At 44.5% G+C, this 123,494-nt stretch overlaps 1 protein-coding gene across 4 annotated transcripts; it reads left to right on the top strand.

The window, feature by feature from the left end:
* Positions 1-23,837: 23,837 nt before the first annotated feature.
* KCNK10 (potassium two pore domain channel subfamily K member 10) lies at positions 23,838-118,319 on the top strand. 4 transcript variants are annotated; one of them, XM_077323416.1, is made up of 8 exons: positions 23,838-24,389; positions 25,324-25,381; positions 57,684-58,021; positions 87,598-87,715; positions 93,039-93,199; positions 111,495-111,684; positions 114,437-114,579; positions 116,157-118,319. In XM_077323416.1, exons 2-8 carry the CDS (start codon positions 25,330-25,332, stop codon positions 116,775-116,777), a joined length of 1,623 nt encoding a protein of 540 aa, XP_077179531.1. In that variant the 5' UTR covers positions 23,838-24,389; positions 25,324-25,329; the 3' UTR covers positions 116,778-118,319. The 4 variants fall into 4 exon arrangements, with proteins under 4 accessions (XP_077179531.1, XP_077179532.1, XP_077179533.1 ...); XM_077323417.1 differs by lacking the exon at positions 23,838-24,389 and adding an exon at positions 24,639-24,718; XM_077323418.1 differs by lacking the exons at positions 23,838-24,389; positions 25,324-25,381 and adding an exon at positions 24,652-24,718.
* The last annotated feature ends 5,175 nt before the right edge of the window (positions 118,320-123,494 follow it).

Below are 123,494 nucleotides of genomic sequence, written 5' to 3'. Positions count from 1 at the left end.
GAAGAAGAAGAAGAAGAAGAAGAGTTGGTTCTTATATACCGCTTTCCTCTACCCAAAAGAGTCTCAAAGTGGCTTACAATTGCCTTCCCTTTCCACAACAGACACCCTGTGAGTTGGGTGAGGCTGAGAGAGCCCTGATATCACTACTCGGTCAGAAAAGCTTTATCAGTGCTGTGTTGAGCCCAAGGTCACCCAGCTGGCTGCATGTGGGGGAGTGCAGAATCGGACCCGGCATGCCAGCTTAGAAGTCCGCACTCCTAACCACTACACCAAACTGGCTCTGCAACAGGGGACTCCTGGAAGATATCTATTCAAAGTCCAAATGCGTAACGCTATATAATGTGTGAAATGGTCCTCATTAGTATGAATAATTTCCGTTGGACTTCTCCATAGCTATTTTTAAACATCTGAATCAGCTCTGTTGAAATAGAATGTTCAGTTCTGAGCTGTCAATCACAGCTCCTTTAGACATCACTGTCTGAGTAATAATACTAATATGAAATAAGACATTATGCTCCCAGCCAAAGGATCCACCTGCTCTAAAAAAGATTTCAGAATGCTGAGATGGTTCATCTGAATGCAGAGAAAACAGTATTCATGCAAAAAAGACCCGGAAAGCTCAACAAGCAAATCAGCATAAACATGTTCAGCACTCAATTGTGCATCAAACCCTGCATGGCAAATCAGCGGAGTCTGGTGTTTATTGAAAAGAACTGTGCATTGGGAATATAGAGCAAGGAACAAAATGGGCTGTGTGCTGAAAAACTGGAACCCTTCAGCTGAAGGACCTGTCCATCTATGGCAGTCTTTTGAAAGTAGAGCTATTTGTAATTTGGTGCTAGCATCACTAATTTGCAAATGGCATCATCTTTCTTTCCCCCTAATAATGCTAATTCCTTGTAAAATATGGCTGTCTTTTAAGAACAATTGTTTTGTAAGACACTCGGGCAGCTCTGATGAAGCTTTTCTCTTGTCCATTGTTAAAGATCTAATGTTAAAAAATTAGATCTTTAAACAAACAAAAAAGGGCTACAGTCCAGCTGCAAGGTTGCCGCCTGTGCTTTAGTATGCTATTAAATTATGTGCTGATTTATTCTTGTGAATTGCATGCATCTGTTGTTGAACCAAAAACATCTCTCAAATTCCAGAGGACAGTAATTTATTTATTAGAAGGTCTGCTGTCTCCTCTTTCAACTGCTTGGTTTAAGTCACATTGAATCATGCATGGAAGAGTGCAATCTAGAAAAGGTTAAACGTCTTGAAAACTCATTGAAATCAATGAAATGTAAGTGCTCATACAGACGTGTTACTTCAACATGGGTGAAGCGTGCTGAACTTCCTTTGGATTGCTGTCCCCAAATGAGTAATTAATGAAACATGGTATGAAAGTTATTAATCTATTAATATAAAATGAAAGTATTGGTTCTCTAGGATTTAATATACATAGAGAACGATCCTAAACAGGTTTACTTAGATTCAAGTAGGCAGCCGTGTTGGTCTGAAGTAGCATAACAAAAATTGAGTCCAATAGCACCTTTAAGACCAACAAAGATTTATTCAAGGCGTGAGCCTTTGAGTGCAGGCACTCAGACTAAATGAATAACCATCATAAGTGTACTTAGAATCCTTTTCAGGTCTGTTTAAAGGGGTTTATTAAAGGGAGAAGCAGGAGAAGAGTTAGTTTTTATACCCCACTTTTCACTGCCTGAAGGAGTCTCAAAGAGGCTTACAATTGCCTTTCTCTTCCTCTCCCCACAACAGGTACTTTTGTTTGGTAAGTGGGGTTGAGAGAGTCCTGAGAGGACTGTGACTAGGTCACACAGCTGGCTGCATGTGGAGGAGCAAGGAATCAAACCTGGCTCACCAGATTAAAAGCCACCACTCTTAAGCACTCTTAAGCAGCGGAGAGCCAGTTTTGTGTAGTGGTTAGGAGTGCAGACTTCTAATCTGGCGAGCCAGGTTCGATTCTGCACTCCCCCACGTGCAGCCAGCTGGGTGACCTTGGGCTTGCCACAGCACTGATAAAGCTGTTGTGGGGAGAGGAAAGGGAAGGCAACTATGAGCCTCTTTGAGACTCCTTAGGGTAGAGAAAAGTGGCATACAAGAACCTCCTCCTCCTCCTCCTCCTCCTCCTCCTCTTCTTCTTCTTCTTCTTCTTCTTCTACACTACGCTACCTATCAATGAGGCAGTTGAATGTCTCATGCTAAAGCCCTAAGCAGAGTTTCACTTAAGTACATTCAAATCAATAAACTTAGAAATGTGTAACTTTATTTTGAATTGCGTTATTAATGCATTAATGGGCCATTATGCACGGGGGGGATAGCGCACATTCGGGGTGGAATGTCAGCGACTAAAATCACCGATAATGCACGGAGCTGGCTGCAACCAGCCGCAGATTCGGTGCATGCCGCCGAAAAAAGCCGCGTTAGCGAAACACGGAAGAAAGCACAGCTTCCGGGTGACCAGGGCGCAACCAGGTGCCGGGGTCGCCGCGTGCATAATTGGTTACTCTGGGCTTTGCCACCGTTGCATTCTGTCCTGTGCATAAGCGGTTTGCTTCACTTCTTCCCCCTCCACGTTTTCCATGTGACCCGAAATCGCCGTTTCGGCGGCCGTGCATAATGGGCCAATGTGTTGCTTTGAAACTAACATTGCCTGCCAGTGTGAATGCTTCTGGTCCCATTAATCAAATACTTATTAACCTGCATAGTTGAATTCATAAGCAGAAGAGGAGGCTGATGAGTCTAAATGAAAGAATAGAGTTCTCAGGATAAGAAGGCAATGATCCTGTCTCATTTTGTCTTCTGTTCCTCCTCAGAGCAGAAGAAAGTTCTTGGAAGAGCTGCAGCACTCCCCCTCAAGGAATTCCCACCGTCTTTCTAACCAAATGGAGACAGTATCTTGTCAGAGAAGAGGCCCAGGGGAAAACATTTATGAACACATGAAGCTGCCTTGTACTAAATCAGACCACTGGTCTATCAAGGTCAGTGTCATCTACTCTGATGGGCAGTTGGTCTCCAGGGTCTCAGGCAGAGGCCTTTCCCCTCACTTTCTACCTGAGCTTTTAACTAGATATGCTGGGGATCGAACTGGGAACCTTTTGCACAGAAAGCAGATACTTGACTATTGAGCTACATCCCCTTCTCAGGAAAAGGACAAAGAATTTGCCCCTTCCAAGCTGACCAGAGAAGACTGAGAACCTACAAGAAAAAGAGGACTTAGTCCTCTTTTTAAGAAGTGAAACTCTGCAACTCCTTCACCCCAGGCGTGGTGTCATTTCTGTAGGCTGTGCTGGAAAAAGAATTCTATTCTGCAAGGCCTTCAAGTTGTATTGACTGACTGCCGAATGACATTTTAGGGTTCTTCATGTGATGGATTCAACCACCTTTTCCACTGATAAAAAGGAGAAGAGAGTCATTTTGATGACCAAAAAGGCAATTCTGGGATCTTGGGATCTACATGGGCAAATGCCATGTGGAGCAGGAGACTGTAATACAACTTGAGAAAGCTTGAATAAAAAGTGTCAGGATGAAACCTGATGTTAATATGTATTAATATTTTAGGGAACTTTATGGGTTGGATTCAACTAGCTTTTCTACTGGTGAAATAGGCAATTGACCACCAAAAAGGCAAATTACATATATGGTAGATATGCACTACAACATTTTTAGAATTTTTATTTGACCTGTTATAGATGACAGCAAAGAAAGAACCCTAGGATCTAACCCCCACTCTTTTAGCAGCAGAAAAAATCCATAGGAGCAAAGAAATCTGTAATACCTGCAGTAAAAGAAAGGATCTGGAAAGAAATAAAGAAGAAAATTAAAAGAAAAATGTAGATGATTAACAGACAAACAAAGAAAAAATGTAAACTTATCATGCCCTTCTATTAATTCTGTTTTTGGAAGAATGAACAGAACAAAAATATTGATGATGATGATGATGATGATGATGATGTTAGCCATTCAGTTGAGTCCAACTCTTGGCAATGCTATGGCACAACTACCACCACAATTTCCAATATTGCACCACTTCCTTTAGTTGTGTAATGTTCTGCACAGTGCCCATTTGATAATATCTAACCACTGTGTTCTTTGTTGGCCTGGTTGCCTTTTCCACTGACCAATCCTAGCATAATTGCTTTCGCCATTGAGTTGGATCGCATGATATGGCCAAAGTAAGTGAGCCGGAGTTTTGCGATTTGGCCTACCAGTGATAGATCAGGCTTTATGTGCTGTAGTATTTCCTTGTTCGTGACTTTTGCCATCCATGGAATCCATAGAAGCCTTCTCCAACACTAACAAAGATATTAATGATATTCTTTGCTAACTTATTAATTTGAATTACAGTAAATCTGTTTTCAGGGGGAAAGTGCACAAGCATTCAAGTATAATATAGCTTAAGTATTTAAATAAAAACACACAACTAAAATGTAAGGGAGCTTATTTTTTACTGGACCCAGTGTCTGCTCTCTGCTTTTCTCCCAATTCTTATCTCCATCTTCTCTCTTCTTGTAAAATTAAAGTGTTAAAATATGAGTAACCACTGTGTGAAGTTAGTGTGCACCCAGTTAGTTTATCTCTATATTTTTCAGTTATAGAACCAGAAACCAGTAAAAGCAACTTTTGAGTTTGCAGCATGCAGAGTTTTATGTACTTATTTATTTTCTTGAGTAACTGAAGCAGAAATATGTTTCATTCTGAATGCTCTGGATATTCATTTTTCCTCCTGGAAAATTCTATAAAAATCCAAATGTTTTCAACACCCTTAATGTACAGATCGGGCTAATAAAAAACATTGCTTCATTGGTTCTCTATCTCTGTTAATTAAAGCACTTGAACATTTCTCCCCCACACTTTGGTTTTTTCACCCAGCAATAAATCCCCCCCCCCTCAAAAGAAATCTGGAAAACTGTCACCACTGTTCAGCACAACTCAAATGAGCTTACTCGATCACTTGCTTGGATGTATCAGGCTGTTGGTTTTCACCCAAAGTTTATGGCTTTGTTCAGAGAATGTGGGGTTTTTCTAAATAAAAAAGCCAAACTACTAACCTGAGCAAACTGAGCAGTTTGGGTATCGTAAATATTCCCTGGTTACCAGGCAACACGTCCTTGTTGCTTAAAGAATGTAGCAATTTCCTTTGCTTTCCTGTCTGGTTGGTGGTTTCCTTAAACATGCCTCTAATCTAGAATTCTGACCCTCTTGTGGCAATTCATTGCTCAGCCTTTTCAGACTGAATGACCTTGTTACCTTTTCTACACCTGCCAAGGTCAGTCCAGCATAAAACAGGCATGGAACGTTAGCATGCACATGGGACAAAATGCTTAGCCCAATATGATCCTGTGAGCTGGATCTATTTTGAAAAACAAATCTTAGCAGGACTGCCTTCCTACAAATGGCACTCTGATGGTGTGTCCTCATGTATACATAGCCACAGGAATAACTTTTGGAATGACACAGATACAAAACATTTCGAAGGGAGGAGCTCATTGGGGGGCATTTCAGAGATGTGTGTTCTTATTTCCTGAAATGATTAAATGGAAGTAAAATGTCATAAACCCACTGTGTAAAATTCAGTGGTTGGTATCTGGTTTCCTTCCTAAGGGACACCGTATTTATTTGTTTTGCCTGTTCTTTCTCAGAAACCTTTCAGAGAGATGAGCACAAGACAGACTGTAGTTATACTTTATTGGTGCTAAGAGCTGTTTTATCGCCATTTCAGTTTGAAGTGGCAGCCATCAAATGGCACAGGGACTAATTAGCAGTGTCAGCTGGAAGAGTCAAGAAGTCGAAAGTCTGACTTTAGTCACCCATCTCATCAATCTGAGTCTTCATTTCCTGTGCCAGTCTCTCAGTGCTATATGCCATTATATTTTGTAAATATGTGCAATAATCAAGAAAATGCGTATTCTCAAGAAAGAGTTGTGTTTATCAAGCACACACTCAATTACTAGTATAATGGCTTAAATTAGAAAAAGCGGGCTGGTGGCAATGTAAGACTAATAAATGTACAGCCTGATACTAATCCCTATTTACTTAGACCTTCTGACTTCAATGGAACTAACTACCAAGTAGGATTCCAGCCTTACTATGGCATACATTTTCAAGTGCTTGGATGCAGACTAAATTGACAATCTCAACTGATTCCTGATTCACAGTGTAGACCAGTGGTTCTCAACCTTCCTAATGCCATGACCCTTTAATAAGTTCCTCAAGTTGTGGTGACCCCCAACCATAAAATTATGCAAGTGATCTTTCACAGAAATTAAACCAAAACTGACCAATGGTGTGAAGATCCATTGTTCATGATTGCATATAAATTGTTTCTTCCCCCGGGTTTTCTCAGTTCACTTCTGCCTCTTGTCCCACCAAGCTGCACTGCCACCTGGAGTACCTAGCGGGAGACTGCGCTGCGCTGGAGGCACTGCTGGAGTGGCTGGTGGCCAAGCGGGGGAACCTGCAGGAGGAGCAGGAACAGTGGCAGTGCCCCCCCCCCCGGCTAAGCTGCTTGCCCTGCCGTGACCCCTGTGAAAGAGTCGTTCGACCCCCAGGTTGAGAACCACTGCTGTCGACCTTCCCACCTCCCGTCATATAGTTCTTCAGGATCAATGGCCCAGTAGAAGAGCATCTCATGCCAAAGGTCCCAGGTTTAGTTCCCAACATCTCTATTTAAGAATCTGGTAGTAAGTGATGGAAAAAGCCTCTGCCCAAGATCCTGGAGCTCCACTGCCAATACCCATATTGCTGGACCACTAGTCTGAGTTGAAGACAGCTTCGTACGTGCATAAAGTCTGCTTTCCTCTCTGCATCTCCCCTTTATGAGGTGAACTATGGACACTCTGCAGAGGGTTCCTCCCCCGTGTCCTGACAGTGCAGGTTTAGTACAACTGTTGTATTGCATAGCTTTAAACCATGTCCTGGAGCCTTGTATGAGCTCTTGCTGTATGATTCTGGCACACACATGTTATAATAGGCCGTTCTTGATAAGAGATGCTGAGAGGAACTTGGAAACCCTTGGTGTCATAAACCACGCGGACAACTAAACATGCAGGAGCAGCATGTCATGCACCCACATTCTTTGTTGGACTTTGTTGAAGAATCACGTGGCCAGATTTTGGAAGAAGTCTGGGGCTCTGGGCAGGGGCTGGGGCTGGGACTGGAGCTGGCTGGGTGTGAGCACACAGTGCTATCAGGTCACAGTGGATTTAGGGCAAGCCCAGCAAGGGGCTCTCAAGACAAATGAGAAGCAGAGGTGGTTTGCCAGTGCCTTCATAGAATCATAGAGTTGAAAGGGACCTCATGGGTCATCTAGTCCAACCCCCTGCACTATGCAGGACACTCACAACACTATTGCCCATCCACTGTAACCTGCCACCCCCTTGAACCTTTGTCTGCAGAGCTATTCTTGGAGATCTCCCTTCAGAGAACTCAGCCTGCTTAGCTTCTGATCTGATGAGATCCGGCATTGCCATGCAGCCCTCCCTCCCTTGGAGTTTGCTAAAACAGATGAAAAAAATATTTGGATATTATGTGACCAGTTTGGGATTGAACTGTATAACCAAGACATTATAAGAGTCTAGTAGGTTATTTCCAACAATCATTAAAAAACACTATTAGAGAAGGTTATTACAATATTGAGAATTCACTGATGAAGATATCAAAAACGGACAATACCTGGGAATCCGTTTTGAAATTGTTTTGAACATTAAATCGCATTGCCATCGCTGGCTTGAGACTTTTTTCTCCTACTTTATTACGGCTGACGGGTCTTTTTACCTGTTGTTGTGCAAACTGCTGTATGGCAAACTGATTATAATCTGGAAAAAATGGAGAAACATAGTTCCCATGGCTGCATCCACAGCTGTAAAGCTGCCATAGACTTGCTGTGAGCCTAGTGTTTGCAACATCTGGATTTCCTCCTCCTCCTATTCATGACTACGCAACTAATGACAACAACAGGAGGCCCGCTGCCTTCTGCTGCTTGCTCTGATTAATGGATAGGATGGCAGAGATGAAAATAGATCATGATGTAAAACTCACGCTCCCAAGATAAACTTAGAGCAACTTTTTACAAGCAGCAAATGAGATGGGAAGCCTGTTTTTGGCCTGCTGTGCTGGAAGAAGGCTGATGTGGCTGAATGCCACAAAACTAAAGCAAAACTCTGCACCTAGAGGAAGAAGAGTTGGTTTTATACTCTGCTTTTCTCTACCCTAAGGAATCTCAAAGTGGCTTACAATTGCCTTCCTCTGCCCACAACAGACACCTTGTGAGATAGGTGGGGATGAGAGAGTTTTGAGAGAACTGTGACTGACCCACGGTCACCCAGCTGGCTCCATGTAGAGGAGGAGAGGGGAATCAAATCCGGTTCTCCAGATTGAGTCTGCCATAAGCATCATACCATGCTGTCTCTAATATAAAGAGTTAATACGTCATAGAGAAGATGAACCTGGCATCTAGGAAATTAGGCATGTGGGAATGTTCTTTCTACGGAGGAGTGTTTCATGATGTGAGCCTGCACCTACAGAAGCAGGTTTTACTTCTGCTCCTTGTAAGCACTAGGCATTAGTGATGTTCTTTTTAAGAACTCAAAGGTGAAAGAAATCTAAGTGCTATAAAGAAGAAAATGATTTGAACTAATCATATCTTATCATTATGGGTACTGTGTAGCCCCACCGTTCAGTTATATGTTCGCAAATAACTTTGGAGCTTTCTAAAACTTTACTTGAGAAAATGGTGATACATCTGTCCCTCCTCTTGGGCACAGAGATGAGTTTCTCTATGGCAGGGGTAGTCAACCTGTGGTCCTCCAGATGTTCATGGACTACAATTCCCATGAGCCCCTGCCAGAAAATGCTGGCAGGGGCTCATGGGAATTGTAGTCCATGAACATCTGGAGGACCACAGGTTGACTACCCCTGCTCTGTGGGATCCATGAAACAGAATGAGAACCTTTTCTGCTCGGTTTTCTAATGACTGTTGCTACAGAAGTTATGGTTGTACCAAGTAGTACCTAGTAGATTACAAGCTCATGGTACAAATCAAGGAGGTCACCTTATTAATCGGGAAGGACCTCAGGCTGCAGAGCTTAATGTAAGGAACCTTACAACAGGTAAGAAGAGTAGGAAATGATGATCAGGCACCAAAACTGGGAACAAAGAGCCGTGTCCTGGAGAAGCTGAAAGTCAAGAAGGGATCTACCATGTATCTTAAAACACTAACAACATTCCAGATGGTGACTTTCCTGTGCAAAAGCCATGACTGATCTGTGTCTTAGAACATCAATCGCAGTGTGCAAAGAACAATCCTAACTAAGCATGTCTACTCTGACCTGTCCAATGGAGCTTACTTGCTGGAAAGTGTTCTTTCACTGACAGCCTTCCATGAGCTGGCTTCTATCAACAAAATAAGGTCTAATGCTACTATTACTACAATATCTGACAACTGTGAATACAAATAATTGACAGTTAACATTCATATTACCAGTGTGAAAGGTTTAGGATGGAATTAGCCATGATTTATTTGTTCAGAGATTTATACCATTTTCCCCTTCCCAATAGTGTCTCAGAGTAACTTACAACATGGACCTCTCCTCCACTTTGTCCTCACAATAGCCCAGTGAGGGGGAGGGTTCGGCCACCAGAGATTATCCCAATGTTCCCCCGCAAGTTTCCATGACAGAGTGGGAACTCAAAACTGGCTCACAGATTACACCACCACTGCTGGCTCTCAGATTATGGCCTGACACCCACAATGCGTTATTCTAGACACCTATCTAGCGGTAAAGCAGATTCTCGGTTGATCATACATTAGTGAACCCTTTTAAGATTGCATCTCCATCAAATCCATCTGCAAACCTGTCAAGCTACACGTCTCCCAGCTATATATGGTAGGGTGGCTTAAAATGCCTCGAATCTCCTGCTGCCTTTCCAGTCTGTGTCACACACCAGAGCCTGACAGATGCTTTAGTTTTTAGTGACAGCCTGGCCACCAGTGACAAAGAACCACACCGCCTTGTTTATTTTACAGAAGTGATTGCTATTCTGTTGTGTTCTCACCCAGGAAGTTAAAGTTAATAAGATGGCCGATAGCACCAGCACTTTTCTTTGTCTTAGGTGCCAGCTTTTATATCGGAGGCCAGCTTAATATACTTAGTGCTGCATTTTCTCTTTCCGGCTGGGTAGTGTGAGAAAAAAATCACACAAATTGATCGAGCTTTCCAATTTTCTCCATTCGAAGGTTGCGTGGAAACCGATGCCAAGTTACATTTGCTCCTGGGCAGGAAGTGTAAAGAGGAAAATACACCATGGTTCTTGAGAGGCACAACTGGATGTTCCACTCATGGGGGTCTTGCCATCTTGTCAATCATGACAGTAGGGAAAAAGCACCCATTAAAATTATAACAATTTTAAATAGTAGCTTTCCTTACTACCGCCACGGCCACCACCACAGACAAAACCTTGAAGTTTTACCTACTATTTTGAGAAGATTTGAGAGCTGCAGTGTAAAATTGCACTTCCTGTTTCTGGTGAAGTCAGGTGACCTTTGTGCCACCATCAGAGGTCTACCACAGGCAGAAGAAATGAGTTTGTGCTATCGTACAAGTGCCCAGTCGCATCAGCCTTTAGATTCTGCATTTTCCCGCAAAGGGATCACTCCTATCTTCCTCATTAAAGTAGCAATCATAAATGGGTGTTACATATATCCGGATTGCACCGAAATCTACTTCATGCATGCCAGTTTGCCACTGCAACTTCAAAGGGCAATTTCAAAGGGCAACTTCAAAGGGCAAAAGGCCATTGCAACTTCAAAGGGCGACGTGCGAATGGTATCCCAAACACAGCACAACCAATCACCTTAATGTAGCCTCAAGTATTTTTCAACAGGAGACATTTCACACATTCAGCTGACAGTTATGTACAGTCATCAGGTGTAATATATACATGTGTGAACCAGGTACAAGTTTCTGAATTTGGATTCTAAATCTTGGCACCCATATGCTTTCCCTTGTTTTCCACATAGGTGAGTCATTCTTGATTGGCAAGTGCAATGCAGCCTTCAGGTTTTATAGGCATGAGTGTGGCTAATAAAAACAAGCTTTTGGGCCTCATTACTTCTGAAACTATGGAGTGGATCTTTAATAAACAGCCATTATTCTGAATGCAGAAATCTGAACAAGGAAAAACTATGCACAGAGCTGTCCAAGGTACTGAAATGCATCCAACTGTTGCTTCATGTTTCATTCTACCTGTGTTCTTTTATAATGTCCATAGATGCAACAAACTGGAATCAACCTCTCCCCCTAGCTTAGTATGAAACCACTGTTCTTTTTAATAAAAAACCTCTTGCACACTAACCTCTTCTCCAACTTGAAAGTGGTCCAGGTGAGTCTTATAATTAAACTGTGGAATTCACTACCAGCGGAGGTCACTACCCTCAAACATAGATAACATTAAGGTTTGAGGAAGAGAAGTCCATCAATGCCTACTAGGCATGGAGGGTGAAGAAAGCCTTTATATACAAAGGCGGCAGAACTCTGAAAACCTCTGGTAAGAGGCAGCAGCAGGGAAATCCTTGGCCTCTATGCCGTGTTAGTTTGTCACTCCAGAGCAACTGCTGGGCTGCTGCATGAAATGCTATATTAGATTGTATGTGCCACTGGTCTGATCCAGCAGGCTCCTGTTATGTTTTTTACATTTTCTTTGCCAAAAAAGGATATTCTTCTTCTTACTTCATTCTGTGGGCACTGAGACACATAAGAGTTTGCAGCTGCCTAGAATTTGTTTTCAGTGTGACAACATCATCCTGCATTGGGAGAAGGGCTTCATCTTGTAGGTAGATGCTGTGCCACTAAATGTTTTATTAGATTACTGGGAACAATAAACACCACGGCCATCAATGTTTTGTTGGTCTGAGCCTTTGATGGACTAATACAACCAAAAGATGACATCTGGGATAAGACAAGAGGTATTGGATATTACTGAGATAAAAGAATGCCTTTGCACTAAATCTGTAGGTTCAGGGTAGGTTAATTGCCTTTGCTCCAAGCCTAGCAAGTTCGGTATGGGTTCACATGCAATCCTGGCATCTTGTGATGGGCCTAACAAAAGAAAAGAAAGTAGGATTACAGACTGAAAAAGAGTACAATGGCCCCCGTTTCTCAAGACCAAAAGCCTGAAATGTAGAAATCATGGTCTCTACAACAGCCCTATATAATACTGTACACTTCAAAGGAATAGTTTGTGGATCATTGCCTTTCTGCCTTCCCCACACAAATCTGTACAGGCATCACTTAAGAATCGTTCTTACAAAGTTTCCACCTCAATGAACTTATTCTCTAGCACACGGGAGTGATCTGTCTGCTGGCTGGACAAATTAGTAAATAACCACAAAGTATTAATTTGTACAAAGAATGCTAAAGGACAAGCATGCTCATATTATGTATTTATTTATTACATTTATATGCTGCCTCTCCAAAAGCTTGACTTACAATTTTTAACAAATATTAAAAATGAGCCACACCCTTAAATATATAAGCTTGGATATAATGACAGACTCATAAATATAGTGTGCAGCCCGATGGAATTTGAGTTCAGAACACTAAACACCCTTTTGGGCTCTTCTGAAGCATCTCCTGCTAGGGTTGCTAATGTGCAGGTGGGGGCTGGAGGTCTCCCAGAATTACAGATGTTCTCCAGACTGGAGAGATTAGTTCTCCAGGAGAAAACAGCAACTTCAGAGAGCAGACTCTGTTGCATACAATAGATTCTAAGTGAAATCCCTCTCCAGATTCATCTCTCCACTGGCACTGCTCCCAATTCTGCGAGGATTTCCTATTTTGGATTTGGCAACCTTACCTCTTATTCCAAAGAAGCAGGGAAAAGCTAGGTTAACTCCTTTTAGCTACACGGTGTAGTGGTTAAAGAGCAGCAGCCTCTAATCTCTAAACATGGTTTGATTCCTCACTCTTCCACAGGCAGCCAGCTGGGTGAACTTGGGCTAGTCACAGTTCTCCCAGAGCTATCTTCACAGAGCTGTTCTTTTAGAGATCTCTCAGCCCCACCTCCCACACAGGGTATCTGTTGTGGGGAAAGGAAGGGGAAGGTGATTGTAAGCTGCTTTGGGACTTTTGGTAGTGAAAAGTGGGGTATAAAAACAGCTCTTCTTCTGAGAAAGGAAGTGAGATGCCAAGACACACAGTGGTAGTGCTAGAGTACTGGCAAGCACCATATTGGAGAACTCTTGGTCTAGGGTGGGGTAGTCAACCTGTGGTCCTCCAGATGTTCATGGACTATGATTCCCATGAGCCGCTGCCAGCAAACGCTGGTAGGGGCTCATGGTAATTGTAGTCCATGGACATCTGGAGGACCACAGGTTGACTACCCCTTATTTAGGGCACAGGGACTATCCAACTGAGGGCCAAGATAGCATATGGGAGAGAACTCTTATCATGCTAGTCATCTGTATTTACCCCAACCCCTTGGAAAATCCAGCACTGAAATCTGACCCTGGTTAAGTGATAGAATAATCATACAATCAGTTGCTGCTGATGGTCTTCTCTGATCTAATCAAAGCCTTCAATGGCAGCAACAAAATAGCATTCCCATAATTGCTTGGTGAGACACTTTTGTATGAAGAAGAAAGGTTGGTTTTTATATGCCGCTTTTCTGTACCCGAAGGAGTCTCAAAGCAGCTTACAGTCGTCTTCCCTTTCCTCTCCCCACAAAAGATACCCTGTGAGGGAGGTGAGGCTGAGAGAGCCCTGATATCACTGCTCGGTCAGAACAGTTTTATCAGTGCCGTGGGGAGCCCAAGGTCACCCAGCTGGCTGCATGTGGAGGGAGCGCAGAATCAAACCCAGCATGCCAGATTAGAAGTCCGCACTCCTAACCACTACACCAAGCTGGCTCTTTTGTGTTAAGCTTTTGTATATAATGCCACAACTGAAGTTCAATGCCACAATTGAACTTTACAGTAATTGCAGTTGTAAGGTGTTAAAATAATTTAGCAAGCTTTGCAGATAGCATTTATCAGTTCCACAGCAGTTACCTGCCGTTAGGGGGTTCAACATGCAAAATTAGCATTATTGGCAGGGCACAAGCTGTTTAAACATATGGATAATGTCAGGACAATTCTTTGCAAAGTTTACAGTCATAAAACACTGGATGAGCTGGTTACCATGGGAGGTAAATTGGGATGCCTATGAAAATTAGTCTAGAAGAGACTGTAGAGAAACGACTGGAATAAGTTTTCACATTGATATAAAATCAATACACTGCCCTGACCGGGATGACCTAGGCTATCCTGACCTCGTCAAATCTCAGAAGCAGAGTCAGTCCTGATTAGGATTTGGTTGGGAGACCATCAAGGAAATCCAAGGTTGCTGTGTAGAGGCAGGCAATGGCAAACCACCTCTGAACATCTCCTGCCTTGAAAACCCCACAGGGTCAGTATAAGGAGGCTACAGTTTGAAGGCACTTCCCTCCACAGGAGTTCATGGTATTAAGAATGCTACAAGTCGTGAGTTCATTGTGACATTCTCTGTTGCACCCTAAAGTCTCCATCTGGCTCTAATAATGACTAGCTGTGGCAGAGGTTTAGCTGGACAAGACACTGAGTTGCTTCAAGTGTTGCCTTGAAAAGGTAAAAGCTAGCTCCTAAGGGCATGATCACCAGGGACTACAGATGGCTCTAGACCAGCCCTTGCCAACTTTTGACCAAGTAAGAGTCCCTGAAATATTGTTCGTGGTTCTAAGAGCCCTGGAACCAGAACGGAAGTTATGTCAGTTGGCCATGCCTCCCTTCCATGCTTGAGGACTAGGCAGGGAGAGAAAGGAGGCATTATGAGGAAGGAGTAGGTGTCCAGACTTCACCCTCTTCCCCAGGCATGGTAACTAGATATGAATGCAACCCCCTGGCCAATAGAAGTGGCTGGTTTCCTGCCTTCATGGCAATGCTGGAGGGAATCACTTGTGGTTGAGTCCAGTAAGGCAAGATAAAGGGGGAAGGCTAGGAAGCCCCTGGGGAGCTCTCACAGAGTGACAGTGCTCCAAGTAGCCCTAGTTGGCAATCCTTCCTCTAGACAAATAGATGACTTACTTATTGACTGAATTGATGCCTCTTTCCAATGGTGAGTCAAAGCAACTTATACTATGATCGCTTCCTCCGTTTAATCCTAACAACTTTGTAAGGTAGTTTAGTCTGAGAGGGTGTGATGGGCCCAAGGTGACATAGAAGCCTCCCAAGGTACAGTGGGGACCTCCATTTCCCAAATCCTAGTCCGACATGCAAACCACTGGCTCTTGGTGAAACATGGCTTTTGCATCTGGATTTCCCTCTGGTAAAGAGGAAAATCTAATTGCATTAAAAGTGAATTAGTGCAACAGTGTAGAATTTTGATAGACAAATTCCACAGTAGCACCCTAAACTAGACCCAATCTCAGACCATGAGAGACCTGGTTCAAAGCTTAGAATCTCTGACATAGACTCCTGTGTCCACCCAGAAGCTACAGCCTTGCTAGAGTGTGTTATTTGGACTTGAGGAGGTCTAGAAGCCTGCATAGTCTTAATTGGAGGCTGAAAAGGCACATTAGCTTCCATAGGCTTTCCATAGCATCCTAAAAAGCAGAGACATCACCCTGCCAACAAAAGTGCATTTAGTCAAGGCTATGGTATTCCCGGTTGCAATGTATGGCTGCAAAAGTTGGACCATAAGGAAGGCCGAGCGTCAAAGAATTGAGGCTTTTGAACTCTGGTGCTGGAGAAGACTCTTGCAAGTCCCTTGGACTGCAAGGCGAACAAACCGATCAGTCCTAGAGGAGATCAGCCCTGACTGCTCCTTAGAAGGCCAGATCCTGAAGATGAAACTCAAATACTTTGGCCACCTCATGAGAAGGAAGGACTCCCTGGAGAAGAGCCTAATGCTGGGAGCGATCGAGGGCAAAAGAAGAAGGGGACGACAGAGAATGAGGTGGCTGGATGGAGTCACTGAAGCAGTAGGTGCAAACTTAAATGGACTCCGGGGAATGGTAGAGGACAGGAAGGCCTGGAGGATCATTGTCCATGGGGTCGCGATGGGTCGGACACGACTTCGCACCTAACAACAACAACAAGGCTTTCTGTACTCATTTTCAGCCAAATGGCATGGACTGCATTGCTACAGCAGCAATTGTGCTGTGGGGAAAAGAGGTCTTTACTTTCCCAAAATATCAGGATGACATTTTGCACAATTATTAGATGCAGTCGTGTCGAACTCATTTGTTACATGGGCCAGATCTGACATAAATGTCACTTTGTCGGGCCAGACCATGCATGACATAAAATATAATACCAGGTACCAGAGATACAAACTTTATAAAGAACACAGGGAAACCCAATTAACCATATTATTTTTAATCAAAATACAAACAAAAGCCATTGATTCCTAGCAACAAATGCAATCGGTTTACTGGGGAAACCACAAAAGCCCCAATAAATCTATCTAATCATATGTCAGACTCGGTTTTCCCCCCAAGAAATGCCACAAAAGGGGAGGTATCTTACATTTCCATACAAATTAGCTACTTTATATATATAGCATTTCAGGAAATAAGTCATCTTCCTTGCAAGTAAATAAGGTAGGTTTTCAGCAACCCTCTCCCTAATACGCCCAGCCTCAGCAGCCAAGCACAGCAATAATCCCTTTCTTGCTCTTTGTTTCCACTTTTCCCGCATCCTACCTCTGAGGATCTCGAGGAGACACACCTGACTCCTCCCTCCACTGCCCCCTCCCTCACCAACAACAATCCTTTGAGGTGACCCAGGCGACAGAGTCCTGGATCAGGAGGAGGGGAGGTTCTCCGTCTGGCTCTCCCAGGTCCCCTATCCCCAGCTTTCATCCTTCCTGCATTTCCCACAGAGGTGGCAGTGCTGAGGGGAAGGCCTGAGGGAGAGGCTGTTGCTGAAACCTCCAGGAGGCTCTTTTTGTCCTTCCGCAAAGCTTTTCCCCCCATGAGCTGAAAATACATGGGAGGAGGAAGAGAAGGGAGGTGCCATCTCCCAACTGCCCCAAACTCTCATTCCACCTCCCAAATCTGCAGCTATTCAGGAATTCACGTCATCCGGAAACCTTTCCCCGTTCACTCCTCTACTCATTTCTAAGGCCGGGAATTCTTTTTCCTCTGAAAAGCAAGTAGAAGGCAACTCAGTTGCCAGTTGCCTGTCCTCCTGTGTCGGCCCTCTTTCTCCTCTCTTTTCCTCAGTCCCTGTCCTTTCATTGGCAAACTGCCACTCTGTGTGCCCTCTCTCATCTACCCCCCTCACAGTCACCATTAAGGTAAGGTGACCAGATTGTCCTACTTTTGGAGGGACATCTGGGGGTACCTGGCAAATTGTACTTTTGTTGAAATTTAAAAAAATATATATTACAATACTATTTTTGCATTCTATGTGTTCTATGAAACTTTTTGTTGCTCCATATAGACCAAATTTTTAATCAAGAACACCCCTCCCCCAGTCAATGGTGTCCCACTTTACCAATATTAAAATATGGTCACCATACATTAAGGGAAAACGAGATGCCAGCTGGTGTGGTGTCGGCAGTGCCAGCCGCTCTACTCCACCCCCCAATGAAATCGGTTCTTAGGCCCACCCCCGAGTCCTTTCCTTCCTATTCCTTGACAGCTTCCACCACACACACCCCTCAAGATTGGCACCTGCTTGCCTGTTCACCACCCCAAGCAGCTTCCTGCCTTCCCTTCCTCACAGAGTTGCTCACCGGTCAGGTCAAAGCCCTGGACAGACTGGCCCCGGCCCCTGGGTCATATGTTTGACACCTCTGTATTAGAGGAATGAAAGCTGGATTTAAAATGTAGCAATGTAATCCCTTGAGGCCTCACCAGCTTTTTCATTTATATACAGAGAAGACCCTGCATGTAGAATGCAACTCCCTCTCCTTAGGTTTAGGAAAAGATAAACTTAAATAATCCAAGCTTTGCCGATTACAATCAAAATTCGTGCGACATGACTGCAAAGTGAAGTCTAATCTCATTCTTGTCTCCATTCAAGTCTGCTGAACTGGTGTCACTTGGAATCCCATAGCCTCTTCAGACTTCAATGAGATTTGCTCCCATTCAGAAGAAAGTCGTCTTTGTCCCGGTCCCATAATAGCAAACATGTTAAATTCAAGTCTGACAGGACCGGCTTATTACCATTCCATTCATGTCTGTACCCAGCAGTTCCTCCTCTCACTGTACAACGGCAACTGAGCACTGCAGGGGTGTCAAAATTCGGAAGACGGGAGGAAAGCAACTGACAAACTTTACGGAAACTATCTCTCTCTGCCTCTCATTGATCAATGTAACACCAATTAAAAAGGTGCCAATGGCATTTTCTAATTATTTTCATTTGCTTTGGAAAATGTATTCTTCAAGGATCTGCTTGAGGCAGCTTATCACTAAAACAATAAGACAAAGCCATTATAATACAGCCCTTAAAAACAAGCCACTAAAAACAAGCAAAGGTATAAAAGAAACACTCAACCACCTAGACTGGTTGATTAAACAGTCCTCAGGCTGGGAGCAAACCATAAAAGGTAATAAGCTCCCAGCCCAAGTTAAAGGCCTGAGAATTTGGCCTGGTATTTAAAGGCAGGGAACCAGGCAAGCCTCAAGGGGCAAAGCATTCCAAAGACGAGGCTCCACCACTGAAAAGGCCCTCCTTGTGCTTGCTACCAAAATGCAGGTATTTATTTTTCTTCCCTGCCCCTATTGGCTTGGTAATGTACTAATGTAAAATGCCTGAAGCAATTCAAAGACTAGATGTTCTTATTTTCTTGTGTGGGAGTGGAGACTCTGGAGAAAATCAGGATGTGGTGAGAAAACTTTATTAGTTTTCTGGCACTTAGTTGTAGCCTTGGTTCATACTTTCTGAAGATGGAATATTTCCATGCAGGGCCATGAAAATCTCTCCCACTACGGAAGCATCTGTGAGTGGAGCCGAAATGGAGGGGGTCCACGCACATCCTGTCCCTGCACAGCTTACTGCTATCCCTGCCACTGTCCCTTCTGTCATGGAAGTGCACAAATACTAATGTGGCAAGAATCTTGCCACCCCTCCCACATTACCCAGTATTTACTCTGCTCTGGTTCGGCCTCACTTGGAGTACTGTGTTCAGTTTTGGGCACCCCAATTGAAGAGGGATGTCCACAAACTGGAACATGTCCAGAGGAGGGTAACAAAGATGGTGAGGGGGTTGGAGACCAAGATGTATGAGGAATGGTTGGGGAAGCTTGGTCTGTTTAGCCTGGAGAGGAGACAACTGAGAGGGTATCTGATAACTATCTTCAAGTATTTAAAAGTGTGCCATATGGAGGATGGAGCAGAATTGTTCTCTCTTGACCCGGAGGGGCGGACCAGAATGAATGGGATGAAATTAATCCAAAAGAAATTCCATCTAAACATCCTGAAGAAGTTCCTGACAGTTAGAGCAGTTTCTCAGTGGAACAGGCTTCCTCGGAAGCTGGTGGGTTCTCCATCTTTGGAGATTTTTAAACAGAGGCTGGATAGCCAGCTGGTGGAGAGGCTGGTTCTGTGAAGGTTCAAGGGGGTGGCAGGTTATAGTGGATGAGGGATAGGGTTGTGAGTGTCCTGCATAGTGCAGGGGGTTGGACTAGATGACCCATGAGGTCCCTTACAACTCTTGATTCTGATTCCCCCTTCACAGCTGAACCATGGCTGACTGGGGGAGGGGGTGTAAGTCCATCAAAGGCTGAAGTGGGGGGCAAGAATGCAGAGCTTTGCTTTGCCCTCTCCCCAGGTTGGCTGCAGGCAGAGCAAATAAGCTTGTTCTTTTACTTTGGCTTGAAGACAAAGGACCTGGGAGAAATAAAGGTTGTGCTTGGAGAGAGTAAGACATGGCATGAAAACCAATCTACCCCTCCCCCAGTGGAGACATGATGTGTTCCACACTGACATAAGCTATGTAGACTGGGGAAGCCATCTTCTCACATTGGTGGTACATAGGTTTGTAGGAACTCCCCACGGAAGGCTTATATTCAATCTGCCCTGCAACAGCTGCATGGGAGATCCAGATCAGGTTCACAGTACTGGTATTAACCTTTAAGGCCTTACATGGTCTGGGCCCTGCATATCCGAGGGACCACCTCTCCCAGTGTGTTCCCCAAAGAACATGACGTTCAACAAATACCAACCTGCTGTTGATCATTGGCTCCAGATTCAGCTGGCCTCCTGCCTGGCGGAATGAGTTTCCAGTGGAGATCTGGGCCCTGATGGAGCTATCAAAGTTCCACCTGGCCTGTAAAACAGTACTCTTCCACCAGGACTGTGGTTAGGCCAGGCCCACCTAGAAATACAGTGGGCCTCCCTCCTATCCTCTTCATGTCCCCCCTATATAAATCCTCTTTATAAGGAACACTTCACCATCAACATAATTGAAAACTGTCCGCTAAACTGTGATGGCTATGGAATTTACTGAATTTTATAGTTTAAAATACAGATAACAGGTGTACCACCATTGGGGAGGGGAAGTCTAGAAATTGAGTTATACATAAATGTAGAAAGCACTCTAAAGAAGAGATCACAGCTTGAGGCTTCCATAATAAATCAGGCTTGGCTCTCCTGTTGCCAATCTAAATACATGACAGGTCTGTTTGGGGACGGATGGACGACTAGGCCTTTCCAGCAGTGGACCGACTGGACCTTTGTGTTCCATTCACTTTTTATAATTTCTATTGTATTTTTATTTAGTAATAAACACAAAGATTCCATGACCTGAATGGCAACATAATTTCATCTGGAAAGATATACCCACAGAATACAGCATCTCTTGTTTAACATTTTTAATGGCTTAAGAGCATTCCAAACTTGATGAATGGTTGCCATTGCTGAATAAGCACCTTCTCTAAACACTTCCCCTCCCCCATAAGAGTTGTATGGGCAGCTTATTCATTAACCTTTTATCCCAAATGCTATGTAGCCAAACATCAAGTTCTGGCAAAAAAAAAAATCACTTTGCTTCCAAGATCTGGCCAAAGAGATCCTGGCCCTAACAACTTGGATTATTTAATAAATACACATATTCCTTTTTCAACAACCCTATGTGATAGATTCAAATGGGTAACTGTGTTGGTCTGAAATAGCACAATAAAATCAGAATCCAGTAGCACCTTTAAGACCAAAGATTTATTCAGGGCGTGAGCTTCCTTATATAGGAGAGAATCCCCTATTATTCTGAGTAACATAAAAAGAATACAATATCAACGGTTTTGGACAATCAAGCCAAACATTTCTGTATGGAAAAAAGTCCCAGAAATATTGTAAAATCTCCTACGAAAACTAGACAATTTTTCAGTGACATCCAGCACAATGTTAAACATTGTTGCACCATTCTAAGCTAACCGAATTCAATGAATTGAGGTCTAACGTTGCCTAGGACAACACTGCTACCCAAAAGAACAAGCGAAAACTTGCAGCATGCCAAATAATTCAAAACGTTACTTAGGAGCCCAGGTCTATACTACTGTGGGTTGCTAATTGAAACTAGGATTCTGTGACTGAATTTTGCATTGTTTGATGTGTCATATTAATATTTATGGAAGGGAAAGCGGCATGACGTAGCCCCATCTCATCCGATTGGTACATGGAAGGGAGACCACAAGGAAGACTCTGCAGAAGAGGCTGATGGCAAACCACCTCTGCTTCTTACTTGCCTTGAAAGCTCCTCGCTGGGGCAGCCATAAGGCAGCAGCAATTTGACGGCACTTTACACCCATTAATACTTCTGCTTTGCTTCCGTTGACTTTGGGTTGGTTCTACAAACCCTACTGTGTTTATTGAATAGTATTGACTTTGTGTAACCCACCTTGAGTCCGAGTGAGAAAGGAGGACTATTAAATAACATAAATATTATTTATCATCAGTAAAAAGAGAATGTTGAATGAAATTTTAGTCGGGAAGGTGCAGAATTAGCAATTGTATTGAGAACGTTCAGAGGGAAGTTCTGATTGTCAGACTCTGATGCATAGACTGTGCTTGGAACTACAAACCTACTGAAAGTATAAAGAATGAGTAAAATGATTCTGTTCAGTTCGGCTGGTTCATCTGTACCAATATCCCTCAAGGTGACAAGGTTTCATTACTGTGTTCTGTTCCACATATGCAGTGTAAGGAGTATCTTCTGCCAGATCAGGTATGATTTATTAGCACAATGTTGCACTGAACTTCAAAGGTTTTTTTTTTTTTTTTTGTTCACAGGTCGAAACTGTGCCTAAAGAAAAGTGTTGGTGTGGTTTCAAAGGCTGCAAAAATGTCTGTGAATTAGTGCTGCTGATGCAATAACAAAATCAAAACATATTCATGGCAATGTTCTTGGGAGGGCAAGTTCATATGATGATTCTGCAAACAAGCACATTTTTGTAATGTCGTGTGGGGTAGAGGGCTGCTTCAAACCTCCTTCTAACATGAAGCCACTCAAGACAAGTCACTTTCTCCCAGCCCTGATCTACTTGCATGGTTGAAACCAGCCATTATTATAACTAGGGTCACCAGCCTCCAGGTAGTGGCTGGAGATCTACAGGGATTAGCCCAGATGTCCTAAGAGGTCACTTGGAGAAAATGGCCACTTTTGAAGGTGGACTCTATGGTATTATATCCCACTGAAGTCCCTTTCCGTCCCAAACCCTGCATCCTCAGGCTCTACCCCCAAAATCTTCAGGTATTTCTTTACCTGGAGCTGGCCACCCTAATTACAATGTCACTGCATGGAATAATTTGATAAAATATGCAAAATACTTTGGATGCTCTGAGACAGTATTTGCTATTATTCTTTTTCCATTTGTGTGGATTGCATCTCGACATGGCCAAATTGAGTCATCTCAGTAATTCTCTCCAAGCACAAGCCATGATTTTGGGTATTACAAACACAGCACACAAGGACAGAGGGGTAAGCATGGAAGACAGTGGCAAACAACTTCTGACAATCTCTTTGCCAAGAGCATATATCTACGTCCCCTGTGAATTACCATGAGAAAGGGGGAGTTTTGGATTTACCCATAGACCTTGTCCAGGTGTTCAATCCACTTTTTTCTTGCTCACTGCTTTGTTTGGTCGTTGCAAAAGTCGGCAGAGAATTGGACCGCTGTGCTGCAAACCAGGTTCGCTTGCAGTAAGGGGTGGCTCTCTAGATGTCCAAGGGCTACAATGACCTTGAGCCCCTGCCAACTGATCATGCTGGCAAGGGCTGGTGATAATTGTAGTCCACGGACATCTGGAGAGCCACAGGTGGGTCACCTACATGTGTTGAGTCTTGTCTGTGCTTGTGCAAGCACATATGTGCATAGACGGACGAGGCAGGGGAATCCAAGAGACTCCTAAAGGGCAGGCGAGCCCTGTCCCCCCCCCCCGCCCCCCGGTGCAGCCACTTGATCCAGTCGCCAAGGCGTTGAGGACAGTCTCGCTCTCTGCCTGGGAGAACGTAGCCCAGCGCACGCGATTGTTGTGACGCTGCCGCCTGCCAGAGCTCGCCGCCCCTCCCCGGGGAGTCCCTCTGGTGCCAACCTGTCTTCGACCCGAAGTCTGCCCTGGAGGGCGGGGAGCGCGCAGGCGCAGCAGCAGCAGCAGCAAAAGAGGCACGGACCACAGGCAACCGGCCGGGGAGCACCAGGGTGACGTGCCTCGGCGCTGGGAAGGAGGGGTTGCCCGGCCCAACCAAAGTGCGCAAAACCAAGCCGCTGATCCCTCCTGCCCGAGCGCAGGGCGGTGGTGTTAAAAGACCCCCCCCCCCGCCCAGTCAAATAGAGTTAATGCGACTCTAGACAGACGCGCGTCCCGCCTGAGTTCCCCCCTTCCCAGTCGCGGCAGCAAACACGGGCGCGCCACCCAGAGGGCGCCGAGTCCTTTCAGCGCCGAGGCAGGGCGGGCGAGTTCCGCAAAGAGGACTCGAGGGCGTCTCAGCAACCGGGAAAGCCCCCAAAGGGCAGCCCAGCCGGGCCAAGCGTCCAGCAACCATCCCAGCCCGAGCAGCGCTTGAGCGCGGAGCTCTCGGATTCCTGTGCACAGGAGAAGCGCAACGAAGGATCCCGTTTGCGCCCCACCAAGAAGCGCGGCGTTTGCACCTCTCCCTCTCTTTACCCTCGTCGACCGTCGCCACGCCGGAGGGGAACAAACTTGGCCTCTTGGGGGATTGCCCAAAAAACTTCGCCCGCCCTCCTCACCTCCCACCCGCGGCTTTCTGCTGCAGGGACTCCCTCTGCAGCTCTCGTGGTGCCCCCCACGCCCGCCTGCTGCTCTTCCTCCTGCGCCGGTTCCTCCCCAGCCAAGCGCGCCTCCGCTGCAAAACTCCTTCTAACAACACCGCAATGCAATCTCCTCCTCCAGGCGAGGAAGGGAGCCAGTAAGTAGCCGGCCGGGCTCGACGCCCCGCCGCCTCCGCCATGCAACTCGAGCTCAGCCCCGTCCCTCCCACCCATCCACCCACGGGAGTCGTCCTCCTCCGGCCTGTTGCCCCCGCCGCCGCCGCCGCCGCCCGCGGAGTTCCAGCCCCTCCGGCAAGCGGGAGAGTCTCCCCTCTCCGCCCCGTCTCGCTTGCTGCATTCAGATGGGATGCGCTCCCCCCCCTCCCAAAAGCCATGCGGCTGCAGCTCCAGCCAGCCAGCCGCGGATGGCTGTCCCCTTCCCTGCTTCCTCCTGCGAGCCATGCGCAGATCTGGCGCCGGTGGCTAGGTTGGTCGGGGGGGTGGGTGGGCGGGGGAGGGAGGGAGGGAACCGCGGGTGCTGCGTGCGTTCTCCTCCCGATGCATTCGCGCAGCGCGGGAGCTTGGCTGGCAGACGAGGCTGGGCTGGGCTGGCGTCCCTGGCAGCCGGGCTCCGCATCTGGCTGGACGGTGCACATTCACGTGTGCGCCAACTGAATGTGTAATGCTGCAGTGGGCAACTCACACCACCCAAGGAGGAGCAGCCGCCAATGGACGAGAGCCGCCGGCGGCCGTGAGGGCGCTCCTCTAAAAACGGGGCAGCTCCTCGCCTCCGACTTGTCGCCTCGCTCCCCAGCCCTTTCGGAGGGTCAGCCGAGCTGTCGGGGGCATTGTCGACCGGGCGGTGGGGGTCCCTTGGCCGCTCGCTCCTCTCCGCCACGGAAGCCCCCTTCCTCCTTTTCACGTGTAGCTGCCTTTTGCCTGGCAACCGCCCGTTTCCCCGCCAGCCCTCCGAGGGCGCAGCGGGCTCCCCCCTGGCCTGAAATTAATTTGTTTGTTTGGCTGCGGCGCCGAGGCGGCAAAAGGTTGGCGATTCATTGGATTCTTTCTCCCCCCTCCCCTCCTTGTGCAAAGGAAGCGATGAAATTTCCAATCGAGACGCCAAGGAAACAGGTGAACTGGGATCCGCAAGGTGGGTGCAGCTTTTTCACTTTTTGGGGAGGGGGTGATGGAATCTATATTTTTTTATTTTTTTTTTATCCCTCTTGCCTTATTAATCGTCCTATTTCAGGACTAGGAGAAAGGGGAGCATGGGGCCGAGATTTGAACTAGAGGCTTTGTTATTGTAGCTCCTTCCGTCCCTCCTCCCCTTGGTGACTCTCTTGTCTTGGAAGATGGTCCATGGTACTACTACAGTCTGCCTTGGGAAGAAACTTGCCTGCCTGTAAAAAACAGCTAACCATATGTGACATTTTTCTTTCTTCTCAGCCCGGTTCTTCCTGCCCCCTCCAGCCTAGTAGTCTTGCTTGAATTTGAAACTTGTCTGGAGAGGATAAGAATCCCCTGGGGGAGTCTTTTCTTTTTGTTGTGAGATAAGATGCCTTTGTTGTTTGTGGCAATTGTTATCTCCAGCCAATGGGGTGGTGGGGAGAGAAGGTGACCATCCACTCCAATGTCCTCAAAGTCAAATGTCTCCTGGCCATTCGCTGGCTGGGATCAAAAGCCACTGCAGAGGGCTGCTATCGGGATAGGAGTGATAAAGGCTGGGCAAATAGACACGCTCAAAGAGCCTTTTCCGATCTTTCACTCCACCTTATTAAGAACTAAGCAAGACTCTTGGCGTGGTAGCTGGTTGGGTTAACTCTGTGCTTAGGCAGGGAGTATGTTGGACGAAGGTTGATTGGGTGAGGCATACAGGCAAGGGTGATGTACGTGTCAGTGCTGTGGCTATGTAGACACTTGTACACCCTGCTTGCCTGCTTCCGGCAGCCTTTGGAGTAGCAAAATCAATGCTTCAGTCATGATTTTAAGGTTTGGTAAGGTGGCCAGGATTGGAAACTGGCACACTTAAGGGTTGCTATTATGTCTTGGAGCAGGGTGAAAACATATGCCCAGAGGTTGTTGGGGCATAAATAGTTTAATATTTACAGAAGGGGCAAGGGATGATTGCTTGGGAAGATTTGTGGGAGTCTTGCACTGTTTGCCTCCTCTTTTCACTGTTACTTCACCGGGGCTCTACAGCAGGGGTGGGCAAACTGTGGCCCTCCAGATGTCCATGGACTACAATTCCCATGAGTCCCTGCCAGCAAATGCTGGCAGGGACTCATGGGAATTGTAGTCCATGGACATCTGGAGGGCCAGTTTGCCCACCCCTGCTCTACAGGATGCAAGTCCTGGGTTGAGGTAGTTGACTTCTGTGTTGGATAACATGAAAGCTTGGTCTCCATGTAGGAACTATAAAAACTATTGATGGTAAAAATTTCTGCTGTGTGGAATCTGGAACAATAAACATCAAACATCTTATTTTTAGTTTTCTCTCTCTTTTTAAAAAATGTCAGAATATTTAATTGCCCCCCCCCAAATTGTGATCATTGATAATGCTGGAACACAATGTGGGGCAGGGTCCTTAGTTCCCAACAGGTGGTGGGTTCCAATTCACCAGTTACGTTGAGAAGTTCATAATCTTCAAGATCAGCCAACACGGATGATGTGAGTCTTCCACCCAGAGTGATGTCTGGAGTGCACTGCATTTTTGACTACATCCTCATGCTCCGGCTGACATCACCTGATTAGTCCTGAAATAATGGCAGAAATAAAGAGATGGCATATTAAGTTTTCGCTCAGTTGCCAGCACTAAATATGGCGTAATTTTAGGCTGTCTTTAGCAATGGCATGGGAGCTACTAGCTCATGAGTTTGTTTGTTTGTTTCATTCATTTGCACCCCGTGTTTCTCCCCAATGGGGACCCAAAGCTGTTTACATTGTTCTTTCCTCCATTGTATCCTCACAACAACCCTGTGTGGTAGGATGGGCTTTGTGAGTGTGACTGACCCAATGCAACCCAGGGGGCTTCTGTGGCAAGAGTGGGGATTTGAATCCAGGTGTACCAGAGAGTAGTCTGACGCTCTTAAGCATTACAGCACACTGGCTCTCTTATCCCATGGTGCTGCCATAATATTCAGATGCCCCCAGGCAGGGTTAATTGGTACAAATCTTTACCACTCGGTTATTGTTTCTGAAGTTGGCCATGACTCTGGCTTAAGTTAAAAGGGAAATTTAAGAGGGAGCACTCAGACTGAGAGCCATGAATAGCATCACTTCACTAGTAGAATAAATCAGAAGAATAGGGTTATTACTTTGTTTTGCCTTTTGCATGTATACCTCACCTTTCTTTATGCACCCAAGGGTCATGGACAAAGAATCCTTAAAAAACATGGACTTGGTTATAACATTAAAATGAAAGGAAAACCCAGAAATGTGTTAACTTGTTAGGTGAACTTGTAGTAAGGGTTCCACAAGGGTGACAGTTTAGTAGCTAATAGCAGCCACTACACTCTTATCCTGTCATTAGTATGCTACCTGTTGTGCAATAATTCCCCATTGTCTAGTTCATTGTGTGACAGATACCGAAGGCAGACAGAACTGTGTCTACCACGACAGCTCTCTGTCCTTCACAGAGTGGGTAAATGGATTAGTGTGTTTGTGTGATGTGGGGAGGGGAGGGGCATGGACCATAAGCATAATTCCATTGGTAGCCTATATGAGAAATCTAACTGCCTGAATTGTTAACCTCCTCAGCAGCTTTTTCACAATGTGTTTTAATGCCATTTACTGGTAATATGACAGAGTAATATGAGGAGAACTGCAGTTTGACTTACAGAGTTCTCTTTGTACCATGACTCAAAATCTCTGACTTTTTCATTCACTTGAATAGAAGAGGCAGGAGTAGCATCTTTAACAAAAAGAAAACCGGGCTTGTATTTCACTCTGCCACTGATTCCAGAGTGAGTGCTTTGGAAAGTTATTTATTTGCTTCCATGTTTTTGCTTTCATATTTGTAAAGTCTAGGGGAGTAATAATCATTATCTGATTGGGGGGGCAGTGTTAAATATAATTGCCATCTGTTAAGTCATTTGATGTCCCCAAATGGATGGAACGATGTAAGTTAATTACAGTGCATTTATAATCCAGTGCTAAAACAATTAAGTGGGCTGAATGACTTCAAAGGCTGCCATCCCACAAAGCTGCCACAACATTATGTTTCTGAACAAAATGCATGATTGAAATGTGTGTAAGAAGTATGCCCTTATAACTTGCAAATCGGCAGATGTACCTCTGACTCCTAGGTTTGACTCAGTTGTCTATTTTATTAATGGGGTGATGATGATCACGGTTATAACGCAGCCTGATTGTTTGAAGTTTTCATTCTTCCACAAGGTGGTATTTTACACAGCATTCAAATCTTTCTTCAGTCTGCCCATTAAAATCAATGGGTTTACAACAGATTTAACAGCACTGTTAACGTTGGATCCCCGCTAAATTTTCTGCAAATAGAATGCATCCTCTTCTGTTAGTGCAGGCTTTCTCAACCAGGGTTTCATGCAGTCCTGGGATTTCTTGAAGGCCCTGGAAGAGTTTCCCAAATAGGTGGGAGTTAATTAATATTTAATATTCTTTTGAAATATTTTGGGTGATTGATCATATATGGTCATGTTGACCCACACTCCTCTCCCCAAAATGGCCAATGATGGGGCAGGAAGGGGAGCGACTCCAAGTGGACATGTATACAGTTATGCTTCCCAACTATATTATGCACGATCACGCGACTTTGGGGGTTTCTCAAAGCCTGAAGAATATTTCAGGGGGTTCTCAGTGGTAAAGGAGTTGAGAAAGACTGTAGTGGGGAAAACATAGTTGTTAACCTAATGTGTTCAGTCATGAGGGGAAAACTTTCATAGGATGGAATTGTTAACTGTAATTCATTAAATTGTTAGGTTACTTGAATTCATGTCCAGATACAAATTCAAGAACCCTCATGAAAGTTGGTTGACCAAGGGCTGGTTCATGCAATTCTTTTTCTTTTTCTTTTTTCTTTTTTGCCTTCCTCATTCATGTAAGGTCGCTTCATTTGTGTGAGTCGTGTTACATAATAAGTTTGGAGTTTGTGCAACATAACTAATGTAACCTGCTGGGGGGGGGGGCAAACTTGAGATTGTCCTTGTATAACATGCAAAATGAGGCTCATGGATCTGATAAACACAGTTCTGTCCAATTCACGTGAATGGGTTCATGGAGGCAGAGATATTGTATTGTTTTTTGGGAAATGACAGGGCAATGGGGAGATAAAACGGAGTTAAAGAATTGTGCTGGACAATTGTTATCAGCCTTTTGAGACTAATTCTGTGGTATCTGTGCCTCAGTAATGGAACGTCTACAGAATGTAATAGTTGTGTAGTCTGAGAGTTTTAGACATGTATAGTTGCTACGGTAACACCAGTCATTTGGGCCTATCTCTGTTGGTGAGAGATTGCCAGCTTTCCAGTATGAAAAGGAACTGTGTGATGTCTGAACACCACTTTCCTCCCTCACAACACAACATGACTTTGTATCCTGTAGCATCTCACCTGCCTTTTCATTTTTAAGGCTTTATGATTGGGTCTTATATGTTACAAAAAACACCTGACACAAATTTGAATGAACCCAGCCTTAGCTGGAACATGCCTTCTCCTCAAAGGAAACCATAGATTATGACTTGTTTGGTCAGGATTCTCTTCTAAATATAAAATACAATTCTAAGAAGAATTACACCCTTCTGAGCCCATTCACTGGATTTAGAAGTATATACCTTTGCTTAGAACAGCAATTTAGATATTTTCATATTCTATTGACTTCAGTGAATAAGGGCCTGTAGCCCAATGAAAAAGGCAAAACTTTGAGGCTATAGATACAGGACAAGTAGTAGGGATGCCAGCCTCCAGGTGGGGCCAGAATTACAGTTAATTTCCGTACTACAGTGATAGTTTCCCTGGAGAAAATGGGTATTGTGGAGAGTGCTCTTTATGGCATTGTACCCCTTAGAGCAGGGGTAGTCAAACTGCGGCCCTCCAGATGTCCATGGACTACAATTCCCAGAAGCCCCTGCCAGTGAATGCTGGCAGGGGCTTCTGGGAATTGTAGTCCATGGACATCTGGAGGGCCGCAATTTGACTACCCCTGCCGTAGCGGTTCCAGTCCTCCCCAGGTGCCATCCTCCAATCTCCAAGGGTTTCCAGCCTGGATCTGGCAATCCTTGCCCCCCCCCCCCACACACACACACCCCATTCCCTATCTGGACCTGGCAACTCTAAAAATAGTCAGATGAAGGAAGTGGACCATCTGGCACAATGTCTGTGGAATGGACGTTCTTCTGTCACCAGTAAAAAACTTTCATTTTTCTGGTCAAAAGTAAGCCTGGTATTGCTTTGGTTTCCCTTTATCACTGTACTGCTGTAGTGATTTTTTTAAAAAATGTTTTGTCCAAGAATGGATGATGATGTATTGTTCATATGATTTGATTTTGAAAAGCAAGATATACATCTTTATGATCGTGCGATTCTGTGATATCTATGATTCTGTGTTTATACATATACTCTGAATGATGGGACCTAGCCGGGCTCTCCAAAATCCCTCCCTATATTTGATAGAATTGTGTCACACACAGTGGCAGGCAAGCATCTACAGTTCTTTCCATGGCTCTTTTCTTTCATTGCCCACAGCTGCTAGAGTCATACCTTGTGTTTGCTGAAACTTACTCCTCAACCCATTTATTGTTGTTCATTTATTTGAAACATTGCTGTCCTGCTCCTTGTACATGAGTCTGATTACAAGAGGCAATACCTGCTTGTCTCCTTATGCCCCTTGAAGGGAACTTAGCTCTGCAGGTTTGAATCTGTTGGTGGTTCTTGATCCGTGGGAAGCACGCCTGGCCTCTCCCTTTTCGTTCCTGGCCCCAGCCTGATGGAATGAGCTCTTGGAAGAGCTGAGGGCCCTGACAGAGCTATCACAGTTCTACAGGGCCTGCAAGATGGAGCTCTTCCACCAGGCATTTGGTTGAGGCTGGACCTGGGTCCCTCCTTTAGTGGCCCTCTGGATACCCATCCATCTAGGCAGACTGCCTCTCCAGAGGCTGGTAGGTGGTGTGAACTGGGTCGGATTGGTGGGTGGGTTGCAAATAGATGGGACTATGCTGTTATTTATTTAATTTTAATCTGTTTTATGGGTTTTACTGTAAACTGCCTCGAGCCGGCATGGCCAGAAGTGGCAGTTAATAAATTTAAATATAAATAAATAAATAAATATAAATAAATAAATAAAAGAAGAGCATCCCTTAGAGATAAAAGAAAACTTAGAGATAAAAGAAAAATTAATAAGATACTTTTTGTGGGCTCCTAGAAGGGAAGCTAAATAAATGTGGCGCAGGGTGGTAAAGCAACCAACATGCTGTTTGAAGCTCTGCCCATGAGGCTGGGAGTTCAATCCCAGCAGCCGGCTCGAGGTTGACTCAGCCTCCGATCCTTCCGAGGTCGGTAAAATGAGTACCCAGCTTGCTGGGGGGTAAACGGTAATGACTGGGGAAGGCACTGGCAAACCACCCCGTATTGAGTCTGCCATGAATACGCTGGAGGGCGTCACCCCAAGGGTGAGACATGACTTGGTGCTTGCACAGGGGATACCTTTACTTTTAGAAGGGAAGCTAGAAAGAGAGTTGATAGTACATAAGAAAATCTGGAAAGAAATTGAGTGTGGTCGGTGAGGTTAAAAGGCTGTGCCTGGATCAGCACAAATTCAGCCACTCATAAAACTTGAGATACAGAATGATGCCTGATTCATTGAGTCTGGGTAGCCCAGCAAATGGATTGCCTCACAACAGATGAGGCACACTGACCGCTTCTTCTGTGTACTCCCTTCTCCTGGCTTCTGCTTGATTTCAGCAGCAGTGTTGCTGTTAGACCAACCATACAGTGGGCCTCAGTTTTAATAGTTCCTGTATTTTATATCTTGGTTTCTCCTGCATTGGAGCCATGAGTCTGGGCAGTGAAATGATATGTGAATGTTCCCAAGCAGGTCTTATCAGAAGTCCAATTAGGCTCAAGTGAGTAACCATGTTGAACACAGTCTGAGTCCAGTGGCACCTTTGGTGCAGTTCAGAGGCTATCTTAGTGTAGTGGTTAAGAGCGACAGCACTAATCTGGTGAGCCAGGTTTGATTCCCCACTCCTCCACATGCAGCCAGCTGGGTAATCTTGGGTTAGTCACAGTCCTAATAGTGCTGTTCTCACAGGGTAGTCCTGTCAGAGCTCTCTCAACCTCTCCTACTTCAAAGGGTGTATCTGTTGCAAGGGAAGAGAGGATGGAAGGTGATTGTAAGCCACTTTGAGACTCCTCCGGCTAGTGAAAAGCAAGATATTGTTACCCGCCACGAGCCGCAAGGGAGTGGCGGGCTATAAATCTAATAATAATAATAAAGATACAAAAACCAACTCTCCTTTAGGTCCAAAAATTCTGAAGGAGTATTTGTGTGGCCACAAAAGCTAATTCCTGGAATAAAACTTTGTTGGTCTTAAAGGTACCAGGGGCTGAAACCTTGATCAGAAGTCCAATATTATTCAATAGGGCATCCTACCAGGAAAATATCCTTAGGATTGCAGTGTAACTTTGCAAATGCCGTTTTCTCCTTTGCTAAGGAAATGCCAGTGTGGCATTTAAAAGAAAAAATTAATCATCCCTGTACCTGCCCATTCTCCTCTGAAATACCCGAATAATATAGACCTTCCGTGATGTAAGGATTGCTGAGAAAATGTATGTCAAGCTGTTGGGGTGCTTTAAAAAGTGCTCAGTAAATACTAAGAGTCACAGCGACAGAAAGCCTGAATGACCTTTTCTTTGCAACCTATTGGAATATGTTGGATATTATTATTATTTAATTTGTATACCACCCTCCTGTGCAGGCTCAGGGCAGTGTACATCAGTGGCAATACAATTATACAAATTAACATTAAAACGTTAACATTAAAACATTAAAAACCACATCTTCCATTTACGTGCCATTCAGCCATTTACGTGCCATTCCATTTACGTGCCATTCAGCGATATCATCAGTGCAGTCCCCATTGTCACTGGCATAGGAACATAATTGCTGTTTTCAGTGGAGGTTTCCTATTGGGGGGCGCAGTTTGATGTCATTATATCACTGGACCCAACCAAAAGCCTGGTGGGGGAGCTGTGTCTTGCAGACCCTGCAGAACTGGACCGGGTCTCCTCTGGGAGCTCTTTCCACCAGGTTGGGGTCAGGAATGAAATGTTCTTGGCCCTGATTGAGGCCAAATGTACTTCCCTGGGGTCAGGGATCACTAGCTGGTTGGTATTGGCCAAGCGCAATGCTCTATGAGGGACATAGAGCATTAGGATGCTTTAGGATGCTTAGGGCTGATCCTGTGTAGAGCAGGGGGTTGGACTAGATGGCCTGTATGGCCCCTTCCAACTCTTTGATTCTATGACATAGGCAGAGAGATGGTCCCTTAGGTACGCCAGACCCAGACTGCAAATGGCCTTAAAGAAAAGAAACAATACCTTAAACTTGAATATATCAGTGAATGAAGAAGCACTTAACTGTTTTAAAAGACTAGTGAATTTTAGTCAAGTCAAAGAACTAGGTGTGACTCACTGGGGGACTGATTATGATAAGTAGAGGAAAAAAGAAAGAAAAAAGAAAGAAAAACATAAGTGATATTGAGGCTAGTTGACAGGAACAGTCCCTGCTAGTAGTTAAATTCAGTTGTTCTTGGGCTGTTGCTTAGATGATAAATATCACCATGCAGCTTCCATTTGTGGACGTGAGTGATCCATTCATCAGTTTAGGGGGAGTCCCTAGACAGTCTCCCAAATCCATACAATGCCGCCTCTTAAGTACTTTTGTGACTCTTCTGCAGAACGGGCAATCACATTCAGCTAGACAAGCATCAATTCACAATGAACTAAAAGAAACTCCTGTGCAGGCTTGATTTCTTCTATACAACGTGCTGAACACACTAGAGCAGGGGTAGTCAAACTGCGGCCCTCTAGATGTCCATGGACTACAATTCCCAAGAGCCCCCTGCCAGCGAATGCTGGCAGGGGGCTCATGGGAATTGTAGTCCATGGACATCTGGAGGGCCGCAGTTTGACTACCCCTGCGCTAGAGGGACAAAATAGACTGCTGCATCTGGTTCAAGCAGAATATCCATACTGCAAGCGTGCAGCGGTCTTTCTCTCTTTCTCTGTGTGTATATATATAAAGTTAAAATGTTTATATCCCATTTTTCTTTAACAGCCTAAGCCAGCCTGTGTCATGTCCATAAACGATCATCATAAAGCCTTATGCTGTTATTTTTTTAATAGCTGCTATAATGATATGATAACCAGCCCTCTGTTCAAGTCAGATGTGCTTCACTGGCTGCAGTCCTGAGAAGTCCTTTTCCGGGAGAAATCTACATTGAATTAAATAGGATTTATTTCTAAGTAGACCTGCTAGGGAGTGTTCCCTCTGTGAGCAGCAATACGTCATGATCAATCCACTCTATGGGCAAGTGAGGCATTTGCCCCAGGCACTTCATGTCCAGCATCCATGCCTGAAACTTGTTGAGGCAACTCCTTCTATTTTACCTTTTCCCGGGATCTGTGGTGTCTATGCAAGTGAGTTTTTGTTGCAAAGTCACAACAGGTTGCCAGATCTTCTTCATACCAGATACTGAAACTACAGAGTAGGATGGGACACAATAAATGACTCATGACAGAATCTACAAAGCATGCAAATCGGGCAACTAGAAATCACAGAATGCTGAACAGGTCATTTAAAGTTCTATACATCTGGTTGGCAACTAGCATTTTGAAAAGCTGCACTGGTGGAAGGCTCCCTTCCCAATCCTCATCCCAACATGAACTTCCAGCTATTTCCAACATTGTTGGTACATTCCTCTCTTGGCCCTGGGTTGGCAGCTTCCATGCTTCAAGGAGCATACGCTGAAATGTACACATGTACATTATCCTTTGGTAGCTCTGAGTCTGTGGATGATCCCAGTGTGAGCATGTGTAGAATCGTGCGGTCCGGCTGCATGTATGCACACATTTGCAGGGTGGCAAAAATGTGTGTTGAAAATGATTCCCAAGAAGAGGTTTCTTTCAATTTCCTTGTTAAGTGTGTCATTTAAATTTGTTTGTCAATATTTTACATCCCTGTAGCAGCAAGTTGGTTTTTTCTTCTTCTTCACTGAGCCAAACAGTGAAGAAAAAGAGTTGGTTCCTTTTTTTTTCACTCTCCAAAGAAGTTTGAAAGCAGCTTACAATTGCCTTCCTTTCTTCTCCCCACAAACACCCTGTGAGGTAGCTGGGGCCAACATCTGAGAACTGTGAGTAGCCCGAGGTCACCCAGCTGGCTGCACGTGGAGGAGTGGAAAATCAAATGCGGTTCTTCAGATTAGAGCAGGGGTAATCAAACTGTGGCCCTCCAGATGCCCATGGACTACAATTCCCAGGAGCCCCTGCCAGCAAATGCTGGCAGGGGCTCCTGGGAACTGTAGTCCATGGACATCTGGAGGGCCGCAGTTTGACTACCCCTGCTTTATAATGTCCATAGATGCAGCAAACTGGAATCAACCTCTCCCCCTAGCTTAGTATGAAACCACTGTTCTTTTTAATAAAAAACCTCTTGCATACTAACCTCTTCTCCAACTTGAAAGTGGTCCAGGTGAGTCATTTGCTGGCAGGGGCTCATGGGAAGTGTAGTCCATGGGCATCTGGAGGGCTGCAGTTTGACTACCCCTGAATTAGAGGCTGCTGCTCTTTACCACTACACCATACTGGCTCTTTCCTTCTCTGGAGGAGAAATAGCAGAGTTATTGCTCATCCGCCATTGACCTGAAAGCTATTTCAGTACTGGAAGGATAGTAGAATGACTCCAGGAGTTTGTCTCACTGGGATAGATATTATTCCCTCCCCCCCTTCTTTTTCTGTTTCCTGTAAGAAATTGCATGGGGGGGATACTTAGTTGTGGAGAAGCAGCAATTAGCACTACCGTAGCAACACCACCCCAGGGGACCAGCTTGCCGTTTTATGCAACAGGTAGGAAACAGTGAGCTTCTCTGGAGCCAGTGAGTGCATATCCCAGAAGAACTGACTCAGCCTTCATCCTTTGCAGGGAGATTAATCGAGAAATATGCATTGTTGTGAAGCACCCTTTAGAACAAGATCTTTAAAGGGATAACTTATTTTCCTCTGTACACCTTGAAGATCCCCAGTGTTCTTACCATGAATATAAGGACATGTACGTTTATTCTTCCATAGGGGACAAGTATATAAACTTGTGTTCCAGATTTAGTATGCAGAAAAAGATGAAAACACAAGCTGGTTGTCCCACTGCATGTCAGATGCCCACTGAATCACAGACAGAATTTAGAAGCTCATTCAGAGGGTGCTGCTAATGATCAAGACGTTCAGGGGCACAACTTTGCATCAGATGGATAATAATAGTTTTGTGCTGTTAAGGCACAGCTGACTCATGGTAAACCAGGGAACTTGGGGTTTTCAAGGCTGAGGAGGAGATGAGGTGGTCTGCCAGGGCTTGCTTGGTGTGGCAATCCAGATCTTCCGTGGTTGTCTCCTTTACAAGTAGAACAAATTTTAAAAGTTTTTATTTTTATTTTCCAAAATTAAAGACAGTAAGATATATGCAATCTATGTTGTCAATACAGGAAAAAAAGGACTATGCTCTTCATTTAATACATTTGGTTCCCTGTTTCAATTCCCTTTGTGTTATTTTTTTAGATAGTTCAGGTAAGGGCCCCATTGTTCTTGAAAGGCCTCTTCTGTTTTTCCATTAATTATCAGTGTCAGTTTAGCCATCTTGGCAAAGTCAGCTAGTTTGTTCAGCCAGTCTTCTGTCGAGGGTAGTTCTTGCGTTTTCCATTTCTTGGCCAATTCTAGTCTTGCTGCCGTCGTCGCGTAGAAGAAGAAGCTCTGTGTGTGGGTTGGGAGGCACTGAGGAGGAACACTTAATAACATAGCTTCAGCTTTCATAGGGAATCTAAGACCCCACATTTTCTGCATAATAGTATGTATTTTTGCCCAAAACTTATAAACTTTTTCACATCTCCACCACATATGAAAAAAAGAACCTACTTTATCATCACATTTCCAACATTTGTTGTTACAATTTTTGGCAATTTTAGCGATCACTTTTGGAGTTACATACCACCTATAAAACATTTTGTACCAATTTTCTTTAAGTATTTGACTGTTGGTATACTTTGGTATTCTAGACCATACTAACTCCCATTGTTCCATTGTCACATTAGTCTCAATATTTTGCATCCATTTGATCATACATGGCTTTACCCGTTCCATTTCTGTCTCGTACCTTAGTAACAGTTTATATATTTGGCCCTGTAAATGTGGTTTATCTTGGATTACTAAGTTTTCAAACTCTGGTATTGGGGCCTCTAGATTTAACGGTTGCTGGAACTCTGCTTTAAATCTGGATACTAGTTGGTTGTACTCTAACCATTGAATTTCTACTCCTTCATCCTTTATTGTTTGTATATCCTTAAGCTTACCAGTCTTTGATATTAAGTCTTTGTACTGAATACAGGTCAACCTTTTTTGTTGAGCTTTACCAAAATGTGCCTCAATTGGCGATTTCAATATTGATGGTGTGGGGGAAAGTCTCTTATTATATCTTGACCATACATTCATAAGCCCACAAGTAGAACAAATTTTGACTCCAGTGGCACGTTTAAGAGCATCAGAGTTTTATTTAAGGTCTAAGCTTTCATGTCAGCTGATGAAACTTTGCTGGTCTTAAAGATACCCCTGGACTCAAACTTTGTTCTGCTGCTTCAGATCAACATGGCTACCCACCTGAATGTACTCACTGTGTCCCACCCGTCTTAGCTTTCAGGCTGTGATGAGATCAGGCTAATCTGGATTATTCAGGCTGCTTTGTGTCATACTAACAGATATCTTTTCCTTTAAATTGGACAGGAAATCCCCGCGCTGCCTTTTAGGCCTTCGCAGAGTGCTCTCCAGGGTGCTGTACGCCTTCTGTAAACTTCCAAAACTGCAAGCTCAGTAAAGAGCTGCCAAGTGAGAAGGGAGGGGGAGGCGAAAAGTAGCCATTTCTGCCTGTGGCTTTGGTTCAGTACTTTTATTTCAGCAGGGAGACACTGCTGCAGTACTGCAATGTCAGGCTTGGGTCTACTCTTCGTCCTCTGGGTTGCCAGTTCTCCTTAATGGGAGAGCTCTTTGGTGGTATTTGGAAAACTTAGTTCTTTGGGCAATCTCCATGTTCTGACCTTGCTTACTATAAGGTCAAATGAAGACGCAAGTTATCATGGGAGCCTTGTCTGCCTATATCCTCAAAGGCCCCCGATTTGAATCTTGTTAGGAGCACTTTGCACATCACAGCCCACAGTGAAGGCTTTGGGAAGCCCCCCCCCCAATTCCTCAGAAGGTTACGATGTCCCCCAGTTTGTACCGTTCTGTTCCAAGATCAGGCCAATTGTGGTATGTCTGTAGTCTTTCCAGAATACTGCCTCTTTATAAATTAATCAACCAAATTGACCTTCTCAAATATCATGCATTACATTTTCTGGATTATTTGACTTTTGGTCTGATTTTTAATAACATCATTGGGGAATAATAACCTTATAATTCCATGTGAACAGGCTCTTGACCATTATTAGTGATACTCAGTGGTTCAAGAGCTATGTGCCTCTTTGACATGACGCCTGTGGCTCTTCTGAGCAATGTTCAGCAACTTGGCACCTGCTGCACGTTTCAGGAAAGTGGGAAAGGCATTTGCCGGTGAAGCATGTTGTTGACTGGCAGCTCTCACTTTGAAGCATTCTCTGCCAGAGGGAGTGTAGGATGGGTGAGCTGCAGGCTGTATTTGGGACAGGGTTGAAGGGCTCAGAAGATCATTGGGATGCAAGCATGGTTATATTTACATATTCAATAATTACATATTTAATCGTTGTTTTATGTGTGCATTCGGTAGGGTGATGCACGGAATACACGGTAGTCCAGGAGCCCTTTCGGTTTGTGATCACTGCAGATGTGTGTCTCTGCAGGCTGCTAGCAAAGTATCATTGATGAATTGCTGGATGTTTAAACAATGCTATTATGAGAATTTTAAGTGCCATAAAAATCTTATCAACCGATGCAAAAGTGATTCATGGGTGTTGCCAAATATGGTGGCAACAAATAGCTTCCCTTTCTAAAATAAATTAATGGAGATTAAATATCTCAAGGGCTAATTGAGCTGTTATGAGAAACTAGCATGTTGATGGTCAGATTGTTCCTAAGCCACAAGAATGTCAGAGAACGGCAGGGAAAAGGCAGACAACAGCTGCGAACAAAACCTTTGTTACTCTGGCACAGCTATTAAGGGAGTACTTAATTGTTCCCATCTGCCCTGTTCTGCAGCTCTTGAATTGGAATCAGGATGCAGGGTCCATTGATGCCACCTAGCAAGATTTTTGAGAACAATGTTTTAGACCACCATTTCTTTTATTTCTTTTATTTCTTGTATATCGCCCTCCCCCGCGGCTCATCTCTACTTTGCAATTGAAATACCAGAGACATCTGGCTGAATACTGTAGGGCAGTGGTCCCCAACCTTTTTATCACCGGGGACCACTCAACGCTTGACAATTTTACTGAGGCCTGGTGGGGGGGGGATAGTTTACTCCTCTACTCTCAACCACTGCCCTAACGCTATGGTAATGTTTAAACATCCCTTCAAAATAAGATACCGACACGCCACAACAATGAACGTAAGGAACATGTTATTTTCATGGAAATTTTAACTCATGACAATGACAAATCAATGGGAACCCTGAGCTTGTTTCTCTGCAACGAGATAGTCCCATCTGGGAGTGATGGGAGACAATGACACCCAAAGTGTGTTGTAAAGTAGCGATCCCCAACCTGTGGGCCGTGGACCACATGTGGTCCTTCGACTAATTGGAGGTGGGCCCCGAAGAACGCCTTCTTCCCCCCCCCCCGGCCCTTTACTTCATCCCCCCCAGCCCTTTACAACACACTTCATTGTTGTGGCATGTCTGTATCTTATTTTGAAGGGATGTTTAAACATTACCATAGCGATCAGAGAGTGCTAGGGGAGTGGTTGAGAGTAGAGGAGTAAACTACCCTCCCCCCACCGGGCCTCAGTAAAAGGCGTTGAGTGGTCCCCGGCGTTGAGTGGTCCCTGGTGATAAAAAGGTTGGGGACCACTGGGCCGGGGGGGGGGAGAAGGTGTCCTTCGAGGCCCACCTCCAATTAGTCGACGGTCCACATGTGTTCCGCAGCCCACAGGTTGGGGATCGCTACTGTAGGGGAACTGAATGCTGGATAAACCCAAGCCTACATTATGGTTTACCATGTTCTCAGTTGTGGGGCAATGTGAGTGCTTGCTGTCCATATTGATCGTTTTAAAAATTAATCAACATTGTATGATATAAATTTTGCCACTGGGAACCCCGCTCTCAAGCTCTGGAGGCTTCTTATCCTATAAATCATTGTGGGGTTTTTAAAAAGAAGTCATAGAAGGCAGTATTTTGGAAAGAGAGCCATAGGAATAGACAGCTAGATGGTCTCGGTTCTTTCTAATGGTTTGGAATCAGAACTCTGCATGAAAGATACCAAAATCTATTCTCCCCAGGGATGCCATGGGATGAAATTATGTAAAATCATCAAACTCTTAAAGGGAATTCTTGAGATGACAAGTGACCAGCTCAGCATACCAAATGCATGTGATAACTCTTCTAAGCAAATATGTTATGTGAAAATGGATTTCTCCTTGTTATCAGTATATCATTGACATGATTTCTTACATCCTTCTTGTTCTGATTCAGTGAGTTCATTGTAATGCGCTTGCTATTCTTACTACTATGATTTCTTACTGTCTTCAGCAGAAACCATTCTAAGTAAATTCCTAGGCCTGACTTTATTTATTTATTTATTTATTTTAAAATTTGCATCCCGCTCTCTTGACAAATGTTGCCTCAAGGCGGCTTAAAGGTAAAGGTAAAGGTATCCCCTGTGCAAGCACCGAGTCATGTCTGACCCTTGGGGTGACGCCCTCCAGCGTTTTCTTGGCAGACTCAATACGGGGTGGTTTGCCAGTGCCTTCCCCAGTCATGACTGTTTACCCCCCAGCAAGCTGGGTACTCATTTTACCGACCTCGGAAGGATGGAAGGCTGAGTCAACCTTGAGCCGGCTGCTGGGATTGAACTCCCAGCCTCATGGGCAAAGCTTACAGACAGCTGCCTTACCACTCTGCGCCACAAGAGGCTCTCACTGAATAAAAAACCATAAAGCAGAACAACCCATTAAAATCCCATTAAAACATTAAGAGAACATTATCCCAATTATCAACCATTATATAGTTATAAAGATGGCGGTGTAAACTCAACAATGTTCCAATCCAATCCAATAAACTCCGATCCAATTTAGCTAATCCTAAGCAGGACCAATACCAAGGTCCCAATGATGTAAAAACTGGGCTTTGCTCTTCCGCATTCAATATGGGAACACCTAGGATAGGGCGTTTGGTGAGAATTAAAACCCGTTTTACACATTACTTGCCCATCTTTGTATTTTTACACTCAAGCAAACGTGAACTGCCTCTGCTGAAAAATATTTTGTATTGCTTACTAAAAAGTCTTTCTTTTGGCCGGTTGGTACATTTTTACGCCATCTTTTCTTCAAGGAAATCGTGGTTTTATCCTTTTCCATTTTATCCTCCCAAAATCCAGACCCTCTGGGTGGGGGGTGGCTACACTCTGGAAACAGAATTTTCTTGACACTGATCACTCTGAAGGCCTGTGGAGCTGGGCAAGTCATGGGATTTTGTTTTAAGTGATATTTGCCTTGGGTCTGATGGGTGGGAAGGATTGCAGATAGAACCTCTTGGCGGGGGGAATCCATGCTTACAAGCCACAAGTGATGTACATGCATTTATGAACTGGTCCTATGTTTGGCCCTGAGACGTGTTTTCCTTGCTTCCTTTTGTGTGTGCATGTGCGTGCACATATTTTTTGGATATTGCTCCTTTAAAAAATATAGACATGATCAAACCATCTCCAAAATAGTGCTTTTCCATTTACTCTTTATATATTCTATTTCAAATCAAAAAGCATATGGCTAAGTTCAAGAGGTTTCAATTCTAGTTGGTTGAACAGAATTTCGTGGATCTTCTAGAACAGGAATGGTGCTGTAAGTTAGTAGCTGGTGACATATGGCAATTTTCACCACAGGATTGTTAAATACAGCAGTTTTTACGGGTTATTAAAAAGAACTTCGGATCAGGATGATAAACGGGCAATTAAGCTTCATTCCCACGTGGAATGTGGCACTGAGATTTCCTGAGTGCAAAGTAAGAAAGTTTTTTTCCTTGTGTAATACCTCCTCGCCTGGGGACTTTAAAACTGTAGGCATTTACAGATTCTTGGAGAATTCCCAGCTAACTTTAAGATACTGAAGGTAATGGACAGAAAGAAGACAACAGAAAAGAAAGAGGAGCCATCAGTGGTGAACATCAGCCCTTTTCAGGCATTAGGTCTGACTGTTCACATGGGAAGAACAGACTTTGTGTGATGCTCCTAGGCATTTCTAATGTCCAAAGAGGTCAACACATATACCATCCTACCTTTGCAACACAAATACCACAGCGGTATATTGGGCGGATCAGATGTAGTCTTTTTGTAAATGCATGAACTGGGCAGGGTCTTCCTCACCCCTGTATTCTTGGAGTTGAACCAGAAGCTTCAGATCATCCCGGGACATGTTCTTCTCACTCAAAAAGAGTTGACCACTTTCATAATGGTCAAAGTGGTCCCCTCTGTGTGTTCGGGAGGTGCCTTGGGGGCTAGAGGGGTTTGCCAACTCCATCTACTATAATGCTTCAGAGCTGCAAGGGGCAGTGTCACTATGCTTCCGCCTTTTTTTTCCCTTCAAGGAAATCAGGGTGGCACTCATGGCTCTCCCATCCTCTATGTCAGCATCACAACCACCCTGTGAGGTAGGTTAGGGGGACAGAGGGTGACTGGCCAAAGAGCATCCAGTGACCTTCACAACTGAGGCAGGGAATTCCAACCCAAGACTGCCTGGTCTCCGTTCAGCACTATAACTACTGTACCAGAATGACTTCCTTGCTCGCCCTTGTGCACAGGCTGAGAGAAATTCTATCTGAGCAGGGTGCAGACCTACCAAACCGAAGGCTGGGCTGTCTTGAAGCGGGACCAGTTTCATTCAGTGTTGCCTGAATAAAGCAGATTTCTCCCTTCTTCAAACTGCTACCACTAAGGAGCAGTGGTACAAAGTCCTGGGCTGTGTTTTTTCTCTTACACCCATGTACTGATTTGACATAGGGCAGCATTTGTGAGCAGGATCATGGTTGATTTCAAAGACACAGGTGCCCTTTTGCATTTGATATTTTGCCATAATGCTGTGTTTTTTTTTTTTTTTAAATAGCCTTGACACCCCACCACATGCATCTTTGAATTCACAGGCACCCGGCATGGCATTAGCTGCGGATTGCTGGAGCGATGCTGATGTCAGCAGCTCTGATGCTGCATTAGACTCCTCTTTAGGGAAACAGATGCAGATGTTATAGTTTCTGGGCAAGCTGCGTCTCTTCAGCATTCAGCTGCTAATGTGAAATGTTCCCTGCTGTAGTAGAAAGATAATGCCTTTTGCCTGTTTTCAACTCCTTTCACAGTACAGCAAAGCTAGCGGGAAGCCACTAGGATGGTTTGGTTATGATGCTGGGTTAAGATCTGGGAGACCCAGGTTCAAAGGTGCCTCTACCACGGAGACTCACCCAGTGAACTTGGGTCAATCGCTTTCTCAACCTGACTTTACAAGGTTTTTTACTTGTAATAAAACTGCAAGGAGCTCCCAAACACCGGGGATTACAGGGCATGACTTTCAGGTAAGTGAGTGTGGGTTGAGACCCAAAGTGTCTTTTATCTAAAGCAGTGATCCCCAACCTTTTTAACACTGGGGACCGGTCAACGATTGACAATTTTACTGAGGCCTGGGGGGGTAGTCTTTTGCCGAGGGATGTCGCCGTGTGAGCCCCTGCTCCGCTTGCTTTCCGCCGGCGCCCCTAACTTCCTGCCGTTCACTGGGGGGCGCTGCCAGCAGCAGCTGCGCAGTGCTATGCTGAGGGGGCGCCCCAGCCATGGCAGCCGCCATCCTTTGAGCAACACTGTCTTGGTCTGAGAGCCAGCAAGGTATAGCAGTTAAAGAGCAATGAACTGTAAGCTGGAGAGCAGATTGGATTCCTCACTCCTTTACATGCAGCCGACTGGGTGACCTTGGGCTAGTCACAGTTGTTTTAGAGCTGTTCTCATAGAGCAGTTCTCAAAGTCCCAACTGCCTCACAGGCTGTCTGTTGAGTGTAGAGGAAGGGAAGACAATTGTAAGCTGCTTTGGGACTCCTTTGAATAGTGAAAAGCAGGGTATAAAAAGCTAGCTCTTCTCCTTAGTCCCAGGCCTTTAACTTTCCATTGGACTTACAGAATTGTTTACTGTACTTTCCCTGCTGAATGGAGGAAATAATATCTAAACCATGAAACTTTTCCAGCAGGCAATATTTTCTAGCAGTGATCTGTGTGGTTACAGTGTGCTATAAATACAGTGTGCGTGTATGCATGGCTGCTGAGAAGATGTCAGTATGCTGGCAGCGATTTTCGCATTGTTTCCTCTGTATGGTGTGTCCATGAGGGCACTTGGCATGGAGGGATTTGGGCAGCTCGTCGGATGACCACCAGGAAGACCTGGACTTAATCCAGTCACTTTCACTCAGTAATGTAATATATGGGGTTCTTGTGAGGATAAGACGAATGGAGGAATCCTAGACTTAGCTTTTTTCCTTTCCTCCAATAGAAGCTCCATGATACATTGATCTTGAGCAGTAGATAGTTGCTGTTAATGACTTATCACCCAATAAACAAAAGGAGTAAAAAAAAAACTGCAGCTGCTAGAGATGTTTTGGAATCCCTGTCAGAAAGTAAAAAGGTAACCAAGTCATCAGTAAACCTTATAAAATCCAAACTGACACTTCCTTATTGGCCCTCCCTGGGGGTGTGCCACCAATAGAAATGGAGCACTCTGCTAGTGAGGGCCAATCAGCTCAAATTGCATTCTGCCAGTGAGGGCCAATAAGCTCAAGTTGTACGCAGTTGACTCACTCTACCTGATTGCCCCTTCCCTGGAAATATTCCCCCATTAGAAGATGGCCTTCAGCCAGGAATGGCTATCCCTGGTAGTTTAGCCCCAATGAGGAGAGACCCTTGAGCCAGGAACTGCTAATAAGGGATCAGCTCTCCACCTCTAACTTTCTGCCACTTTCAGAAGTTTGCTGGGTGAAAAAAGAGGCAGCCTCGGAGCATGCCCTGCTGCCAGTAAGTTGTCTTGGCCTCCTGGCCTCTATGGAGTGGTGTGTGTGATCTGCCTCTTGGGGCAGTCCCTGCATGCCTTCCTGGGGGGGGGGAGCTGCAGGGGACCCAGAAATACCCCCCTACTGGCTGTCTGGGACCCAGAGTGGCCAGGAAAAGCCTCTAACCTGGGAATGTTTAGTCATGGCTCTTAGCCAGGAATGGCCCACCATGGTAGTTTAACCCCAATCAGGAGGAAGCTCATAGCCAGGAAAGGCTAATAAGTGATCTGCGCTTGGCCTCCAACTCTGTCAGTTTTGTTGCTTGGAAGAGGAGCCAGCCTCAGATCATGTTTTGCTGCCAGTAAATTATCCTGGCCTTTTTCAACTCGGGGGACATGTGGGGAGGGGGAGGGCGGAATGAGGTGCCTTCTGGCACAGCCTCTGTGCACATTCTGGAGGGAGGGCTGTGGGAGGCCCAGAAATGCCACCTGTCAATCCTTTGGGATCCAGGGCAGTCAGGAGAAGCCTCTGCCCTGGGCATGTTTACTCATGAGAAAGTCACATGAGTTTTGCAATTTGCAATCTGAGAATGGAGGAGTGCTTTTGGGGTAACCATCACAGGCAATTGCAGCTGGATAAATAATGCTGTGAGTGGGACTGAGAAGATGTAGACTTTCCCTTCCCATATGGATACCACCTTGGTCTTGCCGCAATCATTCCAGGACCATCACAACAAAGCAAATTTGAGACCAATGGCATGGAAGATGAAGAAACTGTAGAGGGGCACAGAAGCACCAAGCGTCCATGGGACTTGTAGAGGGGGGAGACACTGTTTCCTAGTAACATCTTTCCAATAGAAGAGTTAGTTTTTATACCCTGCTTTTCTTTGCCCAAAGGAGTATCAGAGTGTTTTATATTAGCCTTTCCTTCCTCTCCCCACAACAGACACCCTGTGAGATGGGTGAGATTGAGGAAGTCCTGGTATTACTGCTCGGTCAGAACAGCTCTATCAGTGCTGTGGTGAGCCCAAGGTCACCTAGCATGTGGAGGAGCAGGGTATCAAATCCAGCTCACCACATTAGATGCCGCTACTCTTAACCACAACACCAAGCTGTACAAATTGCCATTGCTGTAAAGAGATGTAGCTAGAGCAAAGGCAGAAGAAGCTGTTTGCAGGAGGATGGTATAAGGAGAATGTTTTTTTGAGTTGCTCATTGGCTGTTTTGGGATTCTTTCCCTTGAAATTTGGACCTTCTGGCCAGTGGCTACTCAGAGCAATCGAAGGAGAGAGACAATCAGGTATTTCCTACACGGAGAGGTGATTGTATACTTCCTAAGGTTTGCATTTGGAAAAGGGAGGAATGCTTTTGTCCTCTACCACTCTCTCTTTCTGTGTGAGTGTGTGTAGAGGGGAGTGCTACACAGTCCCCCCCCCATCCCTGTCCCAAGCAGCCCTTTCCTCAAGGGTAACTGATCTCTGCAATCTGGAGAGGAGCTTTCATTCTGGGGGTTCTCCAGGTCCGACCTGGAGGCTGGCATTCCTGAGCAATGGCAAGGATGCCAGCCTCCAACTGGGACTTGGAGATCCCACTTCTGGGGTTTCCTGAAGTCTGAAGAATATTTCAGGGGTTTCTCAATGGTAAAAAAGTTGAGAAAAGCTGACATAGAGATAGGCATTGAGACACCCTCTGTAAGTTCTTTGCCAATCAATGTTTTCATTTTTTTAATTTAGGTTGATATTGAACTGAACTGAAGGACATGTAGGCTTGCTGGGTGGCAAAGAAAATCTGTTAGGTGCCGCTCCAACTAGTTAATGTAAAGGTATCTGATTTGGAGCCCATCTTTTAAAATATGCACTTCCAGAGGCCACCACTCTCTGCTTTTGCCCAGCTCTCAATCACCAGTGTGTTCCCATTGGTATAGGTTGTTGCTTTTCAGTGACTGAAGAGGCTCTCATTTTAGGTTAGATGTGAAAAGGATACCCAAATATGAAAAGCCCTTCACTTGCTGAATTTCTTCCTCATTCAGAGTCCATATGAACAATGAAGGATTCCTCCTTTTGAAGAAAACAAAACCTCCCTACTTTAATCTTCAAGTAGCTTATTTTCAGACCTTCTTTAACACAACCTTCTGAGAAATTTGGACCAACTCATGTCCAAGAGAATAGAGATCTCTCATAAGACTGCCTCATAAACTCTGGTGAGAAAGACCCAACTGAATAGAAGATCCAAGGACTGGCACCAAAGAAATGATGGCTTAAACAGACCGAGGAAGACCTTAGAAACCAGTGATTGTCTATCCATATGGTCAAAACTACTGCCACCAATCACCAAGTGTGGAAGCATGTTATAAACAAGGCAAAAAATCCAGCATCACCTACTGCAGCATATTGCCTGAGAGGACAACTTGTTCCACCAATCGACCGCTAAAGGATAAAAAGAAGAAATAAGAGATGTGTCTTTAGTGTAAAGCAGAACTGGAATATTGTCATTTGATCAGATGGGGTGGATGACAAAATTCATGAAACAAAGTTGAAAGATCATTCATGTATAGGCTGAACAAAAAAGGGCCCAGAAGGCAGCAACCCTTTATTGTTAAGGTTATTGAGGTTAAATGGCTCAATCAGCTCACTGCCATTGCCACAATAAGGAGACAGAGCTTCTTGGTAATTAGCTGGAGGTGTAAACAGGACTGAAATTAACAAAATAATAGGCCTTATTCAGTTCTGCAATTTCCCTTCCAGGGGTTTGACATGTTAAAGGCTTGTCCAAAACCACTTTAGTGCATTCCAGATTTAATAATATAGATTAATTAATCTGGAATGCCTGCTGTGTTTTGGCTCTCTTTGCAATCCCTAAATACAGATCTTCTGAGAAAAATTCTGAACTTTGGATAAGCCAATATTGATTGACACTTAGCCTAATAAAAGTTAGGAAGGATAAAGAGGACATAGGCACACAAGCACTTTCCTGATTTACAAAGGGTGGAGTACAGAAATTCACATGACTGTTTTGCTCATGGCTAAGCAGCCTTTTATGGGCAAGAGTTCAATAGGATTCCACTGAAGAAGACAGTTAAGTCACGTGCCAGAATAACAAATCTCAAAGTTACTGCTCAGGAACATACGGACATGTGAAGCTGCCTTATATCACATCAGACCAGGGTTCCGTCACAGTCAATATTGTGTCTGGCAGCAGAGATCCACAGAGATCCCATCACCTGCTACCCTGGTCCCTTCCTTGAAAATGGACATGTTGGGGATTGAACCTGAGATCTGCTGCATGCAAAGAAGATGCTCTGCTTCTGAGCCATGACCTCTACTAAAGGTGACCTGTGGCAGGTGATGCATAAACCTTTTAACTACCATATGTCATATTTCTTCCATATGAGCACCAGGCTGAATGGCCCCAAAAATAAACTCTCTGGTTGTGTACTTTGCATCAGGACAGCATAGTTAGAGACAATTAACAAGTCCACATTAGATAACTATTTCAGAGTTCATTATTGTACTCAGCACAGATCCGCGTATTCTTCTAAAAAACGACGGAGCATTTCGCATGGCAAAATTCCTGGATATATTTTGTATGCTTCATCTGCTGAGTAGGATGAAAGCAGCAGGCAGACTGTGGGTTACCATAACAGTTTTGCACTGCAGTGTTTTCTGTGGATGCATAACCAAGGGAATCTGGGAACGAATTTATTGTTGGGTCTTGTTAGAGGTCGTTCTCATGGGAGGTTAAATTTGGAGTCACTTCACCTTAAGCATTTCCCTTAAATGAAATTAGCTGTAGGAAAGGATCACAGCCATCGAATGAGAGCTGAAGTGACATTTTAGACCATCTGGTCCTTTTCTTCAAGGCTTGTTATGTGACACCTCGCTAACCCATTGTCTTCAGAAGATAATTACCAGAACCTTTCTCTCGCTCCTCGTTTTGCGAATATGCCTGTTGACCTTAGTAGGAGGACTGCATGCGTGTTCTTTTCACTTCATCATTCATATTCCTGTGAAACTGCCACAGCACGTATTCCAAGACTCAGTGGTTGATAAATAATTCAAAGAGGGGCTGCCAACTTTGATAGGCTTCATCAGTAAATTAATCAACTAATGCCCCTGTTGATTAATTGGTGGCAGGCAGTTCTAATAACTGAATGCTCCAGCTGCAAAAATGAATGGCACACATCATTATTGTTTTGTTTTAGTCTGTCTTTGGCCATGGGTGTTACTGTATTATTAAATGAAAAAGAAAAAAAGTATGACATTTTAACAATGAGTGGCAGTTTTCTGTGTGCCAAGCTGAACATGCGTGCATGTTGCCTTCAGTATTTCAGAAGACATGTATATTGAATTTCAGTGGTATGTGAATACATTTAAATAAAATTTAATTGGTTAAAAGGCTAATGGCTGTGGAACTGAGTTCTTATTTGATTGACAGGCTTAATTAGAATCCTTACTTTGTAAACCATACATATATATATATTTAGAATGGGTGAGCAGGAAATGGGAGAAGGCAATGGGGAAGAAATGTTGAAAACTCATGGGCTGTACTGAACTTTGGGTATGGTAGAAACATACCCAAGGCAAGGGGGGGGGGGAAGGAGTAAGTAAATCTATAACCTGATAAAATCTTGAGTAGAAGAAGAAGAGCTATTTTTTGTACCATGCTTTTTACTACCCAAAGGAGTCTCAAAGTGGCTTATCAATCACCTATCCTCTTGCTCTCCATGACAGAACCCAGTGAGATAGTTCGGAGATAACTATGAATGGCCCAATGTGTCTCAGCGGGTTGCATGTGGAGAAGCAGGGAATCAAACCCGGTACTCCAATTAGAGGCCTCTGATCTTAACTACTACACCAAAAGTATTATTTATGTATTTTTATACACCTGTCTTTGATTTTTATACACCATAATGGTCTCAGGATAGAGTAAGTGATTTTTCTGACTGTGCAGAATTTGGGGGGGTGTCCTTAAAACAACTAATTTGTAACGTATGTGCTGGTTCTTGGGGGGGGGGACTTAAACAAGAACGTAAACTGCAGAATGGGCCATGTTGAGAGGTCCTGAGGCCTGTTTTGACTGACATGTTTCCCAAATGAAGAAGAAGAGTTGGTTCTTATATGCCACTTTTCTCTACCCAAAGGAGTCTCAAAGCAGCTTACAACCCCCTTCCCTTTCCTCTCCCCACAACAGACACCCTGTGAGGTAGGTGAGACTGAGAGAGCCCTGATATTACTGCTTGGTCAGAACAGCTTTATCAGTGCTGTGGCAATCCCAAGATCACTTAGCTGGCTGCATGTGGAGAAGTGGGGAATCAAACCCAGCTCGCCAGAATAGAAGTCTGCACTCCTAACCACTACACCAAGCTGGCTCTTGTATCTCTGTAAATCAGGCTTTTTTGACAACTGTTTTCCAAATGGGTGGGAGTTAATTAATTTTTAATATGACCCTATGTGGTCATGTCAACCCCACTCCCTTTCAGAATGGCCAATGATGGGTCTGGAGGGAGTGGGAAAGGAAGGGGCCCCAGGTGGGCATGTACACAGCTTTGCTTCCCAATGATATTGTGCATGATTGTGTCATTTCTGGGGTTTCTTACAGCCTGAAGAATGTTTCAGGGATTTCTCACTGGTGAAAAAAACTGAGAAAGGTTGCTATAAATGGAAACATGGATACCCTCCTGTGTGAGTTTGGCACGAGGGTTTTTATATGATTATGAATATATGAGCCAGTGAACATGGGCTTTTAAATTCACATATCAGCAACCATATAAAGATTTGTTCTAACTTGTTCCAGCCATCACTTCTGTGTTACTTTCTGTAAGTTTAGCTCTCTTTCTGTATTCAAAACAGATGCATAAAGATCTCAGTCCAGTCTCATATATGTGTAGAAAGATTATTTGTATGCATTGACAGTGCTGCTATTCCAACCTACGTGCTGCCCTTCAAGACTTTTGAGAAGCTACAGTTTGTACACAGTGCAAAAACAAAAACCATCTGTCCGTAGGCAGTGATTATGTAGGACGTATAGTCTTGTTTGCACTGGTTATTGATACTTTTGTGGATGTAATTCAAGGCACTAGTATGGGTCTGTATAACCTTAACTAGCCTGTATTCAGGAAGATTGCCTTCTCCCCTAAGAGTCTCCAAGCCACTCAGAACACTTGAGAAGTTGGGCCTCTTTTGAGAGAAGCCCATTTGTGGGAAGAGCTTCTCTCCACAGCTAGACTGGCTTTTCTGTGGTGACACTGGGCATCGAATGCCCTACCCAAAGATAGTCAACCTCTTGACTTCTTCAGGTTTAGGAGTCAAGCGAAACCTATTTTGTTGAACAATTTGTGTTTTCTTCATATGGAAGAAAATAGTTTTCCTTGTAGTTGCATATAGTTTCAAATGCTGCTCACAGAGTTATGCATTCTTCCTTGAGTGATAAGAGTTTCTAACGGCAGGTCTTGGTTGATTACATTTAGATGAGGGAGTGTCTGATGAACAACATCCCCATCTTAATGTAGAACCTGCAATTTGGCCATTACCCTAGCCTGCATCATTAGCATATGGCATTTAATTGCTGCTAGAACTTCTGTTTTAGTTGCAAGGCTTTTAGCAATGCCTTGTATGATGGTCCAGGGAGCCAACCTGGTGTAGTGGTTAAGAGCGGTGGCCTCTAACCTGGAGAACTGGGTTTGATTCCTCAGTCCTCCACAGGCAGCCAGCTGGGTGACCTTGGGCCAGTTAGTTCTCTCAGAGCTCTCTCAGCCCATCTACTTCACAGGATATCTGTTGTGGGGAGAGGAAGTGAAGGTGAAAGTGAATAGTAGGGTATAAAAAACAAGGGCAATTCCGCACCAGCGGCGCCATTCCCGGCTGCTGCTGGTACAGTGCTGCTAAGCTGTTTGCAATGTAGGGTGTCCCCACAGGGGACACATTTCAGCACCAGATCATCTCCAGCATGAAAATGTGTCATGTTGGGGACACATTATAGCAGGACACCTGGTGTCCTGAAAGGAGTTCTCCCGGGAAATGCGGTAGGTTCCTCTGCACACGGGGTGTTGTAGTGTGCTGAATGGTGGGATTGCGATAAATGAAATACCACCATCGTGCACATTACAAAAACAATCAAGACATGCCACGAGGCCATCCAGCGCATTATTTGTCCTCTGCAGGCCTATGTAGGGCGAAAGGGACCATGGAAGAATCCATGTTCCCTTAGTATGGGGCTTCTGGGGCCAATTTGTGCCAGGCCTGGCAGAGTGGTGTTTGGCGTCATTATTATATAGACACAGGGATTTGCCCTGGGTCCATATAGACGCTGGCTTATACCGCTCATGCAGAATTGGCCCAAATCTTCTTTTTTGATGACTGTTTTTATGAATGTATTATTTTGCATGTTTTTATCGTGCATTCTATCAGGTGCCACTTTTGTGGAGAGGGATGATTCCTAAATATTAAATCCTCAACGAGCTGAATTAATAAAGGTGTTGATATTGAAGGCAGATAGAAAATGCCTGCTGATGGTTTCTATACGCTACCCTCTCCGAACAAAAAGGATCTTTACCTTTCCCAACTGGCATCCTTTCACCAGGGAATGGGCTGTGTCCTTTGAGGCAGGAGGCTCTGCCAATTTAATGTGTGTGTTGCATAAACTGAGAATCGTCATTGCTGTTAATGAGCAAGATTAAATTCCTTCCATGATAAGTTAACAAACGCACACCCACGGGAATAGCATGCTGGGAGGAGCATAGTTTGAAGAGACTTTTTGGAAGACCCAGGCTGAAGTCAGACTGGAGGAGGATTGGTTTCATTTTTTATGTTTCCCCGGTATAGGGAATGGCTCAGCAATGGGACCACCACTCATGGTATGTATCTCAATCCTGCTTTTGACTCTAGCGAACAGTTTTGATAGTAGTGGTTCATTACAAAACAAACAAGCCCGAGCTGAACCTGTTGAGCCTGTGACAACAGCTGGAACAAAGGAATTGGTGTGTATCTTGAATTGGATTGCAATGCTTACTGCACTAATTGCAGTTGTTCTGTATATATTCTCATGTACCACTCTGCCTTAACCAGCATCTCCAGGGATATTGTAGTGTTGCAAAAGGTGCAGCACACTGATCAAACAAAGGGGGGGGGGAAATGACCAAATGGAGGGGAACATGATAGTGATATTTAAATAATGCATCCTATGAAGTAAGTGGGCATAGCAACTTGCTTCTTCTCTTAAGTTAGAACAGTTGAAGTTGATGGGAAGTCGATTCGGGATAGATTCATGCAATGAATTATTAACGTTGTGAATGCAGCTAGCACAGACAAATTTTAAAAGCAGGTAAAGCAGTATGTTTGAAGATCCCGTTATGAGCTAAGACATTGGATAATGTGGACATACTGTGTACACATGGACAACACCTCACTGCAATCTTTGTTCTTTGTCAGAATTTATGCATATGATCTCCATGTGACAAGTTATTTTTGTGTAGGCTTTATACATGTGCTATGTCTTTTTCTTTAAAAAAAAAAGCTCTCATGTGTGCATGATTTATACCTACTTGGGTTATGATCAGAAATGTGCACAAACCAGAAAGGTGCATGACTCTGATCTCTTCTACATGGTCACTATAATTTCATGACATTTAAATATACATATATGTATGTGCAGTGATTTCTCTATGATTACCACGCTTTGTTCAACCGTCCCATTATTACCTTGTTAGAACAAAGTACTTAATGCAGATTTTGACTGTGATCAGGAACTGCCTCTACTGCAAAAAATGCAGGAAGTTTATTAAATAAAAATGTATTTTTTTTGCTGAGTTGGCAGTTGTTCTCTGTCAGCCCTTTTAGATGCTAATGTGTTATTGTGATCAAGGTATGTGATAAGTTCCTTCAAAAGTTAACGATTTTGTTTTCCAATGTGATCTTATGTGAGGTTGCTCCAGCCAGTGGACATCAATGGCATTAGGCTAGAGTAACTCTGCATTGGATCAAAATGTTAGTAGTGTTAACGATCTTCTTTGAATTGATTGAAGGTTTTGTCATGATCTTTGTTTTTTAGAAGACTGTAAAACCTGATGGGGTTTGTTATGTAGCAGTCATGACAACAGTTCACCCAGCCGTGATGTGAATAGGAAATGCTCTTTAGAGGGCAGAAAGACCTGCGTGCAAATGAGAAACTGATTTCACACCTCCTTTTTCAAGATGCAAAGACTGTTCACTTTTGTGTAATAAGAGAACAATGGCAAATGAAACCCCCTTCACTCTCCTCACAGTGACCCAAGGAGATACGCTGAAAGATGATGTCACACTTTAGGGAATTATAATGTGCCATTTATTGAAAGCCTTTTCCTACATGAACAGAAAAATCCCTGACTTCTTGATATCAGGTTTTCTCAGATCTTGAACTAATAAGAGTTTGTTCTTATATGCCTCTTTTCTCTACCCGAAGGAGTCTCAAAGTGGCTTACATTCGCCTTCCCTTTCCTCTCTCCACAACAGACACCCTGTGAGGTGGGTGAGGTTAAGAGAGCCCTGATATCACTGCTCACTCAGAACAGCTTTATCAGAGCTGTGGCAAGCTCAAGGTCACCCAGCTGGCTGCATGTGGAGGACGAGTAGGGAATCAAACCCGCCTTGCCAGATTAGATGAAGAGTTAGTTCTTTTCTCTACTAGAAGGCGTCTCAAAGTATTTATTTGTTTGTTTGTTTATTTGTTTATTTATTTACCACCCTCCCCCGAAGGCTCAGGGCAGTTTACAGGGAACAGGGAACAGGTACAGATAACATAAGGAAACACATGTGACAACAGCAATAACAATACAGCAGTAATAACTCCAACATAACAGCAGTAATAATATGATAGAACTGCAGAGGACCCTCAGCTCAACTCTTACTGGGACCCAGTGCGTTAGGCAGTAGTTACAAAAGTAGTTTACTTTCCCTTTCCTCTCCCCACAACAGACACCCTGTGAGGTAGGTGAGGCTGAGAGAGCCCTGATAGTCCTGCTTGGTCAGAACAGCTTTATCAGTGCCGTGGCGAGCCCAAGGTCACCCAGCTGGTTGCATGTGGGGGAGCGGGGAATCAAGCCTGACTTGCTAGATTAGAAGTCTGCACTCCTAACCACTACACCAAGCTGGCTGGATCATATATGCATTATCAAACTGTTGCTAATAACTCCAGTGTAAATCACTCATTCCTCTGCATGGGTGGGTGTAACAAATGCTAGTAGAGATTTTTGGTATGATATAGTTCCCATTAGCTGAACTTCCATTTATTAAGACATCCGTCTCGCTCAATTTATCCCTGCTGCATAACCCCTTATTATTGTGCATATGGCCTCTCTAACCTTCTGTCAAACTGTGCTGTACTTGGGAGCAGCATCTTGTGCTAAAGTGAGCCATTGTTAGCCATGTTAGTAGCCAGTTTCTCCACTGGCAGATGGACAACTAATGAGCTGATTTGTTGCTGGGAAACAGTAACTATGTTCTAGAAACTCCTGAGTGGCACTAAGGAGGTTCAGTGCTCCCAATGGAATCTTCCTTGTTATTTGTAATATAAAATTCAGCAGGCTTTCACTCTATTTTTTTAATGCAAGGACTTTCACCGTATAGAAGTTCTTATATGCAGATTCAAGGAGAAGTTCAGCAATGGCTACTAGCCATTGGTTGACTGAAGGGAACCTCTCCATATTTCTGAATACAGTGGTGAGAGGCAGCAGGAGGTCATATTCTGCATTTGTGAGCAGTTCTCAAAGTGTTTCAAAGCCCTTTCCCACCTTTGTTCAGATGGACTCCATCAAGAAATGATACAGAGGTTTCTTGTAGTCTGCAGTACAAAAATCCCTTCCACTCATGATTGAGAAGAGCTTTCCTTATGAGACCAGAGTGTGTATACCCTGTGCAGACAATGAAAATATTATTCTTCAACATGCTTCAAAATATTGCTGTTATTGTTTTGGGGATGCAAGAAGCCAGAAGCCTCTGGGGTGGATGTGGTTGGCCACGCCCACTTTGAAAAGGGGCTTTCTGTCCTGTGTGTGCTGGTGAGGGGAACGCTTGGGTGGGACCTATGAAAATGTTTTAATCAAAATGGAGATCATCAAATGGCTAAAAATTGAGAATTGGTGCCCTAACAAACACCCACAGGGGAGTGGGTGGGTTTTGGATTGGGAAATGAAGATGTTAAAGCTCACCCTATTCAATGCTGTGGCTCCAATCTGAATTCACCCTACCAGTTCCTTTTTATGGTAAAGAAAATTTACCTGGAGGGCTCTGGTGACAGATATCTGTGTAATGGATAGTTTGGCCACACTTTCTGTGACTGCAATCAGTGTTAGAGAAAATCATTTGAGAACATTTGGCCTCAGATCTAGATCTACTAAATGCCAGACTGTGGACTGCACCGAATGAGCCTTGCTGGCTCTCTACTTCTTCTGGCAAATGTTAATTAATCAATTAATCAATCACCTAATGATCAATCTTTATGAAAGACAGAGATAATCATGGTGGAATGTGTTGGCCAAGGAGCTAGTGTTAGGTTAAGGAAGTGAAGCCAAAAAGTAAATTGTTTGATATCCCATTTAAATATCTCAGACATTCTTCATCTCCTCTTTTTAGCACATTGAATTATGTGCACCATGACAGAGTTTGGATTTGAAGGAGCCGTTATTAAGCACAATTATAGGATGATTATTACAAGGCACACAAGTTAGATAGCTAGAACAGACCAATGATAAATGCCTACATCTTGTATAATGATGGGAGTCGGCAGGGTGCCATGTGTGCCTATCGAAACAGGTTCTAGGAAATGCAGGATTGAAAACCCATGCAGGCTGGAAGTTTTTGGAGTGATCTTGGCCCTGTCACTCTGTGCTTGACAGGTTTGTGAGGTTATAAAGAAGGAACAGAGGATCTGATAAGCCGTGTTGGATAGAAAAGTGGGGTATAAATGTGCAAACTTTATAAAATTAATAAATTGTTCCAGTTGTAACAGTATGATATAAGGGAACCAGTGAAACCACACTAAGATTAAATATCTGTTTTTGCATTTTAGTGACTGTTCCGTCAGCTGTTCCCTCAGCCTGTGAGCCTGAGGCAAATAAAACCAACGGGCACCATCCAGCACCCCGACTCTCTATTTCCTCCCCTCGGACAGCTGTGATTGCTAGCATGGAAACCCCCTCACAGGGTTTGCAGACAGTCATGAAGTGGAAAACAGTCGTGGCCATCTTCATTGTGGTTGTAGCCTACCTGATCAGTGGAGGACTTGTGTTCCGTGCCCTGGAGCAGCCAGAAGAAAGCAGACAGAAGATCAGAATAGCAGATGATAAGGCCAGATTCCTTCAGAAGCACAACTGTGTATCTCCAGAGGAACTGGAGGCGTTGATTCAGGTGAGAGAATTCTGAGGGAAATATTGGGGACATCTAACGGTTTTGTAGCTTTTCCTGAGGTGAACACTTTCCTGACTATTCGTTAAAGGGCAAGTTCAACTATGCCACTGTTCGAAACAGATGACAAAAATTGCTTGTGCTTCTAAATTCTGTGTGTCAAAATTTCACCTGAAGCAGAAGATGTGGTGGCTAATCAAGATGAGAATCTTGTGTCCAAGTGACGTTCTTAAGCTGGTTGATCAAAGAGCATTAATTATTCTCTGCTCCCAAATATTTTGTATTGATGACATCGAATCCTGATATTTTATTAAAGTCTCTTTGGGTTGGCTGCTGTTATTCTCATAGGTAAAGTCAAGAGGAGGAGAAGGGGAACCAACAGGGTGCTGTATGCCCTATAGAGCAGGGGTAGTCAACCTGTGGTCCTCCAGATGTCAATGGACTACAATTCCCATGAGCCCCTGCCAGCGTTTGCTCATGGGAACTGTAGACCATGAACATCTGGAGGACCACAGGTTGACTACCCTGCTATAGAGGATGGCTGGATTGATTCAGGAACTGAACAGATGATTGGCTAAGATTGATGGCCCAATTGACCTAGCTCAGGGAGAGAATACTAGAGTTGGCAAGCATGCTGATTACAGGATAACTCTTCTGTCGTCTAAGCCTTTTGGCACTGGACTGGCTGGACTGAATGTGAACTGGTATGAAGCTACAAGGATGAGGGCTGAGATGAAATTCTTGACCAATGTTAATACAATCCAAAGCAAACGGGTGCTTCTACTGCCTGAGCTCTGACACTGACAGATCTCTGTATCCAGTTTTGGCATTATAACCTTATTTCCAAGGATTGAGAACATTAGTTCTTCCTATATTTGCATTCACTTTTTTTATAGCCAACTTCTAAATAGGGACTCCAGCACCCATAAAAACAAACAGCTGATGATATCTGTAGGCTTCCAACTTAATCCCCTGATTTGAATTCAACACATGTGGATGGCAATCAAAACCTGTTATCATCTGGCAGCTGTGTGCTGGCCTGTGTGAAATATATTTCATCTCGCTACAATTTCCAGTTGAAAAGGTGACTTTTCCCCCTGGGACCTTCTTTTGTCAAGCTAAGCAGGGGTCCAGCATGTAAGCAAGCTCAGAGACCTTGATTTTCCTCTGTGCCCTGAAACAAGTCTCATTCCCTGTTAGCAAATGGTTGGGAAAGGCAGTGTGTGATAAACAAAGGACCCAAGTCTTTTTGTGTGTGCTTTTATTCTGGTAGTTTCACACATCAAGGAATTGGCTACAATTGTGGCTCATTAGTCCAGTACAGCTCTACAAAACAGCAGTTCGTGGTGGTGTGTTTGATGAAAACAAGGGCTTGTTAATTAGGACTAGCACTTGTTACTTAAATGTCAAAAAGATTGTGTGTGTTTTTTAAATTCTGTATTAACTAGGTCAAATAGGCTGCCTGTGAAATAAACCTGGAAGAAATTGAATCCTAATGCTAGTTCAAGCAAATTTTGAGATCTGTTTTGCATGTGAAAGACTAAAACTGCTGGTAGATTACAACTGATATGAATCTATTCTCCCAAGGCCTCCTCTAGCTGCTACTGAGTATAAGAAGGTTGTAGGGAAGGCAATCATTGGGGTGAGCAGAGCAGCCTCAAATTAAGGGCTGTGCTAACTGAACCCCTAGCCCTCACCTTCTCCAGAAGGATAAAACAGGTAGACCTGATGCATGAGGAAACTCCCTTCTAGCCTGAAGGTGAACTCTGGATAGCTCTCAAGTCTTGAAGAAGGACCTGAGGCATGACAAACTCTGGGAAGAAAATGAGTGACACACTTGTGAAGGAAGCTCCCAAGAGAACCTGTGTTGGGCAGACCACTTTACCTCAATAAAGGTTGACACATGAGAAAATGTGAGCTGGATCTATAGACTGTGACAGATTCAATTTATTTTAAACGTTAGTTGCTGGTGAGTGGATGGGTGTTGGTTTGCTTTTGCAGAGCAGCATTAGTGGAGCAGTTGATACCCTCCACTCCTCTGAGGCCAATTGAAGTCACACATCCCGGGTGGCCTCTCTTACCATTTAATGGTGTCCATGTAATGGTTCTTAACAATATTTGATAGCTAATATTTAATATCATTTCATAATTGACATTAAAGCTCATTTCTGTTCGGCGATTGACATGTATTGAAAGTTAGCATCCTGCTGGTTTTGATATGTAGTGTTTGAAGGCTGGTGGATAGTAAATCAAGATTTTTGTGTGAGATGGAGTCAGTTTGGTGCAGTGGTTAGGAGTGCGGACTGGCGTGCCGGGTTCGATTCTGCACTCCCCCACATGCAGCCCGCTGAGTGACCTTGGGTTCTCCACAACACTGATAAAGCTGTTCTGAGTGAGCAGTAATATCAGAGCTCTTTCAGCCTCACCTACCTCACAGGGTGTTTGTTGTGGGGACAGGAAAGGGAAGGTGATTTTAAGTCACTTTGAGACTCCTTGTAAAGAAAAGCAGCATATAAAAAACAACACTTCTTCTTCTTCTTGTATGATGCACCCAGTGTCAGGACCTGCCATAGGCTAGTGTTGAAGTGGGACAGAACTCAAAAAAGGATCCCTGCTCATAGCTGATGACAGGGTTCCAAGCATCTCAGGGTCCCCATAGGGAAGCTCGGGGGCTTGTCTTACAACAGTAAGCTCCATCAAGGAAACAGGTGGGAGTAGAAAACCAGGATCTTCCCTGTTAGATCTGTCCTCATCTAGAACCCCCAGTTTTTCCCCCTGCCAACACCTAGAGTGAACATCAATGGGCTGCCTGAACAGAAGCTTATACCAGGAGGATCAGTACATACCTAGCATCCCGGGGGGGGGGGGGGGAAGCATTCTTACCAAGGAGAAAGGGAGTTGAGCTGTGACTCTTGGTAGACTCTTTGCTTCCTCTCATAGAGGAAATTATAGGTCACTGAGTCTTCCCAGTCTCTAACCACCATGCACTTCATCCTGGACAGCATCCCTGCCGAATGGAGTCTCACTCTGCAAGACCTCATTTACTACCCTAGTTCCTGATTCTTATGGATGATTTCTTTACAGCTTCATTCCAGCTAAAGTGCAACTCTCTGACCATTTCTGCACCAGGCTGGAGTTTGAGCCGGGGCAGATTGCCCCGCCTCTTCCTGTTCCAGTATGGGGGAGCATTTGGCCCGGTGCACCTTGTCCATACTGGATTTGTGCTCCCGCACGGGACCCAAGGCAGTGAAGTTCCCAGTGAGGAAACGGTCTCTGACTAGGCCAGAAGTGGGACACCTGGTGAAGGCATGGAAGTGGCATGCTCCCCAGAGAGCTTATTGCTATTCATTACGTGTTCATCCCAGCTCTCCTCCAAGGTGCTCGCAGTGGCTTATATGGTTTCTCTTGTCCCATTTTATTGTCACTGCAACCACATGAAGTTGATTAAACTGAGAGAAAGTGCTTTTCTCATCATCACTCAGTGAGCCTCATACCCGAGCGAGGACTGGCATGTAGATCTCCTTGGACCAAAAACGACACCGTGTTCACTACACCAGATTAATTTATGATCTACCTTAGACAAACATGAGTGAGGGAAAATCTCCAAACTAGCAGCTGCTTTAACCTGTTGCAGCAAAAACCACCCAGAGTGTTGTCAGAATAACAAAGAGTTTTAAGATATAACCCCACCTATGACAGCTCATGTCATCAACCAGCGGTCTGAAGCTTAAAAGCTGTTTGAAGGCTCTTTGTTGTTCTGGTTTGATAGAACAGAGCAATCGTGGCTGACAGTGAGGAGATTAGGAAGGGAGCATCCAACTGCAATTGATGTCCAGGCAGGACCAGTCGGGGATTCTTCAGTAGGAACTTACATAAACCAGCAGATCGGGACCCCGGCCATGACAACTTCAGTTAAGGGGGAAAAGATAATTTTATTTCTTGGAGTTAATTTTTATTTCACACCACAGCATGCTGGTCTGTGGGAATAGTCTGCTCTCTGATTAATTTTCTTAGGAATATTTGCATAGAAGTATATACATTTCTAACATGCATCATTAGAGGAGGTTTCTTCCCATAGTTTTAGGTTGCAGTTTGCAATGAAAAAGTACTTAGCGGATAGAGAGATTTATTTCAGTGTGGACTGATTATGCATGACAGTAGCCATGCCAGGATTCTGCCGGGTTCTTGTGGTGGCGTGGGTGGGGGAATCCCCCAGTGTACACAGACTGCTGCGCGTAGCATGCGAATGCACACAATGCCAGGGCCAGAAGAGCCCAGTGCGCTGCACAGTGTGGCAGCAGCAGGGGACAGGGGACAGGGGACCCCCACTGCACAATGGCAGGGGAGTGGCATGCCATTCTCCTGCCAAGATGGTGGTGGGGGAACTCTCTGTCCAGCTCTGCAGCTCCGCGGAGCTGACAGGGGCATGTGCTATCCACATTCCGATTATGCATGGGGCTGGTGCCAGAGGGCTGCGGATGGTGCCTGTGGTATCACGTGGAATGCAGGAGCTCCTGTATTCGCATACCACAGGCTATCTGGGGTGCTGCACTGGGCCAGGGCTGGGATGGAAGCAGCATCATGCATAATCAGGGATCAGCCCCACTGCCCTGCTGCTGCCACCCCAGACTACTCACCCCGTGCATAATTGGCCCAGCCAAGACATTTATGCTCCATTGGGGTTGATTCCATAGAGGGACTTGGAAATGTTCAGCCTGGAGAAGATTGAGAGGGGACCTGATTACCCTATTTAAGCAGTGTGGGAGGAGGAGGGCAGGGACTGGTTCATGCTGCTAGCAGAAGACAAGACCTGCAGTAATGCTTTTAAACTACGTGTAGAATGGTTCCGACTAGATATCAGGCAATTTTTTCACAGTCAAGGTGGTGGTGAGCTCCCAGTCACTAGCAGTCCTTAAGCCAGGCTTTGTCAACCAGGGTTTCATGTGACCCTCGGGTTTCTTGACAGCCCTGAAAGGGTTTCCCGAATGGGTGGGAGTTAATTAATTTTTTATATATTTTAAAAATTTGTTAAATATTTAATGCATGATATGACCATATATGGTCATGTTAGCCCCCGTCCCCTCCCAAAATGGCCAATAATGGGCCTGGTGGGGGTGGGAAGTAGAGGGGCCCCAAGTGGGCATGTATACAGCTCTGTTTCCCAACTATATTCTGCACAATCACATTACTTCTGGGGTTTCTCAAAGCCTGGAGGATGTTTCAGGAGTTTCCCAATGGTGATCCTGCTTTGAGCAGGGGGTCAGACTAGATGGCCTGTATGGCACCTTTCAACTCTGATTTTCTGATACACGAAGGTATTGTTTCTGATCAATGGAATACCTGATGGCTGTGTTGTATTTTTGTTTGTTTTGCATTGAGCATTTCTTGTTCCTTTCCTTTGAGTATCTGAACAGCCGGGTTTTGTTTTTTTTTTCTGGGAAGAAATCGACATCTTTTTGGCAAGCAAGAGAAACCCAATTTCATACCCTTCCAGCCATATGCACCAACCTTGAACCAACTCCCCTTCAACTGAGATTGCAAACATAACTTGAGGAAGGCAGTAGATCTAGTGAAAAAATCCTTGACTTTACCCAGCCATGAAATACATTGGATATTCAAAGAGAGAATTTGGACAAAGGGTAGAGTAAACTTCCTACTTTAGAGAAGCTCAGAGAACCATTTTTTAAAAAAAATCATTAATTTATATCCTGCCTTTTTCTCCAATGGGAACACAAAGTGCCTAACATCATTTTCCTCTCTCTCATTCTATCCTCACAACAGGTGTGTGAGGTAGTTTAGGCTGGGAGTGTGTGCGACAGGCCCAAGGTCACCCAGCAAGCTTCCACTGGGGATTTGAACCTGAGTTTCCAAGATCCTAGTCTAACACTTTAGGCCAGGGGTGGGCAAACTGGAGCATTGCTGACAGGGGCTTATGGGAATTGTAGTCCATGGACATCTGGAGGGCCACAGTTTGCTCACACCTGCTTTAGGAACTTCATCATGAAGAAAGAATACCACCCGTTCATTCTGTTTTCTAAGGCTGTGATGGTGGTGGTGGAATGTACTATCAAGTCATAACTGACTGATGGTGACCCCCATAGGGTTTTCAGGGTGGTTTGCCATTGCCTGCCTCTACGTCATGACGCTGGTATTCCTTGAGAGCAGTGGCCTCTCATTTCGAGGGCTGGATTTGATTCCCTGCTCCTCTACATGCAGCCAACTGGGTGACCCTGGGCTAGTCGCAGTCCTGTTAGAGCAGTTTGGTCAGAGCTCTCTCAGTCCCACTTACCCCACAGGGTGTCTTTTGTGGGGAGAGGAAAGGCAAGGCGATAAGCCGCTTTGAGACTCCTTCAGGTAGTGAAAGCCAGGGTCTAAAAACCAACTCTTTTTCTTCATTTTCTTGATGGTCCCCCATCCAGATACTAGCCAGGGCTGGAATACCAACCAGGGCTAATGCCATGAGAGGCCTTAGAAAGAAAGGGAAAAAAACACATCCCCCTCAAGTTCTTTACTCCTCTTTGTGCGGCATCTTTCCATATAGGCTTGCTGTGTGAGTGAATAAGAAATGATCGAGGGAAGAACTAAATTAAAGGCATCTGTGTTGCAAATCCTGATTTTTGTTTCAACATGATACAAGCCTGAACTTAAGAGAAAGTGGGGCTTGTATATTCCAGGTGTGGGGGTAGAAGGTGAGTTCAGGCTGAAGTCCACGGTTTTAATCCTTCAAGTGGACACATTCCCTCCACCGAATTTAACAATCCTAACAATCTCCCACCAGCTGTGTTGTGTATGTGGACACTGAATTCTTTGTTCTTGCCTGACATGGAGCATACATATCCTGCCCTCCTCCGGTCTCTTAAACCTCCTTGGAGGTATCTCCAAGCTTAATGAAGAGGCATGCCATGTCTTTGCAAATGCCGGCCATTCTGAACAGGCTTCTGCCAGGGGAATTTTCTTTTGTCCTCAGGCTTTGCTTCCTTTAAAGAGCAATTGTTTCCGTGCAGTAAATTAAATAGGTTTAGCAGCTTATTGTGTCAAATGGCACATCCAGTATTGGGGGGGGGGGGGGGGAAGAGAGAAAACTGCTATCTGATTTTGCTTAGGTGCTGGAAAACTGGTAAAGCATGTCTGCTCAGCACACATCTTTTACATATAAAATGCTCCCCAACCTGTGATTTTCAATAAAGCTGAGGGCAAGGAGAAGGAGTAGGGTTTTGGAGTATCATAGTATTAAGCACTTCCATTTGGATCCTCTGGAAAAAGATCACCTCTCCGAACTTGGATGCTGCATTGCACCAAGCACTGACCTGCCGAGAAGATGCGTTTGGAATACTGGAGGGTGGTGAGAGACTTGCTTTCCCCTCAAAGCTATAATTCAGGGGCAAGGGAGTATCAAAGTTGCAGATCCAATGTGCTGAGAAGCCGATAGTTTTAGACTTTTCTCTGTTTTTCGCCTTACGTCAGTATAATCATTGAGAGAACTGGTGGTGGTGGTGGGGCAATGAAGTTTATGCTCGATATAGAATTAAAGGGGGTGGAAAACAATAGACTAATGAATCACACAGTAAATTCTAGGGGAACCTGAAGTTAGATCAGCTATCTGATTCGCTGCCTGGTTACCCAGAAATGAATGATACTGAATTTAATAGGCGTACTTCCAGGCAAATATTCTGCCTGTGTTACTTCCTTAAATAGCCAAATCATGTATAATGGATTATACCAATTGTGACTGAGGGTCCCAATTCCATGTAACAGACTCGAGCTGTTCCTAAACTCCTGCGTGTAGAAAAAGAGAAGAAGAGTTGGTTCTTATATGCCGCTTTTCTCTATCTGAAGGAGTCTCAAAGCGGCTTACAATCACTTTCTCTTTCCTTTCCCCACCACAGACACCCTGTGAGGTAGGCGAGACTGAGAGAGCCCTGATATTACTGCTCAGTCAGAACACCTTTATCAGTGCTGTGGAGAGCCCAAGGTCACCTAGCTGGCTGCATGTGGAGGAGTGGGGAATCAAACCCAGATTAGAAGTCCACACTCCTAACCACTACACCAAGCTGTATATGTAGAGGCTCCTCTGGAAGATAATTCCAATCTGAAATGGGCTCAGGGTCTGTTTGGCCCTTGTGGGAAATGTACTATAATGTGTGAATCACCCCAACAGTTATGTTCTATCGTTCTTCCCAAATGAATCTTCTGCTTTCCAGGGTTCAGAAAAGTGGTGGTCACCACAGAAGACAGGGATGGCAGAACTCTAGTGCAGAGGAAGTGGAACATGTGTGATCAACTGAATTCTGGCTCTAGGATGATCTATCTGGAGCCCAAGCAGAGGCAGAGAGATCAGTTCTTGAGGTTCAGAAGCTGCCAGATTAGCTGGAAAAGCTGAGCAGGACAACCTGAAACAACTGAAGAAGAACAAGAGTTGGTTTTTATACCTCACTTTTTCACTCCCCGAAGGAATATCAAAGCAGCTTGCAATCGTCTTCCCTTCCTCTCCCCACAAGAGACACCCTGTGAGATAGGTGAGGCTAAGGGAGCTCTAACAGAATTGTCCTAAGAGAATTATGACTAGCTGAAGGTCATCCAGCTGGCTGCATGTGGAGCAATGGGGAATCAAACCCAGCACTCCAGATTAGAGTCTGCTGCTCTTTAATCACTACACCATGCAGGCTGTCTCTAGAGTGTTTGGGGGAAGAACTGAATCTGAAGTTCAGAGTACTTTCCTAGGCTGAGCCAAGGTGCATTGGGATTAGGCCAAATCCAAGAAATCAGAGAAAGAGTCTTGGTCAGAGGAAACCAGGAAGAAGAAATAACTTCATTTCTTGGTGCTGTTCTTGGCGTGCCATACAGCTGAATGGATAGCCAGTCTCCTTTCATTCCTCTTGCAGTTACTGTCATGGGTTAGGGAGCGCTGAACCAGTGCTTTGGGCTTTGAGTCACTAGCAGATGAATCATAAACAGTATTACAGGCTTCTAAGTCTGTTGAAGTCAATGGGCTTAGATGCGTGTTTAGGACTGCACCGTAATTGTGCAAATGAATTTGATGTAGGTGTTAAAGTTTCCCATGGATAAAATATGCTGGTCTCTCAAGTTTTGATAGTCTCTAATGCCGTACGATCATCATGGTTGCCCACACTTTTGCATGGTCATGGCTGCATGGTCAGAGCCAATGTTAATTTGTCAACTGGGGGGATGTCTGTTTCTGACCTCAGATTAGCCATCCTTCAATAAGAGGGCTTCCAAGGGAGTCTCCAGCATAAAATCTCTGAACTGGCATTCATCGTCTTTCAGTCTGTCCACCTTTGCTGAGCTGCGTCAGGATTTCGGATTTTGATCTTGTTATCCCTGTGACTCTCCACCCACGGCAGGAATTAACTGGTGTAGCTTAAGTAATGAAAGGTCTCTGTATTTTCCCCAATGAGCTTTTGAGTCTTACCTAATTACATTCCGGCCTATACTTCCTGAATTTCACAGCCAATTGATCCTTCTGTTTGTGTTTTCAGACCTCCCAAATCAACAATCGCGTAGTCAGGACGTATTTCTAGCATCTCAAGCACTGGTCTGAAGTTTATGTTGGAATAGGATTTTGTTAGTCTTCAGGGTGCAACCAGACTCTGGTTTATTTTTGCTGCCTCGCATTAGCACTTACCTCTCTGGTGTTATTGTTGTTCTGATTTCTTTAGTACTGTCCATGGACATGGGCCTTTACCGACCATACTGAACCAGAGAGGGAAACAACAACAGGAGTTTGACCGCGTCATTGTAGACAATGGAAGAGCTAATACAAGAAGGAGGGAAGGGGTGTCAGCCAGTGTAAAAAGGGGGCAATATATGCAAATGCGCTCATACGTGAATAGGCTGCATTTCATGCTTATGAATATGAATTATATATGGTGTGATTCCAGTTCATTCCAAGTGCAGTTCCAGCAAACATTTGCTTCTAAGGATGATTCTACCATAGTGAAATTGACTCATTATTCACTGTTTCCTACTGTCTACATGCTGGCTTGGAGCTGTAGACACCATACAGATTGGAGAGGCAGGCAAAACATCCCATGCACTAAATATCATACTTAGCATATATAGTGCTCGGGAGCGTTTCAAGTCCTTTGCCTACATTACCTCCACAATCCTTAGTAACAGCACAGAAGGGCTGGTCTGTGTTTTTATGCCCCTGTTGCAGCCAGAGAGTTGAGGATGAGTGATTGCGGATGGCCTAAAGCCACCCAGCGACTTGAGGGCTGGGGTAAGCTTGGAACCCCCTGAGCCACTAGGGCTGGGCCATCTCTGTCGCATTTCATACTGGTATGAATCCAAACAATATCAGCAATGCAAGCATGTTCAAAGCTTTTGAGGCGCCTTTCCCCTGAATCTAGTTGCTGTTGGCACAAAGGAGGCAAATCCATTCATCTGACCAATTTTGACTCCCCAAATCATGGTCCGAGTCGGAGAGTGAAAGGAACAACCCATGTCCCTGGAGGCTGTCTGCAGCCTGGCATCCCGGGGGGTCTTGCCTGCTGTCCTGCTAACAATGAAGAGGAAAGCCAGATTTTTAATAGTATAACCCAAGTGGAGGTTGAAGGGTTAAATCCCGTTTCCCTTCCCTACATAGCTCCAAGACAAACTGAAGCTGCAGGTGCCTGCAATTTGCAGTTTAACTGTGGGACAAGATGGTGAAAACCTTAATGGTTGCCAAATCCTCAGCATCCTGATGATGTCACAGGACAATGCTGGTGATGTCATACTTTCACAGTATGGCCTGCCTATTTCCATTCAGGGGCAGTTTGGACAGGACTATTCCTGCCCACTTCTAACCTACAAGTTCCCAGAGGCTGCCTTTGTGAAGAGCAGGACAAGGTTCTCTCCTTTTCTTCCTTATACGTCCCACAACCATTGAATATGTGACCCATCGTCAGATTGCCTAACCTGCTCCAATTCATCCACTTTCTTTTGCGAGGGTGGAGTAACTCACAGTCTGCCAAAGTCATAGGCAATTTTGTGTAATGCTTATTATCATTACACAGGGTATAACTGTTGAGGAAGGACAATAAAATCAGTGTCCAGTAGCACCTTTAAGACCAACAAAGATTTATTCAAGGCGTGAGCTTTCTAGTGCAAGCATTCTTCGTCACTTCCTCTGAAAACGTGGTATGAAGCTAGGTACCTGTTTTGGTGACCCCCATTATTGTTGAATGTGTGTTGTGCACCAGACTAAGACATTTTGAGCTGAAAACATATATTTGGAAATAAACAGCTATACTGAACAGCCTTTGTCATTTTTTTTCTCGGCTTGTGCCACCAGGAGGTTGGCAATCTTGAGGCTATATTTTCCCAGGGTCAGAAATGGCTGCCGGGGCAAAGGGAAACCTGGGAAGAAAGGAATCCTTGTACAGGCTGTGCACAGTTCTTGAACTGGATCCAGGTGTAGTACCTCTCGGTTAGGGATGTCAGCTGAGGATCCCCTGGAATTACAGCTAATTTCAAGATTTATATATAATGAAATCCTCTCTTCAACTGTAGTAACCCCTCTGGTGCTCTGGGGAAACCCTGGGGTTTCTAGTAACTCTGGTTGAGAATTAGTGGGTTAGTTCATGACTTTTATTAGCTAGTTAAGTTCCTTGCTTTACCTACTTTCATTTAAGGTAAGTTATGTTAGGTTTGGGGCACTGTGGACAAAAAGGGATAAAGAAGGGGCATGCATATATTTCACATGCTTATGTGAATGGTTCAGACGAATCTTCAGCAGCAGATCTCTAGTACAAGGAAATGGAGAAGACCTAGGCTTGTTATTTTGATGGGCTGCTTTTGTTCTGGACGAAGCTCCTCTGAATCCCTCGGCTTTATTTATGTCTTGCAGTGAAGCCCGATACTTACAGCCTGATGCTAATATCTGCGGCTGGGCGTATTTGTGCATCAGTGAGAACGGTTTGGTCCCTGCCACTGTAATAAAATCATCAATGCCTTATTCTGCCTGAAGGTATTAGACTTGAGGTTATCTCTGCTGTGCCAGGCAGGGAATGTGTAGCTGTCGCTTGGCCATTGCACAGCACGGTTATTATGAAGCCCACATATTATGTTTTTGTTTTTTTACATGAAAACCAATCTGTGAAATGAAGGCAAAACGAAAACACTTGTTAATATAAAAATCAAAGAGGGTGTAGAATGCCTGATCCTTTGCTCCCAAGATGAATTTGTGTGCTGTTGGATTAGAACAAACTAAGGACTGGATCCTATGAATTGCAAGCAGAAGGTGGTTGTCCCGAACCAGAAGCCCCCTAGCTCCTGTCTTCCCTACTCCAGGATTAGTTTAAAAGCTGCTCTGCCACCTTTTGGATATTCATAGCCAGCAGCCTGGTTCTCTTTTGGTTCAAGTGAAGCCCATCTCTTTTGTGCAGGTTCAGCTTGTCCCAGAAAGTTCCCCAGTACCTAACAAATGAAGCCCTTCCTCCCAGATCCATTTTCTCATCCACGCATTGAGACCTCGATCTGTGCCTACCTAGCTGGCCCTATGTGTGGAACAAGCAGCACTTCTGAGAATGCTTTGAGATCCTGACCTTTACATTTCTCCTCTAGGACCGCATGACTACATTTCCCACTCATTGGTTTGAACATGCACCTCGATTTCCTGACTCCTTCCCAGCACTATTAGCTTATCTAGACAGCACATGATGTCTGAAACTTTTGCACCAGGCAGGCACCAGGCATCCAAAACTCCTGTCACAGACCCCACTTTCTGTTGCTGTGGCTCAGTGGAAGGACCTCTGCTTTGAATAATAGAATCATAGAATCATAGAGTTGGAAGGGGCCATACAGGCCATCTAGTCCAACCCCCTGCTCAACGCAGGATTAGCCCTAAACATCCTAAAGCATCCAAGAAAAGTGTGTATCCAACCTTTGCTTGAAGACTTCCAGTGAGGGGGAGCTCACCACCTCCTTAGGCAGCCTATTCCACTGCTGAACTACTATGACTGTGAAAAACTTTTTCCTGATATCTAGCCGATATCGTTGTACTTGAAGTTTAAACCCATTACTGCGAGTCCTCTCCTCTGCAGCCAGCAGAAACAGCATCCTGCCCTCCTCTAAGTGACAACCTTTCAAATACTTAAAGAGGGCTATCATGTCCCCTCTCAACCTTCTTTTCTCCAGGCTGAACATTCCCAAGTCCCTCAACCTATCTTCATAGGGCTTGGTCCCTTGGCCCCAGATCATCTTCGTCGCTCTCCTCTGTACCCTTTCAATTTTATCTACGTCCTTCTTGAAGTGAGGCCTCCAGAACTGCACACAGTACTCCAGGTGTGGTCTGACCAGTGCCGTATACAATGGGACTATGACATCTTGTGATTTTTATGTGATGCCTCTGTTGATACAGCCCAAAATGGCATTTGCCTTTTTTACCGCTGCATCACACAGCCTGCTCATGTTTAGTTTACAATCCACAAGTACCCCAAGGTCTCGTTCACACACAGTGCTACCTAGAAGCGTATCCCCCATCCAGTAGGCATGCTTTTCATTTTTCTGACCCAGATGCAGAACTTTACACTTATCTTTATTAAATTGCATCTTGTTCTCATTTGCCCATTTTTCCATTGTGTTCAGATCTCGTTGAACTCTGTCTCTATCTTCCGGAGTATTTGCCAGTCCTCCCAATTTGGTGTCATCTGCAAACTTGATGAGTAGTCCCTCCACCCCCTCATCTAGATCATTAATAAATATGTTAAAAAGTACCGGGCCGAGCACCGAGCCCTGAGGTACCCCGCTACTCACCTCTCTCCAGTCTGATGAAACACCATTGACAACAACTCTTTGAGTGCGGTTCTCTAACCAATTCCCTATCCACCTAATTATCTGAAAATCCAGATTGCAGTCCTTCAACTTATCCATCAGAACATCATGGGGAACCTTGTCAAAAGCTTTACTAAAATCCAAGTAAATGACATCAACCGAATTTCCCCGATCCAGCAAACCTGTTACTTGGTGAAAAAAGGAAACTAGGTTGGTCTGGTACGACCTGTTGGAGACAAATCCATGCTGACTTCCTTGGATCACCAAATTGTCCTCCAGATGTTTGTAGATCACTCCCTTTAATATCTGCTCCATTATCTTCCCCACAACAGAGGTCAAACTCACTGGTCTGTAGTTTCCTGGGTCATCCTTCCTCCCTTTTTTGAAGATCAGAATAACGTTTGCATGCAGAAGGTCCGAGGTTCAGTCCCCTAGCTAGCAGGTGATGTGAAAGACCTCTGCCTGAGACTTGGAGACCTGCTACCAGTCTCAATGTGCAATACTGATCTTAGAATCATAGAATCAGAGAATCATTAAGTTGGAAGGGACCTCTTGGGTCATCTAGTCCAACCCCCTGCACTAGGCAGAACACCCACATCCCAATCGCTCATCCACTGTGACCTGCTACCCCCTTGAGCCTTCACAGAATCAGCCTCTCCATCAGATGGCTATCTAGCCTCTTTTTAAAAATTTCCAAAGATGGAGAACCCACCACCTCCCGAGGAAGCCTGTTCCACTGAGAAACTGCTCTAACTGTCAGGAACTTCTTCCGGATGTTTAGATGGAATTTCTTTTGAATTAATTTCATCCCATTCATTCTGGTCTGTCCCTCTGGGGCAAGAGAGAATAATTCTGCTCCATCTTCCATATAGCACACTTTTAAATACTTGAAGATGGTTATCAGATCCCCTCTCAGTCAGCTCCTTTCTAGGCTAAACAGACCAAGCTCCCCCAACCTTTCTTCATACGTCTTGGTCTCCAAACCCCTCACCATCTTTGTTGCCCTCATCTGGACACATTCTATGGACACCTTGATGGACTGATTCAGTATGGGGCAGTTTTGTGTGTAAATAATTCTGTGCTTTTAAGTTTCTCAGTTGCCTTGAGATAGTTCTCAGTCGATCTATACCAAAAGGTGTGCCTGTTGTTTTTGTTTTGCTTCCTCTACTGGTAAGGAGGGCAGTGTCAAACGTACAGGAAACTCACAACAAACTTCTTAATAAAGAGTTTTATTGGATAGTTCTATACGAAAGAGACTGAGAAGTCAAATCTGACCAGAGGCCAGATTTGCCCCAGCTTATCAATACATTTCTCCCGCCCAAAACTTGACAGTTCCCAAGGGAGGGGGGCAGGAGAGAAAAGACATATGTGTAACATAAACAGGATTTCATTCTCACAACCTTGGGGAGGTGACAACAATCCCGTGAGCCCACAACAAGATAAGGTTAACATAACATCACTACTCATTTTTATAGCTAAGAAAACTACAAGGCCTGAAGAAAGCAGGCGCCAGGTCCAATAAAATAATATAACTGACATGGAGGAACTCAGGCTAATTTATGACAGAGATTCTACAATCCTGACATCCCTCCACACTAAAATTAACTTCCCTCTCTCATCTAGCCGGCATCTACCGGACGGGGGCAGTCCGGGAAGGCACGATGGAAAGCCCGGAGAAGGCGGGGCGCCTTCACGTTTACAGCCTCAACCCACTCTTTGTCTCCTGAAGGGAAATCCTTCCAATCAACCAAATATTGGAGACGACCCTTGTGCACACGAGAGTCCAGAATCTGGTTGACCTCATAGTGGGTGTCTTTATCGATGTAAATCGGCACTGGTGTAGCTGGAGGGGGGTGCCACTCGTCCGGGGCAGGGGCTCTCCGCAGCAGGCTGGAATGAAAAACCGGATGCACATTCCTGTAAGTTTTCGGTAAAGCAAGTTCCACAGTTACAGCATTAATCAGTTTCACAACCTTGAAGGGCCCCACATATTTGGGACCAAGTTTCTTTGATTTTTGTTGGCAACGTAAGTTCTTGGTGGACAAATAGGCCAAGTCTCCCACTTTCCATACGGGCGCAGGTGCCCTTTTTTTGTCTGCCTGGGTTTTATAAGCTTGTTTCGCGTCTTCGAGGCAAGCAACTATCGTTGGCCACCCTGCATTAATTGTCTCGGCCCATTTATTGACATCAGGAGCTTCGGGAGAATACAGCTCCCAGGTGGGAGCAGCCACTAAATCAGTCCCGTACACCACCTTAAAGGGGGAGACTCCCGTGGAAGAATGGGCCCCATTATTATAGGCAAACTCGGCTAGAGGCAACAGGGCAACCCAGTCATCCTGCTGGTGGTTGATAAAACAGCGCAAGTATTGCTCAAGGATTTGATTCACCCTTTCAGTCTGGCCATTAGACTCCGGGTGGTAGCCCGATGTGAGGGCTTGCTCCACCCCCAACAATCTCAAGAGCTCCCGCCAGAACTTGGCAACGAACTGGGGGCCCCGATCCGTCAGCAGGCGCCCCGGGATCCCGTGCAGCCGTAGTATGTGGGTCACAAACAATGAAGCCAATTTGGCAGCAGAAGGCAAGCCAGCGCAAGGGATGAAATGGGCTTGTTTGGAAAAAGCGTCCACCACCACCCAAATGACAGTTTTCCCCTGGCTGGGAGGCAGGTCCGTGATAAAGTCCATTGTGACATCAGTCCACGGACGGGATGGGGTGGGTTGGGGCTGCAACAATCCTTTTTTCTTTCCACCAGCTGGTTTAGAGACGATGCAAGTGGGGCACCCTTGCACGTATTTTTCCACATCCTTGCGCAGAGTTGGCCACCAGTAATGTCTCCGGATCAGGTGCAAGGTTTTCACAAACCCAAAATGTCCAGCGGTTTTTGCATCGTGACAAAGTTTTAAAACGTCCCTGCGCACCGCTGCGGGGACAAAAAGCCGCTCGCCTTTAAAAAACAACCCCCCTTTCTCAGCCAGATCTGGGCGGAGGGAGCGGAATTCAGAGTCCTGTAACACCTCCTTTTGGACCCAGCCCCCCGGGATGGATGTCCCAGGTTTTGCTTGGCTGCGCGTCAACGCGGCCATCCCCAGTTGGGCGGGGGTAAAAACTGTATCCACCAATGGGTCACGCTTGCTGTTGTACTGGGGCAGGCACGACAGGGCGTCCGCCAAAAAGTTCATTTTGCCCGGCAGATGCTTGAGGGAGAAGTTGAACCGAGAGAAAAACTCCGCCCACCGCATCTGTTTCGCTGAGAGCGAGCGGGGCTGCTTGAGCGCCTGGAGGTTTTTGTGGTCCGTCCATACGACAAAGGGAACTGCGGACCCTTCCAACCAATGCCTCCAGGTGGATAAGGCCAATTTCACTGCAGCCGCCTCTTTCTCCCAAATCGCCCAGTTTCTTTCAGCCCCGGAGAACTTTTTTGACAAATAGGCCAGTGGGTGTAACTTCCCATCCCCCCCTTCCTGTAGGATAACGGCCCCCATTGCTACATCCGAAGAATCAACTTGCACGGTGAATTGCTTGGTGGGGTCGGCATGGGCCAGCACCGGCTCAGAGGTAAACAGTAGTTTCAACCTCTCAAAAGCATCCTGACACTGGGGGGTCCACTGGAGCGGCGCGCCGGGGCGGCTCGCTGCTTTACCCCCCTGTTTCGTCTTCAATAAGTCAGTGAGAGGCAATGCCACCTTGGCAAAACTGGGAATGAACGTTCTGTAAAAATTTGCAAATCCTAGGAAACTTTGCAACTGCCTCCTTGTGCGAGGGGGATCCCAAGACAACAAATCCCGCACTTTACCCGGATCCATTTCAATCCCTGCTTGGGAAACCCGGAAGCCCAAAAATTCCACCGCATCTCGGTGGAACTCACATTTAGAAAGTTTGGCAAACAATTGATGCTTCCGCAGGCGGCGGAGTACTTCGCGGACCAAATCTGCATGACTCTCAACATTTTCAGAATACACCAAAATATCATCAATGTACACCAACACCCCCTGATACAATAAATCATGCATAATTTCATTGATCATATTCATGAACACGCCCGGAGCGCCGGCGAGGCCGAACGGCATTACGGTGTACTCAAATTGTCCCAAGGGGGTGTTAAAAGCAGTCAGATATTCGTGACCCTTTTTTATCCGGACCCGGTAGTAAGCCTCCCTCAAATCCAATTTCGTGAAAACCCGTGCCCTTCCCAAGTGGCCAAGCAAGTCTTTTATCAATGGCAACGGGTAGGCATTACAAGTAGAGACAGCATTCAAACCCCGGTAGTCCGTGCAAAGGCGCAAGGACCCGTCTTTCTTTTTCACGAAAAGAACCGGGGCCGCCAGGGGTGACGTGGCGGGCCTGATGAATCCCCTGGCCAGGTTTTTGTCCAGGAACTCCCTGAGTTCAGCCATCTCCCTCGGGCTCATTGAGTAGAGTTTGGCTTTCGGGAGCGGCTCTCCCTGTTTTAGTTCAATGGCACAGTCAGTCTTTCGGTGGGGGGGAAGCTGGTTGCATTCAGCTTCCGCAAACACATCAGCAAAGTCTCGGTACTCCGCAGGGAGAGCCCCTTCCCCCCCGGCTCCTAACGCGGCCACTACCCCTTTGTCAAGTGGGGGTTGCGGCCGAACGTGCTGTTTGCAACCCGGGGAAGTAAATTCCACGGTCCCTTTCTTCCACTGCACCGTGGGGTCATGTTCCCTCAACCAATCCAGACCCAACACACACGGGAATGCGGAGTGGGGCGCTACTAGGGGTTGAATCTGCTCCCAGTGTTTTTTGATGTCCAAGTCCATGGGGCGCGTTTTCACCGTCGCCTCCCCCCCAGGGGCACACTTCCCGTCCAGTTGGGTGATTGGCAGGGGTTCCCCCAAAGGTACCTTGCCCACCCCCAGAGTCTCGGCCAGTGCAGGGCTTACTAAGGATTGGGTGCACCCCGAGTCCACGATGCACCGGACTCCCACCTTCTTCCCGGATTTGGGGTCGGACAAGGTGGCCGGTAGCAGTACCAAGGGTGGATCACTCACCGCGCGTTTGCCCCTATTGGCGGCCTGCTGGCGGGGCGCCTTTACAGCAGACCGTCTTCGTTTCCCGACTGCTCCTCGACTTGGTCCTCGCCATCTGGACCGCTGCCCTCCTCTGAATCTTCCACTGCCGAAGCTGCAACCAGTGGCACTAACAGGGACTTGGCACTTTTCTTCGGGACCGTCTTCTTGGCGGGCAGGGTCTTCGCCTGGACGCCGCTCGTAGTTTTGGCCCCGGTCCCCGTTTTTGAGGGGCACTGAGCGAGGAAGTGGCCGGCTTGCCCACATCCCAGGCACAGCCCTTTCTCCATGCGCCGAGTGCGCTCAGTCGGCTCCAATTTTGTTTTCGGCTTGACTTTCGCAGGGGTAGGAGTTTTCGCTCCAGCCTTCCCTGCCATTTCCTGGAACACCGCCGCCCGCTCCAGACGATTCTCCATCTCCCCGGCCAGGTTGATCCATCCGTCGACCGTGAGCGGGTCGTCTAACAGCAGGCACTTGCTGGACAAATCAGGCGAGAGGCCCCCCACGAACGCCAGCACGCGTTGGGGCTCGGTCCAGTCCGGTACCGAGGAGACCAGCTCTTTGAACTCTCTGGCGTACTCGACCACCGCCCGTTTCCCTTGCTTCAAGGCTTTGAGCTTCTTCTCTGCGGTCTCCCTCTCGAATGGCTCCACATACATCTGACGCATGGAACGCAGGAAATGGTTGTAGTTACGGATAGCTCGTGGGTTGTAACGGTACAAGTCCAGAAACCACTTGGCTGCCTTGCCCTCCAGGGCTTCCCCTACAAACCGGACACGCTCGGCGTCGTCAGTGAAAGTGAAGCCCATGTCCATCATGTAGGCTTGGAGGTGCACCAGGAACGTTGGAAAGGCCGTGTGGTCCCCTGAAAACTTAGCCTTAAACTTGTAGGTGTTCCGCATCTCCACTCCCCAGAGGTGGGGAGGTAGGCGTCCCGGACCCCAACCAGCCTGGGCCCCCGCCGGGACCGGGGGTCTTCCCCCACGGCCGATGCCTCGACCCACGCCTGCCGCCGCTCTCGCATCCGCTGCAGCCCTTGCTGCCTCCGCCGCTCGCGCGGCCGCCGCCGCCGCTTCTCGCGCTGCTGCCGCCGCTGCCACTTCGGCCCCCGCTACGTTCGCTGCCGCCGCTGCTGCTCCATCCGCTGCTCCGGCACCGTCTGCCGCTCCAGCGCCTCCAGCTGCCCCGCCGGCTCCGGCGTCCTCGCGCTCCTCGTCCTCTGCTTCCCTCCGCGCCCTGGCCAGGGCCGCCGCCTCGGCCTCCGCGGCTGCTTGCATCGCGGCCGTCTCGCGTTCGCGCAGGGTGAGCAGCCCCCCCGATCTCTGACCACCCGGATCACGGACGGCTCCTCCGCTGTACACCTCCCGCAGCAAACGTTGAGTGCGGCGTTGCTCCTCCGGATCCAACCGACCCAAGAGGTCCTGCAGCCAGTTGGTCACCCTGTCCAGCTTACTCTGCAGGTCCTGTGTGTCACCGGCGGGCTCCAGCCCGTAGCTAGGCATTCCGAGATTCTCCGGCCACTGCTCGTCTCCAGTTGGTCGGTCATACTTCGATAAGCGCCTGCGTTCGGTGACATGCCTTTCCAAAAAGTCCTCAGGCCCAGGAGTTGCTCCTGACACGGCCCTGAGGATGCCCGAGCTGTACGGTCCTGCCGCGGCACCGTCGCCCTGGGAGAGGTCCCAATCCAGACCCTCTCCCTGCTCAGTAAAAGAATTTCCTTCACCCTGCATGGTTGCAGGTGAAAGGAGTTGTGAGATTTGACTTAATGTCAAACGTACAGGAAACTCACAACAAACTTCTTAATAAAGAGTTTTATTGGATAGTTCTATACGAAAGAGACTGAGAAGTCAAATCTGACCAGAGGCCAGATTTGCCCCAGCTTATCAATACATTTCTCCCGCCCAAAACTTGACAGTTCCCAAGGGAGGGGGGCAGGAGAGAAAAGACATATGTGTAACATAAACAGGATTTCATTCTCACAACCTTGGGGAGGTGACAACAATCCCGTGAGCCCACAACAAGATAAGGTTAACATAACATCACTACTCATTTTTATAGCTAAGAAAACTACAAGGCCTGAAGAAAGCAGGCGCCAGGTCCAATAAAATAATATAACTGACATGGAGGAACTCAGGCTAATTTATGACAGAGATTCTACAATCCTGACAGGCAGGGACTGGCCAACAAAAAGCTGCCCACCCTTTTGGCTAGAGAACATTGAACTTCCCCAATTATATATCACATGTACAGCAGTGCTGTGGGTCCTGGAGTGCCTAACCTTGCTGCCTATGTGCCAACGTTGACTAATTCACAGGCTGCAGAGGCAAACGTCCCAACCATCTGCTAACTCTGGATGATATTGGAGCATGCTGGGATATGTGTAGGCATACCTGTTCCTCTGTTGGATTCGCAGTTTTGTCATGCTCCTGAATTCATTGTTTAACTCATAATCACATATTGCAGTGCCATGCAGGAGTGCTGGTTACCAACTTTATCTGCGATGTAGCTGCAACCATTTAAAATCTGATGCGGCTCTTTTATTTTAAGTCATTTATTCTGTTGTAACCTCGGGGCAGGCTATTGCAATGTGTTCTGTGTGCAGCATTGTGATAGAGCACTGCTTGTTCTTTTCTTTCCCCCCAAAGGTCCTAATGTGGGCAATTAATTGACCACCAGGGAACATCACTTTCTGGCTGGAACATGGTACCTGACAGCTTTCTTTAGGGGTTGCATTGCTATTTACAGTTCATTCACTTTTCTGAGGTGTTCTTATAGAGCATGACTACAGACTCATTTATTTTTAATGAAGGCAGTGATTCCTAAGAACAGTATGCGAGCTTAAAAGATGCATGCTGTACAGCAGGCCCTCCAAAGCGGGCAAATGGTCATCTACCAGGTAATTAAAAGGAGTTATAATGAACTCAGAAGCCTTATAGGTTTGGTATCTTTGAGAGTTGCCGCTCTTTTATTGAGAGGCTTCATTACATGATGAGGTCTTCTCTAAAAAATCTTTCAGATACGTTCAGGAGGGGTCTAGAGCAGTGGTCCCCAACCTTTTTATCACCGGGGACCACTCAATGCTTGACAATTTTCCTGAGGCCCGGTGTGTGTGTGGGGGTAGTTTACTCCTCTACTCTCAACCTAACGCTCTCTGATTGCTATGGTAATGTTTAAACATCCCTTCAAAATAAGATACAGACACGCCACAATAATGAACATTTTATTTTCATGGAAATTTTAACTCATGACAATGACAAATCCATGGGAACCCTGAGCTTGTTTCTCTGCAACGAGATAGTCCCATCTGGGAATGATGGGAGACAATGACACCCGAAGTGTGTTGTAAAGGGCCGGGGGGGGGGGGGAAGGCGTCCTTTGCGGCCCACCTCCAATTAGGGATCACTAGAGTATTGCCATGAATCTACATTTATTGAGAGAGGATCCACAGTTAGGTCATATTATTTTCTCAAATAATAAAGCAGACAAACAGGGAGCCCTCTAAGGCTTCCAGGAGTCAATTCATTTCCCCTAGTATTCCCCTCCTCACACCAGGTCATCTTTCTCTCCTCTCCATATCTTTTTCCCTTCCCCTGCTTCATCCTCTGCTTCCCACACCCCAGACTTCTGTTTGCCCAGTCTTCCACCTTATTAATTAACTTTGTTTATATCCCCACCTTTCTTTCCAGTGGGGACCCAAAGCAGCTTATATCATTCTCCTGTTCTCCATTTTATCTTCACAACAACCCTGTGAGGTAGATTAGGCAGAGAGTCGCTGGACCAAGGTCACCTAGCAAGCTTCCACAGCAGACTGAGACTTCAGACCCGGGGTCTCCCATGGCACCACATGTTTTTGGTTAACTTCCCTGCCTCCAGTTGAAGTTTTCTATTTTATTTTTTAAGCAGGGGAAATAAAGTTTGGTTTTGGATTGAGATCTGTGACAAAGAGACAGATGTGTGGAAGGAGGTGTGTTCCTGGCTATTTTGATGCCCAGGGCAAGGGGTGGGGCTTGGTGACATTGGGATGGTGTGAGAATCTCTGTATGTTTCCAATAATCAGAGTTCATTTAAAGAAAAAGCATTTTATTGAAGAGAAAGCAAACAGATCTTCACAGGGTCTTTGCTAAGACTGGAGATGTAAAGCAAGCAACTCCTCCCCCCACTTATCTACCCAATAAAATCAGAGACCAGTAGCACCTTTAAGACCAACAAAGATTTAATCAAGGCGTGAGATGGCTAGCAAAGGGATTAAGGACTAAATAAGGGGCGAGAGCACATTTAACTAACAGAGGCATGTAAACAACAATGAGCAGATATCATGGCAAAAACATCCAACATGGTTTTGACAGGTGGGGGCCCAGACTCTGTAGTTGCCCCAGAGACCACCCCCGTGACCCATCCCACCCCATTGCCCAACATTTTGCTGCTTTCCCTGCAGGAAACAGGAGAGGCACCAGCCACCTCGGCTGTGAGTCCTGTGTGTGTGTGTGTGTGTGTGAGCTGGACTGTACCCCTGCCCCCTGCTGACCTCACAGCCCTTCACAGTAAATAAACCTCAAATGGCTCCAAAATGTCTTTGTGTGACCGAACTCTCTGTAAGAGCTCTGCATTTTGCATTTGGAAATTATCGCTGCTGATGAAGAGTACTTCGAAACACGGCGTTAACCAGTTGCTTTTCTGATATTGTATTTGCCTATCAGTTTACTGATATTTTACTTGTTTATTAATATCCAGTGTTCAAATGCATAACATTGATTAGTACAGCTCTTTAGAAATACATGTTTACAAATATACAGTTTGTAGCATTGTTTTGCACAGTAGTGGCCTTGTGCTTGCAATTCATTGTGTCTGTGTGGAAGCAGGCCGTAACTGGGAATATGAATAGAAAAGTGAGAATAGAAAATAGAAAAGTGAGACCTTAGCTGAGTGAAGGAAACTTGCCTTGGACTGCTAGAAATTCCAGTTCAGACTGGGTTATTTTTGTTCTGTCAGCCAGAGGTTTTTCATATCATTAATTTCTGTAACTGTAGTATGTTCTAAGATTTGCTTCTTTGGATTTTGTAGCATCCACCATAAATAGAATTTTGGCTACAGGGTTGGATCTGGTATAGCATTTCTGCTGCTGCAGGGAGTTCTCACCGTAGCATTCAACTTTTTTATCTCTCTGCTTTTATGGCAGTCTGAAGTGGTTCTTAAAATCCAATTCCTAGGGGAGAGGGGACACCCAAGGATAGTCATTTCAGGCTGCCCCAGGACAGGGAAGCTGAGAAAGTGACACACTATGAGTATAAGTCCTTGCACCAGAAGAAATGCTGTGTTGGATCCAGCCCATGTTAAATGCCATTGCTGGCCCCAGTGTGAAGTAGAGATTTATGTATGGACATGAAGTGAGGACACCTGGGTTCAGACCTTCGTATAAGCTAGGAAATTCTCTGACTGATTCACTCATACTCTCTAGGCCTAACTAGCTTCACACTTGTTGCTATGAGGGGAAAAATGGTATTAGACTACCTGAATGCCTTGCAGGATGGTTGGGATATAAATGTGATGATGAATGATCCCTGTTTTCCCACATGAATATGATGAATTATCCAGGAATATATTAGCAATAAAAGTGGCTACCTTTGAGTATTCTGTAGGCTTAAAAAAATGATGTTTTCTGTGTATGCTGGGTTTATAGTCAACCAGATTTCCTGATGGGCCTCATTTTAGCATAGATATTTCTTTGACAGGAAGGAAGATTTTAAATTGACAGCTGTTGGGGTTTTCGTTTCTTTTTATTCCACAAGAATAAGATTTCCTGTTCAGTAGCAGCTTGAGATTTGCTTGTTCCTGGCTCCCCGCCCCCACCCCATTTTTCTGATACGGTCCTTATTTCCTACTATTTTGCAGAACTGTTGGTGTTGGGAGACTCATAGATTGTGTGTTTCTGAATGAAACAGTCACATAACTTTTGTTTTAAAGATCCATAAACAAGATGCTAAGTGCCTTCTGACTGGACCTCCTATGTCCTTCTAACTTCCGGGAGGATTTTTTTGTTCTTCTAAGTAAGTGTTACCCTTCTGAGACCACGGAGTTTAAAGGATTTCTCTGATGTAGGGAAACCAGAACATCGTCTGGCCTTGAGGTCCTTAAGGGGAAGGGTGATGGACAGAAATGATCTCCAGTAATCATTTGAGGGAGAGAGTTGTGGTTTGTTATTTTATTTTTGGTTTTGAAATGAAAATGTTTTTCACTATCATTGTAAGATGCCTCAAGCCTCTAGGAAAGGCAGGGAATACCTGTTTTAATAATAAATAATAATAATGTCACATCTGCCCAAAATCCAGGATGTGATATCAGTGTTGGGGGATGCTCTAGCCATCCTGTATGTTATCACAGAGTGTTTTGGGATGACATTGTACACCACCAGATGGCACTTCCTGCCCCAGGCTTTCTTTCTGCCCCTCAGAACAGTAAGAAAGGGAGGCCCTAACCAGTAGGAGGTCCCCCCCCTCCCGCACTGGCAGTAGATGTGGCCACCCTATTCGAGTTTTAAGGATGAAAGAAAAGGTGTTCTGAATTTCTTCTAGCATGGCATCTGGTTTCCCAGGATCCCAATAGGTGCCTTCACAAATCTCACAAGTAATTTATGTAGACAACAGCTGTCCCCCACTGTTACTTTACTCAAGCGTGATTAGTTCATTTAACCATCCTGATAAGCAGATGTTGTAAGGCTGTGGTCCATGAATGTGTCTAGTCCTCTCTTAAAGTCATCTGTGCTAGCAGCCATCACTGCATCTGATGGCTGGGAATCCCATAAGTGAATTGTGTATTGTGTGAAGAAATGCATCATTTTTGCTGACCACCTACTAATTTCATTGTGTGTCTTTGAATTAAAGTATTATGTGGGAAGGAAAATAGTCTCTATTTGCTTTTTTACACATCATGTGCTACTTATAGACCATTGTCATGCCCCCCTCTGTGATTTCTAAATTAATGTTTTACTGTTTTTCAAATATTAACAAAATCTTTAGAAAAGAAAGAGGGAGTGAATATTAATGGCAGTAGTTTTCTGTGGCTTTGATAGTTAAATAGTTTTAGGAAAGGTCTTCATATACTCTGGAAATTATCCTCAATAGCTCAGTAGGCAAATGCTGTTTTTATTTTATAGCAAAATCCAGTAGATCTTCTGTTCCAATTATGCATTTTCCAAGAGTGAAGGAGAAATCTTTCAGCAACAATTGCCACTCGACATCCAGAGTTTTAGCAATTAGTGCAATTCCCAAGAAATAGGAAAACTGCTTAATAATGCAGGGAAATCCAATGCAGAATTGTGAAGGTTGAGGCCTTAAATAAGATGTTTAAATAGAGTTAGCATAATGTAAAAGTCAATCATTGCGGTGTCTACCCCAACTATCCATCTGACAGACTTAACCCAAGTGGCTTCTGAATAAAATAAGTTCAGTACCCACCAGGGAAACAGAAAAAGAACTGTAGCTTTTGTTTACAATAATAGGGGAATCAAGTGGTTCAGAAAAGAGGACAGAAACTGTTTACAAGTCTAACACAATAGATAATTTAGCAGAGTAGAGAGCAGTTGCCCTTACCTGGAACCCAAGTGATCCTGTTCTCAGATCTTATAAGGTTCATAGGGTTGGCCTGGTCAGTATTTGAATGACAGACCACCAAGGAATACCCGGGTACGCACACAGTGGCAGGCAATGGCAAACTACCTTTGAACATCTCTTGCCTCACTATCCCTACAGGATTGCCATCAGTTGTTTGCAACTTGGTGGCAATAGTAACAATAATAACAATAATAGTAACAAACATGTTATTAGTCAAGCTTGTATTCTTGAGGTGAATATTGGCCTTCTTTCACTCTCAGGATTCTCACAGTGTAAATGTGAGCTCCTTTCAGAAAACACAAATCGTTCATTAGTATCCCTCAGAAACTGGGGCTTTGAGACAGATTTAGTCTTCCTCAGGGTAGCCTGCTTTATCAGCAAAGACAGATTTTGAGACTTCCAAAGTCTCCTAGGAGAGGTTCTCTCCCAGCTAAAGCTCTGGAGGTGCAGATCCAATCTCTACACATTCACTAGTTTAGCCAGTTTACATATAAACTCCCTCCAGTCTCTCTTTAGCAGAAGGTGCTGACCCTATCTACCGGAGCTGACAATGGAGCAGCTTTTTCTCTCTTCCTTCCCACTCCCATCCGGCTCCTCCAGCCCTTCCAGGGATTCCCCATTGGTTGCTGGCTGCTCTGCTCACACATGCAACAGGACTAAAGAGGGCTGGTGTTTTTCAGGAAGGGGTAATGCCCCTCCATCACAAGAATCTCAGGATAAATGAATATGCTTTATAACAAATATTCCCAAATGAGTGAAGTACTGGACAAGACCATGGTATAGTAAACATCCTACATATCCAACAGGCATTATTTTCAGAAATACCTGATTTATAAAACATAACAGGTACCCAGCAGACTCAGCAGATTTAAAAAAAATCAATTGCAGTCTTAGGTCGAATGATATTCCTTTAACAGTTTCACTTACCAAGAATGGTAACTGGATATGTATTTGAGTTCACAGGACCATAGAGATGTCTTTTTTCTAAACTGAAAACCCCCCAATGCTTCATAGTCATAGTCAGGGCTGAATAAGGCCTTCTCATCCCTCGATGACTGCAACTTCAAACACTCTTATGTGTGAATGGGCCATGCTAGATAACACACCTGGAAACAAACCTTTAACATATTTGTCCTTAAAACAATAATTTTCAGCCAAGTCAGTTCACATGCTTAGTTGCTTTAGCCTTGGAGGGCTGGTTCACATGTCCATTGGTCATCACCAACCAGAGTGTCAAAGATAAATCCTACTGGGATGCGCCCCATGTATCCTCACATCCCTTCAGGTGCAATGGTTTCCAGGCCACAGGTCACACAGTCAGTGAGTGTAAAGAAGCTGACATGTGTGAACCACCTGGACTTACTACCTCCTAGTCAGGATATGCAACTTAAGCCCAAAACATCCTGTGTCCCTGATATTTTTCCACACAGTGACACCGCATAACATTAATCTCACAATACAGTTTGTGCCACACACTGTGCTGCTTCTGCTAAGTGGAAGACAATGTGCCCCCTGCCATACGTAACAGCCCATTAGTTGACAGAATCATGGTCTGATTGGCTATTCTAGCTGTTGATTAAGCTACGTTTTGCTCCAGTGAATAAACAAATGCTCTCCGCACTGTTAGTTTCTGCTGCATGTGCACATGTATTGAAATAAATATTTGCATTTTAATATTTAATATATATTCTGCTGTGGCTCAACCTTTCAGGCTCCTAGATTCCGCTGTATAACCAACAAATTGCCCTCAATACATTAAGGAATGAAAGTAGCACATTCCTCCTTTACCCTACAACTAAGTTGTGTGGTTATATCACTTCTCTTCACATATGTCTTTCCCCCTATCTGCTTAACTGAGTTATCCAAATTTGGAGAAAATTAAACGATACCAGGGTAACTTGCATCAAAAGCCACTATTGAATAGTGATTAAGATTCAAATCTCATACCAACCATTGAATATGGTACCAGAATCAAAGCTCACTTCTACTAGTTCTATTGGAAGATGCATCCACCCACCCACCCACCCATCCATCCATCCATCCATCCATCCATCCATCCATCCATCCATCCATCCATCCATCCATCCATCCATCCATCCATCCCCTGCTTTCCTCCCCAGTTGGAACTCAAAGCAGCTTAGAATATCTCCCCTCCATTCTCTGACAACAACAGCCCTGGGAAAGAAGCCCGGCTGAGAGTTTGTGGTGGGCCCACCCACCAAGCATCTGAGGCAGAAGTAGGGATTCAAATGAGTGTCTCTGTCCCTGTATCCACTATACTGTGCTAGCACTATTAAGCTGGTTTTAAGAAAGTCATTATTCTCAAAGCTGCAGGACTTTAGTTGTATCCAGCTATCATTCTGCTGACGTCAGAGAGTGACCTTGCCTGGTTCTCTACCTTCCTGCATTCTTTTTTCCCCCCATGGCATTTTACCCACAAGAAGCCTACTACACTAGCACATTTTTGGGAGGGTGCTGCGCTGATATGTGTACACAGTCTGCTCAGCCTTTTGCATAAACATGGATTGTTTAATGCACTTTATACCTAGTCCCTGTCTGCTGAACACTAATGTGCCGATCCTTATGGTAAGTGTGGTCAAGCATGACTAGATGCTCTTAGAATGTTAACGCGGAGAAGAACCTTACCTAGGCCATGCATCATGTCTGCTTCTGCTGTCAGTGACAGTTATGATATGGGGGTAGAGTTGTTAATGGTTTCTTACTGATTTGGTGTTGCCTTAGATGTAAGAGAATCCCTGACTCTTTATTTGGAGATGCAGTGTGTACATTTTCTAAATAAAGAAATTGTTCCAGTCAATATTAAATGAGATGATGTTACAGCGTTAATAGCCAATCAGGTTTGGTTGAAAGTATAATTAATGTCATTTAGTGACAACAAAGACAATTCAGAATGAATCCTTACTGGGCTTATTTAGACAGTGTACGTGAGCAACTTTGCTTTCTTGTGGTGTGCTATATAAATTTTGTTGACATTATTATAAACAAGTTGTGTGGGAGATACTGTTCTGAGAAGTGTCCTTTATATCCATGTATGGTGGATTTCCCCTTGGCTAGTTGCATTGCAAATTTTCATTTTTGGCTTGCCTCCTACTGAGCAGTATTTGGCAACGGAGCATTTTGCTGACTAATTTTGCTGTCCATTTCTTTGCAGCGAGCCATTATTGCTACTAATGCAGGAGTCAATCCTGTAGGAACCTCTTCTAATAGCAGCAGCCACTGGGACCTTGGAAGTGCCTTTTTCTTCGCTGGAACTGTCATCACGACTATAGGTACACATTTATGTAGAATTTAAGTTAGATGCAGACATAGAATGCTAGGAAGTTACATCCAGTTTCTTGGCTCTCAGAAAAGTACAATTATTTGGAGATGAAAGCTTTCCTTCCTTCCTTCCTTCCTTCCTTCCTTCCTTCCTTCCTTCCTTCCTTCCTTCCTTCCTTCCTTCCTTCCTTCCTTTCTTCCTTCCTTCCTTCCTTCCTTCCTTCCTTCCTTCCTTCCTTCCTTCCTAACCTGGGTCTTGACTATCAACCTGTGGTTAACATCTGGATTAATTGCTGGAGGGCCAAAGCATAGGGGACATGGGAGGAGTTTTATCTTGTATTGTTTATCAGTTTTTTTTGTGGATGTTAATACTGGGAGATCTGTTTTATGTTTTATATATTATTTTGTGAACTGCCGCAAGCTAGCTTGCTGGGAGCGGCCACCTATAAATCGAATAAATAAATAATAATAAATAAATATTATAATGGTTTCCACAAGGGAACTGGCTTGTGTGGTTTTCTCATCACTGGTGCAGCTGCTGTTACAGTACAGCAATGAAAGGGTCTATCTATCGCAGGTTTCCCAACAGTTTCCTTGCTCCAATCCCTCAGCAGTAGCACTGCCCCTCCCCCAGGATACTGGGCTTTTTCATTGGATTTTAAAACCAGCAATTTCATAATGTTTTATTATCAATATACCACTATTACAGTAACAGCTTGTGTGAATCCCTTAAGTAAGCAGAAGGCTCTGCCTTGTTTCCATTTGACTGTTTCGCTGTACTACTGATCCATCTATCAGCTTTGTTCGTAGATTAAGTGATTTTGTCTCCAAAAGAACACTTAAATGATACCCATGAAACAACTGCCCCATGTAAATGGGTATGCCAAGAACTACACAAAATCCACAGCCTGGTAGAATTTGGCACTCTCAAATATTGTAGTGTTAAACCTCCAGATTTTGAAATATATGTGAAATAATCTAGATAGCGATTATTGCTCAGTTTCCTCACTCAGTTTTAAATAATCTTATCTTGGTGTGCTCTGTGTACACTTGCACACATTTCTAGCATTACAGTACATTTTTATTGCTTGGCTAGAAACCACTAAAATGAAATGGGTTTTAATGGAATAGGTACTAAAATTATCTGAACTCTGTGGTGCCGGTAACATAACTACACTTCATTTTTTCTTTTTTTAACAGCAGCAACAAAAAGAATCCATGTAGTGGATAATAAGGTCTAATCTAGGCTGCTCTCCATTGATTTCTGTAAACTTCCACTGGTGTAAAATTGTCTATTCTTTTGGGCAGAAAATAGGGAGAATCTGCAACAGCCAGTGCAGAAGCGTATTTATTTCATTTATACCCCACATTTCTTCCCAATGGGGACCCCAAGGTGGCTCACATTGTTTTCCACTCCTTCATTATATATTACTAGCAACTAGTCATGAAACCCATTGTGGGGGAAAATACAGTGGGCTCGAGAAAAGGGATGAGGAGCAGGAGCATCGGACTATAGTCAAGGTGATGGTGGGAAGATTTGCCACAGAAGGGTAGAAGAGAGAAAGACCCCACTGAGGATCAGCTGTTTGATAGGATCTTTAACTTCCCCCACAGACCTCTCTGATGCTGGGAGAGAGAGCTGGGAGAGAGAGCAGCCTCAGAAGGGTCATGGAGGGGGATACAGACCTGTATGACTTGGAGTGAAGTCTGAGTCCCAAGCAGTTAAAAGGATCCTGGTCCCCTTACATGCCTGGGGCTCGTGCAGTCAAAAAAATTCAGCATTCCCAATTATTTACCGAATCTGAATACCTCACCAGTACTGGAATTTGTAAATATTGAGATACACTGTTTAGTTCAATGTACCCAAACACAAAAATACCAAGTTTTTTGCGTATCTCTAGTAGACTGTACTTGGTGAAGCAGTGGTCTGCCTTGGTTAAATACAGCTTTGCATGCCCATATATAAACTAGAGGGGGATGTATTCTGAATTGCCTTCTTGTCAGAGTCGGTTAAAGGAAGACTTTTTAACAAATCCTGGAAAATTGCCTAAAATCAGCAAATCTCTTGAAGGCTTCTGTGAACAGATCTGTAAGGGATGAAAAAGAGCCAGCATCATTCAGAACTCACACCTGGAAATGAGGTTAGCCAGGAGATTCAGCCTCCTATCAGAAACCAATTTAGAGTTCCTGCATGTAGTTGCAGTGATTGAATGACAGAGCAGGACATTTTTGCTAGCTTTCCTTTAGCGAGATCTGCTCCTTGCTATGTGGGTTTAAGAAGCGCATTTAATCAAATAACAGTTTTGATTAGGAACCCACTCCCATGAAGAAATGGTAGAATTGCGGGGTAGGTGAGTTTTAAATATAATTACTTTCTGAGCTGCTGTGAATGCTGCCCAAAATGAGGATCAGACAATAGCCTATTGAAAGAAATGTATACAGCGGCACATGCAAATATAGGTCTGTTCACACTAACATTGTTTGAATATCTGGAATATCTGGAGGCAGCTAATGCTGACTGAGATATTGAGTAGAATTACTGAATCAGAACCCCATGGAATTAGGGGGAAATATGAACACACACATACTGTTACTTCGAGATGCTGGGGAGTGAAATTGGGACCTTCTATATGCCAAACAGATGCTCTATCTGAAGAAAAAGAGATGGTTTTTATCCCCCACTTTTCTCTACCCTAAGAAGTTTCCAAGTGGCTTACAATCACCTTGCCTTCCTCGCCTATCACTTTGTGAGGTGGGTGGGGCTGAGAGAGTTCTGAGAGAGCAGTGACTGGCCCAAGGACTGGGAATCAAACCCGGTTCTCCAGATTAGAGTCTGTGCTCTTAACCCCTAGACCAGCAGTCCCCAAGCTTTTTGTGGTCGAGGACTGCCTCTGGGGGTGGGGGAGACCCGGTGGACCAGGCGCCACAAACGCACATGCGCAGTTGCTGCACATGCGTGTTTTTGCCAGCAGGGCACACGTGCGTTTGCATCACTGGCATGCCGGCACTGAGTCTGCCTCTTTACCCCCCTCCCAGCGAGAAGCTAGCCGGGCCGCGAGCGAAGCAACCGCTTTGCCCGCGGCCTGGCGAGCTTCTCGCTGTGGGGGGGGGCAGGAGCGGCCCGGTACCAAGGGTTGACGAACACCGCCTTAGGCCACACTCAGCTGCGGCCCTCCCCACCTGCTTTGTGTCTGCAATGATCCATGAAATGTCTAAGGAGCATGAAATATCTAGTCTGCTGGGTTGGGGAATGGTGGTTCTAGACAGCATCCTAAAAAGCAGAGACATCACCCTGCCAACAAAAGTGCGTTTAGTCAAGGCTATGGTCTTCCCAGTTGCAATGTATGGCTGCGAAAGTTGGACCATAAGGAAGGCCGAGCGTCAAAGAATTGAGGCTTTTGAACTCTGGTGCTGGAGAAGACTCTTGTGACTCCCTTGACTAGACGCACTTTAGTTGGCAGGGTGATGCTGTCTATATTTGCCATAACTTTCCTCCCCCGGAGCAAGTGTCTTTTAATTTCTTTGCTGCAGTCCCCATCTGCAGTGATCTTGGAGCCCAGGAAAATAAAATCTGTCACTATCTCAATTTCTTCCCCATCTATTTGACAGGGATTGATAGGCCCGGATGCCATGATCTTAGTTTTCTTGATGTTGAGTTTCAAGCCCACTTTTGCACTCTTCTCCTTCACCCGCATCAAAAGGCTCTTTAGTTCCTCTTCACTAGGGTAATAGAGGTATTCATGAATTAGCAGCCCTTTGTGAGTGAACATTGAGTCCTGAACCGTGTGCATTTTTTAACCTTCCTTCTCCTGGAATGTCTTTCTTTTGTATATGTCCAAGTATTGGTGGGAGGAGGTTAATAGATTTACTTTCAGGTGTCTTGGCCTGGACCACATATCTATGAGTTTGGGTTGTCAGCTCCAGCTTGGGTAATTCTAGGAGATCTGGGGGTACAGTCTGGGGAAGGCAGGATTCGGAGAGTAAAAGGACTTCAGCAGGGCATAATGTCTGTTGTATTTGTAGAGACTGAGAGCTTGGATCCTAGCATTAGCATCAGGAATGCATAATTACTATTGGCTAACTTGCAGGATTCAGTCTGCTAATAGTTGTTGTTATTATCCAATCAAGGGACTCTACTTAGAGCCAATCACAGGCTTTGGTGGGAACCGCTGAACTATATATAAGGTTGGATGGTTGGCTGTTGTTTAGTGCACTTGTATGCAATCTAATAAAGAGCTGATGTTTAGGCACATGAGCCAAAGTAAGACTCCACGTCTTACTGAACCCACCCTCCAAAGCAGCCATTTTCTCCATGAGAATTCTCTTGTAATTCTGGGAGATTGCCAGGTCCTACCAGGAGGTTCAACAAGAGAGAAGATCCAAAGGTATAGCAAGAAGTAATAACATTCAGTTCTAAATATCAGTCTAAGTCTTTTGTTGTGGTGGAAATAGCCAAACCCAAAGTGAGGCCCTTCCCCAATCTAACACAGGAAGGGCTTCTGGTAAAGGTGTGAGCTGCTTGCCTTATTGATACTAGAAGTGTAGAAGTTACTTGGACAAGTAGTCTATTTTGTACCATATGTTTAAAGGTTTACTGCTGATGAAAGTGTCATTACGTTGTGAGTATATAATCCGGAGCTTCGCTTGGTTTTGTTATTTCCATCACCATAAAAGACTTGGACTGATATTTATTGCTTATTTTCATGCCTTTGGATCTTCATTCTTGTTGCACTTCCTCTAGGAACAGGATTTCAGGGGGCATTTTTGGTTACCATGGAGGAGGGAGCTGAGAAAGTTATGCTGTGCAGTAGATGTCCTTACACCTTTGGAAACATTGTTCTCCATCCAACCTAGACAGTTTAGTTGTGGATTCCTCCTGATGTACACTTGGTGATAAACCTAGATTTGTTGTTCTGTCAAATGCGAAACAGCTTGTGGTGGTTGCTCATGTATCTTTAAAACCTGCTGTAGCTACAGTGCCATCAACTATGTCTTCATTTATGGAACAAAAATACTAGCCTTCGTAGTTGAACTTCTCTGTAGATGCACATCATGTTGGAAGTAGAAAGCCAGGCTGCATAAATCAGTGTCGGGTGAATATAAAATTGTCCTTACATGCTTGTTAACTTTAGGGCTTTTTCCATCACCACAAGTGAGATGATATGTCTGAAAACTTTGTATGTCATGTAGTCAGAGCAGATGTGAGGATCTGGGGGATAGAAGAGAGCTCTTTCATGCTGTTTCTAGACCTATATGATTGTTAAGTTTAGTTCTGTCTTTCCTTTCTGTATCTCTATAACTGAGAGATCATGGTGATATTTTTTTTCTCATCAGGATATGGAAACATTGCTCCAAGCACAGAGGGCGGCAAAATTTTCTGCATTTTGTATGCCATCTTTGGGATTCCACTCTTTGGCTTTCTGCTAGCTGGCATTGGAGACCAACTGGGGACCATCTTTGGCAAGAGCATTGCAAGAGTGGAAAAGGTTTTTCGAGTAAGGTTTGAAATGGCTTAATCTCTTCTTAATTTTGAGCTCTGATGGCAGGGCAGATACAGTCTGGCATGGTGAAGCACTTAGAAACATTGTCTGTTTCATACATGTAACTGGAAAGTGTAGGAAAATTAGCACACCACTCTAGATATATAAAGGAGTGATTAAAAAAACCTAGAAACCAAAATGGATGAAACATTCTTGGTAATAAGGGGTTCATTCCTAGGAACGTTTTCCTAGGACTAAGCCCAACTGAATAGAATAGGATTTCTTCTGAGTGTTTTGCTCAAATAGTTGGGGGAAACTAACGTAAAGGAGGCAAAACAAGAGGGTGTAACTGGGATTCTCCACCTATGTGTGGGAGGATTGTTCCCTCAAGAGAACTCTTGAAATAAACCAGGTTAGGTTCACTGGAAGGGGTTTTTATTTAAAAAAAAAAAAAAGGTTAAAAAACACATACTAACACACTGAAACCACATACAAGTCTACCTAGGAAGTAATTAGGGAGTATGGGGGAAGATAGAAGAAGTTGGTTTCTATACTCTGCTTTTTACTACCCAAAGGAGTCTTAGAGTGGCTTATAATTGCCTTCCGTTTCTCTCACCAAAATAGATCCCCTGTGAGGTAAGTAAGGTTGAACGAGCTCTGACAGGACTGCTCTGTGAGAACAGCTCTACCAGAACTGTGACTAGCCAAGATAACCCAACTGGATGCACGTGGAGGAGTGGAAGAGGAGAATCAAACCCGTCTTAACAGATTAGAATCGGCCACCAAGCTGGTTCCTAGTTTCAGGGAAGGCTACAGTTACCAGTCTCAAAGATAGACTGGGGATGTGCAGAGGTTCCAAGAACACACTCACACATACATGCACACTGCTTTGAAGCAGGTTGCCATATTTTAAAAGGCAAAATGCTTCCGAGGGCTACTTGACATATTTTCCTCCAAAATAACAACTTGCTAGGTTTTCTAGTGGTGGACAATATCTGATAGAAGCTTGATGTTTTTACTTGAGGTGAACTATAGATGTAAGTGCTGCTTGATGACCCTATGACTACGGGAAAAGCTTCCATAGCATTCAGTATTGCTTAATAAGGGTAATACAACAAGAGCCAGCTTGGTGTAGCAGTTAGGAGTGTGGACTTCTAATCTGGTGAGCCAGGTTTGATTCCGCACTCCTCCACATGCAACCAGCTGGGTGACCTTGGGCTCCCCACGGCACTGATAAAACTGTTCTGATGGAGCAGTAATATCAGGGCTCTCTCAGCCTCACCTACCTCACAGGGTGCCTGTTGTGGGGAGAGGAAAGGGAAGGAGATTGTAAACTGCTTTGAGACTCCTTCAGGTAGAGAAAAGCAGCATATAACAGCCACCTCTTCTTCAGTAATATCAGGGCTCTCTCAGCCTCACCTCCCACACAGGGTGCCTGTTGTGGGGATTGTAAGCCTCTTTGAGACTCCTTCTGGTAGAGAAAAGTAGCATATAAGAACCAACTCTTCTTCCTCTTCTAAATGGGTGAGTGGAAGGGAGGCTGAGTGTTGATGAGATTAAATCAAGGTGAAGCAATAAATTCCTGGGGTGCCCATTGTTCTTATAACGTGCCTCCCTGGGGGAGGTTATTAGCTGGTCAGCTGCTCTTTCCCACACTTCTAAGCTCCGTATCCTGATGTCTCTGTATAACATCAATGTTAGTGGTATTTTTGGCCAGGCAGTGTGCTGCTTATGATATATGAAATGATATTAGAGGAAGGGTGGGTTTTTTTTTAATCTATAAACCACCCCCATTGAGAGGAGGGTTGTAACTGCTAACAGGAGAACCTACTTAGGATTGTTCCCTAGACAACTATATATGAGACCTGGAGGCACTGTTAAAATAAATGGTATCCCTTGAAATAATATGTGCTGGAAAGTCCAATTAGTTTGTACTGCTGCTGGTGTGGGTATATTTGTCAAAAGAAGCACTGAGTTCAGCCTATCTGAAATAAGAGGCACAAACACATTTGCAGAGACACATTTGCAGACGCACAAGTTCCAATCAAGAAGAATTACAGACTACTTCTCTGAAGGTGATACTGAGTTGGAGAAAGAAAGCCAAAGGAGTAAAGGTTGTTGTAATAGGTGACTTCAGCTACCCTTGCATCCATTAGAAGGGAAATGGACTATGACATTTTCAGAGAAATAAATACTTGTGCCTTAGAATAGTAATCACACCATCAGTAAGCTCTTTAGGATGGGAACCAAGCCCCATGCTTGCATAATTCAGAGATAAGTGCATGTAGAACCACACCATAGATCCAGTGTGCCATCCTAAACCCAATGGGGAATGATTCAGGACAGGGGCCAAAATAATGGTATGTAGCAGGAGTGTACTGAGGAGAAGCAAGCTTCCTAAACCTCTTTGGAAACCTCCATGTCTTACTCATGGCCCACTGGCAAAAATTCTGCGTTGATATAAACAAAGTCTCCATCGTACCCACAATCATGGAGCAGCTGAGATACTGATGAGGTCTGCAGCAACTCACAAGTCTCAGAGATGTATCCACCATAGCTAGGATGCCGAGAACAGAGATGATATGGTACCTGAGATGGACCCATATCTCTCTGCTGTCCAGTATGCACACTTAAGACACAGGTGGAGGTTTTGGTGGTGGAATCTCTAGAGAAAATTCATTTTTCATGGCAACAAAGGGACTCAGACAAGCATTGCATATTGGTAACACAACTATGCTCAGAACATTTGCAGGGACTCCATCTGAGGACGCAAATACCAACCTGAATTCTCAACTGCTCCAACTTGCGATGCAAAGAAAATGCACCCCATCCAGGTAAGCAAAAAATGGGGATTCCCCAGTCTCAAGAGGACTTCTGCAGATGTCACCCCTACCCTGATACTGTGTGTTGACTTATCAACTCTTTCTTCTGCATGAGCTGGTAATAATGTCTCCCTTGAAGTGGACACAGAGCCCCTTTCCCACCTGGCCTCATAGTTGGTGGCAGAACATCATGTCAGTGTAACCCCACATGCAATGGGGCAGGGGAACAGATAGCACAACCACAACCTGGGTGATCACAAGCCATTTCGAAACTTTGCTACCGTTGGCCAAACTTTCTCACAATGTCTTTTGCCTTGCAGGATCAGAGCACCACAGAGCAGATGAAATAGGGTTCCAATGTGAACAGGGTTCAGTTCAGTCCCTTAAAAGGTATTGGCCCGATGATGATACTGTATCCTGCAACATGTGAACCCCACTGTGGGAGAACCCCAAAGGGGAGGGGGGACTACAAGAACTGAAAGAACACATAGATAATGCTATATCATATGTTGGTGCTTGAGATGACTGTTGCTACCATGAACATGATTTATGACTGCTCTTATGTCTCTTTTGCCTGTTTCCAGGCAGCCCTCCCCCAGGAGCAGAGGCTAGGATGGACTCCTTTCACAGTGCAGAGCCAACCATCTGAAGGGGCTACAATATGACCAACAGGTGGAATGACCAGTGGGCATCTCCCTGCTCTTCTGGTTGTCAACTCTCTTCTTTTAGCCTGGCTCCTGAAAACTGCTTAACCAGACAGTACTAGCATCTGTGCACCTATCATGAACACGATGTCATAGGAACTACATTACTTTTGTGATTCTTTATTCTGTCTGTGTCATTTCAAAGGCAAGGGTAGAGATTGAGAGAATTGTTGATTTGCATCCTGAATTGTGGTCCAGAGATTGTTCAATAAATCTGGAATTGCTCCACAGTGGTGTCTCTTCTTTAATGGGGTTTGGTAGAAAGGGATCTGTGCTCACCCTCTGTTATCACTTTCTTCTTCAGCCCTGGACTTATAGTGTGATGGGGCTGAAAGGATGCTCCAATCCTCAGCAATCCTTTAGTTCTTTGTGGCAACATTACAGTTAATGTCCCTTATTGCCCCTTCTGCCCAGCATCCTCAAGTCTATCTGGAAAGGAAGGAGGTTAATTTCTTTCCCATCGGGGTGAAACTAGAGTTCTGTTAGCTGTCTGCCATGAACTTTGCATCTACCTAAGGACTTTATTTGATTAAAAAGCATGGGTTATTACTTGTCGGCCCTGTAGTGGGCTTGTGCCTTTAACAACTTATTGCTCTCTGTTTTTGTAATCGTTTAAAGAACAATTTAATCCATGATTAATGATTAGACATGTTTTACTCTGCTGTGATTGACTAGCAGTGCTTTCGTACATGAGGCTTAAATGATCTTTGGGGTTCTATTATATTATTCATGGGACTGTTAATTTGTAGTAGAAACTAGCACATTTATTTGAGAATTCTGGCCAAGAAAGGGTTACTGTTTCCATCATGAACAAGTTAAGAGCCATTTTAAGCTCGCTGTGTGTGGGTTTTCTTTTTCTTTTTTAATTGGACAGAAGATTTGATTTCGTGCCAAAGTCTGACAAAAGCCAATGTTGAAGTTATTGTGCTGTGGGTATAAATAGCCCACAAAGGCAGTTATTCTTTTGTTTTCACTGTGTAAATATTTTGCTTCTTCCTTAATTACCTCAAAGTTGTATAACAGAATGATGAATTTGGACCTCAAAATATAGGACCAGGTCAAAGACAGAGGAAACCACTCATTACCACTCTGCAGTCATGGTTCTAGCCTGATGGGGATGGCCCAGACTAGCCTGATTGCATCAGATCTGAGAAGCTATGCAGGTTTGGCCTAGTGAGCATTTGTGTGGGAGACCACCAAGGAATTCCATGGTTGTGATGTAGAGGCAGGCAATGGCAAATCACCTCTGTTAGTCTCTGGCCTTGAGAACCCTATGGACTTGATGTGACTTTATGGCACTTTCCACATAGACCGTTTACGCACTGGAGATTTCATGCTGGGCTGCAGGCTGGCGTTTTAGTCGTGGCAGGTTGCCCCACCTCTTCCTGCACCCACATGGGGGAGCATTTGGCCTGGTGCACTTCATCCATCCCCGATTTGTGCGCCTGCACAGGAGCTTTGGCAGTGAAGTTCCCAGTGCATAAATGGTCATAGACAGTCCCAGTTCTCAAAGCATTCAGTGGAGTCCCTTGAGGGGAGTCAGTCCACTGAGTCTCTTGGAATTCAGCTTGGATATTATAGAGAAGAATTCACCAGCTCCAGATATTTCAGTTACAACAGTGCCCCAAAAGACAGCTCTGTGGCATGCAAGAGCAGCTTAGTACCATGTAAAATTTAAGCTATGTTTTAGGATCATCATATTGTTGGTTCTTCTGTCCCTGTTATTGGATGCTGCTTCCAGAGTCAGAGTAACACAACAAAAATCATAAGGGGGTGGAGCTAACTATGCCTTCTGGTGCCTGGACCAGCCAGTTTCTGATAAACAACCCGTGCAAGAAAGCAGTGAACTGGGCTGGTGTTTTCAAGACCTCATGGACCCCAAGTCTTATGTCCCCCTGTCCCTGGGGGGGGGGGGTGCCTGAAGGGGTTGGCATTTTGCCACAAATGAAAAAAGTCCCTGCATATATAAAGCTGGGAGAAATATTCTAGTATAACTTTCTGTCTTCTAGCTTTTATTTTTATTTATTTTTATTTTTCTATTTGTATACCACCCTTAGTGTGGCTCACAACAGTTATAATAAATAAGACATAAAATTATATACAACCAATAAAACCATATAAATTGTAAAATTACATTAAAATTAAACCTTAGTTTTAGAAAGGCCGCCTTTCTTTTTAGAGAGAGAGGGGTACATTCAAGTGTATCCTTTGATTGTTGTTGGCGGTGTTCATCAGTATATTGGGTGCTTCATCAGTATATTGGGAGACCAAACTTTTGATGTTTTATGTGTGTAGGAATTTATTTCTGTGGGACAGTATTTGCCCTTTCCCAGCCTCTCCACCCCAGAAGATCTGTTTTGATTTTAATTACCATCAGAGAAAATTCATATACCTTCTCATGCATTCGGGCAGGTATCAGTAAGATTTGTTTTCTTTAAAAAAAATAATGCCAGAGTGGAAGAAAATCTATTTGTGCACATTTCCAAGAATTATGTTCAATATGTGACTATTTAAACTCCTTTGTTATGATGCAGAGAGAGTTGGGGTAAACATGAGGACAAAACAGGAGGCAGCAAACTGGACTCTTGATTTCAGGATGGCAGCTGCAGCATTATGATGCATGCCGCTTTCTGTAAGATGTGTGGGCTGCTGGACAGTCAAAGGTGAAGGTGGCTAATCAGAGCCACCAGTTGATGATATTAATGCTGCCCAAAGTGCTATTTTAGATTAATGTTGTCCAAAATCTGGCCTATGGACCAAATGCGGCCTGCCTCAGTCCATGGCACAAAAAACATTTTTGTGCTGTTCAGGCTTTAAAATTACAACATGAAACAGGCAATATGAAGAACAAGTGAGAAGCATCTGCCTTTTCAGTATGGCTCAGTTTCAGAGGAGCTGATTGAGGTGAAAGCAAAATACACCCAACAAGAAGAAACTGTATCCTTGGAATTTTGGCGGCAAGTATATGAATTCTTCCCTGACCTGGCTACTTCTGTCTCATCAGATGTCAGAAGCTAAGCAGGGATGGCCTTAATTGGTGTTTCGATGGCAGACCACCAAGGAATAACAGGGTCATCTCTCAGAGGCAGGCAATGGCAAACCATATCTTGCCTGCCTTGAACATCTCTTGTCTTGAAAGCCTTATGGGGTTGTCATACGTTCGCTGTGATTTGACAGAAAAGAAGAAGAAGAAGAATCCCCAAACTATTGTGAAAATTTTTGGCTTTGTGGAAAATGCATAGATGCAGCTGGCCCTGTGAAAGAACATTCTGTTTTGTGAAACAGTTGAAATTGAGCCTGAGAGACACCATCAGTGATGTAACCCCAGAGTTAGAACTGGGATGTGCCATGAACTAATATACCCCACAGTTCTCAAGTACAATCTGTTGCATACAAATAGTCTCACTGATGTATGAATAAAGTTGACTAAACCTGGGAGGGGGGGGGTTGTACTCCTGTTGTATTACTACTGAAAATTCCATTATTTTTGAATACCTAGCAAGCTATATTGCATCCTTATTAATACAAAAATCATGTACCCAACACATACACAAAGCATACGACTGAAGAAATTTGACTACCCCTAGTTCTGACCTTATATTGATGTGGTGTTGTGCTTTGAAAAACACGTCCACTTTATCACAGTTGGCATGAAGGTTCCATAAACAGTTACAACACTCTTTCTACCCATCTGCTTTCATGACTTGAAAAAGAAGAGAGAACTGTTGTTTTTCAAAAGGATAACTTTTCCAGTTATTTACCTGCATGATTCCCCATTAACCGTAGTGTTAATCCAACTTCTTTGAAGTCCAGTGCTCTTGCTGTTGATCTCCTGCCAGTCCAAGAGCAATTATTCCTGCCCTAGCAGTATGAGACAAACGGGGACTGAATGCAGGGTTAACAGTTTGACAGCATGGTTTGTATTACCTGAATCCTTTATATATAAATAAAACAAAGTAAAGATGTTTAAATTGAATCTTTGCTTTGTCTAGATGTATCTGTTCTTGAGTTTGTCTATTGGAGACATATTGATCCTCCAGGCATCTTCTGCTTCTAGCTCTTCCAGATATTGTAATACATTTTGGGGGTATTTTCCCACATTTAAAATTCCTGACTCTGTCCTTCTTTGAATCTAGTATTCTGTTCATGTCACCAAAATGACATGTCACCCATTATATCTTCATCTTGAAATTCTAGCACAGTTTTCCCATAGTTCTCAAAAGATTTATCTGTACCAGTGTTTGGTGCATAAATTGTTCCTAATATACACACTTTATCTTCCGGCAATCTCATTTTTAGGATCAGATATGTTCCGTCTGGGCCTTTAATAATAAAATACTACTAAGAATAAAAACAACTTCTAAGTGTGGGTTGTTTATATAAATGGCTACTTCACACTTTTTGTTTTGAGCTGCACTGTTTTCTCTGCTACTTCAAGTGGAAATTTTCTTTGCTTCTTTATTATGGCATCTTGTGTTTTCTTATGAGTGAAATGAACCCATATATCTTGGGGCAACTTATTCTTGAATGCAAATCTTGAATTTACTCTGTATATCTGGTTGATGTCAGCAAGATAGACCTGGAGTCTGTTTGATATGCCATTTCCCTAGAAGTCCAGCATTACCTGAATTCTTATGTATGCACCAATAAATTAATAAACAAATAGACATTATCTCCTAGCGATAAAGATCTATTCCTGCTTTCCAAGCAATGTGTAGGTGCTCAGCAGCTAAAAAGCTAAGCTGGCTCAATGATCATTATCACATTTCCCATAAATCACAGTGACTAGGATTTTAAAACAATTTGGGGCATCAACACAATGCCTATAAATCCAAGATTCTTTTTAAAAAACGGCCTAATATTATAAGAATGACATGATTTATATTTTGTATCTTGTCTGTTTGAGATCATCATTTCATAGTCGAGGAGGAGAGGGGATGGGAAGATGATGAAAACAATAAAACCATATGCTTTGATTTGCATGTTCCTTAGAAAGCATCACTCACTGATGACACAGGATAATACTTTCACTTTTATAGTCTTCCTAATTGTCAAAGCAAGAGCCTCTTGTGGCGCAGAGTGGTAAGCAGCAGAAATGCTGTCTGAAGTGATGTCCATGAGGTTGGGAGATTGATCCCAGCAGCTGGCTCAAGGTTGACTCAGCCTTCCATCCCTCCGAGGTCGGTAAAATGAGTACCCAGCTTGCTGGGGGGTAAACGGTAATGACTGGGGAAGGGAATGGCAAACCACCCCGTATTGAGTCTGCCATGAAAACGCTAGAGGGTGTCACCCCAAGGGTCAGACATGACCCGGTGCTTGTACAGGGAATACCTTTACCTTTAATTGTCAAAGCATTTCATGTTTGTTATTTTGGCAACTCTTAGAAGAGCCCCCAAAGCCTTCTTTTATATCATCATCTTGAAAATGGAGGGAAAGGAGGCTGTTGGGGCAGAAATAGTGGCTACTTACAGTTTTCGTAGACAAATGTTTGAACTAGGACACGGTATTTGAGCTGTGCCATGGTAGCCATCCTTTCACCAAGGTCCTTGAAGCTCACCTTTCTCCATAATTTTCTTGAGCGGGAATCTCTTGTGAAACTTTAAACCTGTCCTCTCATTGCCACTTTTGTGTTTTGTCCTTGGCTGTCTGTGCTGTGATGTAGTTTGAATCTCTCTGCATCACAGTTAAGTATGCATCTCTTACCTTGAAGACATATCATGTTCTGTGGTGGAAAATATCTCTCTAAGCAAGAGTCTTATGATTTGAAACTGTTCCTCCCAATGAGGAGATTGCACTTGTCTTACAATTTCAAATGCAAGAGTCAGAAGAGTCATTTTCCACGGTTGTGGATGAGCTTGTGCATCTAGTCAGGGCTCCCCCAATCCTCCCCCACTATTGCTGTTGTGATCACACAGTGAGAGCATCTATAAGATTCTTGTACTGGATGCTTATGGGGATGAGGCTGTACCTCAGTAAAAAACACATGGTTTGTATGCCAGGTTTAATCTTAGGCATTTCTATATAACTGTAAAAGATCTCAATAGGACTGGTAAAAAGCTCTACTTAGGGGCTGTTTAGGGATCCCTGCTATGGTGCCTGTGGGTGCCACGATGCCCTTTCATGATGCCCACCAAGTGTTTTTTAATAGTGGTTGGAGCTCTCACCCAGCTAAGCTTCTGATTGGCCTTTAGAGATTTGATTGGCTTTGCAGATTAAAATAATCATATAGAAGTATGATAAATAAAATAATGCGGTTTCAGCAGCAGCTGCCACCACAGTACTGGTTTTAGCTTCTTTCCCAGTGATCCCTTTAAAATTACTGTCATTTTATCTCCTACACTTGGGCTTACTTTGAGTGGTTGGCTCTGCCTCCTGGAGCAGCCATTTTGTCAGAATTCCAATGATGCATATGGACCCCTGCCATAGACGATGGTATAGACCAGAGGTAGTCAAACTGCGGCCCTCCAAATGTCCATGAACTACAAGTCTTGAACTACAAGCGAGTGCTGGCAGGGGCTCCTGGGAATTGTAGTCCATGGACATCTGGAGGGCCGCAGTTTGACTACCCCTGGTGTAGACGGTGGACCACTGGTTGTTCATTGAAAGATAGCAGCATTTAAGTTAATTGGAGACACTTATCTACAGCTAGAGATGTCCTGCCCTTTTAACAGAGACTTAATGGGATGTCGTTTACCTCTACACCATCAAGAAATTTTGGTTTCCCACTCCACACATCAAACCTCTTTTAAAGCAGTGGTCCCCAACCTGCGGGCCGCGGCCCGGCGCCGGGCCGCAAAGGCCATGGCGCCGGGCCGCGGCTCCCTCTCCCCGCCCCCCCCCCCCAGTAAAAAACTTCCCAAGCCGCAAGCTTGTGTCCCGGGAAGCTTCTTACTGCGGGAGGGCGGGGAGAGGGAATCAGGGACGGGCCGCGCCCACGCGGGCCGCGGGTGTGGCCCGATCCACGGGTGCGGCTCGCGGACGCGGCCGGGCGCGGCTCGCGGGCGCGGCCCGCGGGTGCGGCCGGGCGCGGCTCGTGGGCGCGGCCCGATTCGCGGGTGCGGCTCGCGGGCGCGGCCGGGCGCGGCTCGCGGGCGCGGCCGGGCGCGGCTCGTGGGCGTGGCCCGCGCGGTCCCTGCGGGCGTGGCCCAATGCCCTGCCGGTCCCCAGCCTAATAAAGGTTGGGGACCACTGTTTTAAAGGGTCAGGATATTCCCCCCCTGGCCTTTTGGCGACTCTGTTAGCAACAATAAGAAATCTCCTGTGTTGTAAGAGGGGAGGAGAGAAACACTGTGATGGAAGAGCTTGTCAAAAAGATCTCTTCCCACTACAGCTCTGATTAACATTTGCGACAGTCAGCATTTGTAGCAAGTCCTGCTGTGAAATTTCACATCAATAGACAGGAGCACGGATTGTGTAGACCAGGCTGTATTCACATTGGAGTCTCCAGGTAACAGATAATTGCAGCATCCCTAGTTGGGGACAATCTGTTGATTGTATTCTGTGATCACGTCTGCCTTCTGCTGACATGGACTTTCTTTCCCTTGTCCCCAGCAATACTTTTCCACCTCAGGAAAGCTGATTCATGGAACTGCAGGACCCACAGCTACACCACTCAAGAAGCTGCACAGAAGAGAGGAAAGGGGGAAAATCCCCTCTCTTCCATCAGTGAGGTTCTGCTGATGGAAGAGATAGGACAGCAGTTTTACTCTTTTCCTCTTTTTCATGGCAGCCCTCTAGACATTTTACAGTTAATGTTTGGAGGAGAAGCCATCTGCTACTGGTGGTTTAGTTAGGCCTCTAGGTCCATGTTTTATATGTAAATAAGACCTGTTTGGTGCCTTGATAAGCATTTGAGACCAGTTCCTTCTGGAACCTGATTGTTTCTGCATTGGGAGCTTTGCTGCCCTGGCTCCCATTTGGAGCACAAATCCATGGTGGACAAGATGCACCAATCCAAATGTTCTGTGTGGGAGCAGGAAGAGGCAGAGCAACTTGCCCTGGTTCAAACTCCAGCCTGCAGCCCAGCGCAAAGCCTCCAGTGTGGAAATGGTGGAGAGAGCTTTCTAAGTTCTCATTATATATACCTCATGTGGCATTTAGCGCAGATAGGCTGTGCAACCCCAGGAATCAGTGTTCTGAGTGTTGGAAAGAACTGCTGGGGAAAGGAACAAAAGATAGATTTTTTATCTTGTGCTCATGAATTGCTTTGGTAAATGCAAACAAGAAGCAGATGCAGTCCTGCTGTTGGAATGGATCCCACTACCTTCCAAGTGCCATTCCTCTAGGGCAGTGGTCCCCAACCCCTGGTCTGGAGACCGATGAGTCAGTACCGGGCAGCGGCTCCTCCTCGTCCTCCTCCCAGGCTGCTGCCTTGGGGGCTGCCCTGCCACTCTGCCGCGGGCTCACCGTTGGTGCTCTCCAGTGGCCGCCATGGCTGGGGCTCCCCCTCGGCATAGCACTGCGCAGCTGCTGCTGGAAGCACCCCCCAGCGGGCGGTGGGAAGTCAGGGGCGCCGGCGGGAAAGCAAGTGGAGCAGGGGCTCAGGTGATGGCAACGTCCCTCGACAAAAAACTACCCCCCCCGGGCTTCAGTAAAATTGTCAAGCGTTGACTGGTCCCCGGTGATAAAAAGGTTGGGGACCACTGCTCTAAGGAGAAAATCTTCAGACTTGAGCCAAAATGAGACATGATTATTTATGGACAGATAAATAAATAATTTTGCTTAGTGAAGTGGTAGGACAGGGTTATGACTCAACCTTGTTATTGCTAAACATGTATTTAACAACAATAGACAAAGATTCAGAAATATGCAAGAATTTATTTTCTTCACAAATAGAATTTACCTGGTCAATGGCTTTATATTTAAAAAATCATATATTTTGTGTTCAGTTTATGCTGAGCTATATATTCCTCTATAAATTGAATGCAAAGCTGGTTTTAAATCACAGTTGCTGCTTTGTTGATAGAAAAGCAGCTTCAAGTAAATCAATTTAGACCAGACCTTTGGGCAAAGCACATTTTTGAACAAAAGTAGCAGATGGAAAAACAAACCTCCTTTCCTCCACAGTTTTCTGCTGTAAAATGCCTCTGCTCAAAGTTGTGTTTCCAGGTGGCAGGATCTGAAAACATGGCTGTGTGTCCCATGGTTTGTTTCCATCAAAAGATGTGACCTTCCATCTGAAGGGAGATTTACCTCTCCCGCTCCAGACCCCCACTCCTTCCCCCATGCTGAAAGGTCCTCTGAGGAGAGGAGGGGCATTTAATGAGCTGCAGAAAAAGCGGGGGGGGGGGGCAGGGAGGTCCCTTTCTTCTTGCACTACTTCCAGTTTGTTGGATATAAGCTGTGGTGTTGTCTAACATCTAACTTGATCCTTGATGACTTTCACATGACATCAAAGGGCTTTTAAAAAAAAGTAATGGACAGGCTCTGTCATAATTTTAATCGTAGGAATTTGGTTGTCCTTAACTGAACATAGAACTCCAGAAGACTGTCCCATCTTTAACAAGTGTATGAATGTATAACATTGGGAAACAAAACAGCAATTTAGTCTGTGACTCACCTGATATAATAAAATCAGAGTCCAGTAGCACCTTTAAGACCAACAAAGATTTATTCAAGGTGTAAGCTTTCGAGTGCAAGCACTCTTCTTCAGAAAAGTCTGAGTGCTTGCACTCGAAAGCTCACGCCTTAAAAAAATCTTTGTTGGTCGTAAAGGTGCTACTGGACTCTGATTTTATTGTGCTACTTCCGACCAACACGGCTACCCATCTGAATCTCACCTGATATAGTTTGTGCCAGCATCTGAAATGGAAAGCTGTGGTCCATTACCCCAGAAGATCCAAGCATCACAGAGAACACTGGAGTTGTGGGGGAGGGCAGACAAAAGAAGCCTGAGAGGTTACTTCTGAAAAGAATGTAAACCATCAATCTCTCTCTCTCTCTCTTTCTCTCTAATTTGTTGTTTTTTTTGTCTTTGATTTATAGCAACTGCAGTCTGCAGCATTTTGAAAGCATGATCAATTTTATGCGCTTACATTTGCCTCATATTTTAGTGCTTATGGTATGTTATGAATTTCTTTAGACAAGCAAAACAATAGTTTCATACACCTAGGGGCAAGATAAATCTTGAGCAGCTGTGTAACTGTTGGAAGTAAGCTATTCCCCCCCTCCCCAAACTAGATTGCACCTTTTGAGCCTACAGTTTATTATCAGTTTGTGAGGGGCAGCATTGCTCTGTGGGATGCAGCTCTGACATATGGGAATGCTCAGAAACCTTGCTTTGGATGAGGAGGGGAAGGTTTGACTTGATTTTTGAGGTGAGCAAGTTTGGTTTTCTGCTATATTCTTTCGGACAACAATCTAAGGGCCAGAATAAATAATTTATCTCGCTGGTGTTTCGGCTGTATAACAAAGCTGGATCTTTATAATTTATTTATAGGGCTGGAATTAATAGATTTTGGATGATATTAGGACATCAGTGTGGGAAGCTGAGGAATGAATTTATTTCTTGAGAGCCAACGTGGTATAGTGGTTAAGAGTGCAGTCTCTAATCTGGAGAATTGGTTCTTGGTTCCACATTCCTCCTCCACGTGCAGCCAGTTGGGTGACTTTGGGCTGGTCACAATTCTCCCAGAACTCTCTCAGCCCTACCTACCTCACAAGGTTCCTGTTGTTAGGAGAGGAAGGGAAGGGAAGAACTCTGCACAGAATGCTCAAACAAAGCACCTTGTGCGGCAGTAATTCTTGCTGGATTATGCTGGGATACGTTGATGGTCTTTATGGACCCTGAAGATATTTCAGGCAAGCTGCTGTGCTGGGCTGCAGTACAAGTTGCAGGAGGGTGCAGAGGTGAGCGACGAGGATGATCCAGGGCATGGGGACCAAGCCTATGAAGAAAGGCTGAGGGATTTGGGAATATTCAGCCTGGAGAAGAGGAGGTTGTGAGGGGACATGATTGTTACATTTGAAAGCCTATCACTTAGAGCAAGGGTAGTCAAACTGCGGCCCTCCAGATGTCCGTGGACTACAATTCCCAGGAGCCCCTGCCAGCGAATGCTGGCAGGGGCTCCTGGGAATTGTAGTCTACGGACATCTGGAGGGCCGCAGTTTGACTACCCCTGACTTAGAGGAGAGCATGGAGTGGTTCTTGTTGTCAGCAGAGGGTGGGATCGGCAGCAGTAGCTTTAACCTACATGTAGAACAGTACTGGCTAGATATCAGAGGGGAAATTTCACAGTCAGAGCAGTTCAGCAGTGGAATCAGCTGCCTAAGGGGGTGGTGAGCTCCCCGTCACTTTAAACAGCAGCTGGACAGATATTTATCCTGGATGCTTTAGGCTGATCCTGCATTGAACAGGGGTTGGGCTACGTGGCCCGAATGGCCCCTTTCAACACTATGATTCAGCAACACCTTGAAGACCGACAAGATTTCTAGGGCATAAGCGTTTGCTAGTGAAAACTCTCTTGCTTTGGCTCTTGGAAGCTTAAATCCTGAAAATCTTGTTGGCCTTTAAGGTGCTCCAGGGACCCTAATCTTGTTTATTAACCCTATATTTCAACATGTTTCTTTTTATGCCTTGGGTCTCAAAGGTCCTGTTGGCTGTGTTACAATTCTTTGGTTAGTTCTGTGTCATTTCTGTGTGCATGTGTGCACACTCACTCACACACACACACACACACACAGAGAGAGGAAACAGACGCAGAGCAGACAAATATCAAGGAAAATTACAGGAGGGAATATTATCTTGGAGTGTTTGAAAGAAAATTGTGCTTCTGAGACCTGTTGGGATTACAGATATTTTTTCTCAAGCTGCTACCTGGCTATTGACGGCAGGCGTTGTTTCACATTCAAGTGACCTTTTGAGAAATGAGTTTTTGCTGCTCCTGAGGAAATGCAGTTTCAGCTTCTTCGCTCAAGAGCAGCGGAGGTGTTCATTGGCAGGTTGGTTCGGTTACTGCTCAGTTCACAGCTGGCATCTCCATAGGGAATGCTGCGGCGAGAGTTTTCGGGAACCTTATTTCTTTCCTAGGTGATCTAAGCTGAAATGAGATCACAAACCTGCATAAAGGGACATGCCCTGTTTGGAAAACTAATCTGAAAACATGAGGACGTAGACGTAGCTGTCGCTGCGGTGTCAAACCTGTGGCTGGGGGAGCAGGTGACTGCGTGCTCCTCCAGGCCTTCCCGTCTGCAGTCTTTCCACAAAGCAAAATATCGGTGCGTTCCTGAATGTGTTTGTTTTCTAGAGGAGTAGTCCATCATGGGAGCCTCCTTTTGCAGCTTGAGTTAGTTCGGATTTACCACCTCAGCAAAAGCTAGCTGCAGAGCAGGTAATATTAAATATTTTCCAGTCCCATGGGTCCCAGTGTGGAAGAGTAAAGCACATTAAAAATCAGCCCAGCCTAAAAGTACTGTTAGGTGCTTCCCCATGTTCCAGAGAGTAGTAATTACCTGAGCTTGTTTCCTTTGGATGAGAGAACACCAGAAATACACCCCATTTGTATATATCGATTTATACGTAGGGAGCAGTGCTTCATATAGGCGGGTCACAGTTCATGAAGAGTTTTAGAGATAAGAACCAGCACCATGCACTGGATCCATAAGCTAACTGGCAACCAGTTGCAGCTGCTTCAGAATCACCGAAGTGTGTTCATAATGGGCCTTGCTTTGTAAAAGACTGAGATGCAACATTTTGGGTAGCCATCTCAAGTAGTGAGGATGGACGTTTCTGAAGATCTCAAGTCTTCAGGTACAGCAGGGGTCCCCAGCCTCTTTGTACCTGTGGACATCTTTGGAATTCTTGTAGGTGCAGTCTTAAAATGGCTGGTGCAGGAGGCTGAGCCAACCACAGAATGTCAGGGAGTTAAGTTATGCAGAACTCTGATAATCGCTCAGCAGCATTTCAGACATGACGTCTTTTAGAATGAACATATTGTTGTAAAACATTTCTTGCACACACACAGCTTAAGTTCAACCATGTGGTTAATACTCTCGTACTGTAGTGGCAGCTGCTGCCAAAGCAACATTTTAAAAGATCTGCACAGCCAAATGGATCTCTAATGGCCAGTCAGAAGTCCTTGTGGACAAAAACCCCATCTGGCTCCACCTACTTTCTCAAAAGAGCCAGAAAAGATATTAGCAAATATCATGGTGCCCATAGGCCCCAGGTTGAGGACCCCCTAAGGCCGAGTTTATGGGAACAGACGTTGTTTCTGATATTCAGGCCCCAGGCTATGCTGTGCTGCTCAAACTTCACACAGAGTTGAGTTATGCTTGATCACTAAATGATCCCATGCTTCTTTTAATGAAATAATTAATTCTACAAATATCAACAGTGTGTCAGTCCTGTGGATATGTAGCCCTTCTGTCTGTTTCCTGGTGCCAAGACAGGCTGGGTCTTAGTGTCTTACTGGTGATGAAAGGCCATTCTTTCCCTACTCATGAATCTAGACATTTTCCAAGCAAAGCTTTAATTTAAATTTGGGGGAAAGGATGATGGCTTGGGAATGATAATTGATTTTTGTCAGGGGAACAAGACAGTAATATATAAAAGCACCCAACCTTTCTCAAAGTCAAGGTAGGAAAGAGAAATAGGATCTGTTAGTCAACTATAGGGATAGCGTTAGAGATAAGACCAAATGGAAAACATTGTCTAATTGGAATTGCATGTTCCCAGTTCAGTTTCCTTTCTCGCTTGTGTGATAAGAACTCACATGCACACAGTACAAAACCAGAAAGGGAAACAAAACCCAACCTAACAACACAAGGTAGGAACCCGAAGGTTGAGCTACAAGGATAATTTGAAAATGCAAATATTTATTACAATAAAGAGCATAAGTACAAAATTAAAAACATCACTAGATCAGTTTGGTGTTTGAGAGATCAGTTTGAGAGATCAGTTTGAGAGCCAGTTTGGTGTAGTGGTTAGGAGTGCGGACTTCTAATCTGGCATGCCGGGTTTGATTCTGCGCTCCCCCACATGCAGCCAGCTGGATGACCTTGGGCTCGCCACGGCACTGATAAAACTGTGCTGACTGGGCAGTGATATCAGGGCTCTCTCAGCCTCACCCACCTCACAGGGTGTCTGTTGTGGGGAGAGGAATGGGAAGGCGACTGTAAGCCGCTTTGAGCCTCCTTCGGGTAGGGAAAAGCAGCGTATAAGAACCAACTCTTCTTCTTCTTCATCACAATTATATACTGTATATCATTTCAGAAGTACACATAGAACTGAATTGATCTAAGGGAAGTTTCTCTGTTAGAGATAGCTATATGTCACCTTGATTTATTAAAAAATCTCACTGGATTTTAGCTAATATGGGGGTGCATCTAATTCTCATATGGGTAGCAAGAAAATTTTGTCTAAATATCATGTCCATCAAATCTTACATGGTTCTTATCTTCCATACTGGCAAATCTCTCATTGTCTTAAACACTGAGTAAAGCAAGACTTTTCATTGATCCAGTGCATTTTCCTGGGAAACCCACAGCAACATTTATTTCCTTTGTAAAGAAACAACTTTTCTTTTGAAAATCCCAGAATGTGATGGTGGTTCTGGTAGTTTCAAAGAAATCAAATGGGGAGCTCAGAGAGAGGGAATATGCAGGAGTACATGGTAGTTATTTGTTCATCTAAAATATCTCTGCAGCCACATCAAGAAATCTATACCTACATAAGATTTTCATAGCTACTTTTAAGAGGCTGATTGGTGTGTATTTGATTTTCCAAGACAACGTCATTTTATCAGGAAGCAATTTATCAACAACCACGCATTATTTGTTTTGCAGAAGAAACAAGTGAGCCAGACGAAGATCCGGGTGATCTCAACCATTCTATTCATCCTGGCGGGCTGTATCGTTTTTGTCACCATTCCAGCAGTCATTTTCAAATACATTGAACAAGAATGGTCAGCTCTGGATTCCATTTACTTTGTGGTTGTCACCTTGACCACCGTTGGCTTTGGTGATTTTGTGGCAGGTAAGAGATTTGACTATAAATTGGGGGAGAGGATTGAATATATTCCCCACAATGCTATACTGTAAATAATATTTGAAATTAAATGGTCTTAATACAATTCATTCTGGTCACCAATTAGAAATATGCCCTGATTCAGTTAGGGGTAATATGAACATGAAAGTGAACATCTACACACATACGAATGAACCATATTTGCAATTTGTGTGTTGTGCATGTGTTGCTCTCTTCCTCAATTTTGCCATTGAAAATTGACATGGAGCTCCAAAAAAAAAGAAGAAAAATTCCTTGGCAGTAAAGGGAAAGAGGTGCTTAGACCTTAAAGGATATCAGGTAGCAGACGAAAACCCTTTCCTGTTTAAGACCCTAAGGAGCCATTGCCAATCAGAGAAGACAATCCCAACTTCGACAAACCATTGATCTCACTCAGTGTGAGGGCCAAATGAAACATAATGGCAAACTCATGGCTGCCACGAGAACACTTTTGCTGTTTTAAAGTGTTTTAATAATGCCACAAGGGATCAATTCTAATTGGGCTCACAGTGTAGCACTTTTTCCTCTCAACCCATACCATTTCAAGAGCCAAAACAGCTGTGGACCCTGTATTTAGTTTGGCGCTGAGGCTGCTTCATACAAGTGGGAGAAGAGAGTTGAAGAGAGCCAGCTTGGTGTAGTGGTTAGGAGTGCAGATTTCTAATCTGGCGAGCCCCCACTCCTCCTCCACTTGGGTGACCTTTGGCTCACTATAGCAAAGTTGTTCAAGCAGTGATATCACGACTCTCTCAGCCTCACTTACCTCACAGGGTGTCTGTCGTGGGGACAGGAAAGGGAAGGCGAATATAAGCCGCTTTGAGACTCCTTCGGGTAGAGGAAAGTGGCATATAAGAGCCAACTCTTCTTCTTGCCACAGAGTAGATCAGTAGAAGGGTTTGAATTTTTTGAAAGGGCTTCCAATGACTTGGCCCAGCTGCTCTGCACTCATTCCGTTGGACTGGAAAAGAGACTTACAGTGGTTAGGATCCTGTTGACGAGTTCTGTGCATACTGGATAGTCTCTGCTATAGAGTTTGCCTCCCCTTCCGCTCTCATTTCAAGTTGTCCGTGGGCTCGTAGCTAGCCACTGATCTTATGCAAAAAGAAAGGTCAGCAGCACCATGTGTGAAAAGCTCACTCATAGAATCCAAGACTTTATTTTTATTTTGGACATGGAAGGTGCAGCAAACAGTACTGTTGGTTTGGCATGCCAGAAAACCTTGCCTAAGAAAAAAAATGACAGCTACCATTTCATCAAATAAATTAAGTCTATGGTATCCCTTACTGGGGATCCATGGTGTCTCAATGATGCACCCAAGTTAATGTGATTTCCCCCCTATGCCAAGTACATTATTTTCTAATATTAATAATAACCTTCCAAAAAGTGCCAAAAATGTTCTTGAAAAACCTCCTTGTGAACGTGGAAGACAGGATCACAGTCTGTCCAAAAAGTACAGTCTGTCCAAAAAGCCATTCCAAAAGTATTTGTTAAAGGGTTATATATAACACAAGGTGGATGGCAGGCTATTTTGTTTTTTTGAACCAGCTTGCAGGATTTTGCTCTTCATCCTTAATAGAATTTTTGGCAGGAGACCCATCCCATTATAGAAGTCTGACACTGGGTGCTGAAGACTAATGAGGTGTGTGCAGTGTGGATGTTATGTACTTGCTGGGATGAGAACACTACCGTCCTCAGCCATAAATATCTGTTCCTGCCAGTTTTCAGTCAGCAAACGTGCTGTTTGGGGACCAGAGGGCAAAGGAAGAAGTGAATATCATTCTTCAGGACTGTGATGAAGAGAAGGTGTTTCCTTTAAAGCCAAGTTACATACGTTTTGTTACAGTTGTTATTTCATATAGATCGTCTTGGACACAAAGTGCTTTTTTTGCTCCTTAGGTTTTGTCACCCTTGTTTTTCCCCCCATCGGGTTTGGCATGAATGCCATGAATGGAGGATGCACAACAGCAGTTGCTGCTGTGATATCATACAAGACCAGAAAGGGAACAAAAACCCAACCTTCACAAAGTCAAGAACTCAAAAGTTGAGATAGAAAACAATATAAAATTTAAACAATTATTTATTAAAGGGCACCAATATTAGGTTAAAAACAAAGTAAAAACCATATTTAAAAAACTATACCGATCTAACTGCACACAAATAGATCAAATGCGTTTCAACCCTACTGGGTCTTCCTTTTTACTTTATTTTTAACCTAATATTGCTGCAGTGATATCTTCTTCTTCTTCTGCCATTGTAAGCTTCATTCCTACTAACAGGCATTAAAGGTAAGTAGAGGATGGAGCTCTGTGTTAAGGGGAGCTCCCTTGCGTGCCAAGCCGATTGCCTGCTTCTCTGCCTATCCCGTTTTTATCCCAGCATTCCTTTGAGGAGTCCTGGAGGGCATTCAGAATTTTCTTCTCCTTCATTGCGCATCATTTATCTACAATTTTTAGCTAAGTGTGATTTAAAGTCATTTCAGATTTCAATGTGAATGCATTCATTTGGAATAATCAGTACATTTTCTCATAGCCAGCATAGATGGGACTGGAAATATCCATGATTGGGGTCTCACATAAAGTTTAGTTTTGCTTTTTTATCAAAGTAGCTTCAAGGTAGGGGTGGGCTGGGGCTAAAGAAAAAGTCTTCATTTTTTAATATTTTGGCCATGAATCATCACAGACCACAAATCAAACATTTGCTTTTTGTCCTCTCCCCAACTCAGGTGGAAATACTGAAATCCAGTATCGGGAGTGGTACAAGCCCCTGGTGTGGTTCTGGATCCTGGTTGGCCTTGCCTATTTTGCTGCCGTCCTCAGCATGATTGGAGACTGGCTACGGGTTCTTTCAAAGAAGACTAAAGAAGAGGTAACTGCAGGATCCTGGTTCATATTGGCAGGGTGGGCAAAAGGGCAGACTTTGACTGCTAGCTCCCATTTTAAGTTTCTCCCCTCCTTCCCTTCTTGTGTTCTCTCTGCTTTCTTCAGCAGGCACTTTGTAGAACTGTAGTATTGATCCCAGCATAGGGAAGAAAGAGAATCAGGAATGGATTGAATTGCAGAGTGCTTTGAAGAGGAAAAACTATCATCGTGGGGGGAGAAAGGTTAACCGATCTCAGGGTTTCCAGGAATTCTTCCCTGTATAACTCAACCCAGTAACCTCCTACAAGGAGCTTAGTTTCTAAATTGCAGCATGGAGCATAGTTATCTGTAAATAACATATATTATTTGTTAAGAATCTCAGACATCTTGGCAGAGGACCGAAAAATAATGCGCATGAGAGAACTGGGTTGTAACTGTATGTCATTACATGGTATCACCTGGTCTCAAAGGGTGCTTCTATGTCTTTAATAGCCTGCAGTAAGAGGAGTTGTTTGGTCTCCCATGTGTCTGCAAATGCATTACTTGGTATTAATGCAGTACAGCAGGAAATCAGGCAAGAGCCATTTTGAAACTCTAAGGAATATTCTAAACCATGTAGCTTTAGTCATTTTATTTATAATTGAGACAGTCTTGCACAGAAATAGTTGTTGCTTATTCGTGTTAATTTAAAACTTTTTTTTGCCATCAAATTGTAGCTGATTTATGACAATCCTGTAGGGGAGTGGTCTCCAACCTTTTTATCACTGGGGACCGGTCAACGCTTGACAATTTTACTGAGGCCCAGAGGGGGGGTAGTCTTTTGCCAAGGGACATCATCACCACTGCCTGAGCCCCTGCTCCACTTGCTTTCCCGACGGCACCCCTTTCCTGCCGCCTGCTGGGGGATACTGCCAGCAGCAGCTGCGCAGTGCCACACTGAGGGGGAGCCCCAGCCATGGCGGCCGCTGGAGAGCACCAAAGGTGAGCCGGCGGCAGAATGACAGGGCAGCCCCCGAGGCAGCAGCCAGGAAGGAGGACGAGGAGGACCGCGGCCCGGTACCAACTGATCCATGGACTGGTCCCAGTCCTCGGACCGGGGGTTGGAGACCACTGCTGTAGGGTATTCGAGGCAAGAGATGTTCAGAGATGTTTTAACATTGCCTTCTTTCCGTAACAAGTCTGGTATTCCTTGTGGTCTCCCATCCAAATACTAACCAAGGCCAACTCTGCTTAGCTTCTGAGATCCGATGCGATAAGATTAGACTGTGGTATCCAGATCAGGGCTTAGGCAGTTTGTCCTGCTTTACCTCCTCAGTTTAAAGGTGGCCGGCAATGCAGCACCAGGTTTGTAGGTCACAACAAATAACAGTTCAATTAGCAAGATTTCCACCCCCCCACACAAAAAATAATGGGCAAATCTTTTAAAAATGGGTTTAAAATGTACAGGACACAGATTTAAAACGTCACACCATTAAAAATGCATATTCATGAAATCACACACACTTAATTAACATCACCACCACCCTCTCCGTTTTCCTCAGCTTTTTCCCTTTTGTGATTTTTGTGATTCTTCCCCCCCGACAGGTTGGTGAAATAAAAGCCCATGCAGCTGAATGGAAAGCCAATGTGACTGCAGAGTTCAGGGAAACACGGAGACGGCTGAGTGTGGAGATCCACGACAAGCTTCAGCGGGCAGCCACCATCCGGAGCATGGAGCGCAGGCGCTTGGGCCTGGACCAGAGAGCCCACTCTTTGGATATGCTCTCTCCAGAGAAACGCTGTGTCTTCGCTGCCTTGGACAGTGGCCGCTTTAAGGCTTCATCTCAGGAAAGCATCAACAACAAACCGAACAACTTGCGCCTTAAAGGGACGGAACAGCTGAGCAAGCATGGGCAAGGGGCCTCCGAGGACAACATTGTCAACAAATTTGGCTCTTCTTCCAAGCTGACCAAGAGGAAAAACAAGGACCTGAAAAAGAGCATCCCTGAAGACGTGCGGAAAATTTATGAGACGTTCCGGAACTATTCCTTGGATGAAGAGAAGAAGGAGGAAGATTCTGAGAAAGTGTGCAACTCAGAGCATTCGAGCACTGCTGTGCTCACCAATTTCATTGAGCAGCACATGGACCTGGAGAATGGGATGATACCCACCGAAACCAAAGAAAGGGAACATGAAAACAAATCTTTACTTGAAGACAGGAATTAAATGTAAAAAAAACAAACAAACAAACTTTGACTTTAATGAACCAATGTTAGTCTTTTATACATGTATGAGATATATATAGATATATGTATCAAGACATGTGCCTTATACAGACTCCTAATTCAATCTGAATTAACATAGCATCTTGAGAATATTTCACTGTGCCATAATGACCGAAGCTTGCTCTGCCAAAAGAAATCACAAAGACAACACTGGGGAATGGCATCTGAAGGTGGAATATTGACAGAAATGTCAGCCTACATAATGCTTACTATTGGGGAAAGGCCAGTGTTCTGGTAATGCAACTGGAAAGGTGATCACCATGGCAGGAGAGCAAAGTCTTTGAAGAGCATTTTAGGAAGCAAGGAATGAAAAGCATCAATGTGTCTTTTCCAGTGGATAGCCAAGATCCTTGCTCCTTTCACTGCTGAAATTCTGGGTTTTTTTACCTTAAAAAGAGGGGGGACTGTCAATTTAAAAATAAGGCAGTGTTTATGATTTGGCATGGCATCCAAATATCAGTAGTTTTCCCATTTTGTATTAAAAATAGGAGACAATATTCAGTACCCTCACCCCACCCTCCACCTCAAAGAATGTCCATGCACAAGGAGGCCACTGGGACATGAATTAAGGCATCAACAAAGGCAGCATTTTATTTTTTCCAGAAAAAAAAGAAAAGAAATACATGAAAACCACACATTGTGAATATTTATCATAACAAATGAAAAATAAAAAAGAGAGAAAAATGACACAAAAATTCCTCCCCCACCATTGGAAGAAGAATCCATTATAAACAGACAATACCCTGGGGGAAAAAAACTAATTAAGAGAGGAAATATATTGATAACCTTGTGCTTGGTTCAAGAAGCAGTGAGCCACTTGGATTTTTTTAAAATGAAATTTCACATTCACACTTTGTATCACTGAAGAAACTTCAGTTTTAATGCTGTAATACTCTGAAGACAGAAAGCAAAGCCTTTGCATGATGTCAACAGTTTGCTATTCTCTGTAGCGGAATTTGAATTTCTAAAAATAGACATATGTGCATATACTATGTTAAGACCAGGGGTGGGGCAACTTTCAAATCTCAGGGCTTGGTGTCCCTATTTGGTGGGTTAGGGTTTAGGTGACTGATGCAAACAACTCTCTCCAAAATTCCATGAAGTGGCGATAAAATTTGATGGAAAGATTTTAAGTGCTTATAGCTTTAAGTGCCATTAATACCATCATATTGTGCAACCATTTCATCAAATATCTTGCTTAATATGTTTCCTTGATTTTTTTCCCTTTCCTTTTTCCTTTAATTTTCCTTCTCTCCTTCCATTTTCCTCTCTTCCTTCCGTTATCCTTCCTAAGAAACTTAGCAAAAATGTTTTTGTTTTTTTCCAAAACAAACAGAAAATGAGAAGCTAAATCACTACGCATTTTATCTACACTGTCATATCCTGGGTGAGTGGATATGAAAAGCACAAATTGCTTCAGACTTCAGAATGAATGTTCAATGATGAGGAAGTGAGAACATTAATTAATGGGAATTACAACCTATGCTTGGATTCTGTGTGTTTTTATCTATGTGAGAAAGAGATGGAGAGGAAGGTATTCATTTCTGATGTTTTAGAAGTGAAGCATTGGTGGGGCATGTATCTGAATCTTTCCTTTATCTTTCCCTGACTGAATAATGTCACAGGTTTGTTGATATTTGCTCAGAATTCACCACATCTGTGACCACCCTGTATTTCCAGCTTCCCATACTACTGTTCAGCTATAAATTATGGAGACACACTGAGGAGAGTTGGTGAGGGAACACACAGGTCCCCATTTCAATCCCTGGCATCTTCATTTAAAAGGATCACGAAGTAGGTGATGTGAAAGACCTATGCCCAAGACTGCAGAGGTCTGCTGCCACTCAAAACAGACAGCGTAGATCATGCCAAACCAGTGGCCTCTTGCAGTATATGACAGCTTCTGATGCTCAAGATTTGATATAGTCATGTTTTGAAATTCTGTTTGGCACTCAATGGTCTGGAAAAGGAAATTCCAGGAAGTTAATTATACTAATACAATATCAAGTGATGGGTGGATTCCACTTACATACACACACCCCAGCATCCCTCAACCTGACAATATGATTGACTTCTTGTGTTTGAGCCCTTCTCTCCATCACAGGGTACCGAACTTTATTTTGGGATAAAGTTAAGTAAGCATTTGTTAGCACTGGGGCCCATGCCAGATCCTTGAATCTCCTTTCCCTCCAGGCACTTAGTTCTATTCCTGCTGAAGAAAACGCAAGATTGGTAACCAGATAGGGATGGCAGTCCCCAGGTGGGACCTGGGGATCCCCCGGTTTTATATCTCATCTCCAGGTGACGGAGATCAGTCCCCCTGGAGAACATGGCTGCCTTGGAGGGTGGACTCCATAGCATTATATTCAATTGAGGCCCCTCCCTGCTCCAAATCCTACCCCCTCCCAGTTCCACCCTCAAAATGTCCAAGTATTTCCCAACCCAGAGCTGGCAACCCTATAACCAAAAATTCATAGTTAGATGAATCTTATAGAATCATAGAGTTGGAAAAGATCTGCAGGATCATGTAGTCCAACCCCCTGCACAATGCAAGAACTCGAAGCTGCCTGCCAACTTGCAGTAACCCCAAATTCATGCCCAAGTGACCCCTCAAATAAAAATCCCCAGAATCCAGCCTGGCCTGGAAGAAATTCACCTACCATCCCACAGTGGAGATTAGCAATTCCCTGGGTATGCAAGGAAGGAAAGGCCACAAGAGACTAACACTGGCACATCCCTTCCTGCTCACCCACTCACAATCTGCCTAAGTTCATAAAATCAACATTTCTGTCAGATGACTATCTAGCCTCTACTTAGAAACTTCCAAAGAAAGAGAAGTTACCTCCTCCTGTTCCTGAGAAATTGCTCTAACTATCAGGAACTTTCTCTGGATTTTTAGCCAAAATTTTCTTTGAATTAATTTCAACCCACTGGTTCTGATCTGACCCTCTGGGTGCAACAGAAAACAACTCTGCTCCCTCTTCTGTATGAGAGCCCTTCAAATATTTGAGAGAGTTGTCTTCTCTCTAAACAGGCTAAACAGACCAAGCTCCCTCAACTTTTCCTCATATGACTTGGTCTCCAAACCCCTCATCATCTTCATAGCCCTCCTCTGGACATGTACCCATTTCTCTACATCTTTCTTAGAATCATAGAATCATAGAATTCTTCAGTTGTGGTGCCCAAAGCTGAACACAGTACTCCAAGTGAGGTCTTACCAGACTGGAGTAAAGTAACATACTTTGTGTGATCTGGACACTGTACTTCTTTTAATACAGCCCAAAATCTTGTTTGCCTTTTTAGCCACTGAGTCACACTGCCGACGCATGTTCAGTGTCTGGTCTACTAAGACCCCCATATCCTTTTCACATATATTACTTCTCATCCATCCTATATTGATGCATTTGATTTTTCCTACCTAGCCCAGTTTTCTAGCCTGCCAAGACCATCCTGTATTCTGATTCTGTCTTTTGGTGAGTTTGCTACCCCTCCCAGTTGAGTGTCATCTGCAAATTTAATAAGCACTCCCCTCTATTCCTTCATCCAGATAATTTATAAATATGTTGAACAACACAGGGCTCACGACAGATCCTTGAGGCACTCCACTCATCACTCCTCTCCAAGAAGATGAACTATTTACAAGCACCCTTTGGGTGCGATCTGTCAACGAGTTCTCAATCCACCTAACAGTAATAGGATCCATACCGCGTTTTACCAACTTGCCAATAAGAATTTAATGTGGAACCTTATCAAAAGCCATACTGAAATCAAGGTAAACTATGTCCACAGCATGCCCCCGATCTAGCAAGGTAGTAACTTTCTCAAAAAAAGAAATAAGGTTAGTCTGACATGACTTGTTCTTGAGAAAGCCATCCTGACTCTTAGTATCTGCTCTAGCTGCTCAAAAGGACCAACTGTTGATGATTTGTTCTAAAATTTTGCCAGTTATAGACAACAAGGTGACGGGTTGGTAATTGCCCAGATCCTCATTTTTCCCCTTCTTGAAGACTCTTAGCATCCAACATATCAGAAGAATCGCAGAACAAGAGCAGAGAAAGAAGCTAGAAAAATACAAGAAGTAATTCTGCTGTCCATTCCCTGGTCCTTTAAGTCATTCTTCCATTTCTCCCTCTTTTTTTCCCCTTGGTAAAAACTTGATTTTAATATATTAGTGAAATGTTCATTATTTATAACAAGTAAGGTATGTGTAGAGGGAAGGTATCTATACTTGTAGAGACTCCTGCTAAACACGGTTCCTCTCACTTCTGGTGAGTGAGGGTCTGGAGTGGAGAGTATTGTCTCCTATCTGGTTACAGAACGTTCCCTTTCTCTCATAAAATTTGGTGGTAGTCAATGATGACCAAGCTAGACCTTTTTCTGCACAGCATTTCTCTCGATTCCCATTAGAATACCGTAGGCTGTTAGGAACTGCTAGTTCTTCCTATGGGCAGATGAGAAAGACAAGAATGATCATGAGCATAAGTGCAGGAACCAATTTATAGACCATTTTACCAACCTAACACTTTGATTCTGGACCTATGAATTTTTCCTTGCCCTTAATTGCTACTAGGAGCAACTAGGGTTGGTGCTGTACCTTTGTATTCACTGCAAAATACATTTAGCAATAAGCCACATACCTCCACCAAATCACCTGCAACATTGAGTCCATACAGACAACCAAAATAACCTCATGTGACCTTTCTCACTCCATGGTAGATTAGTGGTCTGTCATCACCTTTACCAGTGTTTTTTGCAACACATTTGCGTGAGGATGCATAATAGAATGCATGGTTATTATCTGTAGGGGGAGAAGCAATAGTCCATCATATCCATAAACATCTCCACCGAAGGTGGCCAGAAATCCCAGATATTATTCTCGAATAAAGACAAGTTGCCTACACATGGCTTTTAAGAGGACAAATCCTTGGAAACAGGTGAGCTTAAATGTTAATTATTTGTCCTATTTGTTGCTGCATTCTTACTTGGATAAAGGAAATAGACTAGATGTTGCAACTGGTGATATTGCAGACAGAATACTTCTCTTCCAGCTGCCACTGAAGTTCTTCCAAGTTCTCAGCCAGCAACCTGGTCATGTGAAGAAACAGCAAAACTTGAGTTTTATACCCTGCTTTTCACTACCAGATGGAGTCTCAGAGCAGCTTACAATTGCCTTCCCCTCCTCTCCCTACAACAGGCACCCTGTGAGGTAGGTGGGCTGAAAGAGCTCTGACAGAACTGTTCTGTGAAAACACTATCAGGATTGTGATTAACCCAAGGTCACCCAGCTGGCTGCATGTGGAGGAGTGGGGAATCAAGCCCGGATCTCTAGATGATAGGCTGCTGCTCTTAACTACGATACCAAACTGGCTCTGGGTATCTCTCCCTTTCAATGCTGTCTGGGTATTTTCCAATGCATGTGCACCGGTTGGGAGTAGAGTTTGCTGTGGTTCAAACTCAACTCTTTTTATGCATTTGGGACATCTGAAAAGGGCTAAAATAGTGAAGTGAGCAGAGAGGTAGATCAAAAAGACCTGCTGAACTATGAAGTTTATTTGGTGCCTTTGGGTTTGCCGCCACCCTGTCTGCATTCTGAGGTTCAAAGATATCCACACACATACTACTGTGAATCTCTAGGATGGAGAAAAAGAACAACAGAGGCTCTGCTAAGCTTTCCCTTTCAGGGACCCTCAACTATTCACTGGCATTCCTGCAATGTTCTGCTCTTCTCCTGTGTATAAGGAGACATTCTGCTAATGTCTCAGTTGCTATTCAAACCGGAAAGGCATGAGGTCAGAGGGTCTTATGTCAGTCTAGCAGTTTGCACATGAGAGAGTGTTAAAGAAGCACTAGGGACTGGGGGCAGGTATGAAATCCCTGGAGGCATGTGTGACTTGAAACCCTGAGATGCCTTATTCCTATCCTAGGTCAAAATTCCCTTAAAGCTAGATTCCAGTCCCATAGCTCCTTAGAGACTATTAAGAAGATTGTTTTCTTGGGGGGGGGAGGGGTGATGATGTTTTGAGAGACAAAGCTGAGGGAGGTCTGCATCTCAAAAGTTCATACCCCTTCCCCACCAATCTTCTTGGTCTCTAAGATGCTACTGGACTGGAATCTAGCTGTTCTACTGCAGACCTAGATAACTACCCCCCAAAATGAAATTTCCCTAAATAAAGTCTCTAGTAGTTTCAGGGTCAAAGATTGATGGATTTGGAGACTTCTTGATTAAGACTTTGGGTGACTTCTAACAGGAACTCAATAAAAGATAGAAAAGCAGCACTGTACCTTCTTACCTTTGCCATGGATTTGCAGAGCTCCCAAAGTTGCTCATGGTCTATTACTGAACTATCAGATAGCGAGAATTACATTCTCTAACATGCCGTTTGTGTGATTACCTTGAGAAAGTCATTGGACAGAGAGAGATCTCTAATCTTGATCCAATGTTTTAAAGTCCTGATTCCTCCAACTTATCAGTCTTTGGCTAGCAGAATATGTAACGATTCAGGGGAAAACCCATTTTGGATGGCTCTTTGCTAAATGCTGTGTGACCATTAACTTTTGCATGAGTCCCAAAGTGGGCAACAATAAGTGAATGTTCAGATTCAAAGGCTAGCTGTGTTAGTCCAGTTGCAGCAAAAGTAAACCAGTCTCTTCTGGGATC

Source organism: Paroedura picta, chromosome 2, assembly GCF_049243985.1.
Source record: "Paroedura picta isolate Pp20150507F chromosome 2, Ppicta_v3.0, whole genome shotgun sequence".
Classification (NCBI taxonomy): domain Eukaryota; kingdom Metazoa; phylum Chordata; class Lepidosauria; order Squamata; family Gekkonidae; genus Paroedura; species Paroedura picta.
The sequence above is the reverse complement of the archived record's forward strand: the minus strand, read 5'-3'. Positions and strand labels throughout refer to the sequence as shown.

Coding starts and splice junctions, on each gene's coding strand:
- KCNK10 (XM_077323415.1), top strand. CDS start 24,907: ATGTGTAATGCTGCAGTGGGCAACTCACACCACCCAAGGAGGAGCAGC. Junction 93,200..111,494: donor GAGTGGAAAAGGTTTTTCGA/GTAAGGTTTGAA, acceptor TTTGTTTTGCAG/AAGAAACAAGTGAGCCAGAC. Junction 114,580..116,156: donor CAAAGAAGACTAAAGAAGAG/GTAACTGCAGGA, acceptor CCCCCCCGACAG/GTTGGTGAAATAAAAGCCCA.